Consider the following 144,179-nt stretch of genomic DNA (forward strand, 5'->3'; position numbering starts at 1 on the left):
AGTAGCAGCTGGTTTGCAAAGCCAGATAGAGTTGTTCCTCTGGAAGGGAGCTGCTATTTTCTGTCCAGCTTTTCCAACATCTAGTTTATCATTCACATTCACTACTTCTCGCATAATGGTATTATATTCTCTGAAGGTTTTGATTATTATTTTTTTTTCCCTGCTCTTGCTCCCTAAAGTTCAAGTTGCTCTCCTGGAACTTGAACTTAACCTTTAAGAAGCAAGTCTGTCTGTGACCTTGAAGGTTGGGGCAGAGAGGGTAAGAGATATCACTGTGTCTCACTAAAGACACCTTTAGAAATATCTAACGAGATACTTCATCTAAAAGGGAAGAAAAAGGCGTGTGATGTGACAGGATCTGGGAGGGGAATCTTGCTGTAGAGGATCAAAGTCCCAGCTAGGACAACCAGTGACAGGCACACAAGCTGGGAAAGTGTTGTCTCTTGTCATGTGAGGCTGTTTCTCAGCAAATGCCAGAGAAGTGAAGGTATGAGCAGTGTAGGTATGGAAGAGAATGGGAGGCAAGTCACGTGGCAAGGTGAATTTTGATAGTAAATATAAAGGTCATCAGATGATAAGTCTAAGAGAAAACATCGTTTCCCCTCTCGCTTCTCTTTTATTTCCCTTTCCTTTTCTGTTGGTCATTCAGTGCTGTGGGACAAATGGAGGAATATTGTGTCTGCTTTTGAAACGTCTGCGTCGCTCCTGGAGGCAGAATTCTGTGCTGCAAACTGCTCATCTGCTCTAATGTCGAAATGCAAAGCAGCAGCTCCTGCAGGAACCAATGATTCACTGCCAGTCCTCCCTCCCATCAATCTTTGACGCAATTAATTTTGATAGCAACCTGAAAACATGGTTAAAAAAAAACAAACAAACCTTATCTGTGGATGGGAGGAGCAGCTGATGATTTGACTCTACGTGTTGCTTAGGAATCAGTCAGGAGGGTGCACAGTCCTGACCTTGCAGGTTGTGAACTGAGGTGCAAACAACGGTTTAAGTGACTCTTACGTGATGTCAGAGAGAGAATCTGGTAGAGCAGGATGTTCTGTTAGGTTTGGGTGGTTGATCTCTACCTGCTAAGGTCGTGCATCTCAGCCTGTGGTGATGGCTGTGCTGTCTGGTAGCTGCAGGCCCCGTGAGTTTGCTCATTCAGTGCAAAGCTGCAGTCCTCACCAAAACCCTCCTCCTCTTCACCTGTCACGTTGCTGTTCTGCCTAGCTCAGAATGGAGCCGATGAAATCAGTTCTGCTGAGTCGATTAGCCTGGCACAAATCTATTGATGCTGCTCCCATGTTGCATCAGCCCTCAAGATTGGGTGGAAATGTAGGATAATTTATGTTGGTTGTGACCGCTGGGCTCAGCTGTGGTTAAGCACAAATCCATTGCATCAGTTGTGTAGTTTCTGACAACGGCTGCTCAGGGTTGTTGTTTTTGTGATACCTGCTCTCTGCTTCAGTTTCAGCAACAAGAGTTACCTGCTTCCCTCTGGTAAATACACCACACCTCTTTGTGGATCCATAATTGAGTTAGGAAGGTTGCCATAGCAACTGCTGCGATTAATTAAAGTACTTAGGCATGGTAAGTTTTTAGATGCAGAAAACATTTTCATGTATAAATAGTACAATCTGTTTATGCTCGAAGGATTTGCCCCTTTCCTCTATTTTTCTTCCAATTTCAGCTCAGGAATTGGGTTGGGTTTTTTTTATTGTTCTTTGGGGCAATTAGCATCCTCTGAAGACCTAATGAATGCTAAGTGAGAACCCAGCATTATGTTCTTCATGTGAGTAAGCATTTTCGAGGCCGTGAGGACACCAAACCAGTCCACTGTCCATGCATCTTTGTCTCTAATCCTGTGGTGATGTAACGTGGGCATACTGCTGCTGCTTCTGTCTCATTCATTCTGCACTTCTACTCCCCAAAATCAGCCCCTGGCCATCTCTTGCCAGTCTGCACCGCGCTCTGTACGTGTGAGCATGTTCCTGGATGGCTTTGCTTCTTGTTGGCTTGGAAGCAGCTTTTTCAGAACAGCACCTGGGTTTATCTAACTCCTTACTGCCCAATGACTTATGCTGTTGTAGACAGCTGGACAATTTTAGATAGAAGTCATTGCCTAATGAGGGGGGTCTGCCTTACTATCAAAGCTGAAAGGGTTCCAGGCATCAGAGAGCTTATTCCTTGCTGCTGTGGTTTTCATGTAAAGGGGTATCTGAAATCCTCCACTAATAGTGGGAGGAACGCAAGCATGGGATCTTGTCTGAGCAGATTCTTTGCTTTTTGGTATTTGTTACGTTCTCCATTGCACAAGGGAGGAAATTACAGGCAGCAAGACAAGGCGTTTCCGCTTAGAACAAAAAGTTGAACATTTGAGTCTTAGCAGAAACCTTTTCAAACTGTAAAATCGGACTTTATTTCCTTTAATGACATCAGTTTTCCTGATTATTTTTTTTATTCTTGTTTTTTTGCTCTAAAAGACCACCGCTGATTCTGCTGAACTGGGGACAAGCTTTCCCTTCGTGTGCTATTTGTGCCTTCTGCTGCACTGGCAGCTGAGATGTTTTTGAGAATTTGCTTAGACCGCTTTTCTTAGAAATACTTGGAAGCAGTGAACGTGAAAGACAGGATGGATTGGGATCAATATATAGCCAGGAATTGGTCTACGTTTCAGTAACTGAGGTGAATCTGTACTATCTGACTGAGATGGGACAGTGTAACCATGAGAGCCCCATGAACGTATCTTGCAGTATTTCAATCAAGTGTGTCTGCTCAGTAGATCTGCCTTTATCAGTGCTTTGCAGAATAAAAGGGGTGAAGGCAAAATCCCACTGGAAGAATGAGCTTCTGTGCACCCGGCACTGAAATTATGCTGAAAACCTATCGGCTTCCATCTTAACTGTGCTCCTGAAAGCTTGCTCATCAGAGTCATTATCAAAGCACTAAGCATAAATAAACTGAGTGCAATGCTTTCGGATTATAACGTTAACAAATTGTTCAGTGTAACGTAAACAGATGCTCATGTGCAGACTGAAAGCTTCCCCAGCGAGGGGGTGAGGTGGTGATGGCTGGAAGGTGTAGGACAATTCAGGTGGGTGCTGGGAATCCACGTGAGGTAGCAATCACTGGTGGCACCTAAAATTCAGCAGGGTGAGCAGTCTCAAAACTGGACCCTACAGCAGCAGTTCGGTTAGGAGTGTTAACAGTGGTGTGCAGTGAGAGCCTGGAAGGAGCAGTCAGCATTCATGAAGGTGGAAGCACACACGAACGTGCAGTGCAGCATCTGCATTTTCTTTGTTTTTCTGTGTAGGGATCTATCGTTGTGTTGCAGAGTGTTGTGTGCGGAGCCTGTGAGATACAGTGGTAGAATGGCAGCTCTCTCTTAAATACTGAGGCATTTTGTGGTTTTATGATGTTGTAAAGCACTCTCTAGGCATGACAAGCACAGGCTGACAGGGACAGTTTTATCTGCATTGCATTGAAGGATAAGTGCTGTATTAGACAAGCACAACAGAAGGAAGAATAATCTCTAAGAAGACAGAAGAGCTCCAGAAGCAAGGGGAGAATAACAGATATCACTCAGTGGCAGAGGAGGTAGATTCCCATTAGTCAAATCACTCCTGGAGGGGCGGTCTGTGAGCGTGTTTTCTGTTCCTTCCAACTATCTGCCACTTGTTTGATGCTGGAACCTTTAGATGTAAGGCGGATGAAAGAGTCATCTCCCATAGTGGAAACTTCCAGTTGTCCTATTAGAAATTCCTGAATTAGATCTGCTGACGATGTCAGTGTATCTCCTACACACCCGAATCTGTATTTTTCTATGTAGGGAATGTGCAAACTTCACTTTCTACGCACCATTCCATTTCTTCCCATTATTTAGTCATTTTATCATCATGTAATCAAATGCACTGGGGATTTCTCAATGGTGTGTAAAATGAACATCTGCCATTGGCAGGATTGGCACATCTGGATCCATCAATTTTTCATTATTTCCCGATGTTGGAGGTCAGATGTTCATAATGTGGGAAATTGCAAGAGTTTCAGCTGGTGAACTTGATATCTGTGGAGCAGATAACTCAGCTTACAAAGGAATTTTAAGGAAGCCACCAAACCCAACAACATAGCAAACAGAAAACCATCCCTGTGGGGGCTTGCTATGAAGGTTTGTGTTGGAATGCTTTCAGGTTGATTCTGAACCAGAGTAGTAAGGTAAAGTTAAATCTATTAAATACTCAAAGCTAGTAGGTTATGAGATTAACACTTTTGGGTGCTGAACAGTTGCTACTTTGATTTGATAACCATCAATGTGTACTTTGCAACCATAAACATAGGGGCTCTGTAGGACTGTCAGGGCAGAATTATGCTCGTGAAGAATAATCAATAAACCTCATAGTCATGCCCCTCACCTCTCAGTTTCAGTGCTTTGATTTAAGGAGCCTTCCTGAACCACAAGAATTAGCACTCATCACAGCAGTCTTTATCATTCCCCTCCACAGATGTGGTGCTGTGTTAGGGAGCTGTTACACGGAGGATCGGTCTCTCCTGGTACTCACATGCAAAGAAAATATCACACAAAGGTCACGCAGCATCAAAGTGCTTCTCTAAGATGGATGTTGAATTTCAATGGTGTACCTTGTTTAAAATATATATATATATATTTTATATGTAATAATAATTAAGAAAGGAAGACCAAAAAAAAAAGTTCATCTGAATTTTTTTGGCATTCGCTGCGTGTTCAGAGGCACTGCCTCAGTGTTGGGAGTACAAACAGGGAGAGACTTCACAAAGGTGAATGTGTTCTTAGATTGTTTATTCAAATCACCTAGAAGAAAATACAGAGGCAGAGAAGGCATGTATCTACCTTATTATATGACAGAGGGCAGAGTTTCTGCCTCAATTCAATGGGAGTGGATGTATATTTAAAATACAGGGGACACCCCTTATGTGTATGCTTCTGCTACTTGGTTTTGCCTCTCCATTGGCTCAGCCAACTGTGAGTTTTCTTTCCTGATTTCCTTTTCTCAGTTTAATGCTGAAGATTGATCTGGGGCTGGCTGGGCATGGGCATTGCATCAGTACCCAAATCAGGAATGCCCCTCTAAAGCAAGGTCTCGCCTCGTTCCTCGCGTTGGGTGTGTAGATGGAACACGGTTGGTTAGCTCATACTTGGCAAGCTGGTATTTCTGAATCTGTCTGTCATCTGTCCGTGCTTTGAGTAACAGCAGCACACAATGAGTGCAGGTCCACTGTCAGCCCAACTCTGTTCCAAAACCAGAGAAATAGCACTTTGCCACTTAGAAGCAATGCTTCTGTGGGAGGATTTTTCCCATGTCTTGTTAAGAGCTTTATAGGTTGAATCAGAGATCTGGGTCCATGCAGCTGTTGATCTAGCACTTGACATTTAATGACAAGCTTGGTTTTGTGTCAGAGAAATGAATGACTGTGCCTTCCTACTAACTTTTCACCAGGCTCTTCTCTGTTTGCTTTTTATTCCAACCTCTCTGCCAGATGTCAGCGTAATGTAGGAATAACAATCACTGCTGGTGAGAATTGAAGTGATAAATGTTGCTAAGAGCAGAAATTGTGCTTTCCTGTGTTGTATATAAGCTGTTTCTTGTGCTCGGTCCCAGAGATTTTCTTTGTTTCTTGGCATTTGGAATAGTTAAAGGAGCAGCTCTCCTACATTCTGGCTCACACCTCAGTTGTGTTGTACGTCTAAAGTAATGTGTATTCTTAGGAGTAGCTGTAATGGGCAGAATTTGGCAAATGAGGAGAGAGCAAGCGTGTGGGCTTTAAGCTTTTGATCTCTGCAAAGGCACGGAAACAACAGCCACTCAGAAAAATGAGGAGGCAGTGCGCTGCTGATCACATTCAGGTTTCTATTTGTGAACAGCAGGAAGGAGTTTGCATATCACAAATGTTCTGTTCGCACCAGACTCGTGTTATTTCTACTGGGAAATCTAAGAGATGAACGGAGCCAGCGTCCCCGCAGTGTAGCAGTGCAGTCAGCCTAAATGGCAAAATGCTTGTGCTGTTGAATATTTAAATGGCTGTCAACTACTTGTTACTTTGGGAAGAGGTTAAAAAAAAATAAAGAAATCCTCCTGTGTATTTTAGCTTGTTTTTCCTCATGATTACAGAATAAGCTCATCAGTGGCCACCACAGAGGGACCGGGAGCAGAAGGAAGATTCGGTCAATGGCTTTTGTGGGATTATTTTTCCTATTTTTAGTCACTAGCTAGAATCTAGTCCAATTGCTTATGTATGACCTGCTCTGTCACAGGTGGCTGTGGTAAATTAGTCTGTGGGAAATGGGTCTTGGTATAGTTTTCTTGGACCAGGTCTGTCTGCTTCATTGACAGTCACTGCAACAAGGCTCTCATGCAGGCGTGATGTTATTCCCTTTCCTTTAACTTGACCCAAGTTCATCTCCCTCAGGATGAAGAGTTTAGCTCATGAATGTTAAGGTTATTCTAAATTTCTCTGCCACTCTCTGATCTTGGCTGTCCTTTCTGGGTTTTCCCCAACAGGTAACCTCCTTGATGACAGATTGAAAGTGTATCACAATGTTCTTGTTCTCTTTCATTTTAGATGTAGCCTTTAGACTTCAGCTGAAAGTCACATCTCTCAGCGAGGCCGATTTTGTGATTGGGAGGAAGGGCACTGTGATTTTTTTTTTCATAACCACTGAATTAAAATAATAGGTTTAAAGTCTCTGCTTTTTAGGCTGTAGATGATAATACAGCAGACTTGGAGACTATGACATCTGTTCAACAGTTGCTAGTTTTCTTCGTAGGTGGCTTGAGGGGATCTGTTTGATCAGGCCTGGCACCCAGGACGTGTTTTACAGTGCTAAAGGCTGTTGCAAATAACCAAAGTTTTCATGAGTGTGTTCAAATGTGCATGCAGAGAGAAGGCAAGCCAGTTTAAATTACAGTCTGCAGCTGCCTTAAAGATAACAGCAGAAATAAGCAGATGCATTTTGTTACTTCTGCACTGCTGACAAGATTACAGCAGAGTGCTGTCAGCAAAGGCAACAGCAGCAAACTCACTTCTGCCAACTGTTCTGCACCATGAGAGAGCATGCTGATTCGTGAAGCTGAATGAGCTGAGCTGTTCTGCAGCATGCATGATCCTGTCCTCAGATCCAGGCCATTAACGGCCACATTCATCATAACAACACGCTCCCCTATGCAGGGAGACAACTCTGGGACTCCACCCGCAGCAGTGCTCCATCCGTCACATGTAATCTGTATTGTATGTTCACGTAGAGAGCACGATAAACCAACCAGAGGGAGGATCACTTAGAATACTGAAATACATGAGGCACCAGATGGGAACAGAAACCACTGTTAGAAGGTGGATCTTGGCCAGAATGGACGGGGCTTTGGGCAGTGTGATCTAAGGGGAGGTGTCCCTGCCCGTGGTAGGGTGCTGGAAGGAGGTCCTTTCCAACCCAAACCAGTCTGTGATTCTGTGGTGGTAAAGGGGAGCTGCCTGCACTGCTGATCTGGGGCTGATTCAGTGGTGCAGGGGCAGAGATGTGTTTTTCCTGCAGTATACTTAAATGAGGTATCTGCACAACGTGCACAGCAACAGCTGAGGACTCTGCCAAACCTCCTGGGTTTGAAATATCTAACTGGAGTTGCTCTTCTGTACTCCAAAACCAAATTTGGACTAGAGGCCTCCAAAGTGCTGAACCTGCTTGATTTAATTTAAAGTCCATTAAAGACCTCTGTTCGATTCTGAATGTGAAAATTAACATATTTATACTGTGTTGATTGTCATTAATTTCTGCAGGGATGTGTCACTTTAAGGCGTTAGTACATTTCTTCTTTTCCTTGGGGCACTCTGTGTTTTAGCAGCCTGTAATATCAACAATTCTCAGATTTCCAGGATGAGTTTACTCTAATTTTAATAAAAGGCCTCAAAGGAAGGGTCAGTGAACTGTGAGAAATCAATCTTTCATAAGCAGTCTTTGGTTCTCATTGAAATATTTATGAATGATAAAGCTATCTTGACAAGGCAGAGTTCAGCACAAGGGCCACTTGTGACAACATGGCAGGGTTTCATAGCAGACAATGTGTATAATTAAGGCAAGAACATAGAGCGAAAACAGAAGATGTGTCTGCTTCATTAGAAAAGTCTTCAAGGAGTAGTAGTGCAGTTTGTGCATTGCAAGAAGCTTTTAAGCCTAATAAAGGCTTCTCAAGGAACGTAGCTGAGGGAAAACATTAATTTAAACTTGTCTCTAATATGTCTTAGCCTGCTGGAGAAGCAGAAAAGTCCTGAAAACAACAGGTGTGTTCGATGTGATTTAAGTTTTGCATGAAAGGAGGGATGCATAGCTGTTCTTACATGGATGTATACATGACACGAGGTGAAATAACTTGTATTGATACCCTTATGGGATGTGGGGGCAGTGTTCCCCTTTTAGGAAAAATATATTGAAGTTGCTAACGTTCTGTAGCAGAGCTGGAATTAGAAAAGGAGCATTTTGAGTCCCAGTTGCTGTGAGTTTTCTTCACGAGTCTCTTAAAGCTCAGTCCAGCTGTGTAAATATGTGTAATGGGATCGGTCAACAATTCTTCCTGTTCCAGCTCTCAGTCACTTAGGCCCTGAAGCATGACATTAAATGTTATTTGGCTTTGTAAAAAGGAAAAAAATTACAGTTAATAGCTTTAAAGTCTCCTCTCTATTTAAATTTTGTTTTTTTTCTTTTTGTCCACTGGATTCCACAGAATAAATACAAACTGCCTATGGTATTCAGCATTAAAAAGTGCTTGGGAGGCAAATAAATACCTAAAAGTCAACTACACTTAATCACCCACTGGGAAAACCAATTCTGCAGTATGACTACTGTACTTGGAGCTTCCTGAAAGTCCTTTTTTTCTTTGTGTGTTTGACATTTTGTGCAGGATTCTGTTATTTTTCCCTGTGAAAATCTGCTCAATTTAATCAGAGATGCTGGCTCGTTGGTGCAGCCATCTCCCAGCTGCAGCAGCAGGGGTTGGTGGATCTGTGGGACAGCGGTGCCATGCTTGGAAGTGAGGGAAGGAGGGGAGGTTTGGGATGGGTCTGATGCTCAGATGTGCCTTTAGAGCTCCCAGTTGTGATGCTAAGAGTTGTTATCAACAGATAAATGGCCAGAGCGGCTGCCTTGCCCACAGCAACTATTTTGGTGCATTAACTTCTATTTGTGATGGGATTTTACGTCTGATTTAACGTTTAATTTACTGGTAAAATTCACGGGAAAATGCTTGTCATTTAAACAATGCAATCTCATGCCTTTGTCTTCTAATCCAGTAGCTAGCCTGCCTTGAAGCAGGAGGCTGTTTTTCCTCTTTAGTAAGCAATCGAGTGAAGTGGTGCTCAGAGCACACTTGCTGCTTGGCATTTCAGTATTACTATTTCTGTTCTCAAGAAGGGCCTCAGACATTTCAGGAGGTTTGTTAGGGCTGCCAGAGTCGGAGCAATACACAAAGGTGAGCTCCAAAGCCATTTTTGTTCTTCCCTTTGTGCCTCTTCAGCAATGCAGGGCTCTGCACTGAGTGCTTTGGGCTGTAAGAAGTTCCAGGTGGACTCAGTGCTGTCCTGGTTTTCCTCTTGGCCTCAGGTAGCAGTGTTTGCAGCTGCTGTGTTCAGAGAGCTGAGCCCACACTTAAGCTTTGGCATTCTAGTTGTTAAATAAAAGATGTAATGGCAAATGCTTGTCAGTAGGTAGAAGTGCAATATCTCAAGTTTCTACTGTTTTTTTTCTTACTCGAGTGACAGCATCCACAAAGATGTCTGAAATCAATGCATAAGGGATGGAAGGAGAAAGGCAGATAAATAGCATTAGAAAACACAGACCACAGCACGACAGGAATACATTAATTTGGGGTAAAATTAGCAACTGTCTGCTAATGGAATAATGAATAGTTGTTAAGTTTTATCACATTCAGAAAATAAAAGGAAAGGAAAAGCACTGATTGTGTTCATTTCAGAACCTCACCATTATTGTGAGGAAAACTACATGTGAACAAAGCTCTAACATGCCTCGTTCTTGGAAACTGGCACAAATGTTGGTTATCCATTGCCATCATTTCAATGGATATGATCTTAATTAAATGAGAAAAAGAGAATGAAAGAGCTATTTCAGATTAGACAAAACTAGTGCCTTCCTAAGCTTCTTAACATAACAGACATCCCTTATCCTCAACCCAAGGCATAATGACAAGAGGAGTCTGCATGCTGCTGCAATAGGATGGGATCTGTGAATGCTAAGAAAGAAGTGTGCAGTGATTTTATTCTGAAATGCCATTCTGTGACTTGGAAATAAATCTGGGTTGTTCTTCCTTTCGTTGTGCCCCTCTGAAGGGACTGTGTTCTGTTCCTTATTTCGCCAGACAGAAGTGGTTGTAATCTTCACATCAGTGGGATTTCTTAAGTGTATTGCTCCAGACTTGTGTGTTCACGGCACCCATAATGTGATTGATTTCCGTCACTGGGCCAGAAATGCCCTTCCAAATCACCACTGCTTAAGGGCTCTGCTCAGGGAAAATACAGACACCGATCATTCCCCGAAATAAAAAGGTCAACTTCTATTGAATTAGTTCATTTACAGAACTCTGCGGAATTAGCAGTGTACTCTTAAATTGCTTCTTGATTGAGGACTTTTGCCTCATTAATCCCAAACAACCTATGAGCACCATTAAAGTCTAATAGAATAATGAGACTTCAGAGGTGGTGCGTGCATACTGTACTAAAGGTGGCCACGGGCTGCTTAGTGATGCTGAAAGGCACAGCCAACAACAGCACTGTAAAATGCACTGCTGTCTGCAACAGAGACCCTGTCCCCTGCTTTTGCTGTGACTCAGAGGTTCAAGTTGATAAGCCACATCCAAATACCCACATTGGTACTTCTGCAAGCACAGTCAGACAGCTCTGGTGGATGGTTCAGGCAGAAATAGAGCACATTAGTCTCCCAACGTTCACAATGAGTTGTTTTCATTTCTCATTTTCCTTTCTTTTCAAGAAAGACAGAGCCAAACCAACATGAAACAGCGCTTTGGTTTTGCTGTTGCTTGTTAGTGGTCTCTCCTTGCTGAGATCTGTGCTGTGCTCTCTGCTCAGAGAGCTCTGGGTAAGCACTCAGGTTTTGCAGACTGCTGTGGTCCCATAGTGTGGTATTATTTCTTCATGTTTTTCAATAGCTTGCTCCTCCCCTCTGTCTCCCCTTCTGTTTGCCATTCCCTCCCCATCCCTTTCTCTTGGCTGTCACCAGTTAGCCAAACGTTGCACCTGGTTTGCACGTTAAAACTGCAAACCCTTGTGGGGACTTCATTGCTCTCATCTTCATCATTTCTCACCCATCTTCTTTGGAGAGACTGTTTGTGTTTGACCTGGAGCTGCATGTGCAAATGAGACTGTAAACTCCCCAGCTCAGGGAGCGGGTTTTTAGTGCATTTGTGGTTGTTGTTTTTTTTAATCCGCTCTGTAAAGTATCTCAGAATTTTTCTGGTGCTGCTATGAATAATAATGAGGATAATGAGACTATTTCCCAGGTTAACTGGGGAACAAAGATCCTGAAAGCATTGGGAGAAATGGGGGCTGCTTCTTGTGACTTCCCCACAGCCAGCAGCAGCACTCACTTGTGTGTCAGCAGTAAGGAAAGGGGCACTGTCTCTTTCCTTTTGTTTCCCTCCTCCTGTTCTTCTGTAGCATCAGCTCAGCCACGTTGCCCCTCTGTATGTCTTCACAGGTAGCACCTCCTCCTATGCATTTTTTTTATTAATGCCAAAAGACATTTTCAGCCCTGCAGGGAACAGACAGCATTACCGTCTGGTCTCATGTTGAGTTATTAATTTATCCAAAAATTTCAATTTCAGATAGCCTGAGGATAGTCTCCTACATTGGCAACCCCTCCTCATTCCAGAAGTGTCCCTAGCAATAACCTTTGCCTGCCTCATTACTTTTTTGCATGCATAATAGCACCATATACTGTGGGATTAAAATAAGCAGGGGTAAAATGGTGCACAGTTGTCTAACGTATTTGATAACGGTGCTCTCACTCGTCCAGAAAAATGACAGTCTGTTCCACGTGTCCCTTATTCCTCCAGAAATATCAGGGAAAAAAGCATTTTCTTTTTTAAGGCCATCACCCATTTTTGTACACGTCTGTAATCTCGGTGCTGCAGGGTTTTAATGAGGCCGATATTTGCAAAGATCTTTCTCCAAGTGTATTAGATGGCAGAGGCTTTTGAACGGGAAAAGTAATTAGCGAAGGACAAAATGCAAGGAGAAAACACAGCACCTTTCTCTAAGTCACATTTTAATTGAATTTGTATGCAGCAAAACTGTTAACTTCTCTTTCTCCATAAATATTAAGTACAGAGGTTTCACGACTCTGTATTACAGCCCCATAAATTAGTTTGATCATAACACCTTGTTTAAACAACCGTTGCTTCCTAGAAAAGTTTGTAAATCAAGCCTAAGCTTAATGTACTTCCCTTCCTTTGAATGTTAATGTTATTGGTGTTTCCATAAAACCAGGGTCTGTGCTGCTTGCTTCCCTCTCAGTGCTGGTTGCCTGAATGCCTCTAGGAATGAAATAGGGCTAAAGAAACTGAGGACACCACTTTCAAAAGTGCTCATCGCCCACAAACAGGATGGCATATCCCAAAAAACCCTCAGCTTTTAAAAGCTGGGCTCTGTCTGAACGTGTGTCTCCATGAGGTAGAACAGCATCAGAGTCCCGGCTCTGGTCCTCTGAGTAAGCCATTCATTACACTGCATTCAAAACTAACCTAGCCACAAAAACTGAACTTTCTTAATAATGTGGAGTATGATTCTGGTTCTTGACGTCACTGATGGCAGCTTGGTGCCACGCGGAGTAACAGTTTTAACACTTGCAGAGCTATTTGCTTTGGTTTGTGATGGCGGAGGGGCTCCCAGCCCTTCTGCTTTCACTGGGATGCTGGAAAGCACCGAATAATCAAATAGGTCATTTCTGCTCAGCTGCTCTAATTTATTGTCCCAACGAATCCAGGTTTTCACAGTGTTAATGAAAAAAAACTACCCATCGCACCAGCTCTTGCCATTCCATTTTATGACCTTATTAAATCTTACACTTACTTATCATGCAGTGACAATTACCGGAGTGTAGGACAGAGCTCCTTCTCTGCATCAGCTGTGGCATGTTCGCTTTCTCCTGTCAGCAGCACAGGCTGAGTGATTTACACCAAACGAGCAGTCCTGAGAGAGATCTTTGCACTCCTGACAGGATTATATAACAAGAGAAAAGGCCATTAACAAACACAAAGGAATAAGCAGAAGGGAGAAGGCAGGTGAAGAATGGGGCAGTAAATCTTCAGATCTGTCACTTCATAATAAAATAACCTTCATGTTAAGATTTAATGAGCTGGTTCTCCACTAAAGAGGGATTAAAACACTGTCATCCTGCGTATCCCAGGGATCTTTGGTGCAGTTTGTATCTGCATCCCAAGGCAAAACCAGGGGTGGGTGTGTGTGTGTGAGTACACATCCACTTCCTCAGTGCACTCCCCTTCTTAGTGTGGTCAGAAGCACTTTGTCTGCAGGCAGAGCAGAACTCCTCATTCTCACACTGGCAGAGCGAGATGAGGAGACTTCAGTAAACGACCATATTTTATTTTTATATAATTCCACAAGCCACTGCTACTTTCTTTTTCCTTATCATGAGGATCTCTTAGCTGCCGCTTTCCTGTCCTTAGTTACCATTCAGCTGCCCTTCTCATTAATGCTGTGATGTGATCCTTTGTGGCATGAGTGAGAAGCAAGAGAGAGAGCTCTCCACATTTCTGCCACAGTGATGCTTCCAAGAGCACAAAGTTGCTGGAAGTTTTAATTAAACCAGGCAAGAGTGTCCAGTGACAGTGTCCTCCCCCCATGCTGGGGGTTGAATGGTGGCATTGTTGTGTAGCTCAGGTTGCTGGCAGCGTGGTGATGGCTGGGCTTGCTTCATTGTGGGTTTCTCTTCTCTGTGAACAAAGATTTCTGTGGGACCTGAGGCCACTGTGGGACCTGTGACCACTACTTGGGGTTTGAATCTGATAGGGATGCTGTTATTAAATAAAGCTGTCGGGGGGAAAAAGAAGAATGAAGAAAATTCGGGAAGGCAGCCTCAAAGCTGAAGTAAACATTGGAGGGAACCCCGTCTCCATAAAATCAGACATCTCACAAGTAGAAGGGGGGAGGGAAAAAGCAACCCACCAAAAAGCACAAGGCTGCTTAGCAGAGGACAGATTGGGATTTATTCCGTTTAGTTTAAATTAGTCGGTGGTGTTTGTCACCAGCAGTAGTTCTCTCCATTGCTGCCTCCTGTTGCAACAGAAGGGTTTGAGGATTTGAGTAAGCAGCCAAATGGCCTTAAAACGAAACAAAAACACACGCAGGGAGAGAACCCGTTTCTCTCTCAGTCATTCTCTCCATCCAAAAGCTGCTCCTCCTGTCGTGTATTCTGTATGAGCTCCGTTAGTGCGTTGAGAACATCTTCTGGTCTGCGTGAATGGCTCTGGGGAAAGGTGATGTCCCTGAGTGTGTGACCAAAGGTCCTCAATGCACATTTCTTTGCGGTGCATTATAAAACTGAACCTAAGTTGGACACAGTGATTTTTGGCGACCAAAATAGATTCACTAATGAGAATAGATATGTCCTTCATTGTGTTAAGTAACGGTTATTAGGTGTCTGCATTTCAGTTCAGACCTCCAGCTTCTTCCCATGATAGGTGTGGTGTTTCAACAGCTTCGCTCACAGCAACTTCAGAGACCCATCGGTGCTTTTATGCTTGAGCTGACATCCCACCCATGTTCCAAACAGGTATCTGTGAGCAGCACCGTGTTTTAACAAGCCCCGGTCCTGCAAAAATCCCCACGTACGTACAAGGTGAAGGTGAACGAGAGTAATTATGTACAACTTTAATTGTGTCGGTGAAGATTACTGCCTGGCTCAGGAGGTAAGAGATAGTGACTCTCTTGCTGGGTTCACTAGCTGGCTGTTCATTGGAGTATGAATTAGTCTCAGCCTGATAACAGATTTACCTGGAAGCGTTGAGGTTCTTTGCTAATCTGGCTCTGTCTGGGAGCAACAGGGGAGTGCTTGCATTTGCACAGTGTCCTAAGAAACCACTTGCAGAAAATATGAAGATCTGTGTGTGTATACATGTATAAAATAAGGACTCTGCCAGATTCAGTGGTCCTGCAGGCTTTTGTGCTGTAGCTGCTGCCCTGTGCCACCTTCAGATGAGATCAGGGGGAGAAAAGAGGAAGCAAACAGGGGGAAGATGCGCGGGTGCTGTAAACGTGGGAGCAGACCCTGTGCTGGAAGGCTGGTGGTCTCCTTGCAGCTGCTTTGGAAATGGCCAAATTTTAGATGTGCTTTGCAGTGTTATGAGGGGTGAAGGTAAATAAGGTGTGGTGTAGTTCACCCATTTGCTGTCCAGGAATAAGGGAGGGGAAGTTATTTTAACTGTCTTCACCACACCTTGTCCTGAATTCTTCCCTGGTTGTGCTTCATGGCTTTGCTGACAGATTACAGTGTGAGGCTGTGTGTGCCTGGAAGCAATGTGAGGTCAAAGTGGTGACAATTGCATTCCAGTTGTTGAGCAACGTCCTTTTATAACAACTGTATAAATAGGGTTTAAAAGAACAACAAAACCTTTCAATTTATTGATGCAAAATATTCTTGGGTTTTTGGATACCGTCTCCAGTCAGGATTTAATGTTTGGCACTCAAGATTTGTTTGTAAAATGTAAGGGCAGTGCTTTGGGAACAAGCAACAGTTGATCCTCTGCACTTTTTTTTCCTCCTTGCTCTGTATTTTATTTTTATTTTTGGATGAACCACCTCACACATCTCGTGTTGTTCTGTTAAATAACCCAGGTCTTCTTTTCATGAATTGTTTAACAATGAGCATGGGAGTATCTGCAGCTCCATCAAACCAAGCATGCCTGCTATTGACCTTGTGGGTGCTAGTGTAACTAACTAAATTTTCAACCTCATTAGAAAATGGAGGTATGAGAAGCAGAGTTTCTATTCTGCCCTGAGAACCACACTTTTGAGGTGTGATAGGTATTGGATTTAATTGGGAACAAAAGGTACCTGTAGAGCTCTCTTGAAAAAAAACCTTTCTTTCTATTTGGAAGTTGAGGTGGGAAAAGGCTTTGGATGCTATGAGCTCAATGAGTGTGGGACATTGGATGTGGGTGAGGGAGATGGGCACGTGTAAGGAACATGGCACATAAATAATGGGACGTTATCCTTCTGTGTTTGTCAGTGGAGAGCAGAAAGGTTTCCTACTTAAGGTTTGTGCTGTGTCCAGGTTCTCATTCTGTCAGGCTCATGTATTTGTAGATGATAATTGTATGTGTTAGTGTGTCAGCTGTACCTGGAGAATAGAGCAAATCAATGTTGAAAAGGGGAATATATCGTGCCAAATGGAAAGCTGGAAGTTGTCTATCTCCTTTTTGACTTCATGTAAGCATAGCATCTGGCTGCAGTGACTGTGATGATGATTGTGAGGGGGTATTCCCATTGCTGAGACAGTGAAGTAAGGCTGGCAGTATCTAGGGTATTGAAAATGAACCAAAACAGAACCCTACAGGGCCACGTGGGCTCAGGGAGAGGATCCTGTGCCCACACCAGTGATAAGCACAGGTCTGTACAGATGAAGGGGGTAAACACAGATAACACTTCTATTCACTTGCCTCCTTCCTCATCAGGTTGCAATGCAGAGGTCGTGGTGTCTGTGTGAGGTTTTCTGATTGCAGGACAGAGCACTGTGTTTTCTAAGCAGATATTTCCAGTCTTCTTAGAGAGATCTGAAGTTATGAGCTCATCTATATAGGGAGAATTAACTGAGAAATGAGTTATCAGCTGTTGCTTCTCAGTAAAGAGTGTTACAAACCAAAAGAATACATTTACATAATAAATGGATGAGAACTCATTGCTTCATTTCCAGAGGGATGGGATTTGAGGCACAGAGGGAATGGTCAGCGTGGGCAGGTACTCCTATCTTGCACAAAACAGAAGGATAGATGTTGGTTTTGCAGTGCCAAGGACAAAAACTTCCTTGTCCTGGATTAGAAAGCGTGATTTAAGATAACCCACTGGCGTGCCTTATTTAGTTGTCTGCACATATGTATAAGTTTTAAGTTAGAATGTAATTTGCATTGTTTGGGTTGTAGCTCAGACTGGTATGAAAGCAGAAAGATATTCTTGAATTGGTTCACTGTTGTCAGTAGAGGGTACACTTCAGTTCTGGCCTCGTTCCCCATAGACACTGCAGTTTTTCTGGGCGATGGTGCCCAGTATGCAGTTTTCCAGCACAAACTCCCATACAAAGCTCCATATAAAACCAGTGATGCCCTCTTGTTTTATCACTGAAATCAATGTGCCAACTTGGACTGTAATCGGAGATATCAGTAAAAGACTCTTTATTCATAAATAACTGATATGCAGTAATTTATGTCTGTACATTTATTTCCAAAAGGCTGTAGCCATACAATTTTTGCAAACTCTACATAAAACATCCAAACTCTCCATTATTACTTTTTCAGTACAATATAACACAGCTGTTTGGCATTACCAAATATATATATGTATATATATTTATATATGTACATGTGCTGAAAAAAGAAGCCAGTGCAGCCTTTTCCAAGGAGTCTTTCCCAAGTATTTTACTGTACAACATTCAGAATTTACATCAATAGAACAAGGCACAGAAAGTGTGGTATGAAGCCAAGGCCGTGCTTTTTATTGAATGTTTTCTGTCTCTCTTTCTTACGCCTTCAGCTTCATACTAAAGAAAGCATTCAAACCTCTGCTCCTTTTTCAGTTTTAAACACACTTAAACCACGGGGAGAAGTGGGGGAGGGAAGAATGCTCATCTGACTGAGCGAGAGCCGACGGTTCAGAACCTGTCTGTTGCAAAAATAAGGGAGCAGAAGAGAAAAGGGGTCTCGTTATAGAGAAATACTATATTTAATATTAATGTCTGCGTGTTTTTAGTGTTCAGGCCCAAGTACCTGCCCCTCGTCTTGCCCAAAGGCTGGTCAAAGATTTGCAAGCTGGAAACACGATGGGAAGCATTCAGCTAGCTCCAGTCGTGCATACGTCTCCACAGACTGACCAACGTTTTATTCTGCCTCCTCCAAATCAGCAAACTGTGTGCATTTAAAGTTCTTGTACCCATTTATAAACTGAGATCAGCACTGAGCAAGAGGTGGGAGGAGGCAGCTGCGTTTCCGCAGTCACAAGTTGAGTGATGTCAGTTGGTTGTTCCCAAATATATACAAGAAGTGGATACACGCTGCGTGCCCAACGAGGCACCATGTCCTGCTTACGGATGTGAGCATCTGAGAGCCAGCAGTGGTATCTGCTTTTTAGATCTAAAGGGGAAAGAGTGTGTGTGGAAATATTCCTCCCCCCCTTTAACTTCAGCGCATGAATGGGGGAAACTGAAAGCATTGGTTGCAAACATTGCAGTTATGGTAATATTCCAAATTTCAGTAAGGGAAATACCAGCTCTTAATGATTTTAAACTGCAAAAACAAAGCTTCAGCCAGTTCTAAGTGAGGATTTGTTAGGAAACTCTTATTCCCTGCATCGAGTGCACCCGCTGTTAGATCCATGTCATCCCCCTCCTGCTGTGTCAGAAAAAACTTACACCAGGCTCGGTGCACAGCACCCTTAACTTCCTATTGTGCTACACATTTCCTTTTGGGATTAGACAGTAAGATTTATATACAGAGACCAGATAACACGGGGTGGGGGGGGTTGACATCATCTGAAATCTGCAGAAGTACATTCTCAGCAAAGGTTATCACACCGGGGCAGACAAACTAAGCAGCTGCTGACGAAACCACGGTTCTACGGTAGGTGAGTGGCTAATCTCATTAATTACAGTACACTACATTACAGATCAGGGATGGGCCACATCTAATCTCCCTATCCCTTAGCTACATTTTCACAAGTGACTTCAGCTCTAGTAACCCTGTGGCAGCAAGGCAAGGAGGCCGCCCATCGAGCCCCAGCTCACCTGGATTCCCTTGGAAAGCACAAACCAGTTAGTCAACACAACTCCACAGCTTATTTAAAAGCAGCTTTTGCAATAGCTTGAAAACTACAATACACCCCTACCCACCCGAGCCCCAGACAAGAAACACTAGTAAAGTCTGTACTATTCACCTCTAATACAAAAAAAAAATATATAAAATAGAGTGGCAAATTGCTAGACACTTATTTTTGGACAGAACAGTGAATGTGGATCCCAACGGGTTTTATCCTGTGGTAATGAGAGATTGGTTCTGTTGTTTGTACTGTGGGCACTGTTACTATCAGATGATTGCATGAGTGACTCTTTAATCTTAGAGAGGTTGGTCTATTTGTCCATGGCAGAAAAGAGATTTTTGGTACTGTATATGTTAGTGTTGGTAATGAGAGAGAAGGACCAGGCCGTATTATTAGAAAACCATTCGTGATCTCTGTCGGTGGATTGAAGGTTTTTGTTGTTGCTGCTGCAGTTCTGATGTACCTGTGCTATACTCCTACTGCTTAAGTTACTGAATCCACTCAGGAAATGGGTATGTTCAAGGCAACTTCAGCTAGACAATGATTATCTATGCAGGGGAAGATATCCGTGCGTTCTGCATGCTGCTGCAGAACAGCTGCCAGCCTCTCCTGAAGCAGGAGCAGTGCCAAGGGGATGATTTTCCCCAGCACACATCACAGATGAACAACCCACAGCAAACACTCTCCAGCAGGTTCACCACAGAAGGAGTTCTTGGCAAACAGCATGAACCATCTCTACTACTGTGTAAGATGGGAGAGCTCCCTATGTAGAGTTCAAAGTAGTAAAGGCTGGAAGGATAAACCTGCAGCTCCTTCACAGTTGTTAAGGACTTGGATATGGTTCCCTGCTTTCATTCAGTTAATTACCATCCGAGATGGACCTTAAGCAAAGGACTGTGCTCTGTGTTTCACAGGCTGAAACAGAATTAAAAACCAAATAAATACATCCAGACCACGAGGAGAACTGCCCCAGCAGTTTGGTGCTTCACTGGATCCCGATGTGATAATTTTTCCTAGTGGAAAATAATAGCTGGAATCTAACTGAGTGTTTTTTCTGATAGAAATGGCTTTCAAGTGGCATGAAAGGAAGGGGCTGCAGTGCTGTGCTAAGGGCTGCCCAGGAGCACATCCTCGTGCTCACCATGTGCAAAGCCTGGGGGGGGGGGGAGCAGCTGTTGCCAGGGATAAAAATAACAACAATACTTCTCCTTACTTTAAGAGAACAGCGTTGATATCTTTCCATCTGTTACCAAATGCCCAACCATGTCTTTGTAGGAGTGCATCGTGGTTTTATGGCACTTGCTCTTGTAAATGAAGTTTCAAGAGCAAGAGTTCTTTGCTTTTGTGGTTTACATTACAGTATGTTAAGCCACCAAGGAGTGCTGCATCACTGGAAATCAGCTTTGCAATGCACCACATCGGTGAAGACATTGTAAGGCATTTAAAAAATGTAAGGAAGCACAGCACAGAAGTAGCTGAAGAGTTTTAGGAAGATGGCAGAGCAGGATGGCTGGTGCTGCAAAGCCAGCAGGGCCGTCTCACCACAGCAGCTAGGGTGTGCAGCACTGCAGTTCTGTCTGCTGCCTTTCAGCTTGTGAGGCTTGTTGTTTTTCCTCTACTTTATAACTTGTGACTCTTGGAAAGAATCAGATTTGAATTTCTGGCCCTGAATCCTGCATCCCCTTCACGCATCTGGGTTTGGGATCAAATCACACAAACACAGATCTCAGAAGAAACATCTTAGTAACAGAGATGATAAAAATATGCTCCTGGGATGTTAAGATTGCCAATCCTTGTCAACATATCTATTTATATAACGCTTACATACTAATTCTAACTTCTCATTCTGAGAGTATACTGCATTGCAAAGCATCCTTGCAGCAGCCTTTGGTGGGGGGAAAAAGCCACGTTTTACTGTGATCACCTTTTAACATCCTCTGCCTGTATTGCCTTGCTGTTTGGTAATGGTAACAAAACCCATTTGTGTCTGCTTCATTTATACGGTAGCAGAGACATTTCTCCCCAAATGTTATCATTTTCTCTCTAAAACTGGGACAGCACAGGAAAAAGGGAGAAGTGGTGCAAGTCTCTATAATTAAAAGTGCTAAGTTTTATTAATATCATCCCATGATGCTGACATAAAACAACAGAAAGGGAACGTCTGAAAACAGGCAGATCTGCACCAGATACGAGATATAAGAGATGCAAATTTCCCAGGAGTGGGAGAAGAAGGAACACAGATCTCAGAAGTCTAACTTGAATTCTCTAAGTCTGACTGCAGCCCACTATGACCACAGTTATCAGGGAGAAGAATTTCCTCTTTGTGGAAAATGCTCGTGGTATGACATACTTTCTGCCACCTCTCGTGCTTCTCTTCTAAGCTACATGGGTTTTCCTCATGGTTTCGTTTTCTGGATGTTCAGGCAATTGCATCCCTCTGATGATGCATTAGCTTGAGTAATTTACACAGCAAAGTCAGTTACTGTATTCCCAGGAGTCCTATGCTCTCTCACAAGCATCTCTTGTGGCTTTATGCTCTAGCAAGATCCCCATCCTCTGTGATTGATACTGAATGTGAGAACTGGAGTGTTTCAGCTTGCTCTCCTGTCAGGTAGCAGCAATGGTTGACTATTGAGTCCTTCAATACTGAGCTCCTTTTTAAGACCACTTCCCCAGACATTCAGTCCTGGTCACAATGAGTGATACCATAAGGTTCAATGGATGTTTTGTATGCTGTAGTATGACAGATCCTATGCAACACAGCAGTACAGCTAGAGCAATGAAAATTAGAAGTCTAGTTCCTGTTTCAAATTCCTTTCCAATGAGATAAATATTATTCTAGCATTTCTAGTCCATTGAAACAACTAAAGGTCATGAAAACAATAATAGGTCAGAAAATGACTGTTCTTGCTGTAGATTGACAAAAGGAAGGTCAGCAACACAGCAGCAGCTTTGGTGTAAGTGAATAAAAACCAGAAAACAGAACAGCAATACTCTATAGAGCAATGCAAAACTGAAATCTTACCTCAGGCCCCAAACTTGAACAGCTTCTTTTCCAGCACTGTAAAAAAAGCTGACCTGTATTCCTTTCAGTACAAAACTCAGATGCCAGACTTCACGGGATTTGGGCTCGGACTTGGATTTTGGTGTACAAGCCAGACCCCTTCCATCTGCAGCCCCTTAGGTGCACTGTGGAGGAAATCAGTCTGGACAGGATTGGCTCCTCTCTGTTGCACAAGCATTCTGTGGGCAGGGCTGGGTGCCACCAAACAGAGAGGGTTTTCACATCTACCCCTGTCCAGGATGCGAAGTGTAAGGTCTGAGCTCCACAGAGCAGCTTTCTTTGACCCCACGTGCTCTGTGTGGCTCATGAGATTTGGACAACAAGAGCAGGAACCACATACAGAGCACGATGGCATGTTGTGGCATGGGCAGGGTGTGCATTTGGGTCTTTGCTGGGGTAGCTAAAAGGGAGCCAGTTTGAAAAGGCAGCGACCAAATTAAAACTGCATCTGAGGAGAAGCTGAGGACAAATTAACTGCTGGAGAGAGACTGCAGTGGGTTTCCCAGACAACCGCAGCTCACTAAAATACCATTGCTTTTCTGTGGCTGCCGTTCTCTATTATTTTTTATTTTTTTTTATTCATGTCATTTTGTCCAATGAAAAATAAGTTTCTGAGGAGGAGGAATGGGAGTCACTACAAATATAATTCAAAGACAGAACCGTGTGCTGCTGAGGGAAGTGACAGCTTGCAGCCAGATAAGCTGGTATTTTGGTCTCAGTCTTAAACATGCTTGCAGCCGTTATGATTTCCTGTGCAAACAGGAACGTTGATGTCAGACTGCATGAAATACTAACATTAAAAAATGTTTGGGGAAGTCTAAGTATTTGCAAGCGTCAGACTGCTCAGCCTGCAGAGCTGGGAAAGCCACGAAATCGGCCATTTCAGATCTCACTGAACAAGCAAAGTCACAGCTATTGATTGTACATTCCAGACCTGGGATCTGAGATGAAGAAATGGTTTTGGATGATGATGGATTTCCCCACTGAGTACTGCCCTGTGGGCTGTCGTGCTGCTCTCAGCCCCAATCACGTCCCTTGGGTAATTCTCAAACCCTAGACAAGTGAAAACACAGGTTGCATTTGGTTTGGTACCAGTTCTGCCAGGATGCTGACTCACAGTGACAGGTTCAGTTGAAGTAGTAAAAGACATTTGCATGAGATGGATAAAAAGTGATGAGAATTCACTAGCTCCGTTCCAGGTGTGGTGGTAAACAGACCAAATGAATGGTTGGGATGACATCTGATATCTATTAAATAGTTACACCTAACTATTAATTCCTCAAATCTCTGAACAGAAGGGCAGATTTTTCAGCTGCCCTTTAGCTAAATTACAGCAAATACAGAGGCAATGGGATGCCAGCAAATGACGTTTACATCCACCCTTCAGCTGCAATAAGTTGGGAACATAGGACAAAGAGGACTCAGGGCCCCGAGAAGACAAACCCTTACAGTGAGATTAACCCCTAGTGACTCTAAATATCCACTGGTATGCATTATATTTTACTATGCGTTGTATTCTTCTCTAGCATCATTGTTTTCTAAATACAGGATGTCATAATATTTACCTTGCACGGCTCTGTACCTCGCTCCTTCCTGCCCCTGGGAATGATTGATGTGTAGGTCTTGTTTTTGACTTTGAAACATGAATTTTAAATGAAAGGGGAACCGTAGCACAGGGAGAGCTTGTTTTCCTTATTACTGAGATGATTTTTAACAGGGCTTCCTCTGCTCCTCCAACTGAAAACGGCACTGTGGAGACGTGTGCCTGCTTCCTCAGGCAGTGTGCAGAAACCCTTATTTCCTCCCTGCCAAAGAGATTTTCAGGTATGAAAGTCAGCTGGCCGGTTCTTCAGTGGAGATGAGGGACTAAAGTCCATTTTGCCTGCTGTAGTGGAAGTCAGGCTCCTCCATCTCAGTTTCTGTTATGTCTGAGATTTTAGAGTGTGTCCTTCCTATTTCTTCCAGTGCACAGGCTAAGGAATCGAGGTCGCCGTCGTGTTGGTGTCGGGCTTCCCAGAGGTCCAGAATGACTGCAGATGGGCTGCTTTGTGTAGCAAAATAGGAGAGATTCCTGAGAGGAGGGGAGGGGGAAAGGTAGAACAGATGGATTAGGAAAAGAAACCTTCAGCAAGATCTAATTAGATGTGGAGGGAATCTCAGCAAACAGTTGATGCGTGCGTGCAGTAGAAATCTCTGATAGTAAAGCTCTCAACAGTTTCAGAGCAAAGAAAGAACAGATCACTGTCTAGGATGAGGACTTAAAGCCAGATTGTCACTCCTGTCATTGATACCTTGATGTCAACGGAAGTACCCTGTGAAAAGGAAGCTGTTTTGCTTCATCTAAGCATTCCTCTGTACTGCTGGGAACATACTTACGGAGATTGGGACCATCAGAAAATATTTCTGATTCCACTGCCTTCCCCAATTTAATTTAGCCAAGTGGAAAATGCAAAATAAGCAGTAAATTGGTTTTTATTGCGCCTTTCAGTTTTAGTCATCATAATATTATGGCTCCTAACAGCAGGGCATAACTTGCTTTTTGAAATATGTTTTTTTCCTTAGAAAAATAGACCAAAAGCATCGTTCAGTTTGGAGCAGAACAGCAGGGATAGCACCCACCACAGGTTACTCTGCTTTCATGGTATGCAGCAGTGCCACAGTCTTGTCTGAGCCTTGTGCTTCCCAAACCCCCACTGCTGTGGGTTACACCTGAGCTTGGAAGCTAAGACCAGGTGGGATGGGTTTATTCACAGAGGAAGGCAGGTCCTGCTTTCAGATGCTAGTTGTATATAAAAGAATATATGAACTGCGGTTCATCCTTGAGAGTAAGGAAGGCAATTACTATTTGCACATCTTTAATACCAGCAAATAAGAAAAAAACCATAACAATTTTGCAGTAGCAGCTAATTATTCTTGTTGCACATGTAAATGTTCACCTTTCCAAATTGCTTTCCCTTACCTGCTGATGCTGTTCTTCTGTGCCAGCATCTGCCAGTCTTTGCCTTTGGCATTGGGCGTGTCGAACGTCGCACAGATTCTTTGTCTGATAGAGTATGGGATTTTGAAAGCTTTTGCACCCATCTGTGCAGGGAAGTTGCTGTCATCGTGTGCAAAGAAAGCAACGGTTTCTCTTTCATTCTGCACAGAAGGTAAAAGCAAAGTACTTAGTGCAGTGCCAGGATCTGTGCTGGCCTGGAGCTCTGCAGGTGACTCTCCAGCACAGAAGCAGTAACACCACAGGTCGTGCTTAGGAACCAGGAACTGAGATGAGAGTTTTGCACAGCCCCTTCAGAGCTCCTTTTTGTATAGATTGGGCCCCGTTCTTTTCCTATCATACCACTTTTGTGTAACAGAGTCCCATTTCCATGCATTACTCGTTCCAGTGCAATGCAGCATAAATATTAAATAACAACGATGTGATATAGTCTGTTCATATAACATTTATGACACATTTGAAAAGTCACCCATGCAGAGTAATAGCGGTGCTGCAGATATATCACATTGTCTGACTGTTCAAATTAAATCTGCAGAACAATAGTAGGTTTCATAGCCTGCACTCATGAGATAAGCTGCTGCTACCTGGTTAGTTTGGTGAATCTTAAAACAGTGAACGATCTGAGCACTCAGTGGTTGCTTATGTGTTTATTTTACAGTCAGATTATCCTCACTCTCCCCTTAATTTTTCAGAGCCACGAGAGAGCTCTGTGTATCAGCACATGTGGTTGAGGGCAGAATTGGGACACACAGTGGGGCCTGGTGCACAGGGAGGTCCCTCTGTTTTTAGCTGAATGATGTTTGAGGTTTTCTTTCTTAGTTCCACATCCTGCATAGTGCTATTAGCACACACAGGTCGATCTAATCCAGAAACGTCAGGGTACTTTTTAAACAATTAAACAATCAACAAAGATGCTCATTAACAAAAGGTAGCTGTAGTTCTCCTTGCTGCTGGGGGCATGGCCAGCTTGTACACCATTGCTGTGGATGCAGCCAAACAGCATCCAGGCAAAGCTATTCATTATTTTTAACTCTCAAGATACACAAGAAACTTTTCACAAGAAAAATACCACCATCACCTCACATATTCTAGAATGCTAAAATGATTTATCTCAGTATCTTTGATTTCTGTTGGAAAGGGAATGTGATGCTTTGTGCTTATTGCAGCGTTAAACAGGGCACGAGAGATGCGCATGAGGTCGAAGGGGCAAAAACAGGGCACAGTTTGTGTCATGCTACACAGCCTGACAAAACGAAATGAGAAGGAAAGAAAGCTTTACCTCTAGAATGGATGTCTGGATCTGTAGGATTTGCTCGTGCCCCTTGACTTGTCGCACACAGATCTTGCAGGACAGCTGCGTGGTTGCAGGAGTGTAGCGCTCCAGAGAGAAGGCACAGTGCAGTGGCTTCTGGTTACTGCACCACACACGGGAGAATGGGACCTCCTGGGAGAGGAACATCCACCAGAATGGTGAAGTGGGAGTGAGAAGCAGAGGAGGAGTGATGATGGCAGAACAGGGAAAAAAAAAAGTCCATGATTTTTGTCTGCGATTGCTTTTTTTTTCTTTTTCTTTTTTTTTTTTTTTTTACTAATAACCCTACAAACTTAAAGTAGACCAACACAATTCATTTAATAATATGAGGATGTTTAAATTACTGAAAGCTTGCACTTTGTTCTCCCATGATAATTAAGTTCCTAGCAGCCAGGAAGAATATAAATCATAGCTACAGATGCTGGATTCAAGATGCCTGGAAAACAGCTGCTGTTAACCCTGGGCAACAGGTAAGAAACTTCTCTGGTTCTCACCACGCTCACCTTCCTGCTCCCCCACACTGCAGTTCTTAAGGGTTTCCCATACTTACATGTCAGCATGGTGGGAAGGATGCCAGGCACTAAGCACCTGCTCCTGTAGGTTGGCCAGGACAGAAAAAAAACACACTAAGAATTTCTCTGGGCTGTGCTAAGTGCCACCTGCTATTAACTGCTTGAACACCGTGCTTTTACACAATGCTGATTTGTCTCTTCAAGCTTTGAAATGGATTTTGCTCATCTGAGAAATCATTAACATTAATGTTTCCTCATCGTAGTGTCAGCTCCTTTCAGTTGTTCTGGACAACCCAAACTCTCAAAACATGCTTCTCAAAAACCTCGACTGCTTGCTGTGATCTGAGTCTTCCTTAAAGCAAACACAGCCCTGCAGTGTTCTTCCATGGGTTAGGAATCCCTCCTCTGACTTTTTAGTTCTTGTTTTTATCTTGCAGCAATAAATTTAATAGCTACTTTGGACCGTGCCACTTGCATTAGATTCAGCAAAGTGAGGTCTTTGCAACGTGTAAAGTTTTAATGCAAAGACATTTGCACTGGCTATCATGGCTTGTTTTAACAGCACCCTGTAGTTTAATTTTGACTAGAAACTCTGGACCATTACTTGCCAGCAGAGAACAAAAATACCTGAGTTAAATATACCATAAACAAGATATTTATTCATAGGAGCTGTGCACAGCAGCAGGAAAAGTGCTGACCCAGAAATACGTGTACTGAGGCTCCTGAGTCGTCCTCCAAACTTTCCCAGCATCAGGGGCTCACAACCAGCAAAGGAAACAGCAGCTTTCCAGAAATAATTGGGTACTTATTAAGAAATTATCCTCCCCCCACTCTTAACCATGACTTTTCTCTACTCCAGCTTCCACACTTCTTTGGTTATCAGCAGTACGTATTGTAGCTGTCGGTCTTGCGTACTGTACAGTGTTATTTGGGTTCTTAAAGTCTGTCTCTCCTTATGTGGTTGTAACACCTCTCTGCAGCAGCCTTAAGAAACAAGAGAAAACACTGCACCTTGAGTAGTTTCTGCTCTGTGCACACCAAGGCAGTGAAAGCGTTCACCTTGAGCAGGCACGTAGTCTACGAGGGAGCTGTTTGGAGGAGGTGCTAGGAGAAAGGCTAGGGGATTTTTTCACCTGGTTTGTGAAGCAGTCACTACAGGAGGGCTAATTCAATTAAAATTGTCTGATGTATTTTTTTTTTCTTGCCTTTAAGTAATGCATGTTCTGCCTAATGGGGCTGTGGAAGGTTTTCTGTTTGCGTTCCCAAAGCAGTCAGACAAGAGAAGTACAGATAATGCCATGTTTAGTTCCAATCTACTGAACACTTATTAGAAAGTTGCTTTCAGACAACTGACTTCTTTCTAGGGGCATTCTGGTGTTGTGTTTCCTTGTGTCGTAGAGCCTTGCCCTCAAAGGGTTGGACAACAAATCAAAGGCAGTGAAGTATGCGGTTGTTTTTATATGGGTCGAGGCAGAACTTAATTTGTTGCACTGATAGAAACTTTTCTTGTCACTACACTGAAGATTTTATTTATTTTTTAGTTTGAAATATCAAAAGACATTGGTATTTCAAACTACTGGCTCACTCTACTCTCCAGCACATGGCTTATAGTTTCCAGTAACCAATACATTTAGAAATTCATCTTATGTTTTGATTTATACTTTCCTGTCTTCAACAGCCCCTCTAATTAATGTCTTACAGGAAAGATAATTTCCTCTTCATCAGTTCTAAGAATATGCGTGCTGTAATTTGAACTCATGACATTTAAATACTGACATATATCCTCCCATTTTCAGCCATATATTCATAATTATATTGAAATCGGAATGACAGAGATATCAAAAACATTTTCAGTAGCTGTAAATTATAACAAGCATATAGGCCTTCCATTGGAGGTAATTTAAATAAGGAAAAGCACAAGGAGATATCTATTAGGAGATAAATTTTAAGTATTCTACTGCATTTGAAAGGTTTTGTTCCGCTTTTGCCAAAACCACAACGTGATACATTTTTGTAGCATCGTTGAGATTAAAACCAGAGCATTCAAAAATAAAATGGGGAGTTGTCTTACTGCCTCTGAATTAAATTGCAAAGAAATAAAGTTAGCAAGTACCTGACAGGCAGTAAATGGTTTGATTCTCCAAAGGAAAGGAGGGATATCAAGGACAGATATCTGGAGACTGAAGGTATTCCCTTTGAAATGCAAAAGCTTTGGTTCATCCAGTAATTGTCCTCCTTGGAGTCTTTCATCCAAAACCACTTCCTGCAATGGCAGAGGAGAAAAGAATTTTCCACTATTAGAAACAGATACAAACTCAGATGAAAATTCATCGTTGTGAAAGGTACAGAGTCCATCTACAGCAGTGGAGCACTTCGGTCATGGGCCAAAAAATAAGAAGAGAGCAGTTTTGGTGAGCAAGAGCAAACATCAGACAAAATGCTTTGGATCTGCTTTTCCTTTGTTTGGGATTTTGAGGATTACAAGTAAGACCCTGAGAAACCCCAGTAGCATTTGTTGTTTTGCTGAACATCACAGTATTTTGAGAAACAAGATGATTTTTATACAATTCCAGAGATGTTAGAACATTATAAAATTGTACATTAAACATTAACTAAAAACACATAAAGACATAAAAAATTATACTTCTTAGAATTTCATTTTTATGAAATGCTCTAAAACTGCTGCACAGTACTAAATGAGTACAGCTAGGGATCGTTCATAACTGATGCTGAGTCACTGAACGGCGAATGTACGAGCCAGAATTACTTCTGTATGTTCAACAAATACCTGAAAAAGGAATTTGGGCCTCCTAAAAAAGACTTCTGGCCCACAAATCTCATGATTTAAAGGGCATAATCACAAGACCGCTGTAAATCTTTAACTACCCCTTTCAGTGGCTTCGCGTTAGCATGTGCTCCATTCAGATTTGTGTCTTTATTCTGTACAATAGGAAGAGGAAGCAAAAATTTGGTTACAACTGTCTCCATCTCAGCTCTGAAAAGAAAAACACTTTGTATTGTTATAATTTAATTATTGTAGAAAAAGATAACTGTGCATTACTCCTTTAAAAAATATAATAAAAAAAATCCCCAAGTGTAAATTATAATTAGTATGACTTTGCTATATGGCATTCCAAAGCAAAACAATAAAATCCAGGGGCTTTTGTAGCCATGATGAATCAAGGAGTTTTAACAATCTTTTTCTTCTTGCTCATATGGTAAAAAGGAGAGGAATCCCTCAAGTAACTAATTAAGGGTAATGAGCATGAGAAGTACGATACATCATACGATAATGACTTTGGTTTTTGGGTAGCACTTGGCTGCAGCTGCAAGGAAACTTTGTGCTCATGCAGCCAAGCACTGAGCCCACATTGCCATCTTCACTTCTCAGCTGCAGCTCTGTGCTGTGTTAACCACAGTGATGTGATTTCTGGTCACTCTAGAATACTGGCAGAGCAGGTTTACAACTGCCTGGCAGTGAATAAGTAGACAGCTTGGTAGTCCTAAAGCTCTTGCAGTGTAAATCAACAAGTGGCCCAACACTGCAGAGAAACAAAGGGGTCTGCACTAAGGCACGTGGCAGTGGCACAACAAATTCCAGTATTACTTAGAATATTTCTACCCATTTCCAGTTCTGAACAGTTGCTGTAGCTCTCGAAATAAAGGAACGTTAATATTCTGTGGAAAAAAATTAAAACATCCACGTGAAACAGCATACCTGAAATGCACAAGGTGTGTTATCCATGCAATACACTCTCAGATTGTAATCCAGAGAATTGCAAGAGAGGCAGCCAAAAACTGCTACTTTCAGCTGTCGGACGGCACACTCAGAGATGGGCTCTCCAATAAGTGCATAAGTTCCAAAGCTGTTTAAGAGAATGTGACAGGCATAAGGATCCAGCAGGCAGTAGCAGGAAGTAGTTTCCTCTTCCACAGACATCACTTCCTGCAAAATGAAATCCAAGTTAAAAAAAAGCCAACAAAAAAAATAGGCCTTGATGATAGAAGTCATGACATCACTTGTTTATTTGTATTCAATTGGAATGCAAAGTACCCCCAGGAGTCAACTTCATATTCTTAAAACTCACGTTGACCTCAGAGAATGAGGAAAAATAGACTGTCTGTGTAAGTGAATAGTCTCCATTTAGCCCTGAGCCAGCAAGATGATTTCTGGCAATACATTGTACAGAATTGAGCATGCACAGAATATAATAATAATGACAATGCCTCAGTCAAATTAGCTTCTTTTCTTCACGTGTTCTTGACTTTCAATCTAATTTTTTCCCAATGTCAAGGTAAGAAATTACCTTGAAGATTGAAGCCAATAAGCAAACCCTGAACAATAGTAGGTATTTGACATCCTTTCAGAACATCCATTACAGTTGTTTACCTTCATCAAAAAGCTACCTAACCCACTCTTTTGTATTTCATGCTTAGTTCTGCATTACGGCGTCATGAGATGAAGTATTTGAGCAAACTACAGACTGGTGTTACACTCCTCATTAATTCCAGGCTGCTTGTAACTGACACTGATGGAGCTGACAGTGCACTGAATGAATTTTACTGGAAAAATGAAGCTGGTTTTAAAATGGTTTAAATGAGAGCCACAGCAATTTGGTGATTTACAGGAGGAAAAGGATAGGGGTACAATTGTTTTAGCTACTGTTTGTTTTCTTTACGATGCAAGGAATCAAATAGCTCCACCAGGAGCAGTACAATAAAGTGTTGACCCTTTTCTCTATATTTTAGTCAGCACTTGGACAGAGTAGTTTAGGTACTTCTGAACAAAATGCAAAATCTCTATTTTTGAAAAGAGAAAAGATGCTTCCTTTAAAACGTCTGATCGTTCAGTCCCTTGCGCCATCTTCAACCAGCTTCTGCATGATTAAGAGTAATCATGTTTCCATTTAGTGAATATAACCTTCAAGTGGGAGCCGAAGCGTGAACGTACCTCCCATTTTCCTTGCTGTGTCCTCTTTTTCAAGTGGATATTCCAGTGCTCTGAATTTACTTCTGCACAGTGTGGTATAGTCAAGGCAAATGGAGTGCTGACAGACACGTCTGAAGGGCCACACGTCACTTCTGGTCCTAGGAGGACATCTGGGCCTTCTGGCTGCAGGCTGGGGAAAAATAACATCTTAGGATACTTTTTTAAAGAGTAAAAATGTACTCACACTAACTGCAATACAATTTTTGAAATGTATGAGTTATAAATCTAAGTGTGAGCTTTGTTCATCTGTTACAGAAAAGATAAGCAAGCTAACTACAGAACTAATTTTCGTGTAGATTTGGTAGTAGGAGGTGAAACAAAATAGGAGGTGAAACAAAACTATTGGGCCACATGTACTTAAATCATTGGCTGAGGTTTGGGGTTCTGGTCTTTAAAACACATTTTGGTCTGTTTAAACCAAATGAAACACTGGCACTACCCTACGCAAGTAAGCCTCACTTTGTGCACCAGTTGGTCGTATTGCCATCCAATTCTGCCTGCAAAGAACATCATTAGCAACATTTACACGACGGTGAAGATAAAACAAATTATCTTTCTTTTAAAAAGCACATTCTCGTGAATTTCTCCAGATTGAACGTGATCTGCTTGGTTTGAAAGCACAATGATTTTCTGCCAAATGAACAAGACAGGTAACTCACAGCAGCCATCAGGGAACAAGACTTCTGGGCCTAAATGGAGAAGTCAGCAACGTAGGCATCTGCTCATGATCTCCATCAGATTAGAATAGCAGTGACAGCTAAACCACTTCCCAAATAATCTAAACCAGAACAATATGATCCTTTTTCTCTCTGACATTTTTTGGTGACCTCAAATCCTTACAAGAGCCACAGAAATCTTTATTCTTGTATGCACCTACTTACCCAGTTAACTTCTGTATTAAATTTCACTGAATATGATATGATGCGTGCAAGGTTTCATTCAGAATCTACAGCACGAGACAGAATATTTTTAATGGTTATACATCTGCTAGTGAGGTATGGCACAGTGACTCTCTCCCTCAGTTCAGATGGGCGAAAGATGCATCAACATTGCCTCCACTAGAAGGAAAACATTCTCCCTGTGATAATTTTCAGTTTGGTTTGCTACCTCCGTTTCTGCCCACGACAAAAAGGAAAGCAGTAGGCAAAATTTGCTGCTTGTATTTAATTAACCTATTTTAACTCACTTCTGCAGAACCTTTGCAGATAAAACAGCTGTGGGTTTGTTTTTTTTTTTTTCTCTACTTCTTCCCTTCCTTTTACATATCTTAATATTCCACTGAGAACGATCAAAAACCTATAGCAGCAGATGGGGATGGAATAGGAAAGTTCTCACAAAGGAATTCAGATATCAGAAGGAAGAAAAATTAAAATAGATTTCAGATTAAGTTCCAAGCTTTAAAGTTCATAGGCAGCTCTGTATCTTCCAGTTTGCTCTCTTCAATTTCATTTCTTAAAATTTACCTCGGGAAAAAACAACAACAACAAAAAAAACCACAACCCAAACACCACCAAATCTGAAGCAACATCACATCTAAAAATGAAGACTGTGTTCTAATGAAGCATCTAGTTCTGAAGGCATCTGGAGAGCAGCTAGGTTTCTTTTGGATGACTGACATTCACCACATGAAGCACTACCACCATTCTTGGATTTGTTTTCTTGTTCCTTCTTGTCTTTGAAGCACATATGACAGAGCTGAAATCTGGAGAACCTCAGGGAACCGTTTTGCCTCTTTATATGGAGCAACGTTCCAAACATTGCCTTCCTGCCACCAGACACAGTGTAGAAAAAAATACATAAGGATCAAATTGTGGTTTGATTTTCACTGCTTATCAGCTGCTGCTGGCAAATCCAGCTGGGGAATGGGTTCTAGCAGTGATTTATAAAACAAAGTAATTCAAGAAGTGGTCACGAGTTATTTGCATGGTCCAGGCCACTGAACATCTGTCATAAATAACAACTCAGTGTCTGCATGCACAGGAGGGTCACTCAAACTCACGACCTAGGATAGAGAATTTCAACTGCTGCTTGCAAATGATGAGAGTCTGAGGACCTAAAAGTTCTCTAAGAAGTAATGACAGCGCCCATGATGCTAGCGGACTTGCATGACATTTCTCAAAATAAAAATGATGAAAAAATGATTTGATTCAGAATTCAAGTCATCATCTACCAAACTCCTTGAGGCATCCTTCCACAGCATGTGCAATCATTGCACGCCGTTTCACAGGAGTACCACACAAAGATCATTTACATGAACACATCATATGTCAAGGCAGAACAGCCATACCAGCACCACTGAAGACAGACATTCCACCCCTTTAAACAATCTTAAATGAGCCACTTCCACACATCCTGCATGCTATTAACGTGGGCTTTTTATGTACTTCTTACCTGGATTCTCTTGGGTTGATGGCAAGATAGATTTCCCATGAACTCTCTTCAGGAATTGCTCCATGTGGCACCAACAGACTGACTCCTACAACAGAGCAAAGGCAGAAGTTACGTTCTGGATTCAAAAGATGTTGAATGTGAAGTTGAGTTTAAAGGAAACCCTGAATAAAGATCACAAGAGTTCCAAAGACAACCTGTCAACCAGAAATGGGGGCATCCAGCCATTATAGAGAAGAAACTGTTCAGTTTATATAATATTTGGCACCATAGAAACATGGTGGTGTGCAAACATGCTGCAGCAATATGCTCTCAACGTCCTTAATTTGATGTTACACGTTCTCAGTTAATTTATTGCATGTGAAATCTAGAATTCTGTCTCACAAAACAAACTCTGCTTCTTAAAGAATGCAAATTGAGCATTCCTGTTGCAATGCTTCAGTGCATAGCTCAGCCTTGAAGTGCTCTACTATGGAAATCTGTCAAACTGTTCATTGCAAAGAAAGAGAAAAGCAGAAAGCCAGGAGCACGGTAATGAAAGCCACACTAGAGTTTTCCCTGAGAGTGGAAGCTATTTCTCCTGAGACACCTTAATTGTTATATGCTGCAGACTTTAATAACATAATGAAGTCTGACAGTGTTAATGCAGTCAGGTGCTGATGTGTGGAGATTCTGCTTTGAATTTGTCCCCATTATCTGAGATCCTGACCCAATAGCAATCTCCTTTCTGGGGAGTGCTTCATTTGGATCAGGATCTAAGTAAGCTGCAGCTTTGATTAATATAGCTTTCTTGCTGAAGGCATCAAGAGAGGCAGTAATTTGTAGCAGTTTAAATAGGCACAATACCTCGTTACTACTAATCCCAAGCTTTGTTCTGATCATGGTCACCTCCTGTGTGGGAAAGATGCTCTACTTCCCAGAATTTGCATTACAGAAGCTCCTGCTTTTTTATTTGTTTATTCGTAGAATAAATGGATAAAACACCACATCAAGCCAAATGAGTTTGATGTGAAATTATGTGCTATTAATAAAGAAGGATCTACTCACCTGTATTTGGAACCACTAAACGACCTCCCAGGTGTCCAAAGATGGCAGTTGTCTTCAGCTCACTTCTTGTTGAAATAGAAGTCAGGTTCTGAATATATGCAGCCTTGTTTCTAGCCTGTATTGTTCCAAAACCTCTAGCATTCCCATGAGGAAAAGTTCCTGAATGTGCCTTCCCATGGTATTCAGCCCTCTCTGTCACCCCTAGGGAAACCATGAACGAACTCTGAACTTTGACTTTGATGTCTGACAGTGGGTTAAACAGCGAAGACTCTGTCATTAGCTCCTTGTCCATGGGATCCTGCAGGCAGATGGGTCCACTGTACGTCCTGCTCACTGTCAAGTCAGGCTGCATGGATGAATTCAAAAGCAGGGAGTTACCTGGTGAAATGAAGTGGATCAGGCAGTTAGTTACTGTATTGTAGAACGTGTAGCGAAGCTGAATAACGCACCTAGATAACACACAGCTGAAGAAATGATATTGTGGATAGGGAGCACTCCATCTGTTTTACATAGGTCTTCATAAAGCACAGAAAAGTGGGAATTTGAAATCCAGGATTGCATTCCATGCACTACTTTGAGCTACAATCCTGAAATGAATAAATCTCTTTGATTACAACTATGTCCTTAGGTTACGAGTGCTGCATTCACACTGAGAAGTGAAAAATAATATGTGTTTAAATAGTCTGAGATCCACGACTCCGATTCATGTACCATGATTGGTGGTGTAGAGTTTTCTTTATTAAACAGCATTGCAGCTGTTTATATACTGTATGGTATTCCATGCACACCTGCCTCTGTGCCCCATTAGCCCAGACCAACTTCCAGCCTGTACTGTGCTACTAAGCATGCTGCAGCTAATTCCTTCCTCCTTAGCAATGTCTGGAGCTTAAATCACTCTGTGCTCGAGAGCTGCCTGCAAATAAAAAGTCAGGCCCGTATTTCACTGTCACTTTCAGTGAACCATTAGATGCATTTGTAAATCCTAAGCAGTACTCAGCTGCACTTTGATTTCCCCATCTATAAATTGGAGCTAGACAGGTGAGACTTAAGAGATCTAGCTGATGTGCATCTAATGCTAACTTGGTTTGATGCACTCAGCACATACTGCAGCCATGGGAAAAATAATTGTATTTGGAGAGTAAAAGCTCTCCTCACTCTGTTCTATGTGATATAAAAGAAAAGTACCAAAGTAAGCACTGGAAATTTACATAACTGAGCTTTAATTCCTTGGATCAGACATCTCTTTCTGACCTCACCGTCATTTCCTTTTTGATTTGCTCTTCTTTCCTGGCAGCCTCAGACCTTAAAATCACAGAGAGTGATGTTGAAAACGAGATGAAACCGTGCAGAACAGATCCAACAGGTACTTGATCACTGTGTTTTATACTTCAGGCAATTCCAACATCCATAGATCCATGACTGAGCTGCTGTTTTGTTTTGGATTTGGTTTTGTGTGCATGCTTTTGTTTTTAATTAGGACCCGTTGGGTAAAACTTCTTAGTGAGCTTACACAAAAGGAAGCACCATTCCCCAGGGAAGGTGGTCGAATGGAGGTGGGACAAGACTAATGCAGGAGAAACAGCTCTCCATCTACTCCATGCAGGAGCATTCTAGCTCAGAAAACTTAATAAAAAATTAAAAAAATTGATTACATTTACAGTCTGAATTCTTTTCTTTCTTCCTATGAGTCACAAACGTCAGCGTAGAAATACAACAGTATTTCTGAAGCATTTAGAGCATGGTCAAGAAAGACTGTATGCCCAAGTTGCTGTGTCAAATCAGTAGCAGAGAGTGTAAAAGACATCACAGTTCAACCCCCAGATCCCAGTCCGTGTACCAGAACTGCCCTTCCCTGGCTCTGGATGTGTCTGCTTAGCATTATGTTGGAATGCCCTCCTGCAGCCAGTCATCACATATGAGCTTAGTATCTCTTTGTAGTAGGGGCTCTGGAGAGAAGAAAATGAAATCACAACACTAACCTTGTCTGACTGTTTTAAAATTAAATGTCTGGAAGCCTCCTGTCAGTGCAGATGAATCAATCACATCCACGCCGTACTCACTCTGACTCCGTCTGTAAAGGGTAACACCGACCACCAGCACAGCTACAGCAATGACTGCTGCTCCCAGGCCAGAGTACAGGGCAATGTCACTGGCAGTCTCTATATCTGAAGGAGAAAAAGTGGGTACAGAGTCAGCAGCACTCATGAAAATGCCTGGAGTGTTCCCAGCTAACCAAGAGCAGCAGGGATTGTATGCAGCCACAGACACATGGCCGGGGGTGTAAAGCTGGAGGCATAAATGTGGAGCAGATCACAGCAGGATAGAACACTGAGAAGCAAGCATTTGTAAGCATGAACAGATTTCCTGGTGCCTCATTCCATGTAGTAAGCTTACACTGATTTAGGAGTTGCATCATGGTATTTGGGGTTGTTTTGAAGTGGGATAGTTGGACTTGTAGCAGTCAGAAGCAGAGTGCTTACCACTAAATACCTTCTCTCCTTAGCACACACAGCTAGCTTGGGCTGTGCACTGAGGTATGCCGTCTTCTCCCACTCTTGCCCAGTGGAGATCATTAAAGTATGGTAATACAGCCCTCAGAGGGGAGAACGTGGAAGAACTGAAGCTGGGGAGAGTTGTTTTATGTACTGCAGGATTCTCATCTACAAATGGCTTCCAGGGACATGTAAGTTTTTTGTTTTCAGTTCTAGAACTAATCCAGGATGTCATAAATCCTCTGAAAAAAAAAATCTCAGTGAAGATTTTCCGTTCCTCCCCTCTTTATTTTTTGTGTGAGCTTTTAGTTTAAGGAGGAACAATCCACCCTTCTCAAAGCTTGGAGAATGGCTGATGATATCCTGCATATCTTCTTAGGATCCTGCAAGCACTCCTGGTCCTTAGAAATGAGCAGGAACCCAAAGCCTTTCCTCTGACCACAGCCACACGTTAAGTTTACAACCAACTTTTTCTAAGACTTGAAACTTTTTACAGCAGAGGATTTTCTTTCTTTGAAAGAACGAATCCAAATAAAACCTGCAGCATTATGTAATTGAATTATCCAGTCCCTCTGTTCTGGATCTTCTGGGATTTAGGACCACGTACCATGAAATTAAACTACTTGGCAAGTGTACGTAGTGGGTCCTTAGATAGCTCCCTTAATGCCAAACTCCTGTTTAGAGGAAGAGATAATGTCATACATTCACCCTGTGCATCACCTGCTATCTCACTCCACACTGCTTCCTGCTATCAAGTGAGGAGCGTGTTGGTACAAAACATGCATTTATTTGTAACAGCTGAGAGTGACCAAAACCAACCAGGAAAAACAGACTTGTCAGTATCAGTGAATATACAGGAATGTGGTAGGAAGTCAAATCCAGCCTGTAATATGCAAACAGTTATAGAAACTACTTAATATTTGGGAGGAGACTTCTGTTGCACATGCTTTTTTTTCCTCTAGGAAGGTCAGAGAAATTCATTTTAGCTGAATTTTTGGCATGCACGTGAAACCACAAACCACCAAAACGAAGAAAGTTACAACCAATGGGCAGCATCCAAAAAGCCAGTGTTTGTGGCTCACCAGTTTCTTATGGAAACTAGATGGCTGACAACAAAGCAAGCAGCTGAACTTCCTGGGAAGGCACAGCTGCCAAACACGATCATTAAGATCAACTGTACTCTAACATAAGTAAAAACGCCATATGAATTGCAGCAGCAAGGAAACTGAGCAGGAAAACACTGCTCTAAGTAGGCTGAAGCACACCAGAGATTTGCTATTTTCCAATAACCTCGTGCTGAAAAACGTTCCAATTTTTAACACATTTGCAATCTGCTGGAAAGGAAAACAACAACAAAAACATCACCAAGCTTTAGTTTCTGTGCAAATATCAGCTTCCGGAGAAATCCATCCACTGTGGCCTCTCATGAGAAGTAATCACAACTGAGAAACCCTGGAAGTAAACATCTCTTTCCCAAATTCACAACTGCAACGTGCTTCTACCAAATAAATTACTGAGGACAAAAAAGATTTTTTTTTTCCCCTGCAGCATTTTGCAATTGGTAATTCCAGAAAGTAAGCTTGTAGCTGCCAATGTAAGTGTATCAGACTAACAAAAGGAATTGTCTCTGTTCTTTTATTTCAGATGGAAAACGTAAACACAAGAAGACAAGGTCACAAAGGAAGACCCCGGAAATAACTCAAACCAAGAGTGCTTAAATCTCAATCCAATGCTTTTATCACAAACTGTTTTTACCTCTATTCTATTCTTCAGTGTCGTATACATAAGAGTACAGAAATTATTTACGTTTCTATTCTTCTGATTTTCTATTGCTATTTTGCTGTTACAGGGAATTAGTTGTGAAACCCTGCCACCAACTTCATTTTTGTGCATTTTGGAGATTAGTGCAACGAGCAAGTCAAGAGAAGGAGTGGTATGTGTCTCCAGCAAACAAATGGGAACGGTCAACCAACGTTGGCTTAAAGACATGCATCCTCCCAGTCCCAAGGAGATGGTGACTGCTGCAAAGGACTCCAACTGTTACGTATTTCAGTTACAGGGCACATGTTTGTGGTAATTGTAGCCTATATTTCACTCCACCTTCTGACACTGTTACACAACATTTATTGAAAGCACATTTGATGGTAATGAAGTTTCTATTAACTATGATTAAGTTTCCTACAGCACCTGAAGATAATTTAAGATGTGCGGGAGCAGAAAATGAAACATTTGGTTTAGTACATTAGGAAATGTAATTGATTAAATTATCTCATTTACAGTAAGTGCTTTCCAGGAGTTATGCAAGGCATGTATTTCCCCCAGTCTCCCATTAGAGTTTGCTAGGAGATGGGAAAGATCCTTTTGGCTTCCCATCCTCCCTTATTTTCCACCTCTCTTACTTCTGATGCCCCTTAGCAACTTGAAACCCAGTGCTTCATACAGCTAGTCTTTGAGAACAAGGACCAAAAGTCAGAGCATAATGTAAAGGGCTAGTTAGTAGAACACGTTGTTTCTCAATTATCTTCATAATTGACTTTGATTTTGCATCAACGATGATTCATGTAGTCTTAAATGAAGTTCCTGTTTCACTGAATAGCAGCAAGCTGTACTACATGTTTCTAACCCCACAGCTCAAGAAACCTTTTAATTCTCCAAGAAACCTTACGTGCTAAAAAAATCAATGCCATTAAGGTCTTTCTTTTTTAATAAATCAGAAATTAAAGCAATTTAACTAATGCTCTTTCAAGGTTCTCTAATTAAGTGGGAAGTGCACAGATAAACAAAAATGAGTCAGTTGCACTCAGTCATGACACAGACCTGTTGGCGTGACCCATCAGGAGGCATGGGATGCACCTTCCATGAAATCCTAGACAATCAGATCCCCTGTGCCAAACCTATATGATTTATACACATCATAGAAGAATTTCTCTTTAAACAGGGTATGAACAATTATATTGCACAGGACAGAAGGATCCTTGTTCCAGGTCCTTCAAAGAAATTAAGAGAACAATGTATTTATTAATCTGTAATTCTATGAATCTGAACCATAAGTCAAAATTCAAAGAAATTTTGTTGAAAATTAAGCAGTGAGTCATCCTCAAAATCTCGTGTAAGGTTTAGAAAGGAAAAGCAATATCAGCTTTAAAAGGATAGGTCACGTGGAGGTTGCAGTTTTGATGGCAAAGGGGGCCTTCTCTTTTGATGAAATATTTCAGTTAATCAATGCAAACCAAAGACACACTCTTATTTTAAACTAAAATTGCACTGAAATCAACAGAAGACTGAGAAACAGTGCAGGATGGGAGCTCCTGAAAAGCAGCATACAAATGATATGTAGTAAAGCACATAAACACCCTTTACCAGCAGATAAATCGAGTGAGCTGACCAAGGCAGGGCAAGTAGTGGAGGCAGACAGGAACCGAGAAAGCCCAACTCCTTTATTACCTTTCTTATTTTCCCTTAATCACAAGTCCTCAAGAGATTGATGTGAAGATATGCAAGGCTCAGCAAGACACAAAATTACTGAAGAGCAGTCACTCCTTTTATTTTTAGTCTAAAACCTATGATCACCAAGCCACTAAAAAGATGCTTTCAGTAGATATGAAAGCCTTTCATATAACCTTCAGCTGTATTCAGTTTCTAAACAAATAAAACAGAGTGGCAGAGAAGATGAGAAAAATCATATTTACAAGAGGAAAGAAAATAACTTACTTTGGGATTTTATTTCATGAAGAGGTTTTTTATCTAGAGAGAGAAAGGCAGAGAGAGAGAGAGAGAGAGAGAAAGTTGCACTTAATAAATTTACATGGAGCATATCTATTTCCTATACTGCGTCTGTCTAGCTCTATAAATGAAACATTTTCTATGTGTTTGCTGACAATATGAATATTTTATGCTGTCCATATTTTTTCCCTGCATCTTCTATTTCTAAACTCTTTCAGGATGTCCTTTTGCAGTCATTTCTCACTTGGTTAATTCGGGTATTTGTTAGTTTCTTTTGGATGCTCTTATTTATAACATGATAATAAATAGAAGTTTGTAGTTCATTTCTTGTAGCCTCCAGATAGACTGCATCACCTACGTAAGCCCACATTATTTCTTTTTTTTTGGGGGGGGCACGGGGAAAATAAACCAAGAGGAAGTTACAAAAACCAAACAATCTTAAAGGAAATAGACCAAAGTAAACAATAACTCCAGAAAACCCTCTAATTTATTAAGCAAAGAAAAATCTTTCATCTCTAGAAGATGGAGAGAAATCCACCATGGAAAAGCATACTGCTGAGAATACGGGTAGGGAATAAACAACGAAATAACGTACATGCAAAAATCAAGCAAGTTATTGGGAGTGTCTGGAGTCAAAGGGACCTTTGTTTTCATACCTAGTCAGTCTCTGGTTTTATCCCAACTTGGCAGGCCTGGCAACCACTCCGACAGATCTAAACAAAAATAATTGCCTGTCTTCTGCATAGAAGTTTCCCTCTTCCGTTGTTACACATCCCAGTACAAACCCACTGAAAGGAAAGCACTTGCCAGTGCTCCCCCCTTAAGGACTGTGCTATCCGGATCCATTCACAGTCAATCAAAAAACAAAGCATGAATCGGGAAAAAGTGACCTTCCTGGGACTGAAAGGTTTCCTTCTTTCTGTTACTCTCAACCTCTCTGGTCAGGGACTGAGGAAGGGATAACCTGAGCGTAGCCCCCAATTTATTGCTGTTTTATTCACTGTCTCCAAATCAGAACATTCATGCTGGGGATAAGAACCGTTCCTGCTTGTCCAGAATCGGACCACCTATCTCCAGCATCTTATGTTCTTCCCCTTACTTTCATTAGAGCTCCTCCTCGTTAACCAGAGGAATGTTTCATTTCTATTTTTGCCTCATGAAAGGAACAAAGTTAACAAGTTGTGCCTGATAAATAACCTCCAAGAGATTAGTTATCTGAAGCACTGCACTGCATTTCCTTTGCAATTCCCAGTGGGATGAAAAGCCGAGAAGGAAAGGAACATATCAGAAGATGAACAGGGGAAAAGAATTCAAAAAAGAGGGTAATTGCATCAATTCCTATTAGCTGAGAAAGCAATTACGCTCCTAAAAATAATTTGACATCAGTATGTGTATACAGCACGACCCATAAAGGAGGAATGGTATCATGCACTAAGATGAAAGAAATGAGACATTTAATACTTCAATCTAATTGAATGCACGTGGAAATTTCAGAGCCAGCACGCACTCCCTACTACTGCCCAGCACAGCAAAAGGAAGAGCAATAGCTTCTGTGTCACTGGGTTTGGCTTCCTCCTCTACTGCTCAAGTCCCAGTGAAAGTCTGTAGTGCATAAAGGATAATACTGGGAAGGCTCCCTACACCAAATTAGTGTGGATTAGTGCCAGGCCTGTGAGCAGAACTCCATGCACCCTGTCCTTTTTCCTCTACCTGCAGTAACACAGAGATTTGACCAGAACGTGAGACCTTTCTTCATGGACAAAGCTTCAGCGAGCTTTGTCCTACAATACTTCCTGAAAACTAATTAGAAGAGCAAAAAGAAAGAGAGCTGCCTGGCATAGCACTGACCAGCTGCACTTCTGTAACATCAGAGAGCGACTGGAGCTGATATGAAAGTGATAACTCACCACTGCACAGAGACTGACAGAGGGGCATCCCAAAACCTGCCTGGATGAGCTCAGATGCAGAGAGGCTGAGCTGGAGAAGCTGCCAGGAAAAGCCTGTGCTTCTGTTACCACAGCAGTGCCCAGGGGCCCAGTCTGCACCTGAAACAAACTCTGCTACAAGGACTTGGGGAGTTTCAGTGACTGCTGCCATGGAACGAAGCCTGCTCCATCAGGTAAAACATAAATCATCCATCTCAGTGCTTAACAAGCATAGCTTTACCCCTGGCCATATGCTCCTTTCACATTACCAAAATGAGCATAATACGGTTTTTGTTCCTTTGCCCCCAAAGCATAAGTGCAGCACAGCACAGGAACACAGAGCTGATGTGCAACCACACAACGTGCCATGATATTACCCCAAAGTAGACAGGTCTTCACCACTTCACAGTGTCAGGAAGTCCTTCATTGGAAACATGACCTAAATGGGTCCTCCTTTTATTAAAAAGATGCTTTCTAGACACTTAAGAAGGGTAAACCCTGTCCCAGGAAAGCGGCTGTGAAGTAGGTTTGCCTTTGTTTATTAGTGGCAAAAAACCTGGAAATAAACTTTGACCCAAAACAGCTCTTGCACGAAGCGCATTCACGTTGGTGCTCTGCCAGTTTACTTGCAGGAAAAAGTAGGAAGCTCAGCAGTACTTTCTATGAAATATGCTGTAGCAGATGGTCATAATCACACATTGCAGAAAACCTTTACTTGGATTTTCAGTCATCTCATAATGAATAGGTAAAGTACATGCAACAAAAGCAGCAAAACCACCCACGGGAGCTCTGCTGACACAGACCCACCACAGTACCTGGATTGCATTATTCGTGTTAGGCCACACAATGCAAACTGTTACCCACCTTGAATGCAAAGCCCTTCGGTGCAGTTCTCTGACTCTTGGCTCAGGCCCTCGCAGTATTTCCCTCCGTTTCGTGGAGCTGGTGCAATACATTCCCGAACCCTCAAGTGCTCACACTCCGGGCTGCACACGGACCATTCACTCCACACCTCCCAGTTTCCATCCACTAAACGGGGAGGGAAAAAAGCAAACATTGTCATTGCTCACCTAACTGGTGTAGTTCCAATTGCCTACAAATAAAACCTGTTTTACTTGGTGTGACCTGAGGGAAGGTGTAAAACACACAAGGCTACGTTCATTTCTCAAGAGTTGTACTGCATCAAATGTTAAAATTCAGCATCAGAACGTACTGCCCTGAACGTGCAATGTAGAAGCTTTCAGAATAGCACCAGTGTGCAGCACTCTGCAAATGCAGTCAGTTAAAACTGCAGGAGGAAACATTTCTGGTGCCTATTAGCTTCTAATGCTTCAGTGCCAATTCCACCTTAAAACAGGCTGCTGCGAAGAGGCCACATTAACCTACCACAGAAATGATGCTGACATTGACAAAAAAAGGACAGCTGGCCTTGCAGATCTCTGGTTCACCCCTGCACAAGATGACAGATCAGCGTGTTGCTTTGCTGACTGATATGTGTGACCCTGTCCCAAATGAGAGGGGACTCCAGAGTCTCCGTTCTTTCTCATGCATGAGACTGAACAAAAATCAGATTAATAAATATAGAAAATATGATTATATATATTTTTAAATCCCAGTTCAGAACATGTTGTATCATAAACTCATAAAAACTAGAAGAGAGATTTGCTAAAAGTCAAGGAGGCTGTGCCATAACCCCAGGCAAACAAGATCTTCAAACTTGAACGCATACAGTCCTACTAATTTCTGTAGCTATATAGCACAGATTCCAAAATTTGGTGAGGGCAGCTTTGTTCCCTTGCAACAGATGCATGTGTTTTGTTGGTTTTTTTTTTTGTTTTGTTTTTTAACCTCAGTAGGCTTGTAAAAGCACAACTGTCTACCAACCAGGCATTTCAGAAGGAAAAAGGTCTGTCTGAAGCGTGACATTTAAAGTGATTCATTAACGGGCTGCGCGTGTCTCACCAGGGCAAAGAGAAGTGCAGGTGATCTTCTGCACTGACATTCCTTCACAGAAAGCCCCTCCGTTGAGTGGAGCAGGGTTGGTGCAGGTCCGGGATCGCTTCTGCCAGCCCCGACCACACCGCGCGTTGCAGTTGGACCACTCCGTCCACGACGACCAGCCTCCGTTAACTGCAACACAGAAACGTGCTTGAGGTTGTGAAAGGTGCTCTAAGAGACATTCGACAGCAAATCTGCTCAGATTGCTTCGTTCAAAAGCAGAATGGTCTGAAACAAGGACTCTTAGTACTGACAGAACTCACGGGAACCTTCCATCCCAAACAGGAAACTCATCACTCCAACCACTGTAAAATCAGGCGTGACCTCAGCCCTGAGCAGAACTAAAACGTTAACATGAATGATGGGATCCATTTGATTTAGAACCAGTTGGGTACTAAAAATACGACTCCAGGAAGTAAAAGTACAAACTTCTGAGCTTTTCCATAATTATCGTTATATAATTAACACATTTTCACCAACCATAAACCACGACTGTCGCAGACATGCTCCTCCTCTTGGCAACAATGTTGGCAGCCATGCAGGTGTAGTTCCCGGAGTCGGACAGGCGTGCCTGGCGGATGATCAGGTTGTGGTCTGCTCTGGTGTCAATGTTCTCATCCAGGTTGGAATCTATGGGCTCCTCATTCTTCAGCCATTCCACCTGGAAAGGGAGGGAGAACACGTAAGGCGATGCAATGAAAAGGTGGAAGCAAAGAGTCCGAAGTTATATTTCAATGGCTTCATTAATAAATGATGATTCAACCTTTATTATGAGCAGTGGGATAAGAATAAGGTAGGATGAGATTCCCAACAAGATGGGTGTTCGCAAGCTCAAGCAAGAAACCAGTCCTTATCTAAGGAGACTGGAGATAACAAGATGCACCAGTTGAAATACTGAAATAACAAATAAAGGAACAGCATAAAGAAAATGGCAAACAACTGGTTTAGATTTGTAAAGAAAAAAAGTTTTTCAATCTAAAAAAAAAGAAGGAAAGATGAGGAAGAGGAGGATGGGAAGAAAAAAAAAAAGAACAGTTAATCGCAGTTATTTCGTAGTTTCTAAACCAAATATTTAAGGCAAGGTAAGCTGAAAAATGAAAAAAAGAAGCAGAAAACTGAACAAACATGACTCATTTTCATAGCTATTCTAGACCTGAAGGAGGTATGGCCATACCCTGAAGTGGAACACCCTTCTCATCTCAGTTCAGATGAATAACCTCATTTATGAACTTGCAGAAGGACCTGTAACTTCGTAGTAATGAGCTTATGGATTTGCTAGCTACACGCATTCATTAGCGCACTGCTCCGTGCAGATGGCCTGCAGTTTGGAGACTTTCCAGTTTATAAACTAATCAGCAAAATCTGACCAAAGCCAATTACGATTCACTCCAGACAGCAGATTTGGGAAGTGGACCTGTCCACTGCTTCCCACATCTCTGCGACACACGGCCAGCTGGGGGCTTCCCTTGGAAAGAGCTGAGGTCTGTGGCACCGTTGCCTTACACGGTGATGTTGGGGGTCAATAAAGGGATTACTTTACACATCTGCCAGAAGAGGCGCGAGCTGAGTACGACGCGTGTTACACATTTTAAGCAGAAAGCAAATTTTTGCTCAATGTACTCTTTTTCTCAACGTGAAATTAGCCAAAAATCATTACATCAAGACTTCAGGTAAACATGTAAGACATCCGTCTCCAGCTCTGCATCCTTAATAAAGCTTTTCCAGGAGAGAGTGCATCGTGATCCACTCATTAAAGCACGTAACACTGCAATGTTTGGTGGATGAAAAATGTTTACATTAATGCAAAGCATTTAAAAGAATGATGTTCGCTGTGAAGGGAGAACATTAAGCAGACAGAAGAGAAACGTGAAAGTGTTGAGAAATGTGTGATCAAAAGCAATTTGTAAACAGGGGCATGCGTTGCCTTTTGCTTCTTATCTGGAGGCCTGATGACACTGCGAATACGCATCTCTAATCCCAGCATTTGAAGAGAAAAAGACTGCTCCGACCTCAGCAGATGAATGCATTCAGAGTTGGAAAACCAAGAGATGAATTCAAAGGAAAATGAGATAAATGTAAAGGCCTCACGATGCCAGAAGTTGGTTGTTACTTGCAGTGGGTGCAGCCATTCGAGAATTTCATTACACAAACACTTGCACAACCGACGCACAAAATAATGAAGCAAAATAAAGGCAACAAAGGAAGTTAACTGCATCTCTGTATTGATATGAGCTACGTGGTCTGAACTGCCAACCTGCCATCTCTGAATTGTAGACTTGGAGCTCATCGGTACTTCACTTCCCTCGATTTTCCACCAGTGGAGGTCACACAGTTGCTCATAACGTTCCAAACTACATTACTTTCTAAGTATTAGTCTGTCTTAAGGCCTTATGTGTTTGTATCTTGAACTAGACTTAAAATGCCTGTCTATAACTGCAGCAAGTTCATAAAAACATAACTGATTTTTTTCCTCCTGAAATAGATCTGCTCAGAACTCAAATACTGCCATCAATTACTAACAAAGGCTAATCACATAATGATCTACAGAAGAAATGCAGGGGCAGATATGGACTAATTCAGCTACTACATACTGGGTGGCAGCAGATGAGTTAGCATAATCTTAAACTATTCTAATTACAGAAAGCAATTATCAAAGACCAGCTTACAGCATTATAATAATGAGATCAGTTGAATGTACCACATCCCAGGTAGGTTACCAAGGGAGTTAGTGAACTCTTTTTTATTTCTCTATTTCTTCAAAAATTGATCAAAACTCAACAGTATTTCTGCACTTAGAAGCCCGATGGCTTCACCTCACACGATCATTCAGGTTGCTGCAGGTGAGGAGAATCTTACTGCACTATGTACAACATAAATACAGAATGTTTTTCATCCTTATTTACAGGGATAACCATGCAGCTACTTTGGAAACACCTCTTCCAGCTGCCACCCAGTGAGTCCAAATGCTCTGGGGACACACAAGTACCCGTGAAACTACTGATAGGAGCAGAACCACAGCTGAGTTTGAGACCACAGGTTGCTCTCTCCTTTAAAAAGCTGCCCATCAGTGGGCTGCAGTTGTGGCTTCTAAGGGAGCAGACCCATTATGCCCCAAAACCTCAGCTGTCTTTGAGCCTGGCCACTCAAAATGCTCCAAGAGCATTTTCTTCCACTTTGACGGGCACGGTGTTAGTTGTTTATGCAGAGAGCATCTGTGCAATTTGGGGAGGAAAGATGATTAACTGCAGATGAGGAATATTCTTCTAGCTATACATTACGCTGCCTTTGCCAGACTGCTGAGGGATGCTAAACAAATGGTACATTCCTGTAAGATGACAAGTTAGGAATATTCTTATTTACACTGATAAAATTACTTGGTGGTGTTGTTGCTTTTAATAGCCAACTTAATAGTTAAACCTTGGAGAAAAGGCAGCAGATGAGAAGCATCTCATGGCACGATTTGGTGCCTCAAAGGTCCTTCATCAACCTCTGCAACTGAAACATCCCAAGAGCTAGCTGGCTGCCCATCACTGCATCTTCTGTCCTTTTATAGGGTATCTTGCTTGGAAATACAAAAAGATTTAACACCCAGAAGAAGCAATACAACACAAAGATCTTTTGGGCACACGCGATAATTTTATAGGTCAGAAGACAAAAGACCTCAGTATTCCTGCCTGTAGATTATACCATCCTGCCCTTTAAACACAACATCTGACTTTCTCATGTGGTCAATAACCTGAGTACACATATATCAGAGATAATATAGTTAGAATGTCAGCTCCTCTTGAAGAGAGAATCAATTGCTTTCTGTATGCTAGATAAATGCTTCATGATTTTCAGATGGGAAAAGGTCAACACCTGACTAAAGGCAGCACAAATGTTTTTTATAGTGGAGACAGTTTACAGCTTTTCTCTGACGGGAGAATATAACGTGTAAGAAGATGAATTCTTTTCTCCAAATAAGTTTCTTTTAATAAAGTATGTTTGCAATAGGTTCTCCTGCACATCAGGACTAAGGCAAGGCCTGGCACGCTTCCGGCACTTTCTCTGCTGACACCAGAGAGAGCACACCTTGGGAGACTACAGCACTTAGGCTAATATTAGGGTGGGTGAATATTCCTCCCCATAGTAATCAGCTCAGGCCTATAGCCAGCAAAAACACTTTCTACCCTATCCTTGATTTAGGTCTCATATTCCCAAATCTTTAAGAGCCTTATTAAAAATGGCTTTTACTGTGACCTACAGTGTTTTATGGAAGGGAGTGAAATCTATTCCCTTCAAAACTGAGTTTAATGCAGTATGAAATTCATATTTCTAAAAATGCAAGCATCTAGCTTGAGAAACCTTCTTTGACACTACAGCTAGAATGGACAAGGATAGGTGGGGCAGGTATCTGGTAACAGCGAGGTGCTAAGATGGCAACAGATCTCTGTTACAGTTTTGTTTTGTTTTTCTACCGTTATACTCACACAGATACGAAGAAGAGAGAGACCTCCCATCAGCAGAAGTCACTGTGGGAGATTAATAAACACGAAAGGCAGTTTGCAGGATCCAAGCAATTCACATCTACCTCCACGCTCGTATACTATTTTATCAACACAATCAAAACTACATTGATCTTCCTCGCGAGGAGCCTACCTCCAGAAACACACAGGCAGCAGGTCAACTACCTGCTGAAGTTTCTTAAATTAATCCACTGAGAGAACATTGCTACCGAATCGTTTAATCACAGCGCTGTCACGCTGTTCTGGCAAGCATATTTTTCCTTCGTTAGATTGCATATATAATCTCGTTACACGAATCTGACACACCAACTAACTCATAAATCAGCTTGCACTTTTGTTGGCAGGGTGTCAACAGCATAGGAACCTTCTCTTTGAAGAGGTGCTCTCAGTGGTTGCAAAAAAGAGCTCCCAAAAACCTCAAGGGCAGCGTGCTGCCAGTTTCCTTTCTTCTTGTTTCACTCCAGGTGCTTTGCAGGGATTGTAAGCCTCAAACAGCAAGAGAAGTTGAGGGAGGCTGCCCTCCTGTGCAGGCCAGACACCACTGCTGCCTTCTCTTCTGGAGCTCGTACTCGGAGCTACATCCAATTAGCAATGAAGCAAGCATTTTTGCTTGTGTGTTTTAAAATCTCAACTAAAAACTGATACTGGAGGAAGGGGAGAAGGGCCAGGGGAGGGAGAGGTAAGAAAATAAATATGTATTTCATGTATGCTCTTGTATAAATATACCGAGAAAGATAACAGCTTGTATGTGCTTTTCCATTTGTAATGCTGAAGATGAAGGTGAGCAATAGGTTGACTCAGACATGCTATTTTAAACCACTGTTTAGAACATACATTGCTGAATGTACCTTCGCTAATGGTATGCTTGCCTGATGGTTAAAAATAAAAGAATCAGCACTAATAAAGACAAAGCTTGTTTTTTTTCTACTTAACACAAGATCTAAGGCTATAAAGTAATCCACAGACCTCGTTTTACAAACGTGCTGCACAAAGTGAGCTTCTCAGCACTGTGGTATGGGGTGCTCAGGAAACAAAGAGCCCACAGGCAGCATTAGTGCCTCCAGTTGTGGTCACAGTGCTGCTGAGCTTTTTTGCCATTCGTTTTTCTAAGTAGCAGCCTTCAGTCATGACAGTTTCAAGAATGCAACTGTTAGATATCTCTACGAGAAACTCCTTTTATCCGTTAGTGAACCCTTCTGATCTGCACAAGAAAAAACGTATCTAAAAACCAGCTGTCTCCATATGAAGAAATACAATTGTTAGTTAACAACTCGTGCTGTTATAACACTGTTTGCAATCTGAAAATGCATACCTATATGTTCAGGGAAGTAAAACATTGCCAGAACCTGCGACGTTATACAATTCCAGTTTCACAGTACTTCAGTGATGCTTATTCCAGATGATAAAGCGACCAGCACAAGTACATCTCCCAGGCAGAATCTGAATAGAGAGAAGCCTTGCTAACTTAGACAGAAAAGGCATGTCGTGAAAAAGAAATACAACTAGAAAGTGCAGTAACAAAGGCGACTGCAACTTTGAAGTCGTAAACCATAAGGGAATCTGCCAGGGGGTGTTTTCTCATACCACGTTGGCTGGATAGGTTGAATGCTCCAACCTACTACCGATCTTTTCACCTCTGCAACAGTAGAACGTTCTGTCTACAGTATCACACAGCATCATACAATCACTGTGTTGCTCTGCTTTCCTTTGATCTCGTTGTGACTGACATCAAGGTTAGCCCAACTGCATTGTAACTACATACTTATGTCTATACATAACAGGAGAAAAAAAATCCGTGTTTGCATTCAAACTACATTCAGCATGTATGATAGTGGTGAGATTCAGGAAATAGAAATGCTTAGAAATACGCCATTAGGCAAAGATTCAGACTGGGAGAGGGAAAGGAAGAGTTTTTGCAAGAGCTGATCATCGTGGCACGTACACATCTCCTGTGCTTGTGGAAGATGGCAGCTTAGAAAGGATCAAAACATTTGGGGGTTCCCAATTTTGATGTAGAAGGAAAACTCAGTTACACAGAGATCACAAAAGTAGGAAGGGAGAGCATGAGAGGCAGTGAAAACACTACACACACACGGGTAACAGTTCATCACGAGTCACATCCTGGCAGATAATTTCTGAATCTGCACTGAAATGTAGTAGATATGGAAATATTCCACTCCAAAGGCATCTCGTATTTTCCCTTCTCACCTCCCCCTTCCAATTAGAGCACTAGTCACAACTGACAATAAACCAGCTGCTCTCGCTATGATTCTGAGAGTGCAATTTACCAAAATGGCATTAATGTGAGTGGACTGAAAACTGCAAATGCAGTCTGTTGTACTTCACGCAGGCTGTACCCACAACAGCATTTTGTCCTAAACGCTAAGACCAATCCTTCTCTCTGTAACTCTTGCCTGCTTCTGTAAGCTAAAGAAGGGAAGGTCTGGGAGATGCCCTCCTTCCCAGGGGCACTGCCCTTACCTGCTTTCCCTTCCATAGCCATCCACTCCCTGAGCAAGAGATGCTGTGTGTCCAAGATCCAGCTGTCCACGTGACACACCTTTGTAAATGTAGGTAAATAAAACACCACTCATGGGGCAACGAGTCTTCTACCCCACAGGTCTGACCCTTCTGCTCACAGAACTTTGCTTTCAGTACTCAAGTTTAGAAGTTGGAATCCCACTGGAAGGGGAATAAAAGCAGCTGCACATGAAAGTGCTGTGGCTGTAAGTATCAAGAGAAGATCAGGGCACTTTCACACAATTTTATCAATTATAATTATAAATGTAGAGATAAAGCCTTATGTTCACACCCAAGCATTCGACCTGAAAACATTTCTGAAAACAGTATAAGAAAATCAGATACCACTGCAAAACAGTACCTCAAAAAAGAGAAGCCCCAGAGCAGACATCTTAGAAAAAGGAATGATCTGTTCAAAGGAACTCACTTCTACCCAGGTCCTCTAACACATTCCCCCTCATTCTAGCTATTGTTTGCCTCAGCATTTCTATTTCATGACCTCTCTTGTCTGTTGCTCCTGGGTATGCTGAGATACTTGGAACAAGTCAGATCTCAGAAGGAAAAAAAAAATACATGTTTTCTACTGGAGAAAAATACAGTCCCAGTTGAGCTGCTTGCTTGAAATCCAGCACGTACACTCATTTTGGACAGCTGTAAGAGCCCATACAGATAAGCAGGTCTTTCACGATGAGTAGCAATGCTCAATACATGAAAAGCATTCAGTTTCCCTACAAGAAGCTCAATTTTCTCTTGAGACTCAAGAGGAACGCTGTTGACTCACGTGCTTACAACAGAAGATGGTCAAAATCTCACCTCCCTGTTTGCACACAGAGGCCCAGCAGCCATCTCCTGCCCCTCTGAGTCTGTTGCTCTGTGAACCACAAACCCTGAGCACTGGGATGAGCAGAAACACCCACAGCAACCAAACCTCTCCACAGTGTGTGCAACATATTTGAGTTCTATGCAAAACCACGTCCTCTTTTATCCCCCACTTTCAGAGTAACAGTGACATGCAAGGCTTTTTATTTTCACATTTTGAGCAATAGCATTAAAGTGGTTCTTATGAGCACTGATAATCAGCAGCCTTTTTTTTTTTCTCATTTGAAAACAATTCTTTGTTTGAACATTGAAAGAGTGACTCCAGGCTCTGTACTCTGTGCATTACAGTTGCTGTTGTAATACCTCATCCAATGATCCAGGTTAAAGAATAATGAAAAAAATAAATGTTCAGGGCATTGAAGATGAAGTGCTTCAGGCAAGAAAAAAGAAACACACCAAAAACCACCAGAAAGATAACAAGGCAGCACTCTGCTCAAAGAGGTGGGGTGCCAAAGGGAAGCAACGAATACGAGACTTGACCAAAGATGAAACAGCATATTAAGCAAACAGGATCTTTATTCTGCTTTTGTGTTGTTGCCCATGCTTCTGTGGAACATTGTCAAAGGCTTGAAGGAGAGGCTTTCATTGAGCAAGTGTTATAGAGTAAGGGCCTGCATACAATCACATAGGACCACGTTCCTAACGGTTGGAGCAGTGCGTCACACATTGCTCCCAGTAATGGCACAGGTTTCCATGTCTGCCAGATGTGAAGGTACAACAGAGGAAAGCACTGAAGCAGCTCAGTCTCAGTGCAGAGACACAGTGGAATGATACAGAGCTCAGCAAATGGAATTGGTGCAGACATTACTGGAATAATTAAATGGAGCAATTACAAGTAAGCTGCTACGTCGTTTTAGTAGAGTAGAACCAGCACTTAGAGGATGCAGTGTTTCCTTTGGTAGAATATGTAGGGTGCTGATGGGAAGAGATGGAAAGGAAGGAATTGGATGCATCTAAAACCTGTAAAGACTCCTTCGATAGAATTTTCTGTTGTAAGTGGGTTCAGAAGTGCTTTGTCCACACAAGCAGACATTTATTTGCACAGTGACCGCTGCTTTAATCGGTGGCATTTTTCAACACATGTACAGTGTTGGATAGTTTCTAATAAAAACCTGCATTTCTTTGGATTCTTGGGGGAATAAGAGAAAAGGAATAAAAGCAGGAATGCTGAGCTCTGCTGTGAGGAATGCCTGCTTTCCCCATCTAACTGAACTACTGCTCCTCATGTGTAAGCGAGGGCTGAGCAGATCCATGTCTCCCCAGGGACAGCCTGCTTTGGCAGCTGAGTATGGGGAACACCACCATCCTCTCACGGAGCCTCACACCATGGACTGACACAGGAAATGTCTGATACGTACTCAGATGTGTTGGGACTTCCAAAGTGATATCTGTTCTTTGTAACTCTTTGCTACTGTATGCCAGAATGGATCCTAAGTACAGCTCTACATGGAAAATTCTCACTGAGAAGTTCTTAACGCCTCCAGAAGATGCTGTGGGATATATATGAACTGTCCCTTAAAGCACTGTTTTCTAGAGCAGCACTCCCCTACCACCTCCTGAAAATTGTCAGTATATTTATAGTATAATTCATAAGCAGAATATTCATAGGGTACATGTACCAAAGCTAATCCTTCATTCCTAAAGTTAAGGTCTCATACTGATCAGCTGGCTTAGCAAACGAATTAGCAGAAGGTTACATATACACTATGGTATGTGTAGCACCTCAGAAGACCCTATTAGTGATTTTAATATCTCCCCTCCTCCCCCCCCTTCCCAACAGTTTGGAGTAGTGCTTCAGACCGAAGATCTAAAGCTAAGAGCAGGAGTACGTGGGATGCACCCACTGAGCCCTAAGGTTGCATGCCTCCAGCACCTGCAGGGAAACATTCAGGAGCTCTGAAGTGTTGGAACCTACTTGTCGCTGCTAACATTAAGACTGAAGAATCTGCATAATTCCTTCATAAAGCAAAATGAATTTGTTTCACCATTCTGAATACAGCCACGTGTCATTTTGTCACGTCTAAGTTAACTAATACATCTCTTACCATTTCCCATCATTTCCTGATTTTAAGGAAATGGATGTTGGCAGTAGTTGCTGAAATAAAATCAGTCTTTAAGAAGAGCTCATCTCTAGATGAATAATCACTGAGATGCATCACACACACCGTGCTCAGTCTTAAAAGTGAACCATTTTTGGCATAAAATGAAATACACGTATTGTAGCTAACACACCTTCGAAGTGAAGCAAAGATTGATATCTCAGGCACAGGATCCAAGATCTATAACGACCTCTATACTACGCGTGCTGTTTGCATTTAGTAATCATACTTTGTTTTCTGTAACTAGAAACAAGATTCATTGAAGGCAATAATTCAGCAGCCTTTTCTGCCATGGTGTTTTACTACAATCCCATTATCCTGCCATATTACGGTTTACAGTATGTGTGCAAGTCCCATAAATACACGAGCCTATGTAAAACAGGCAGCAACGACTCTTGCTGCTTTCTGAACACTTGCAGCTTGTGAATTTTATGTGGGTTTTGCATTTTGTTGATGTGTTTGCAACAGGATGTATACTGCCCAGAAGAGAAATTATTTTATATTTCCATTAAAAGCTGTAGCAGTAAATAAGCCATCAGAACTCATGCAGATATTCACTGGAACTCCTACAGCACTCCATTAAAGTGTCAAAATCCGGGTTAAAAATTTGAAGAAGTATCCGGATACAGCCCATTTAAGCCTTAAATATATATTTGGATATAAATGATAAAGATATTTGAGAGTATTCCACAGACCTCTGCAGGGCGCTCAAGACAAGTTCACTCTCATCAATAACAGTTCAGCACAACAGCAAAAGGATCTTCAAGTCATTAACACCCAAACGTGAACTGTTCAGAGACTTAAACTCAGAAAGTATTTACTTATAATAAAAGAGATTGAGAATAAACCTTGAGGCCAACTTCTGCTCCAATTGGCTTTATCAGTGCTCCCCATCCAGCACTTCCACAGTTGGGACTTGGCTCCCCGAGCTCATACCACATGCAGTACAGGACTGCAGCTCTCCCATTTAGCAGCGTAAGCACTGCAGCACTGCTCTGGCAGAGGTGAGCAGAATCCAGAAAGCTAAAGGGTTTGCTTGGTTTTCTTTATGTGAAAGCCTGCTGTTTAGAAATGCTGATCTCTAATATCATGTTGGGAGATTCATTACAAATGTACCCGCAACATATGACAGCACCCGACCTGAATAGCAAAGAGAACATAAAACAGATGTCTAAAAAGATCACTAGATAAAACTAGCTACAAAAGTACTTCTTTGTTTCCACGCCTCAAATTTTACTCTTATAGACTGATAAGATCAAACACACAGAACAGAGATTATCCTAAACTTCACTACGTGCATATTGCCCAAGTCTTTTCCAGGCTCCAGTTCAACAGCTGTCACAGGGTACAATGTCACAGCCATCAAGAACCAGACAGTAAGGAAATACCATCAATGAACCAGAGAGGATGCTGTAATTTATTCTGTTTGCTGACTCCAGGATCCTGTGGAAAGCACCGGGATCTATCAGTAATATTGATTCCAGATGCAGCCCTGCACTGGTACAGACTTGCAGGGAAGGACAGAATCAAGTCGTTCAATTCTTCATTATTTCACTTCTAAAGTAAATGAATGTGTCACGGAGAGGCACTGAGTCCAGCACTCAGTATGTCCTTCAAATTAATAAAAAAATATCCACTGGCAAAAAGGAAAATACTGAGGCATGATGATTAGAGTTACCGACCTGCCAACATTATGGATGTGAAACCTTACCCAAGCTGCTTTACACAGTCACGACAATAGGTATGAAGAGAACTAGATCACGTTACTAGTACGACTGTAATACATTGAAAAGAGCAGTGAACACGAACTTCTTGAGGGTGAGGGCTTAACATCCATTTCAAAAACTTGCCCCTCCACTGCTTTGCACTCTGTGCACTGATTTAAAGCCAAGATATGTATTAAAAAAAGAAAAAGAAAAAAAAAAAAAAAAGAGCAATGGGACTTAGGGAACCAGCTGGGTTGAACTCCTTTACATCTTTATAAACACACACACAAAGGGTTATGGGCTCTTTCTCACCAAATGGGGCAGCATCAGAGAGCTGAGGCTCAACAGCCACCTGGCAGCTCCCAGAAATCACCAGCAGATGTGGATTCATCAGTTTATCCAACTCCTGAGCTACAACGACTGCAGCACCGCACACACCCCAGCTAAATGAAGTCTCCATTGAACACAGTTAATAAACATATCCATGGGGAGAATCCCTTGGGGGGATTGTGAGACAGAATTGTCTCATCTCCGGGCCAGCACTGCATTAACTGTGAAAGAATGGCTGTGGTCCCACCCAGTCTGTGCCAGCAGAGATTCTGTTACGCTTAAAGCAACATTTCCCACAGCAGGGGTCTATCAGATGCTCTACTTGAGAGGATTTTTTGTTTTGTTGTTTAACTCATCAAAATAAAAACAAACTGAATTTATTTGGGTCGGGTGCCAATGTCTGCAAGCACAGCTGCTCACCAGCTCCATTTTGCTTGCCGTGCAGAGGCACAAGAAGATTTTATACCTTTCTGGAATATGCCTAGTGTCAGGATTTGGGTGTTGTTACTCTCACTGCCATAGCAATGTGAGCAGAGTGCTGCACGCACTCAGCAGCCTCCCAAAGCTGAACTGCCTCACGTTGCTCTACTTACAGGAACAAACTCTAGAGGTGGGCAGAAAAAAGTGCCTAGAAAAGGCAGCAGAGGCAGGAATCCAGGTTGGTCTGTGGGGCTGTTAGCTAATTCCTGGGCCTGCACACAAACAGAGAGGCAGAACATCCCAGGAGCAAGGTGCATCGTTCTGGGTGCTCCAAAGAGCAGGGAACATGATACTGCAGTGTGAACGTTTGTCAGTGGTAACAGTTGGGCACATTCACAGCATTTCATGCACAAGAGATGAACTTTGGCTCTAAGAAGACAGTAATCACATTCCTGGAAAGAGAATGTAGATTTAGAGAGATCCTTTTCTATATGTCTTTTACCCAGCTGACACAAGCAACTGCAATTTGCTGCTAAATGAGTCGAGACAGCACAGTGCATTTCAGAGCAGCATTAAATCCAGAGCTTGCCTCAGCAGGATTTGAGCTCTTGATTCGTGCCTGTGTGACATTAAAGCTGAATTTGAATACTGCAATTCCTTATTTGTAATCCTCCTTGGTTGTTTGTTTTCACTAATGTGCTATCCCTCTCGAAGACTGCTTACTACAAGTGAACAGAGTGAGCAGTTCACGACGTTACATTAGCTCCTATTATTTGTAAATTAATTTATACAAGCCAGGTTCTATGTCATATACAGTTTGGATACATTACAGCTATGGATCCAAATCTCTAATCCATATTCCACTACCTCCTCTCTTACATATTGCACATAGGAAGTAATACTAGTAAGAAACCTTAATCCAGATACTTTCACTGCTACTAATGATGAGGTATTGAAGCCATATTCATTTTGGAACAGTAAAAACAGCAATTTCTCCCAACAAAACTAAACTTGACCTATCCTGAGGGTCACTACGCTCAGCTTTAGAAAAGGAAGCATTACTGCTTGTTGAAAGTTTGGCTGAAAATATCAGGAGTGCCTACACACGTGGAAGGAGTGAAAAGGGAAGGGCCCCCCTCCCCTCCTGGTGCCACCCAGGAAGATCAGCTATCAGCCATCACCCCCACCCCCAAATTCCAACTCTTACAGAGCTAATGACTGAGGACTGGGGGAATTAAGCCACAGTGCTGGACATTTTTATCAAGAGCATTTACTTTTATACTTCTATCCTCAGGTTTAACAATTCCTCTGCACCTTTAAACTGCAGGAAAAAAATAAATGAAGAAATGAAGATTTCTATTGTCGATAATGGGGCAGGCTCACAGAAATAATTGAGCTGAACTTAAATTTCATCCTGCCGTAAAGCATCTGTCTCTCACCGAGCTGCATGGTGTGATTAGAGCTCTGGCTGCACCAGTCCTTCATCCCCATTGTCAGAAATAAATCGCTAGATTAATTTGTTCCTACGGCGGGCACAGAATTGTGCACTCGTTGGGAAAATAATGGTGCTGCACTTCTGCGTTTGATGGATAGAATAATCAGAATCTTCTCCAAGGGATTCAATTCAGGCAGACGTTGGCAGAGTGACACAAATGGGGTGAGAGTCTCCTGTCCGTTTTGTTTTCAGTTTGCATTTCCAGGACCGTGCAGAGCATGGATTAAAACCCAAAACAAACAAAAAACCCAATACCACAATTAGCATCTATTTTGCATCCAGTGAAACAGACACGAGCTTCATCCATAGTTACTTCAAGGCTTATCATCTAGGACTTCATCCAAACTCTGAAGAGATAAATTCTGGTTTCCAAATCATTCATTTGTTCCCAGCCTCAGGTTTTACAGCATCCTACATTTCTTGGTACCGTACACGCACACAACAATTATTGAGCAAAACTTACAGGCTCTCTCTGTTATTTCTTACCCACATACTTCACAGGGCAGACCTTCCTTAACTTGAAAATACCAGACGAGATTATAACACGGAGCTTACTGCCACAGAGCTGAGCCTCTACTCATTTCTGTCTGAGCCCTAAAGACATAATCATTTCCAGAAGACTGTTTACCTTGATGAGCATACAATTAGCCTTGAATCCTTTATGTGAGATTTTATTGTCCAGAGCAAATACGACCTGTTACAATTTACAGGCTTTATTAGCATCAGTAACAACTCTACCATCAACAGCAATAAATTGGGGCTTTTTGAGAACCCTGCAACTTTTCATCAAATGTCAGTTTTTCACTCAATATAATTCCTAGCTTTCCTAGAAGACAGATATTCCGTACGCTTGTCGTCTGTAAAGCAGATAACTCTAAAATTCTCAGTAAAATTTGAACAGTGTTCACTATTGTTCCCCAAATACTCTAATTCCGACAAGAACAGCATTCTGTGGATATTTAACCATGCAGAAACTGAAAATCAGTCAAATGCAGGTGACCAGCTCAGCAAACCGTGCTCGTTAGGTAGTACTTTACGTGTTTACTCAATAGGTAACAGGTACCCATTCACTCATGGTTTGTTTCCTTGGGTCTCAGGGAATACACCTGGGATTTACACACTTTTTCACCCAACAATTTTCTGCTCACCTCCAAACACTGTATTTTCAGAACTAGTAACAAAAGCAAAGCAGCACACATGGCAGCAGCATACTACTCAGATCCCCAAACCAGGCAACGTCAAACAATGCACATTCATCTCCCATGGAGAACCTGGCTCATGCACAGCCAAAACCTTCCTGCAATTCGGAGCTCTGCCACCAGCACTGGGCCTCAAAACCCCACGGTGCTGAGCCCTTCGCACACACAAAGCTCACCTCAGCTGCAGGGACGCCCTCGGGGGGCCGGCAGTGCAGAACGATCATCCCCTCGATAGGAACCTCCTTCCCCTGGGGGTCTTGTTCAAAGTTCTTCCTTAAATCTGTGGAGTTTAAGACAATAATTCGTTACAACTCCAGTGGAGATTTCTTTGCATCAAGAAGAGAGATATTACATCTAAAGCTGAGGTTCCATTTCTCCATCTTAAAGCCATGTGTGTCTTTGCGTGTCCACAGAAACAAACAGCATTAGAATAGACAAAGGAAACCTGTATCTAACCACTGACCTGACACCCAAACAAGCAGAAGGAATGTTACCAAAAACAAGTGCATAAAGAGTTGGGAGGTCTCCATTAGAAGCTTTTATTCTACTCACAAGCTATGCGAACGGATGCCTTCCTGCTCTTGGAGGTCCCCAGGTGGCTCCATGCAACACATTGACACCAGTAATCTTCTGGCCCATGAAAGTCCTCCACCTGCTGCCTCGTCACGTTGATGAACACCTCTCGAACCTTCAGGCCTGAAGGGGAAGGAGGGAAAGATACAAAAAGTTAAGTGATACAAGTGATCTTCCTTGGGCATAAGGCTTAGGTTAGCTGATGCTTTCCTTTTAATTAAACAATTCTATTTTTAATCAAGGCAAAGCTTTAATTCCTTTGACAATAATATATTACCATTAATTAAATCCTGAAAGCTGAGTAGGTCATAATGCATCAAATGAAAAGAACTGCCCACCCACTATGGCCTTTACAGGAGTGTAACGCTTCACAAACCTTTCCTCTTGTGCCTTTCAGCACTCAGAGGGACTATTTGGAATCTTATAACATACGATGAAACTGTATTCCCACTCTCAGTGCACTTGAAACTCTTTCTAAAGGTTCCCTGGTAGGCCTATGCATTGCCCCCAGCCAAGTTGAACAACCAGAACGTGGCAGAAACTAAACAGGTTCACCTGAATAACTCAGAAAAGAATCTCAAGGAATAACAAAGGCAAACCAGGAGTAACGATGGGAAAAGCCAAGTGCTTTCTCTTCGCCTGCTGCCATTTCCATAACTGCCCAAGCACAGCCAGTGCTGAGCAGTATTGCCCTTCAGAGCAGAAGCATTTGTTTCAGACAAGATAGCAAGAGCAAAGCCTTGTAAGCCTGACATCTTATTTTATACACTTGCAATGCTTGCTATATCTGTACGCTACATCTGTAACTACCTTTGTATGACAACATTGGGGAGAGGAAATATAATCCAAATCACTGTTAAGAGGCATTAAGAATCACTTAGGAGAGCTAGTCAGAAAAACATTAATTTGAGAATTGAAAATATATATATATATTCATGTCTAATACTTCCTTCCTCCTCTCCTCTGGTGCGGTCCCAAGGTACTTATTTCCCCTTCACTGGAAATGAATGAAAACTCAATCTTAAAATATTTCATGCCTGTGAATTTATAAAGCATCAAGAAATTTCTAAACCTGAACTCCATAAAAATTGGCCTCCACTTAATCTCAGGCATCATTAACAAACGGCTGCATATTTCCCTTCTGGAAGGCACCAAGAAGTCAGCCCGGTCCTTTCACAAACGAGCTGAGGCTACTGGGGATGCTCACTGGAGAGCAGTGGGGAAGAGCAGATGAGCTTTAAATGCTATAAAGCAACACAACATTTTTGTTGTGTTTCCAGCAATAGGCCAGCTTCTGTTTCTTTTCATTTCTCCTGTTTGGCTTGTGGTATTTCCCAAGGACACCTCAAGACATGGCCAGACCTCCAAGAGCTTCCTCAGTTGTCTCAAAGATCATTTTAGTAGCTCAAATATTTATCCACTCTGTAATAAATAAACAGATCTTTCCTGGTTCCTTCTATTTGTGCTTTGTTTATTATGCTGATGCATTTTTCAACACAATTGCTCACAAAAGCTTCCCTTTGTTTTCTGTAACGATGAAAACAGCACCAGCAGAACCCAGCAGTTCTGTGGGAAACCTGCCTCCCTGCTGACATGGGCTGTAAGATGTATGATGAAAACACACCATCTCAAAGTAAACACCCAGGCTGCTCTGACAGCAGTGAATCCCCAAGTTCTCAGCCATACAGCCTTTCTGTACAGGGATGTTTATGGGTCAGTAATAAGAGCATCCATGCTAAGTTCCATTAGAGACCCTCAGAGCCCTGGTGACCTGACACAGCAGGTCCCAGTGGCTGAATATTTCACATTCTGTCATGCTGGAAGACACTGACAGACATATTTTATTGATAATGTACCCACAACAAATCAAGCTGTGTGCAATCCCTGGATGATTTCAAAGCTCCAAAGCCCAAGCCTCCAAATCCAAGCTAATTTGCAGCCACGTCCAATGAGGTTGCAACCCATCTACTTAAAGACTTCTTTGACAAGGATGAAAAACAATCAGTCCTTGACAAACAGTGACCTTTCCGAGATGGCTGTCTCCAGTCAGGGATCACTCACCCAGCACTCAATTAGCTGGCACGCATTGCTGTGCAGCCACATACCTCCTATCAGCCCTCGTGTATGCGCTGCCTACAAACACAATGCTGCTCTGTGCGGCTATGAAGGTGCTGCAGCCTTGAGTGCTAAGGGGTGAGAAGTTCACACTGTCACCTTATTCCCACACCACAACCTTAAATAGCATCTTCCTGGGGAAACCCACTCAGTCACCAACCATTAACCCCCACCTTGCTGGCTGTTCCCCACCCGGTTATGACACACTCCACCTCTCCTGAACTCCCCCAGTTTCTAAGCTCCTCAAGGAATTTTTGGAAGCAGTGAATGGAAGTGAGGAGTTGGGAACTGCACGTCACACAGCTGCTGGTGTAAGCAACAGAGCCTCTACTGATACCAACCAGAAAAATCACCACATGTGGAAGAGCAGAAGTCATTTCTAGGCTCATTTGTACTGTACAATGCTGAGCAGTCATCACTGAATAAAGGCATCTACAGATGAGGGTTGGTTAAGGTAGAATGTTTTCCAGCCCAGCTCTTCCTTCCACCAACATGTTAATTAATATTAATTGATATATATCAGCCTGAAGCAACACGATGTGCTTTGAATAAGGCCACCAAACAGTGCGTGATTTTGAGAGGCAGAACAGGAATTCAGCCCCTTTGGACTCTCCTGCTTTGCCAAGGTACAAAACAGATGCATCCAAAACAACAGAACCACAGAATCGCTGAGGTTGGAGGGGACCTCCAGAGGACATCCAATCTCTGGGGAAAGTTGTATGTTGTCTACGGAGAAAGTACACCTATCTTCATTTATTTTACAACCAACTACAGGAAGCAAACCCACAGGGAACAGAGGCATATACTCTTCATTTATCATCGCTGTATTTCACCAGCAGATATATTCACCCACCATCTGCATCTCAAAAAATGCCAGAGAAAACATTCATAGGAAATGGCACAGAAAAAAATATATCCGGGCAAATAAAAACAGGCACCTCATAAGCAAGAACAACATTTTACCTGTAACTCGTGTAACTCTAATAAGCACTGCGAGTCAACCCTTTAAATTATTGTGCAAATTATAACCATCATCTTTTGTTATGCAGTACAGCCTTACAGAATATAAAATTATGACTATGGTACTGAGATGCTAATAAGCTTTCTGCACCATTGGATGGTTTAGCTGCAGATAGACCAACGTTGGCAGCAGATGAATAATTACTCTCCATGTACTAAACATAACAGAGCTGCACAGAACTTCAGCATTTGTCAGCTTTATTTGTTTAAATGAGAAAAACGCTGACAGCAGTTACTGCTGCAATCCTTTTATTTATCAGACAAGAAAACTCTAGTTACTTTTAGCAGGTCTGATCCTGGGTAAAACCAAAAGCTGAAATAATTGTGAACTAGTTTGGAGGTGCAGTCCGCAGCATTCAGAGAAAAAAGAAAGGCAGAAGGAAACACGTGAAAACGTAACTATTATATTGCTATCACAGTAGGATCTATTAGCCCAGGCTCTTATTTTCTGAGCACATAGAGTGAGCACAGTTCCCCTGCTGCCATGCTTATGGAATGAACAAAAAAGGAGACCGTGGATCGCTATCCTTTTATTTGTAGCTCCGGAACTAAGGTAGAAGATGAAATAATTGGGCCTATAACTGAGCAATGGACCATGGCAGCACAGAGATGGAGCCCACATCCATCAGTCGTGGCACGTGCTGCCTTGCCTGCCCTGACTTTCTGCATCAGCAGCAGCAAAGCAAACTGTCAGCCCACCAGAACCCTTTGTACGTCCTCAGGCACCCAGCTCGTGTCAGCCCAGTGCTTAACTACCGTACAGAGCTACAAAATTGATGCCCTTCCTCTCAACATTGCTTCTGCTCTTCAGGTTCACATACTGACTCCTGGCCACGTGCACTCCTTGCACAACCTGGCTAAGAACACACGGGTAGGACTTTGCTGAGATGCTAAGAAATGTGTCTTGTCTGCTTCTTTGTTTCCATCCTTCACCACTAGTCTACAATCCTCTGAATTTCCATCACGTGCCAGAGAGTGGAAGGATGGAGAAGGGCAGCCCCATTTTTGCATGCTGGGAATTTTGGTGAACACACTGACACTCATTAACCAGAGGCATCACTGGTGCCATAAATTTGAGTGCAGTTTCTCACAGATGGAGCCCACGCAGTGTGCAGAACATGGAGTGTTTGGTAGCACAAATGTTTATTCCCTGGATTTGGCTCCAGAGATGAGGATACTGTCAGAGCAGTCATTGATTCCCCTCAAAAAACCTCAAGTCTGACGTTGACTGAGGGCTGGGGAAAGGTTCTGAAGTAGTTTGTGAGTATGGATGCATTCTGGGAGAGAAGAACATCCATGTCCTTCAGCAGCACACCCTATGTAGCCATACCTTGCACCTTCCTGTGTGCTGAGGATCATCACGGCTGTTTTTAGAGCACATTAGCTATTGGGATCACGCCCATGTGCAGACAGCAAACAATACTTTTAGTGCTAGCTCTGCCCTTGGGCTAAATTCCAATCTGCATCATTTATATTCCAGATCCCGTTTGCTAAGCCTGTGCCTCCATGTCTCAAAACTCAATGTTAGTGGTGTTATTTAAAAACAAAACAGAAAACCTGCCACCTAACGTTGCTTCATCTTTTTTTTTATTATTCTATTATTAATCCAAGGCTTATAAAACATAATTGCAGTACTCACAAGACAGCTTTTCATTAACCATATGGAAGAGAAAAACATTTAGGAACGACATTTCTTCTATATTGATTCAGCAGTGCCTTTAGAAGTAAAGGTTACGCCTATTAAATTCTTTTTGAAAAGGTAACTGGAGAAATTAGAATTCACCCAGATTAGCATTTACAAAAAGCTCTTAGCATGAAATTTCTTCAGAATGTGTCACTTAAAGTGAACACTGAACACCACTGTCACTCCAGGAGATGCATCATCTTCTTTAAATGTTTCCCCCCCCCCAAAGAGGAATTTCTTGTATTGATAGAGAGGATGTTATGCCTCCGCTGCTATTTCCAACACACGGAGTTGCCTAGCAATGGCGGAACTTAAAAAGAGGAGGAAAGCAATAACAAAACTGAATTGTGAAATTACAAGACAGCATTGAATTGGTTTGCAATACTTATCAAGATGCTTCCAAACGAGAAAAGATAGAAGGCTGTGCTGGAAGCGTGATAAAATCTGTTGATCACTTCCAACTTCCTCCCTTCCCGTTCTCTTCCTTTAGAGAGGCACACTTTTACCCAATACATTCCTCCTGCTTAACTTTGTTATTTAGCAAATAACCATTCCTTGAGCTCAGAACACCCCAGAGCTCTCTCCCATATAACTGTGCCACACCCCCATCTCTCCTGTCTGTGTCTCTGCTGTACTTTGCTCTGTTCTGCACGATTCTGCCACCTTATTCACTTACACCTCCCAAAGGACACGGCCCCTTACCTGTGGTCTCATCCATGCTTTCTTCTGACACGTGCTCGTTTTGGTGGACCCATTCACCATTGCACTTGAAGAAAATCTGCATGGCTGGCATGGCTTTACAGCGTAAGACAATGGGGTTGCTTTTTATAATGTAGGCATCATCTGGTTCCTCCATAAAATGAGGCAGTGTTCCAGGAGCAGATGGGATGGACTCTGGAAGGGCTTCGCTGTTATCATTTCCTGAAAGGGGCAGAAAGGAAAACGCACATTTGTTTTGGTGTTGGTTTATTTTTATATTATGAAATTGGCTGTAAGCCACTTCTGTATTTTATTAAAAACTAATTCTACTGGAGAAAAACTTAAAGAATGCACCAGTTGCCAGGATTGTGCTTTACAAGGAACCTGTAAACACACCAAGAAAGAAAAAAAATAATGTAAGAACTTCCAGGAAAATAAAAACGTCAGAAAAACACATCATCACTACTGCCAAGTTTTATAGATGGACACAGAGAGATCAAATGGGTCACCTAAGATCACACAAGTTGTCCGTGGAAGAAGTTGAACTAAACCTTATTCTCTTGAGCAGTGTTCACAGCTGTAACTACCACAGCTTCCTTTCTTTCCAACGCTGACTTTCCTTCAAACAGTCGCTGCAGATTTAAAAGGGATCAGAGTGCTAACCATGGAGCAACGTTCTGATAGGAGCAGCATTACTGTAGCACTCCAACAGAGAAATAAGCAGACTGTGATTTCAAACCCACTTAGAGGAAATGTCCAATATGCTTTTACACTTATCCCCCTTCCTGCAGCCTTTTAAGGTGCTGTAGATGTTGAAAAATGGTGTCTGTAGGGCTACAGCCTGCAGGGGAGTAAGGCTGCATCACGGGCAGGAGGATCCAAAGGCACTCAGAAACAATAATGAGCATATTTTGTTAGACATCTGTTTTTAATAGAAGTAACCTCATTTAACACTCTGTATCTGTACATGAAACTATACTCTGTGTACGTGATGGGAAATGATTATGATCTTCAGGTAAGACCAAGAGATTTCCATTTTTCAAATAGGCCCAATGTTTTAAAGTACATTTTCAGTGTACTCTGTAAAATATTATCATAAGAATTATTTCTTAGCGTTTTACTAGTGAACAGTTATGCCAATTTTCATCTTGTCAATCTTCAGTAATACCAAGTCCCCGCAGGCCTTATTAAATCCATGCTTTGTAGAATGACACTTCTGCTGTTTCCTAAGAATTTGGAGAGGGCACAGAAATCCCATACTCCCATCAATTCTTTGAGCACTTCACAAGGCAGCAATGAGTTTGCGTGGAGGAGGACACAGAACTGCTGGATTAGGGCAGGGTTGGAAGCCCTGGGTTGGTTCTCCTATTTCCATCAGTGTTTGCGTCACTGCCAAAAAAAAAAACCCAAACATTTTTGCACATGTGGTGGAGTCGGGTGGTTAAAACAAAGACAAACTGCTCTGAAGTTGCTTTTCCAGCTGAACCACGGCTCCAGTTTTGTTACAGAAACCACTCCCCACAGAAGGAACGTCTACAAAGGGGAGCACAGGTGGGAAAGTCAAGGACTGCTTACCAACATGCCATGCAGCCACAGTGCTGCATCCCACCATAGCAGCACATGTTGGAAGGCACAAGTGCAGGGCACCTGTCTCAGCGAGCCAACCTCAGGTGTCAGTGTGTTAGTCTCATCAGAGCCTCTCGCTTCCTATGGATATAAACTTCCAGCAGCTGTACCATAATCCTTCTCATCAAATATTTGGGCGACAGGTGGAAAATTGTTCTGCCAGCGGAGGGAAGACAAAATCCATTCCTCCTGGCAATTTTCTGCAATGAAAACTCCAAAAAAAATGAACGCACAATAAGTTGCAGAAATAAATCTAAAATATTATCACACAAAAGCAGCATGCTCGAAATCTTCAGCTGCAAACAAACCTCGCTTATCTGAATTTTAAAGGATTTCATTTCTTTCTTATGTGCTGGCTGTGAAGCTGGCAGCCTGGTGCCATAGACCTATGTTCCTGTGCTGGTAAAACCATGCTAAGCTGCATATGATGTTCCTTCGTAATTTAGGAGGCTTTGGATGACACTGTGTCCTCGTGAGCAGAAAAGGAGAGCAAAAGTCAGGAAATCAGATGTCTTCAAGAAGATGAAGAATCAAGCCAAACGTCTGCTCATCTATTTGCTTTAACAATCCCCTCCTACATAACCTACTCTACATCAACAAAGCTGGAAAGGTTCAATGCTTTTTCCAGCAGTGATAAAACAGACATGTAAGAGAAAGTCCTGGTGTACACAGAAGGTTATCTGTGGGCTCAAGAGTGGTGAGCAGAACACTCAGGAGAGTTTCAGAATGACCTGCAGCACTTGAAGCAATAGAGCCAACTTTAATAATTCAGTGCTTCTTGGTGAAAAGCCCACAAGAGCTGCCTGTTTGTCTGCTGAAGGACAAGTCACCGCTTTGATCTGAACAAACCAACAGGAAACACACTCGGGGTACCCTTAACTGTAAGCTGAGAGAAGCTGTATTTTCCTTCCACCGTCTGATTTCTTGTATTTCTATGAACAATCCCCTCTTTTTCCCCCCCCACTTTTCACCACACAACAGTAACAACACTATAATCCAAATGCCTTTTCTCACAGAATCCATTTGAAAGAAACCCTATGATGTCAACAACATTTTGCCACAACAATACAAGTCTCTGTGAAGTACTACACTGTAAGAGAGCACGATGGCTTTCACTGAGAAGTGTTTGCGTGCTAGCTCGACTGAGGCCATCTTCTCAATCCTTTATTGCATTTTCTTTCCCTCTATGGGTCTGCTTCAGTAACAACCTCTTTTCCCCATGAAATCTGTGTTCAGCTGACATTGCTGTGCCATCCCCTCCAGCCCTGCTCTTGCACAGATATTGTTATGAGTTGCTCTTGCAATAACAGTAACTTTCTGGAAGCATTTGTAATGGGTTGAAGGAGGGCAATGCATTTGTTTCCATCCGTGAGGATTAATACGTTCATGAAACATTAGTGGTCTTTTCTATGCCAACACAGATTAATGTTACGCCATCATAACCCCTTATGTATTTTAAACCTATCCATATCAAAGCTATAAATATTTTTAAAAGTGATAGATACCATTTATTAAAAATTAAGTGGATTACAAACTTGAAGAATCTTTCATACATTCATACATTTAACATCCACGTTCTTTTTCTTTTGTGCATCTGCAAGGAATATCAATCTTTAACAGAAAAAAGGCTCCCTAGCATTCTGAAGAGACAAATCAGCGACATAGAAATGCAATGTGCAAAGAATAGCAAACCAAAAGAAATGGAAAAAAACAACTTTAAAAGTATAATGGGAAAATATGTGCAAATACTAGATTTGTACAGGTACAGAGAACCAAAGGGATGAGGACAACCACTGTGTACTTTGGTAGCTATCAGCCTGAATGAGCAAAACACACCTAAAATTCTTCCTAGGCACAACACACCTACCATAACGTGCTGGCCAGACAGAGATCATCTTAAATGGCAATAGCATCAGCTAAAAAATCCTGGAAACACATCATACTCGCCAGCTGGTTGTAGGAGATGGAGGATACTTCAGCATCTCACACATCTCCAGGTGGTGCAACAGGACCACCAGATGTGCCACACCTTTGGGCTCAGCAGATAGCACTGAAGGTTCAGGCTCTGCTGTTGCCTGGGATTCTCAGCCTGGTTTAAAATAACAAGAAATAAACTCTGAAGAAGTTCATCAATAAATTGGCTAGCTGATGTTACACACACCTCAAATCGCTGCCATCAGAAAGTCAGTATTTACTTACAGCTCCTACATTGCAGAACAGGTCTTTAAGGCAGCTGAAAAAATTACTTCCACAATTTCACACAGAAGCATGTGACAAAGGAGGAGAGGTGGGAGTGAAGGCAGGCTTCTCTGGAGAGCCTTGCTTGGATCCTGGTATGTCTAGATACCTCAACGTTTTCATTGAAAACTACGTAGATTTCTTAGTAGTGTGCTCTTCTGCTCTAGAAACAGACTTCTCCCAAGTACAATTATTGACTTAACACAGCTGCTTATCAAGCCCTGGGTGAAAATACAGTACCTGCTGCTGCAAGTACTTGGAGCTCAGCAGCAGAGCAATAATAAATATAATAAATTTGTACCCCGTTCACAATCACCCCCTATGGTACAACACTTACTCTTTGCCGCAGCAGAATTTATTTACTGAATGAGCCACCAGAGCTGTTTCCATGAACTCAATTCACACATCAATTGTCATTATTAAGGCTCAAGGCTTTGATGTGCCCCACGGCCAATTCAGCTGCAGGAGGAGATGCTTACTGAAGAGCCATTGGCATTCTGCTTCAAGAAGAGTTTTGTTTTGTTTGCAAGCATTTAATAAGTCTGTCATACATTTGGTGATAATATGTTAAGAAGGGGGCAAAGAAAACCCACATGTATGCCAAACTGAATCTCTCTTAAAACCACTGTAGCATCAAAGCTGCTCTACAGATAAATGTCAGTTTAAGTTTTTTTTGCAAATGTTGAAGGGAAAAAAATATTCTTCTTCTACCACAGAATAATAATGCCTACAACTCCTGACAACACGCATCACCCAGCAAAGCTTGTCAGTGCTTTTCTTTGTCTGCCAGCACAGAATGGTAAGCAGGATCTGTTTAATGCCATGCTTATGATCTCAGCACAAACTCTTCCTGGCTGCTGTCCATCCGACCTTTCAGCCTCCTCCACTCCAGCAGAAGAGGTGGAGGAGGCCAATGACCTGATGCTCTCAAACATGGAGCACACAGGACTGCATCAAAGGCAAGAACAAAAAGCAACAATACTACCTTTGAAACAGAAGTATCAGGGAATCCTTATTTGTCCGAGAAACTGACATCTAAAGTAAAATTTGTATTCAGCTGCAAAGAAAAAATCACAATCTGTAGTTTGTAAACATGCAAACCACTCACCAAGCCATACAGTTTGGAAATCCAGGTATAAATTCGGCTGCACCACCGAGTCAACACAGCCTGGCCTGACCTTAGAACCTCCCAAGGTTGTGGTCTGATCCCAAGCACCAAGCCATCCAATGCCACATGGATTTTGGTCTGTATGGGAACTGTGATGTGAGCAGGGGTGACCAGGTTCCCCCAGGGGTTTGCAGAGAGCGATGTAAGAATGCTGGCTTGTATTCTGGTCAGAAATAGCTCTTGTGTTTACAAGCTCTAATCATAGGATCACCTAAAATATCTTTCTTATTTGAAAAGTCGGCACTTTTCATTTGTTTTCTTCTTTTGCTTTGTACAGTAACCTTGCTGTGACTCAAACTCAAATACCACTCACTGTCAGAAGTAAATTACAGCATGGCACACAGCATTTAAATCACTAGTAACTGAACAGATATTATCACAACTCCAAGTACAAAAGGAACTTCCCCCTCTCACCTGTTCCCTTTTCTTTTTTGCTGAAGCTCAATACCAAATGCACAAACAGAACAGAACATGAATCATCAGGCTTCTTTGGGCATAAAGATTTGTTATATAAATATATAAACTAAATTAAAACCAGGACCTGGCCTGAACTGAAGCACGGATTGATTTTCTTGCCAAAGAAAGTATATGACGAGAGAAATAAAAGGTCACATTTCTTCCCTTGCAGTTGCAAACAGTGCTCTCAAGCTCCTCCTCAGCAAAAACTCTTATAGTCTGCTGTACTGATAGTCGTACAAACATGCAGTTATTCCATCTTAATTCCTGTCCTTGTGGTACTCACTAGAAAAGTCAAAGTTACCACCAGTAATTCATCCCAAGAAGAGCGAAAGCGCACTTCTCCTCACAAGTCACATCAAGTTCCACAAGACATACACATTAAACAAGCAGAGTCTCCAATATGCAAATTGTTCACCAGCAAACACTTTCCCCTCTTCTTTTAGGTCAAATTCTCACTAAATATCAAATCCCTCTCCCTCTGAAATACTTCTGGAAGAAATGGACCAAGATATGAGGAAGGAAGAGAACTCTGAATGGTCTCACCTGCTCCTAAAACAATGTCAGAGATGACAGTGCTATGCCTATGATGAGATCTGAGTTCAGGTGACCTTAGTTACCAAGACAACATGCAAATAAAAGTTCATTTGCAAAAAATATGAGCTAAGAGAGAACCACAGCTGTGAAACAGCAAGCACTTGTTTTCCTACTGGCAGTTTTTGAGACCATCACTATCATGCATATCTTGAGGCACTAGATAGCCAAGAGTAGAGGAGGCAGTGTAATTCTCAGCAAGTGCCTTCTAAATCCCTAATGATCTAATTAAAATCTGGACTAAAGAACGCTGTAGTTATTTTTGCTTCTTTGGGTATCTCAAACCTCATAACATAAGTAAATACCTAACATCAGGCATTAATGGACATCATTGTACCTGTAACACAGAGCACACCTTTTAGAACAATGAGTTCAGAAAAGAAGAATGCTACATTTCCCAATTCAAAACATAAATACGGAATTAAAATCATATATTCATTTTTCTTTCAAAGTGTTTTCATTCCTTGTCACACTTTGCACAGATTAAACAGTTAAATAGAGAGGCACATTACATTCAACTGTTCTTTGAGTCCCACCCATCCTAGAGGCATTGGGTATTCCAAATATAACCAAATTTATGAAGTACCCCATATCCCACAGCACAGGAAAGATCCAATTAGTAGATAGGTTCTGTGTAATTAGAGAGACGAGTCACAGGTGTTTTTGTAATTCTCTCTGTAAATACCAATCAAAGCAATGTGACATTTATATTAACAAATGTTTTTATGTGCATATTTGCAGTAACTACACGTAATATAATGAAGGAAAAAAATAGAAAGCCAGCATGATGGGCACAGTAGTGATCCTTGTGCTTCTACAGAAGGGATACGTCTGAGATGGCCATTAACTTCCTTACCTATATGCTTTTCCAAGGTAACCCTGTGCTTCAGATACTTTGTGAAATAGACACAAAATCAGTTGCAACAGCTAAATCAAATAACCACAGAGACAGACAAGGAGATGGTAAACATCTTTTACAGCCTCTTGGTGTCATGGCACTGCAGACTGGGCAGTTTATTAGCCCACCTGCCACATAACGATCATCATCCATCTGCAGTAGAGTCACCCCCAAAGCTCTGCATGCAACCCTATCCATCCATACCCATCCATGGAAGTACTGTAATTCAAATTCTGGAACAGCAGTTGAGATGAGAGCCCCCAAAGGACAATCCAGTCACAAAAACAAATTCATACGCTCCTATGATCCCTCTGTAATTAAAAAAATGAATTCATTGAGTGGGGCATAGCAGGGAGGAAAAGATCAGACACCACCAAGAGAAAGAAGAGACAAATTGCTCTAGGAGGAACATACCACACAGTTATCGCTCACATTTCAAATTAGTGCATCAAGTTATCTGCACCCAATTTTCAAGAAGCAAGTGAAAACACATCCAGTATATTCTCAAAACAGATTGACTTTCCATAGCCACATCTGCTGTAATGATATAGTTTCAACAACATCTGGCAGTTTCTTCCCAAAGCGAAGGGAACCCAATTAACCTGCAGCCTTTGCTCTTATTTTCTATTGACTGTATCAGCTTAATCTGGAGTTGAAAGCTTGGACCCACTGCACACTTTCTTCTGACTCCTAAGTATTAAGGAACCTCATCTCTTGACAAAGGCAGCTTCTCTATGCACGTTTCCTAACAAAAGGCAATGAGCTAATAGTCTGAAAATGGGTGCAGTTAAATGCCAAAGGAATAGCTATCTTTAGTCACCTGAATATCACTGTTTTCAAAAGGTAATCTCGTACCCACTCTGTTATTCTGCTGAAGATACCACGTGGCTTTATTGGCTGATTTGAGTAAGCCAACAGGCCTGCAGCATCCCAGCCTACAGCAAGTACATGTACTCTGAAGATGGATGCTTTTCTGCAAAGGAATATTTTCTACTTTAATACCTTAGTGAAATTCAAGGTATGACTGGGGCTATTTTCCTAACCTATAAAGCTTAAAGCTTGTAAGAGATCCTAATAAAAGGACTAACCTCCCTAGAATGTGTATACTTATAAGTATTTCTTATTAAATCGTATACATGAAACATCATTCATGCAGGATTTCAGAATACTGAGTCACATACAGAGTGGACACACAAAGAACACAGAGAAAAACTGTACAGGTTGAAAAGGAAAAAGTAAAATGCATTTACAATAACAATGTGTTATTGTCATTCTTCCTTTTAGAACTGATTGCCGCCCTAACCTCCATGCAACTAAAACTGAAATGGTAAAATATTCTAGCACGCTGTAATATTGTATACAAAGGGACCTGTGAGGTATTTCAATTCATTTATGTTACTATAGCTCTCATAAGACATTTTCTGTGCTGGAATGTGATGAGATTTCTGTAGAGCCCTCTGGTTAATACATCTGCAGTTCTTCATTCTTCCTTTTCCTTAAATTCAGACAACTTTTCCTAAACCTGGGAAGTATTTAAGCTAGGACATCCTTCCTACATTGGAAACTCTTCAGAGTGCCAATCTAAAAAGGTCCTTCAAACAGAAAAACTAGAATACCATTCATCAATAGTCACAGTACAGAGCCACAGCCACCATTGCCTGCAATAAAACGACCTGAGAGATCCCAAATCACAGTTCTTCCCAATGCTCTTTAAAGATGTAATTTTTAATCACGCAGCTGCTTACAAATTCCTTAAGAAAACCCACACACATTTCTTCCTAACATCTTTTACAGTGAATCAGAATCAGTTCTCCACCACTTTTGCTGCCTGGCAGCTACTGTCCCACTGACCAGCTTAACCAGCTGCTGCTGAGCGAGAAACAATGAACTCCAAAACAAAGCAAAAGGGAAGAACAGAAAGAGATCAATTTGGAAATGCTGTCTCTCAGGATCCTCCTACACCAAACGCCCCTTCAGCTGACAACTTTGCACAGCACAAAGATTCAATAATTTCCAAAACCCAACATTTTTCCCTCTGAATCACATACTACACAAAATCTTTTTTCTGTCCTCTGCTGCACACCACGTTCCAAGGCACCGCTCTGCGGTGCGAGGGGCACTGTTTTGTGTCAGCCTACAAACAGAAGTACCAGAATAAATCCAGAAATCAGCAATACAGACTTGTACTGCATTCAGTACACCTTCAGTGCCCACAACAGGCATGTGTAATCCATAGAAAGAAACTTGTCACGACAGCAAAACTACAAGGAATTTCCTACCCAGTGAGGGGAAGAGGGGTAAATGGCCACGTTCACTCACTCACAACACAGCAGCCACCACTCCTAGAGCAGAAAGCTGCAATAACATCCCAGCATGCTTTCATTTTTTTCCAGCATGTTGACAGCTACAGAGTATGACATTAAAATCCATCTCCTTTAAACTCCACAAACATGATATGTTGGCTGGATTTCTCTCTGTGAGGAGACACGGTGCAGTAGCAGCTGTGATAAATGCCCACGTTTGGTTAGCACTGTGATGGATAAGATACCACCACACTGACAGCTGCTCCCACTGCAGCCCCATGCAGCTGTGGCTGCCATGCCTCACCTGCTGAGCCCTTCATGGGCAGGTAAAGCGATGCCCTGGGGGGAGACACAACACAAAGCAGAAAGCTGATCCAACATATGCCTCTGATACATTCATTTACCATGTGAAGCAGTAACACATCATTTACTCCCTACAAACATGATGTCTGTACTCCTATTCAAGTCCTATCCATCTGATGACCTCTAATTCTCATTTTGCAGAAGGACAAAATGTGATACACTCCTGTGTGAGATATCAGCACGACAATGGGAACCTTCTTTTCCTGATCTTGAGTGAACAGCTCAAAATAAAAGTTGAACTATACACAGTGAAACTGCATTTCCAATTCTGCACTCATCTTGCTTTTAAAAAGCTGATCAGATACAGGCACGGGCTTGCCTTACAACTTGTGCTTAACTCATTGCTTCAGTACGGAGAGCATGGACAAATACACTGATGAAACAGACTGCCTGCAACCTATCCGTGCTGTGGGACCTCTTGATCACATTGCTCTATGTCAGAGGAAACAACATGAAGCAACAAGACTTGCATGTCAGTACAGTTTTACCCTTCTCTAACACACACCCAATGGCCACTCACCATGCCATGGCAATGCCGTGCTTTATGTGACATAACATTTACCTGAACAGTAAGAGCTTGCCTTGATTTTAGGAACCAAGAGCACTGGATGGTTGAACAAACTCCTGGGCTCAAGTCAGATCACCTACAGACATTATTCAAAGAACAGCAAGAGATGCTGTGAGAATCAAGCTGGGATACATGCACAAATCCAAGCTCATAACCACACGCTACAAAATATATTCAAAAAGACAAGTATGTATTACAAAAAGCATGACAAATTTGTTCTGATGCTTAAGAACCTCTGCAAGTTTGTCACAAACACAGAAGCAGCAGTTCTGCAAAACCAACAAGCATTCACACGGGGAACTGGGAAAGGAAAAGATTATACTGATCACAATCTTTTTATTAATAATGTACAAAGCCTTTGCTCAAATCTAGATTGCTTGTCAAGACAAAAGCATCCTCAGCCTTCCTATTTTCCTAACCCAGAACAAAGCATAAAGGTTTTTATCTTCCTTCTGAGTGCCAAATGATCCCCAAAAGACTCGCTCACATTCACTGCTATTACAGTAATGAGTGAAGGCCATTAACAAAAACACACTGCACAGGTACACGACTCACTGAACTAAGCCCTAAGAGAGGACACAACAACTGACCTCCAACAGACATTAATCCATTTGTCCTCTGATTCTTCTCCCCATCCCAGCAGGAGCTGCAGCACTGAGCTGCATGTGGTTCGTTCTGCACCATGTGGGCAACGGGAGCAAGAAGGGGAACTGAAGGGAAGTGGGTTTCACACAAGCCTGACTGCAACACTGGAGCCTCATTGGAGAAGTCATGAAATTAAGGATTTTATAATGGGGAAAAAAAATGAATAGAACTTCTGTTTTTGCTTGACCAACAAGACAAAAACATGCAGCACCCAGAACCGAGCTACGGCTTGCAGTCAAAGTCAACATCAGGAAGGAAGAAGTAGCACCTCCTGGAAGCCAGCAACCTGTGATTACCTTTACATAATTAAGAATAAACATATACCCTGAACCCGGTGTTCTGCGTTCAGGAGATGCTCACAAAGTGGTTTGGGGCTGCCCAGAGCTCAGCTACATTCACCATGTCTCGTCCTGGTTTCTTTATGAAAAGCAATGAGAAAGATGAGGAAATTATTCAGGAACTGTGTTCAAATGTCTGTGAACAATATTCTTTTCATATCTGCAAGATGATAAAAACCACTTGTTACTTCAGTGCTGTTTGAATCATCTTCTCCCCACGAAAAGGAGCATTATTAATCTAGTATGTTTATCACAGCTCTGTGATTGAAAGGCTTTTTGTTCCAAGACTTGGAAGATTTATTTGTCAAGTTTGACAGCTCTGATGCAGTCTTGCAGTGAACATCAGTGTCTGAGAAGGAATTTATGAAACGCTGAGCTCCAGCAAGCAGCTAGGATCTTGGTGAGGCCTGATATTTGTAATGAAGAGGAGACAAACCAGGCATCTAGATACAAACCCATATTTCCATGTAAGAAAGAGACCGACTGGAAGGATGGAACAATGAAATGCTAAATCTTGCATATATAACAGATTTCAAGTATTCCATAGACAATGTTCATATCTAAAATCCATCTAGACATCAAGTGTAAGAGATGAGCCATAATCTCTGCTCTTCCACCACAGCAAACTCAGCGGTGTTCCCTCAGGCTCAGCTTAATGAGTTTGGACAAACGAGCGCTCTATGTGATAAACGTGAACACATGTCCATAGTGCTCTGTGGTGCTGCAGTTTGAGGCATTTTCTTCCTCAGAAAACACCATAATATACAGTGAAAAATTAAAATGGTGGGCCACTCCAAGCCCAGAACAGCTCAACTAAATCAGCATCCAATCAAAAGCAAAGACATCCACTGAAGAAAACTGAATAACCGCAGATTCACAATACACAAAAATTCAGTGCATGCATCCAAAGGAGTGTTCAATTGTGGGTACTTTCAACAAGTCAGAGTTGGGCGAGATCTGGTCCATATTTGTGTACATGAACATACATCACGTGCACAGAAATTACATCTCAGATTTCTTCTTGGCATGAAGCTGCATTGCTTCGTTTTAGTGAAGAACTGAATCCCTGAATCGTTTCACTGTCCACAAACACACTGAGATTTATATATCGTTGGCTTTAACACTGGACTTGACATTAAATTTGAGACCTGTCAGAACCTCCATTATGTGACTTCCACAAAGGTGAGAGCACAGCAGCAGTGAGAGGCACTGCCCACGCTCTGCATCTAGCCAGACTTGGACAGCCTCCAATTACACCACAGCTCTTTTGTCAACGTAAGAGGAATAAATCAGAGAAGACGTATTTCTTTTGGAAAGCCAAGCCATCAGCTCGTCCATCATCTTCCATCAGCAAGAACTTTTCTAAATAGAAGCAGAACAGGAGTCGATAAAATATGCTTAAATACCACCCAGGCCTTTACTTGCTGTGCTTTTAATTTGGTAAATAGATGCCTTCCGTTGGGCAGCACCCGAGAGTCTTTGCTGTGACGTAGATTAAGTGCTCTGTGAGCACTGCCTTGCTGAATTGATCTCAGAGGTATAGCTAACCGTAATGGCCTTGAAACACACGCCTTAAATCTCCCTGCTGCTTAATTTCAAACATTAAGAGGGGCACGTGGGGGGAAGAAAACTCTGGAGTAAAAATATAACTCTTTTTATGGTTTTATTTAATCTCTTAACTGTACAAACATGGGATGTGTGGCTTACAGGCAAGAAGCAAAAGTGCAATAATATAAAAAAAAATCTTACAGAATATGCTGTTAATTAAATTAAGTTTAGCCCCCAAAGGCATTTCTGTCTTTTTTTGACACTTAAAACTGGGAAAAGATCCACCATGAACTCACCACGTATGAACGGGGAAGAAAAGGGTCACTGTGAGGATGTGCCATTCTGGTCATTTCTTATTGCTTTTGTGAATAACACATTCTACATGGCAAACACTTCCATTTTTGTTACGTTCAAACTGTTTGCCCATAAATCAAAGGGAATCAGCACAAAGGGTGTGCAGAGACCCCATTTCCAGAAGCACCCAGCACCATCTAAGTGCTAGCTTTGGTGTAGAAGAGCTCGATATCACCTTCAAACCAACCCCCAAAACAACAAGATGCACCACCATTGGGTCGTGACCGGTAGAGGGACTGCTTGGAGCAAATCAGCCAACCAAATCTGAGATATTCAGCCTAGCAAGTCTCGGTTGCTGTGAAAGTAGTTGCTCAGATGATAAAAGCTGTGAAGATTTTGGTCCACTGAACTGTAGAACTGTTTGAATGTTTTGTAAGATCAGGCAGAAGTTGTTAGGACCAGCGAGCTGCTCCCAGGGCAGCAAACAGCACTGAGCTCACTTCAGTCACGCTGGAAAACATCAGAAACATGAGCAGGAAAAAAAAACAGAGGCCCAGAAATTAACATGTAAAGCGATAAAAAAGTTCACTTTAACCTCCATCAGCCAAAACATGACAGCAGTCAGAATCTCTCGAATAAAATGATTTCTTTGAATGAAGAAATGATGGGGAAGACAGGATGGTAAAAGCAAATGAATTCTTTTCTCCTTAAACATGAATTCAGCGAGTACGACTGAAGGGAAGATGCTGACAACTGGGAGCTTATCTTCTAATAGATGTGTGTGATTGTTTCAAATGCAATTTTGCACTTCAGAAGACGTGCAGGACATCACGCAAAGAATGCAGCGATGGTGAGTGCATATAACGAGTCAGTGATGGATTTCTGCAGAGGGTTCACAGATTGAGACGGACATCCTGAGGGCTTTTAGCATCAATTTATTCAGAGGTGGGGCAGAGCAAAGCTGCCCGTCATGCAAAAGCTCTCTGGGTGCCAGAATGCCACAGTGCATCTCAGGAAAGGGGATAAGATCGTCGCAAGATCCCTGAAGACCAAAGGTACAGGGCTCATCCTAATGCAGGGGGATCAGTAAGCAGTTTGTACAGAGACATGATGGAACCCCGTTACCCATTCCTCTTATTACACAATGAACATTACACAAGGAGGAAGCAAACCTGGATTCAGTAGCAAAGCCAGGGTATAAAAGCAGATGAAGCCACTATTCTCTTCTGACACTAAACAGCATAACTATTAGCTATTCCTATGGTAGACATGGTTTACTTGCAAAATTACAGCCTCACTGACACAGGAGGGAGGAACTCATAGTGGTGTTTGGTATCAGCCAACAGAACTAAAACCCCCCAGCAGAGCTCATGCACTCCTTCACAAGAAGCAAAGGACACCAGACAGAATGCCAAAGACTCAGACCACACGGGGAAACAGCAGCACTATCAAGACACAGATTTATCTGAGAGATTCCTACAGCTGAGAAGCGTAACCCACCATAGCATGAGCATTCTTACTATCACACTGCAGCTGCTTCTGGCCCTGTCAAGCAATGAGATAAGGATATCTTTCTAGAATTGCATAACCAAAATGCAGAAGCATCTTTGAAAACACACAACTGCTTCAGTTCTTTATATTGCTGGCAGATTTCATACATAAATTAGCTGATGTTATGGATGCTTCAAGAAAAACTTCTTTTTATTCCCCACATGCTTTGCTATTATGCTTAGTAATGCACTACACAAAGCATATGCATTGTCAAGCACCATAGGGAAAAGTAATAAAAGGATCAGTAGGGAAGGAGCAAAATGAGGAAAAAAAACTGTTCAGCAGTCTTTAATGAGGTCCTCCTGGTCTCCAGCCAAAGCCTCTAAGAGTAAGGCAGCAAGATTCCAATTAATCATAAATGAATAAATAAATCCACAAATACGAAACTTGATCAAAACTCAGTTTCTCAAGGCAAGATACTGTTTCTTTTGCAAGTGATTTTGAGATGAAAGAGTAACCTTATTAACAAATCCTGTCCTCATTTTTATTATGTTTCAATTTGAACTCCAGATTTTTAATCAATCTGAAGCACTCTGTTTGTCACATTGGCAGTCACACTCTCGTTTGCCCTTACACCTGGCTCAATGAGTGTTGAACCTTCCTCCTCACATCTCTGCTCCAAGGACAGCATTTTCACCTGAGCACAACTTCCTTCCACCCCACAGTGGCAGCTTTGATAGGGTAGGAGGCATCTATTTGTAAGACACAAGGAATAAAAAAGGAATAATCCCATCTCCTGACTGAGTAACCTCACCCACAAAACCACCAAGCAGGCACTGGCTGCTTTATAAAGGACTTCAATACCTAAGGCAGGAGAACAGCTGAGGCTATAAAACCAGATCCAAAAGATCAGATTGGGAAATAAATTTGACTTCAACACACTGCAAGTCAACATCCCAGGGCCTGATCTCACCTTGCAGTGACAGCACGGGGCTCTTTTTGCCATTGGTTTGTAACAATCATCTCAGATAGAAACCTCCAAACACTGCTGCTCCATCAGTGCTGGGCAGCATAGCCCAAATACCAGGGGATAGATACAGCTCCCAAGTATTTCTTCTGCTTAACACACAATTCACCGCTCTGACTACAAGACTACAATAAGACAAACAGACCTGGGAGAATGCATAGCCTTGATTGGCAATTCAGGCTCACCATCCACACTTGCAGTGGGATGACAGATTTCCTCCCCACGCTCACTCAGTTCTTTTCCTCCCACAGCACCTCTCTCCTGGTGCTCCCTGCAACCATCCCTCCTCTCCTGCTGCTCCACAGGGCCTTCCTCTGCCTTCTGTTTGTCCTTCCACCCCATAAAACTCTTGTGTTATTCCCCCCCTTGCTGTCCCCTGGAAAGCAATCACAGTGCTTTTATCTCTTTTAAACGGCAATATAATTTTTTTATTATCCCTTCCTCTATAGTGATTTAAGGAGGAAAAGCTAACTGTTTCCTCTTAGAAGTCAGGAGTCCTGGTCTGATTGGTTTTCTAAAAGTCACATTTTATGACAACTATATTATCACTGCAAAACATCACCTCCTGCTGAGGACACACAGGTTATAAACCCCTCCCAGTGCCAGGATAACAGCTGAGAGTTATTGAGTGGGAGCCAGAGAAAAAATGGGAGTGCAAGAGCAAAAAACACACAAGAGTTTCTGCCTTTGATACTTATTAGTCCAAAAATTGAGACAAGTAAAGGCACTTTTCAAACTTCATGATTACTCCCATCCCCTCGAATCATCAGGAATGAAATAATCCACTCACTTGTGAAGCTGCTGCCTGGGTACAGGCTGTGATAGCCACTGTTCCCCTTAGGACTTAGATTTATCCATCTGACTGCTGGCTCTCAGCTCGAGACCTACAACAGCTTCTGAACAGCCTTTGGACAGGGCAAGGACTGTCAGATCCCATTTGCACCAGAGAAAATCGTATTTTGGGAAAGCCAAATGCCTCCCAAAGCGTTTCTAACTAATGGCACTCTAATTTACTATAACCTCAAAGTCTATCATTTCATTCTGTTTGTGTGTTCCCAAATTACACGAGAACTGTGTTGTTTGCACTTTTAATCTTGTAGCAACTCTCTGGCAGCCCTATACATGCCATGGGGGAGGTTTCCTAATTTATGTAAAGTATTACAGAAAAATGATCTATATGACAGGTTGGAATAAAATACTAAATGCAAGTCATTACTCACTGAAGATAATTTGAGAGCATTTTGTCAGGGGACGCGTTAGATTACAGAGGATAAAAAGTAGGAATAGGTATTCACATATTTATTCATATTTGCATAATCAACTGAAGGAGATAGTGGATGCTCTCTTGGGCCCAACTAGCACACAATGAATTGAACAACAGTTTGGAAACTTTCTATTATTTTTCATACTATCGACACAGGAGGTTTTTTCTTTCTTTCTGGTCTTGCAAAGAGATGCAGCTCTTATCCCAGAAATCAGTATGGCTCAATCCAGTTGTTGCTTCCAAATACCAAACAATACAGTGTAATTATATAATTACAATTATATATTTGTTATACAAAAAAAAAAGAAAAAGAAGCACCTCTTTGAACAGCATAGATGTTCCAGAGCATTCCTGCTGTGTCTGAGAGCATGAGATGCAACTTTTTAAGTAGGTCTGACATTTTGCTTTGTCCAGAAGTGCCAAAGTCCACATGCTGGAAGGACCACAGACAGCGTCAGCTGGGATGACTTCCCAGAGCTGACGATGAGTCCAGCCAACAGATGGGAGATTAAAAGAATTGCTCAGATCCAGCTTTGAGCGTCTGCCTTCTGTGTATCACTTAAGATTTTAAGTGATAATTTTACCGTGATGAATCTGCACGTCAGTTAGGTCAAGAGAAAGCAATAGCTGTGTTATTTTGAGCATGCGAAGTCCAGGCAGATCTGCCACTAAATGCCTCAGAATTGGCAATAGAAGAACGTTGTTCTGGAGTTGGATTAGATCCACAGCCACAACCCAAAGAGGTTCAGCATGGCTGAATGTTGGGAGTGCACAACACAATGACTTGGGGAGCACCAACCTCTGTCCCAAACACTGCTGGGTTACAAGGGCAGGTAGGAACCACAGCTAAAGCTCTTATTTGCACTGTAGGAAGTGGTGAGCATTTGAGGAGCTCTTAAATTCCTTAATACCCAACCAAAAATCAATGGAGGAAATGTTTATAAGACAGCTTCCTGGCAAGGAAAACTTATAAACTATAATGAGCTTCATTTGAAACTGTGATTCTCTGTAGCAGACGTTTTCTAGACTGGAGAGAGCATAATTCATGGAATACCTGATAGAACAGCAAATTTAATTCAGAGCAAAGAAACAGGAGTATCTCTTCTTGTGCTCTGTCATTGCAGTTTGGGGGTTTGGAGTTGTTTTGTTGACACAGGTTACGTTAACAACGCTTTTCCTTAAACATCTTCAACAGCAAGAAACAAGCATCAAGATGTCAGGGAAGTTACTCTGATTCATATTCCAGCAACTGTTTAATTTTAACCACACAGCATCCATATGAAATTTTCCCAACAATTGCATCAAAAAGCTTTCACATATCTTAAAAGAATATGACAGAAGTGTTAGTTAAATGCTGTATGAAAGATTCATGGTAAATTAAAAATTAAAAAGTACTCAACAGTTCCAAGAAGAGTTCAAAACCATCTGTTACCATAAATTACCTTTGTTTTCTTTATCTTTACGTAGCCATATGCCACGGGATAGGAACCAGCATCCAGGCATTCTCTTCAAAGCTCTGTTTGGGATTGGAGCACCCAGTGCTGGTACTGAGCTGTTAGCACAGTAAAACACACATTAAGAGGCCCAGGCCACACTCCTGGTTTCTAACATGACTCTGCATAATACAGCACCTCCATTCTACCACCACATGATGACTGTGCTTAGTGCTGCTATAAAAATCTCAGGAAAGAAAGAATTGTTCCCTTTCGTGTGACTGTTTCATTACACTGGAAGTAAAGGCACCATCACTGCAGCACAGATCCGGCAGTCTGAGCATCTCACATTGCTTTCCCCAGCTCTCCTCCCTGGAACGTGATGAAGCATGCATGATCACTAACGTGCTCTGTTATGACACGAGCTGAGAAAATAATTTCCATTAATCCAAAGTGATTAAAGTTCATTTGCTCCTGTCTGCCACGCACCAGAGGAGAATGTATAATGCACCCAAAGTTGCTGTACCATTCTTTCACACACCTGTGCTCAGTTTGCTTTGTTCTAACTGTACTATAAAGTTCATACATACCCACACACTGATTTTCTAAGTAGCTGAAATGTAAACCATGAAGACATTCTCTGGAGGAGTATGGACCAGCATATGTGTGACACACAGGCTGCCAGCTGACGTGGCCAGTAGGGCTGGATGCCCTGGGGTTCACTTACAGGTATGAATGGAAACCAACACCACGTCATCTGCACAGTGGTCCCCATCCATTCTCTTTGCCTTCAACAGCACCAATTCCACACCTGAACACTCACACAACTTTAACTGAAGATGCAGTGCTCCTTGCCAGCAGAAACACTTCTTAGGGCAGCAGGAGGACAGATGCTCCTGCACAGTCAGCTGGATGGAAACCTGTGACTCCTTGGGCAAAGAGGTTAGAGACATAAGTCTGCACTTCTAAATGTTTGCACAATACTTACATTAGACGCATAGCATACATTTGTCTTAGGCCAGTCAATATGATGCGTGTTTTATATTCCCTGTTCTGGCTGTTTCCACTCAGGAGAACACTGAAATAGGTCCTCACAGGGCATTCCCAACAGTATAAAAGCCAGGATGCTCTGCTACGTGTCTGACTGGAATAGAATGGACTCACTGCCCTCTTCGTGCCAACAGGCAGCACACATCTACAGAGATGGGCAGATAATGTCATTTCTTTGCAATGGAAGAAGCCAGTTTTCCTTAAAAAAAGGCAGATTTCAGTTGAATAGGAGGAAAAACTCTCTTGGCACTGAGATCTACGAGACTTGGGAGGAATTTATCTAGGATGAAGTGGTGGGAACATCACCTGAGACACCTGTAAGTAGTTCTGTAGGGAACAACTCTGCATTGACAGAGGGAGTTCAGGTATCTCCCAGTCACACCTACATCTGCTTCCCTTCTCAGAATCACACGCTCACACACACGCCAACTGCACCCCTATGATTTCCTAGTACAAAAAACATCCCAGCATGATTTCTTAAAACATTACTAATAAAGCCTAATGTATCTTACAACAGCTCCACCACATGTGCTTTTTCAGCCCCCACCACAAGTGAAAAATAATTTGGGCAGGTTGGTATTCTACTTCTGCATAAAAAGATAAAGGAAAAAGATCCCTCAAATGTTGAAAATAAACTAGTAGAAAGGTTTGAAGATAACACTGCTGCCTCAGTGCCAGGTAACTGTACACAGCAGATTCGATGCTGTAAACCCTTTTATGAGACTTCAGTACTTAGAACTGAAATTGTAAATGGGAAAGCGTAGATCGCTTTGATTTAGAAAATTGTTGCCATTAACCAGTTTACAAAGCATCTTGTGTTTCAGCATCATTATCCCCAATGTGTCAAACTAAGTGGTTTCACAATATTTAAAACACTCCCAACTTCCTCATAAATATCATTTATATTCCGCGTCTGCTATTCAGCGTTCTCAGACACATCATTTACATTCCTCTGTAGTTACATAGCATGATTACCTGAACAGACACAGCCCTACCTGACACAAATAAAGAGAAAACAAAAGGCCACGGCTGCTCAAAAGGTTTAACACCTAAGATGGCATTAAGGTTTGTAACGCACTTTGCGTTTGTAAGCATTAAAAATTTCTCAGCGCACAGAAGATGTAAAAACGTTCAAAGCTTTGGCTCACTGTGCTGTTTCCCATCTGTAGCTGTGTACATGTGAATATTTCACATACCTCAATGCATGGCTAGTGTTATGCACCAGGTGTGTTCCACCTTTATGGTGGGTCAGGTAGAATTTGTTGAAGAACAACTGAACGAACACTTTCATATTCAATTGTAGTACTACAGAGCATTGGTTGTTAAAAAACTGAGTGCCATAAGAGAGTGGATCAAACCATTGCAACTTCTCTTGTCTGGATACGCACACATCCTGGAATTACACATTTGGTTGTATATACATTTGCCCTTCAACATTTCTGTCAATGATTTCAGTTTCATATTCAAGGAAATCAGTTTTAAACTGGGAAAGAGTAGATTTAGACCAGATACTTGGAGGAAATTCTTTACTGTGAGGGTGGTGAGACCACGTTACAGGCTATTTTTCATGAATTACACTGCTGACCTGATAATTCATTTTCACATGGAGACAAAGGGAAAGGAAAATGAAAAGCGTAGAACAGAAAAGGTTCAAAGGTAAAGCAATTAGGGAATGAGGAGAAGTGTAATTATAGCAACAGAAACATTGGGTTGGATGGAACCTTAAAGCTCTAACCCTCTTGCCACAGACAGGAACAGCCTTCCCTAGGTGAGGTTTCTCAAAGCCCCACCAACCCAACACTGAACATTTCCACCGGGGAGTGGGACATCACCAACTTCCCTGGGCAGTGTGTCCCAGAGCTTCCACATGAAACATTTATCCATCATCTCCCAAGTGACACTGCTAACCCTGTGAGAATCCAGCTTCTTCCCTTCCATTTCTTTCTATTCAGTTTGACTTTGCCAGAAGCAAAATCAACCCGGTAAGCAGCTGCAGAAAAAAAAACCAAGGAAATTTATCTCATTTTATTTCTTTGGAAGAAGACATCAAAAAGAAATCCAGCAGTGTTATATGTTTGAGGGGAGAAACACATCTTTCTGCAAAGATGTGCATCTTCTGTCATTTGGCAGAGCTGCAGCCATTCAAGACCCATGATTCTGCAGAGAAACTCAATTGTGATGATGCCCCAAGGCAGTTTCAATTTACAATTAAACTGTTACCATACAGAGGCTTGTTTTGTTGCATCACTGATGCAAATTGCTGCATGTTGCTTTGTTTAGAGGATGAGTTCCTCCTGCTCCTGCCCATCTGCCTGCCTGTTTTTCCACCCTACCACGCCTGCCACCCTTCTGCCCCAAGGGGTTTCACAGGAATTCTTCTCCTATTTCTCTGTATAGCAACAGCTTAGGAATAGCTCGTTTTAAACCCAGTGCTGTAAAGGCATTTATGAAATCAATGAAGATTCTTACTTTTATCCAATAACTGCACAGAAACAGTAACCTCTGCTCAAGTGTAGCACAGTGCTCCACTTTGAAGCATTCACAGCACACATCTTCCCACCCTCTGAATGTGTCTGTGTGTGACAGTGTGGTCTACGAGACAGAAATTGTGGGACTTGAATTCAATGGCCTCTACTGCATATTGCTTCAGTGTCTGGGCTGAGAAGAAAGCAGTCAGCACTGGCACTGCAACAGCACACACTTTTTCTCAGGTCTAGGAAAACCTTATGCTCTATATTCTGTGAAAGCTGAGAAACTTGTGTCTGTTTTCCAACTTGCATTATACAGACAACAGATTTTCATGGCTGCAACCAACACCTAGTGATTCTAAGAAGACCTCAGCTTCCAATTAGCTGTCTTGAATGACACGGGTCAGACTTGAAGTGTTCTCGTGTGTTCTCACTTGTTCTTAATGGGAACTGCTGGATGTTTAATACATCTTGAAAGAGATCCATCTGATAGCACTTGCCTCATTCAAAAAACACACAGTGATGTATTCATTGACCCCATCACCTCTCGCTTTCCCTTGCTCAGAACCCAGCTGGGATAGGGAAAAAACCATCCTACTTCTGTACAAATATCTTAAGATTTAACACCAAAGATATGCAGAAGAAAGCAAAAGGAGATCTAGATATCCTAAATCCTATTTCTTAATCACTGCTGAATTAGGCAATAGAGGTCACAGCCTTTGGTGGTATAAACCAATTTTACTCCACCAGTTTGAGCAAAAAGTGAGAAATTACAGATGCTGAGAATCTCATTCATTCATGATTCGATCTTGAGCATCTATCTGAAGGTCGTGTTTTAATAACCAGACACAGAGGGAGCTGTCATTCACCTTATGGTAAACACAAAAGCTGCCAAAGCACAGTGCAAAGAATAAAGCACAATGAAACACCAAAAATGACCGTAATTCCCTCCATGCATCTATGCCTTCAAAACTGACCACACTGCAAAGACATCATTTCCACACTGCCACTCCGTTTTTATCCACCCCAGCCATGCCATACAACCGGAGCTCACGCGGAACATACAGAGAAACCCAAATGCAAACCAGCAGCACTACACATATATATTCATCAGCAAATTCTTTTGCACAGACTCTGCAATATTTCCCTTTTTGATCCTCCAATATTAAAGATGCTTTGTGCTTCAAAGATGTTAAGTCAAGAGCTTTGTTCCTAAGCTTCTAACAAACCTTTATGGAGAGAATGTTATATCACAGCGCATTTCGTACCAGAATTAAATCTTAATGCTTCAACAGTGCAGTGGTGGTTGGGTTTTTTTTCCTGTTTTTTTTTTCTTAATATCACTGTCAATTAACAGAGCTCTAAACTTGGATTGGCACTGATGGACACTGATGTTTCTTCTCTAAAGAAACGTTACTGATGAAGCCGCTGTTTCGTGCACCTCCCCCTGGAAGATTACTTAATTTAAATACAGGTCTTTAGTTATAATTCAAGTAAATAGCAGCTTAGGAGATCAAAAAGCACTCTCACCTGACTCATTTGTATATGCTGATTGGTGTCTCAGGATAAAGAGATCAGAAGCAGACACAGAGGCAAAGGTTCAAGACCAGCTGCTCTCTTCCCTATTCTGACAGCACCCAGAGCCAACTGCAGCATTTGATCTTGACTTCAGCAATCGGTTCACACCAGAGACACAATGAAAGGCACCAGTATGCCCTCAGATTCGGAGCACTCAGCCTGCCTTCCTCATATTTTTAAATTCAAAGTTGCGCTTATCTTCTTTCCAGCTCACAACGAACCACTACTTTGAACAGCAAGATTTAGAGAGAGAAAAAGGACTTCAGGGGAAGTGCAGCTGCAGAAAGCACCACTTCCAAGTGAAGGAACAACACATACTGACCCACGTTCTGCTCCCCCTGGGGTTGACCATGCACCATCCTTAAGCAATAATTTTTAAGCACACTTATCACTTCAACCCCATTTTGTATAATACAGTCAAAGAAAATAAAAGAGAAAGCTCAAGCATCAGCACGTCGAACAAGTCATGGTTCACATCAAGTTCAATTTCAGAGGCTTTTTACTAGAGCCTGCAGCACGAGCACTACACGGTAATCAAAACTCCAACGATCCTTTCTCCCGGGCACATTTCACATCCTCAAAACACAGGTCACCTATAATTCATCTGTGCCTTTTCCTTCGCAACACACAGCTTGAAAAACCATTTCAGATTAGATCTTAATGGAATTACACTGCTTTAGTTACTGCTGAAGCAATATACGCAGTAATCCTGGGCAGCACGGCTGCTCCCAGGTGATGCTGTGCAGGTCCTGGGCTGCAGCTGCTGCGAGAGCCTCAGGGCTCCTTCCAAACAAAGTCAAGCCTCCAAAGCTGTGCTGCATCTACATGGTTTCAGCAACCACATACCCAAAGTGGGTTGCAATTGCATTTTCTTTTCTCCTTACGTGATCACTCACTTTGGAGCTGTAATTAATTCCGTCACACAAAGGGTCATCTTTTGCTATTAGTGTTTGGGGTTTTTTTTCCCCACTCAAACTAACATTTATTGCACTGATACCTAAAAACAGCTCCAGTGTTCTAATACTCCTATTGAGGAAGGCCAGCTGTTTCTCAACCAGCACTCCTGAAAGCTGTGTGTGGAGGTACAGAAGCAGAACTTCACACCCCAATAAGCAGAACAAGCACAACAATGCACTGTAGGAAAGGTACGGTCGTTTTTCTCTGATCCTACAGCACTACTAATGGTGCAGATAATTATTAATATATATTACAATTAATTGTTTATGCAGAAGTTCTGCATTGTCATCTCAGCATCCCTCTGAACATCACTGGCCAGGGAGAGCCCCCACTTAGAGCTTTAAACACAGAGCATGCCATCAGTAATGGGGTCTGGCACCCCCCATACACAACCCACTGTAGCAGCCACTAACAGGCAGAACTCCTTTAAGAAGTCTGCCAAACATTACCAGATTTTCAGCTTCCTGAACATTTCCCCTCTCATAAATCCCCTGAGAATCTGACCACGTGCATCCTTCGGGACAGTTTCCAAGAGCTTCACTTTGAATAAAGAAGAGTAGAACCCAATATTACGTGCATTCACAAGCTGCTGCAAAAATGCAGCTGCTGTCACCACCTCCAAAACGTTTTCAACACGACATGCATTTAAGCAAACCCTTTGGCAGCACGCAGCTTTGTGCCCACTCCCTGACACGCTGCTCTCAGAGGGAGATTTGTCACAGCACTGAGTGATGGCACACGTTGGGAAGATTTACCTCGTTCAGATTAATCGAGGCACAGAACAGCGAAACTTCTGCCTGAGGTCTTTGTCAAATCCACGGAAGGAGATCCAAATCGCAGCACAACGTTTTAATCAAGTGACATATGGCTCCTTCTGCCTCTATAATTCAAAGCTACGCTGCGAAGTACCCTCCTCGCAAAGATTTCTTTTTTAAGGATTCTCTAAAAATACCACGTGTGTGTCACTAAAACGAGAAAAAACACAGGTGCAGAAAAAAGCACCGAGGTGCAGTCTGCACCACGTATAGATTCCCCATCGCTTCTGATAAGAGCCCTTTTTCTATGAAACACTCACAGTGGTCCTCCCCCATTCAATCTGACACAGCCAATTTACAGGGCCAGCGTTTTCCTGTGCCCACGAGGAGGACCTAAAGGGGAAGAAATACAGAGCTGGACCTTCTCAGAAGCTGCCTTCAATGAATCAAACATATTTCAGTAGCTTCCAGAGTCTCCTGCTGCAAATGATCCTAATAAGTTTCCTTTGTTCACAACTGAGCCCGTTACCCCAGCAGGATCCCAGCCCCTGCACTGCAAGACTAATTGGTTTTTACCATGTATACAACAGAAAAGCTTATAACATCCTCAGTCATAACTTTAGTAGGATTATAATAAAGTAAATAGGTCTGAGAAGCCATGTGATGCAGACGTGGTTTAGGAAAGGCTATTTTTATACTTTAATGCAATTTAACATATTAAACTAAAACAGTCGCTTTGAGACAGACCACAACACTCCCAAATCTGAAGGCTGACGTGCTGTAGCTAAGCTACATGCCATTACTGGATCATTTTTAAAGTCATTCACATTTTAAGTTTTTGTCTATTTTACGTTCCTTGACACAGATGAAGTTATTACACAATTAACAAAAATTGTCAGCATGACAGCAGATTTTTTTCTTTTTCTTTTTACTTTGGACTCACAAATGTCATTATCCGCTCACAGAAAAGAAGGGGAAATGAAGAGAGGGTCTCTGTGGCTGACAGATATTGCCCTACATTTTTAACACGGGGAGAAGGTGGTGCTGTCAAACATGCAGATCATTTCCAAGTGAGCACCTTCCCGAGGGGCCGCGTTTACAACAGCTAAAGCAGGAACCAAGGATGCAGCAACTTCTGTTTTCACGTTAGCAGGAAACAAGGCAGCATCAAAGCACATCTCTGGTGAGGCTGCAGCACACAAAGTCAAGTCCGTGGTAATTTTTGCTGCCAATCAAAGGATTTCCTCTGGATTTCACAAGCTTTTGTAAGCCAGACCTCCTCGTGAGTAGATCAGCACTCATCCCTTGAGAAAGGCAAACTAATATCCTTTGTTTTAATGTGAGAAGGGCAAAGAGAATCAAGACAAGGACAGATATCACATACCAACAAAGCATGAAAGCAGAATTTTTTTTTTATTTAAGAAGTTGTTCAGCTGACCATTGGTCTCCCTTCTGTATCTTAGCAATCAGAAACATCCTGCTCCACTTGTGAGAAATCATCTACAGTGCCAACAAACAGGGCAGGCAAAAGACATGACTTGAGACCCTGTGAAGGGGCAGAATTCACAGAAGAAACATCAGTATAGAGCAACTGGCTGCAACCAGCACACAGCCTTTGCTACCAAGGATTATCCAATGTATTCACTAAGCTACCCAGAAAAAGGAAATAGGATTCTGTGCTCTGAAGCCTATGAGTTGCTAATAAGACTCTGGGCATTGCCCTTCCCCATAGCATGACCACAGCTTACATTGCCCTTCTGAATGCCACGGGGGAGAGCATGGCCCACAGCTCCTGGTCTGTAACAGCACCCTCCTGTCTGCTCATTAAATGGAGAAAGAGTAGAGCTCAATGGTTTGTGCACTGCTTTGGATCCACAGCAACGAGCACAGTGTGTGGGCAGTTGGAGGGTCACAGGAATGGGTTACGAGAGAGAGCCCACAGGGACAGGAGAGCTGAGCCCTTCTTTTGGTTTGGAAAGCCACAGAGTTAAGGAACTGTGTTACGTTCTGCAGGTGCTTCTTGTGGTTTAAATGAAGTGAGGCACAGAAGAGTTTTGACATCTAAAGATACAACCCATAATCTGACCAGGACAGCTAATAAACAGCCCCAAACTTATCACATCCTGTCCCTTCTAGAACATATCAGGCTTAAAACTTATGCAGTTGTCTGAAAATGGCACTGGTTCAGGGAAAGATCCTATGGAGCAGTAATCAATCACTGCCAGTCACAGCACCAGCTCAAACTCAGCACCAGCCCACACAAACTCCAATGCCATTTAGAATTGCTCAGATGTCTCCAACACTGGTGAAGTCCATTTGTGAAGATAATACCATTAAACAGTTGTCAAGACAGATTTGAGAGAAGATGGCAGTTTAAGGTTCTAGAAAGCATTTTTCAGCCTTTTATGAAAAGCTACAAAATCCAAGAGACAAAGATATCCTTTTGAAGTTTCTTTTAAAGATGCAGGCACTGAGACGTGACATTCATATTTCTGATAAGCAATAATTCATTAGCTCCGAGCAGTGCTGAGAACTGCTCAAACTTTGTGCAAGCTGGCACAGGTTTGTGTCCTTATCTCTCTCAGCCAGACCAATAGAAAGAACTGATGGGCATTCCCTCAGGTGAAAGGCAGATACCTATTTAGGTCATATGCTCTGCTTGCCTCCAAGAGCTGAATTATTTTTGGTAAAACACTGTTTAGATTACCAGAATGTCAAGGAGGCCTTGTCATTACACTTGGCAACATAAGAAAGTAAATCAAACTTGGCCATAGTGTCTCTGGGGCTAAATTTAAGTCAAAAGGGGACAAAACACACGCTGGGTGTGTTTGCCTTGATAGTAAGCAACTGCAGACACCTGCCTGGGTCAGAGATGGAAGTTACATGAGCCAAGATCCTAGAGCAGCTCTGTGCTGTTCCTGCATAGAACTGGGCTACAGGAACATTTCCAACGCTCCCATACAGCAGCAATCCTTGTCTACCACGCATAAAATACAACCATTCTTGCTGATCCTGATGATGCATATTCTGGAGTTGCTTATGCCTTGATGGGATACAGCCAAGTATGTGAATCCCATCTTTTATTTCTTTATCAGCTGGATATCTTCTGCAGCTAATTAGGAGCTAGAGAACTCCGCCGATGGGAAGGCCCGCAGCTATGGCAGCCTGCCTCTGCCTTCCCACAATTTGTCTTTTTAAAGAATATAACAAGGCCACTTCTCCAAGATGCAAATAAATTGGGGGGAAGGAGGAGAGATCCGTGTGCAACGAGACACTCCAAGTTATTAACTACCATAAGATGACAGGAAGGAGGTGGCACTGCTCAAACCCCACACCTTCGCTCATTAGTCATTGCTGTGACATAGACCTAAACCAACTGTTCTGTGTTTGGCCGAGTGTGCTGTGTGCTAGGAGCAATTTCCAGGCTACAAGAAGCATTTTTATGCTCTCATGTTTGCATTACAAGAACAGGTCCTGCAGGAACATGGTGGTGTTTTTCCTGTTTCCCCCTTTCAGGACACATGAGCGATGTACACAGTGTTCCCTCCCACTATTAATAAGTGCCTACTGTTTTTACTTGGCACTTGCTTTCCATTTCCCACCAGCAGACACCCAGGGAACCGACTCCTGAGTCTCCTCTCTGAATGCCACATGGAATACACTGCCACAAATGCTTCATAAACCTCCTTCCATGAAATAAATACAAACAAAAAAGAGCTGGAATACAGGCAGCGCTTGCTGAAATAACTTGCCCCCTCTCTTCCATTTGTACTGTGCTTGAAATGAAGGCTGAGGCAAGAAGTTCACAGCGACCCACTGAAAGAGTAATGGGCCAAGGGAGAAGCCAAGTCCCAGAGCAGTACGTTCAGTGCTTCATCAATCCCAGAGTTCACTCAGAAGTGCAACAAAATGCATTTGCTTATTAATGTAAGGATTTGCTGGCCATCATTCTTTGGCAAGTTAGGAGTAGCCCAACAAGCACACAGCTTGCCCAAAGAGTTGGAAATCAGGTCTTTGGGTTTCTTTTTTACCCCTACACTGCTAACAGATGAGAGAGGTCCACAAGGAAGGGGCCAAGACACTGGGAGCTCATTGCACTTACCTAAAGTGTAGGCGAGCCATAAAGGCTGGCACAGAGCTCTGAACACCTCATTGAAGATGGTCTAAAGTCTTTTCTATCAGCTGAACCTGACAAAGTTGAAAAGCCACAGCAGATCCAGATGCACTGAGTTTAGGTTACAAGGCAGAAACCTGCTCAGAGCAAACTAAATTGGATTTCCATGTAAATGCTAATTTTGCTTTGCAACTAAGCAGATACTGCTGTGAGAATACACTATCTCAGTTACTACTTGAAGCACGGCAAGCAGATGCTGAATTAGGGATAGCAACTACTGGCTATCAGCTCAGGGCTGTATCAGACAGGCAAATTTAACTTACACACTGACAGTGAGCAGCTATAAGGAAGAATATTACAACCAGCACCACTATAAATGATGGATTTATTGACTCACAGTTACACAAAGAACACCAAAGATGTTTTAAACACAACGTGACAATTTTTGTTCTGTGCAGCACCTACACAACAGCAAAACACGATGGTCATTCCCACTGCACACCACTCCTCAAATACATGCAGTAATACTGAATGCTTCTTAGGTGCACAGCGAGGTGTCACATATGGAGCTGGAACATAAGACTGAAGGCTTTCTCAGTTCTAACTCACTGCACAACAAGGGGAAGGTCCTTCTACATCTTTACTTCATCCAGTGATGGAACTAATATTGATACTGGGAGAAATACAACTGTATTGCATGCAACCACGCTAGGAATTAAATTAATTACATGTATTGTCTCAAATGTCAGTACTGAACACCAAACCCCTTTTGGAAGCATCTCAGAAGCAGCATACAGCAACTGAACAAGACCTGAGCTGTCTCTTACTTCTCCTCTGACTGCTCAAATGAACGTAGGAAGCACGTAGGCAGCTGATACAGCTACCTAGCCATGTAAAGTCTTAAAGACCCTTGACGTGATGAAATGACATTCTCATAGTCACCTTGTTATAGGCTTCTCTTTATTAAAACAATTTACTTCGTGATGTTACTGAAAAATTCGTGGTGTCAAATCAGTGGAATAGGTTACCAAGACAGTAATAACCACCAGAGATTTGCTGATCTCCAGCAGAAATTGTTTAATGACAACCTAGAGGTTAAAACCTGCTTTCATAAATACAGCACATCATCTCACTGCTCTGAATTGGAATCTATTCATGGAAGAGTCTCAGTCTTTATTAACATTTGCCAGCAGTGAGTCTGTTCTACTGAAAACCATTGAGATGAGACTTTAAACTGCCATCAAGAGGACTTCTACTGCTTTCCACAATAGTAGGAGATGTAAAATATACAGAAGTGCAAAAAGAACAGCTTGGGCTTCAAACAAGTTTCACAGCTGATGATGGACATAAATTTGAAGCCACTTGCTGGGTCAGCCTAGCTCATGCAAAGCACCACAAGCCATCACCACATATCATCAGCAGCAGCTAAGTCTTATTAGCAAGCCTTCAACTTGAAGAAATCCACTTCACAATGCCCTACCAGCCCTCCCCCTCCTACAGGATTTCATCACTGCTGGGCCAGCAAAGGGGTCTCGCTCTTATATACAGCAAAGGTGACAAATGTATCTGTATAAAAAATGGTCATTAGAAATAGCAAGCCAGAGAAAGACACTAAATAACACTGGAGACTCAAAGTCTTTTAATTACACACAGAGCTCCAACAGGTTCTGAAATACACAGCAGAGTTTCCATAGGCACATAATCCAGTTTAACATCAAACTACAGAGATGCTGCACTAATGCTGGAGATGCCCACAGCTCTAAGAGCTTGAGACAGTTCTCATTGACATCTCCTCTCTGGTTTCTCTTCTGCTAAATTTTGAGTGCCATGGGAGCATTGGTCTGCCCAGACCTGGAACTGCAAGATCTTTGTGAGAGCATTACTGCAGTTACCAAAGGCAAATCCTACAGCCTGGGCTCCACCTAGAGTCAGGAAGCTTCTCACTGTGTACTCTTCTCTCTCCTCCCCACAGCTTGTTGACAGTGGAAGGAAGACAATTGTTCCCTAAATGATGCTATACTTCCTAGTCTCCAAAAGACCTTAACACATCAACACCCATTGAAAGACCTTGGAAATCAGAATCCCCATCCTCAGGGCCTTTCCCTCCACTAGGGTCCTTCTGATAGCCACCAAAAGGGCAACACTATTTGTTTTGCCATTCCTCAGAAAGAAAGAAAGATCAGCATGAACTGTTAGGTCACATTTAGCACAACTCAAAACAGAAAGCACCTCACCAAGAACTAAAGACTCAAGAAGAAGAGCTCCCATTCAAATGATTGAGGCAAAGTTATCGAGCTCAAAATAAGTCAGGTACCACATTACTAACTCAGATTCAAATCAAAACAGAGCAGGAATATTTAAATCACAGTCTAAATTAGATCTGTAAAAATCTTTACAGAAATAGGCAAGTCAAGTAGCAGAGTTATCTGCGGAGAAAATCTATTAGCAGTAATGGAATGATAATCCTCTCAGATTCATTGATGCTGACAGATTAAATACTCTAAATTCATCTTGTATTTTGTTAGCTCATTTGACACAAAATAAGTCCCACGTTTTTAATATCGTGGGAGCAGTGGGAGTTCGGCTGTTACTGTGGCAAATTCAGTATTAACAGAACGCCTTTAGGTACTCAGTAAAGCCATAAGCTGCTACCAAGTGACAGCTGGAGAAGACTGACTGGTTTCCACTCCTAACACAGTACCACTGTTTCTTAGAAACTAACCTAACATCACTGAAGTTGCTCTGTCAGGAAAAGCTTCAGAAGGACCGATATCAAAAGGAATGCATTTTCCCCACAGTACATGTTTAAATAGCACAGGGTGACACACGCTGCCAACATCCTCATGTCAGGATCTATCTCCAAAGCTAGAGCAGCCTAAAGCTCCATGAGATCTCTCCTCCCTTGAGGAACCCTCACACTGCAGCAGCACAGCGTTCACTGCAATGTTGCTCAGTCCCAGAAGCAACTGCCAGAAGGACTCCCCAGCACTCAAACTTACACAGGGATGCTCTGTCCTCTAAGCAAAAATCCTGGCTACAAGACAACCAGTCGTTCCAGTTACAGGCAGCTCCCTGGCATTTTATGCATAAGATCTTTCCATATCTCCCCAGGAAACCTTTGGGAAGATCCCATTATATGAAGTTATCTTCTGCACAGCTCTTTGCAATAAGCACTGAGAAGTTTGCTTTCCCTCAGAAAGAAATACTCTGTGGTGTAAGGCCTGATGTGCAGTATTTCCGGCTGATTACATCTCCCCAAAGCCCACTTAACAAAAATTGGAATGGATGGAGCAGGCAGAAACACGAGACAGCATCTCAACTTGCATGACCCCATCTAGCGTGACTTACACCGTGTTCCTCGAGGTCAGATCTACAAATGTGACATAGTATGCAGTGATCAAGGGGTGGTGGGTTTTTATTTCCACTTCTGTGTTTATCCCTTACTTATTTTTCAGCTACTTTCCCTCCTACAAATAGGAGGTTACGGGTCATTTGCCTACGAACGATAGCAGGAAGCTGATCAAGTATTTAAGGTATTGTTTAAGGGAAAAAAAAAATCAGAATGAGAAGGCTGCCTTAATGCATCAGTATTTCTTCAGGATCACTTAGCTCTGAGAACTACGTGATGTGCACAGCATGCAGAGCTTCGTTAGGACGCGGTGCTAAGGAGCACTGACGCGCACTAAGTACTCACACCACCTAGCGTCCTCCAGCACGCCTGCTCCGCTCCTCATTGATCTGCAGAGCACAGCTTTGACAGGGGAAGTGCTGCTAGCTGCAACCCAGCATTACTCTTTTACTCTGAGCAAACAGGCTGTGGTCTCTACAGGCAAGATAAAGGTAAGAGAAACACACCCGAGCCCCCACAGGGGCACCAGGGGCCACCCAACACCACCAAGAGCCTGCAGAGAGCACTTTATTACTGCTGTTCCTGGCTGGTGCTTAAAAAGAAAACAAAAAGGCCTCAAAAAGGAGGAAGGGGCAAAAAAAAAAATATATGAATCAAAACAATGAAGGTAGAATTCTGAGGCTGAGATTAACAAATCACATAGAGAAGTTCACAGCTTCCATTGCCCGCTTGGTATGACGCTCTCCACTGCGGTTTATGACCATGTAAGATACGGGGAAGTATAAAAACCTGCATGCTTACAAATAATATTCATGCTATAGGGTGAGGTGGTGTGATAGAGTGTGGCAGTTCAGGTTCTCTAAAAGTAGAAATGGAAAAAAAAAGAAAATCAAACCATTTCATAGGCATGAAGCTGACCATCTGCTCCACTGCAACAGCGGCAGCTGCTGAAAACAACAGAAACAGCAGCCTCTGGTGTTAACATTCTGCTCCTTCCCTCTGACTCCACCTTTCCCCAGAAAGCAGGACTGAAAATACAGAAAACATACATCAGATGGCCCTGCGGGACCCTCTGCACCATAAGTAATTTTCCATCTAAGCTCGTATCAGACTGTTGATGTTTGCATTCTGTAATTCACTGTGAAACCACCATCAGATTAGCTTCTCTTCTTCGTTGGTAACAATTCATCCTGATACAGAGTCCCCTGCTTCTATGAAGATGGACATTTTCTTTCATAGCTTGGAAAGCTCATTTCATCTTTGTAGAGCTCGAGCTTCATTCTCTGTATCTGAAGAGATGGGAATAGCACAGCTCTACAGTGTGCATGCCAAGAAGCACACGCGTTCGATGACGAGCCAGCAGGAAGCAGCACTCTGCTTTCCAGGGAAGGGGTGCCCTGTCCTTCCAAAAAGGAAATCTCACCCAAAGGTGCACATATCACAAAGGAAACGTTGGAAGTGAGGTGTGTGTGGTCTCCATCACGCATGGGATTGTATGTACAACTCTTCAGCTCTGTCTGAGCAACATTTGGCCCCGGGTTGATCCATGGGATGCAGGAAACGCAGCGTGCTCTGAGCAATGCAGCAGTACACCCAGGCACTACCAGAGAGCAAATTAAACCAATCCAAAGAAGGATTAGTGTTATGCAGTCCGTCCAAAGTCAGTCTTGCACTCAGAAACGCTTACCCCACCCTACTTCTCTTTATCTCAATATATTACAACAGATGAGCGCAGCAATAGATGAAGAAAAAGAGCAGGACTAACTGGAAGCCATCGCTACTCGAGAGAGTGACTTAAAAATAAATACAGTTCCTAAGGATGACCACTTCCCCGCTGCAATGGCAGTGCTGAAACGCTGCTTTCTGACCCCCACAGATTTCCAGTGGCTTCAGACAGACCCATCCTCCCCCAAAACCTTCCTTCTTCCTCCTACACAAACAAAGCAAGGCTGCAGCACAAGCAAAGCAAGCTCGTATCTTCATGGAGATGAGAGGGAAACAACAAACTATTTCAGAACCAAACCCCCAAGTCAAGGAAGTTTCTTTTCTGAGCAGTTGCAAAGGAGATACAAACACTGGAACACAAATGACAGAGACTTTGGGCTCAGCATGACCAGAAGGATGCACCTCTGCTTTGAGCCAATCTGCTGTTTTAATGACTGCTTTTTCTTATGTGATTCAAACAAAGTCATACAAGAGGTGCGTGCAGTACTCGTGCCTTCCCTTGATTTTTGCTTAACCTTCATCAGCTGTCAATATTTCAGGTCTCCACTCTGCTGAGATCCTGATGACATGGGTACTTCAAGATCAAATAAATCCATACGCTGACACAGTGTCTGTTCAATTGAGGTTGGCACGTGAGAAATATTCCAGGTAGTAAACCAGTGAATGCAGCTACAAGTAATCAAACAGCTTTACTCTCAGCAGGGCACAAGGAACAGAGAAAACAACTGAAGGCAATCTAATGCAACACCATTCCTCTCAGATGCAGAAATCAGGACACAGAAAGCCTCCCCACTCCCTGAATGCTGCACAAACTCTGAAGCAGAGCAGCAGATCGGCATTGCTCTGCAAATAAAGCGTCGGCGATGGCTCTGGCATTGCTCTGAGCTGGTGGCAATGGAGTACACTGCAAATACAAAGAGAATCTAGATACACAAATGAAATTCCAGCCCATTTATAATGAAGCAAACAGAGGCTCATCTGATTTGCACAAGGATGTGATTAAATGTTAGGCAAAAGGCACAACCAGGACACGAATAACTTGCCTATCATTCCCATCACCGTCACTGGATTCATTTCTGCATCAGCAGAACTGGATGCTTCCACCTTCCTAAAGCAAGCATTATTCCTCCAAGAGCTCTGTTGTCCAGAACCAGGTTTGTGCTCTGGATCTGGGAATCCAGAGCAGTGCCCTCAATGCACAGCTCTCTAGACTGCCTATTTTTTTTTTTTCTTTAAAAAGGGCTCAAAAAAGAATAAAAATTAAGAAAAAAATCCCCAAGTCGCAGACTGAGAGGAGACACCTGCTTCCACGGCTCTGCTCACAGCCTTGCCCTCTCCATGAGGGAGCTTAGCAGAGCATTTTGTCATAGTAAAACCAGAAGTGAGATGCAGAGGCTGCCAAGCAGTACAGCCACAGAATGGGGACTATTGCAACAGGAGAAGGAAAATCCCCACACGATGCCTATTCACAACCAAACATGCACAGATGTAGGAACACGATGGAACATGTAGCTTCAGGCTTTAATAGAGACGCACAGCAATACCAGCATTCACATTTTAGAGACGTCTTTATTTGAATGCATGCAACCCCAAATTAGCTCCCATACATCAGTGAAATGAAAAATATTAGCAACTTTCTCCTTATTTTCAAATTCCCGCTGTGTCTGTGCATTGTTTGTCGTAAAATAAAAGCCCAAAGCTACATACACACATTCACTCCAACAGATAAATGCAGCGTGAAGGTTATCTACAATCATTTCATTTTTCTTTAAACCTCAGAACACCATTTGTTTCACGGGCAGCTTTCAGACAACTTCATCAGCCAAAACCTCACAGCTCAGCGGGTTGGTGACCAGGGTTCACTGCTTTGGCCAAAGCAACAACCAAACACGGCACAGCATCACAGCAGAGACCACAGACACCGACTGATCCAAAGGATCCCCTGTGCGCCTTCAGGACAGCACCCAAGCCATCCATTGCAGCCTGAAATGTCCTGAGTGGGAAATCTTAGTCAAACAACTAAAACTCCTTAACAGCAACAGCCCTGCTTCGTCCCACAAGGTCTGCAGTGACACGTCTGAAGCTCACAGGGTCTGATCCCAACCTCACTTCCCCAGTGCAAGATCCACTCCAGAGTTTTGCCACATGGATAATGCAAAGAGCAGCCCCAGGGCACCGATTTAAACACACACGTGTTCCCTTGTGGTCACAAAATGCCTTCATCAGCCTTCACCCGCTCTTATTGTTCAGTTGACTGTTCCACGAGCAGCCCAGCTGCCACCTGTGGCCCAACCCCGTGCCGGACCCACGGGCAGTACCCGAGCCGGCAGCCCCACGGTGGGCACGCGGGGAGAGACCGAGAGAGCCGACAACAAGAGAGACCTGCTCGGATTCACAAAGCCTGCTGCAAGGATGCTCTGTAAAAGCACGGCAGCCGGAGGGAACGCGTTGCGACGGGCTCCGGGCAGCCCGCAATGCTGGAGACCAACGGTACGTGGTGCCGGGCATCCCGGAGCTCACCGGGCCGAGGTACCGGGGCTGGAGGTGGGAACGGCGGACCCCGAGCACGTCCATCAATAACACCGCGCATACGCGCACCCAAGCGCAGGCACTCGCATTGTCTGCCAGGTGTTGGATCCTCTCGCTGCCACAACAGGCCACGATCTCCCAGACCCATCATTTCGGGACGGCTCTGCCGCTCCCCCACACCGCTGCGGGTCTCCCAGCGCTGCCCGCAGCCCCGCACACGCCGCATTCGCGAGGATGCTCCGCAGCCCGCAGTGCCGAGGTGCGTCCCCCCCACCCCCCATCCGCTTCGCCTCCCACCGCGGTCCCGTGGGGCTTTGGAGAGGGGTGGGATGGGATTTTTTAGCGGAGCAACCGGTGCTCGGGGCCGGGCACGGGGCTCCGGCTGCAAACTTGTGGGGCAGGGGTGGGGGCTCCTCTTACCTCTCAGCGCTGCCGCGCACAGCCCCAGGAACAGCAGCAGCTCCAGGCGGGGGGCACAGCCGCCCCTCACAGCCCCTCCGCTCATGCCGGTCCCGCAACTCCTCTCCCTCCCCGACCGGAGCTGGGGCTGCAAACCTCCTCCGGAGCCGCGGGTGGAGAGAGAAGTCGCTTCCCACGTTGTCTTCTGGTGTTTTTTTTTCCGTCCTCCTTCCTCCTGCTTTTCCTCCCCTCCCCACCCCAGCCTCCCCCTCCCCCCGCACGCAGCGAACCGGAGCCGGAGCTGTGCCCGTGGCCCCGCGCTGCCGCCGCTCCTCCCGCTGACTGCCGCCGAGCCGCCGCGAGTGCCCGCATCCCTAATGAGCCGCCCCTCCCCCCGCCGCTAATTAGCAGCACGTGGGGCGGGGCCAGGTGCGTTGGGCAGCGCTCCGGTTATTCGGGGCCGAGTAGGGATCGGAGTTTGGGGGAAGGGGAGAGGGGGTGGAGCGCATCCCACCTCTCAACCCCCCAGCCTTAGCAAAGTACCGCCCCGAACAGGTACGCGGGGAAGCAGCGCTCCATCCCGAAGCAAACACCGCTTGTGCCATCTTTAGCAACAGTGCCCGGCCCTGGGAACAAGCGTGCTTCCCCTTGCTGGGGGGGCACTGTTCCTCCCCCCCGACCCCTCCCGGCTCTCTGCAAACAACCCATTTTTGGTACAGAGATGAGGACGCACGCACCGAGCCAACGAGCCCAGGTGTGCTCAGGTACAGCCGCACCGATTTGGGCAGTAAGGAGATGCAGAGCTGCGTGCAGGCAGAGGAGGACCAAGCAAGGGGAGCTCGCAGGGATCTGCACCCCCCACGCGGGGCGTTTCAGGGCTCGGTGCAGCCCCAGGCGCACAGTGATGCTAACAAAGCACTCAGCGAGGCTCCTGCACAGCTGTAGGCAACGGGAGCAGGTTTGGACCATTGTGAGTCTAAATCCTCCGTGGAAGCCAACCGTGGCATACTCCAGTTCAGTGCATCACAGCATTGCATCGGTGCACAAAGATACAAAGCTAAAATAAAGTATTTCTCCTCCCTTTCCCATTCTTTTGGAGATGAGCCCTATCCACATTAGGCAACAGGAGCCAGAGGGGTTTTATTCCCTTTCTCAAATTCATCCGTTAACCTCACCCTGCTGCACCTGCCTCACATGCTAAGGGTGCTCAGCTGCTCCTATCCAAGTGCTCAGGAATCCCTGAGCAGTGAGTTTTGGAAAAATACAATAGGATTTGTTACATGGGCTTAAAACAAAGGCTCATCAGTTGGTCCTACAGGCCACCTTTGTACTGCTTTCAGCTGGAAAAAATAATTAAAGCAAAAGGAATTTGTAAACAGAATTTTAAGAGAAAAAAAATCAATATCTGAGAACATCACATCAGAAGATCTCTTATTCCTTTTCTGTCACGCGTTTGCCAGACCACAGCAAAGAGCAGTGTGGCAAAGGCTGAGAGCAAGTGCATGAAAAATACATTTTCCTCAACAGCCTAAGGTCATCTCCATGGCCAATGGGCTCCAGTACAATAACAACAAACAAAGCCACCGAGGAACACAACCAGGAGGGCACACAGGAATGGTTTTGCACATTACAGCGATGCCTTTGCATGCCAAAACCACAGCCCCACTTCCAAGGACATCCATCCCATACAGACACACGCTCTGAGCTCAGCTAATAGCCCGTGCCACTGAGTCAGTGTTTGGTGCTTTGGATAAAAATATTGAGTTCTCAGTTTATGAAACTATTCGGATGGGGAAGAAGAGAGCACAAGCAAAAAAGGGCAGCAGCTGGTAACTTCAATCAGTGCACTTGACATACAAAGAAGCAAAGTGCACTACAAAAAACCTCAGTGGGGAGAATGCAGCAACTTCTGAGTTGGTGAAACTGAGCTGCAGATGAAACCATGTGTTCTTTAAGCACGGGTGCACACTGGAAGCATAGCACCTTACAGAAGCTAAGCTCTACATCTGCTGCAGCAGCCCAGTGAGCCACCTCTGTTAGAAATACAGTCACAATTCACACCCAGGTTTAACCAGAGGGAAGTTAGTGGGGAAGGGAGGATCTGCCTTTTGATATCAGGGAGCAAGCAAGAAGGAAAGGGGAGTCTGGTATTCAGCTAAAGGGGATTCATGGCATTACTGGGGGAAAATGGGAGAAACACTAATAGAGAAACTGAGAATGCTGGAAGGAAGAAGTTTGTTCACCCCTTGCATTTCAAGGGTTCAGTTTGGCAGTAAGCAATTTTTGTTTTCTATCATAATCTGTATTTCACATCTGCGTTTCTACATTTTCAAGACACTGGAAGTCCGAATTTCAACGCTTCTGCTGACAAAAACAAAAAAGGAACAAAACAAACCAAAGCAACCCTCCTGGATGGCTCCAGCCACATACACAGATGGCACAAAAGCAGAAGAACAGACAGAGTCTGCAGCCAAGAGTTCTGCCACCAGTGCACCCTGAGTGTGATTTTTCACCATCTCTACATCTCAGGTTCCACCTCATGCTGCGCCAGGCAGATAGTTGGTAAAGAGTCTATGGATTTCTAGCCTTCAACCTCATTAACTTACTAAACAACTGCAAAGTAGGGTTTTTCTTTTCTACCTGGTACACGTCAATACTCCAATAATTTTCAATAAACCACACAACTACAGCCTGAAGGAAAGAATTAAAAACCACCTCCTCCGCACTGGCAGCTCAGCAAAATGTTCCAGCTGAGTTTGCAAAGGTGCTCTCAGTCCCTCTCCCTCCCCTGGCACGGCACAGAAGCTTGCAGCAGGTGATTACGTATTGTTTCTTATTTGATGTACAGCCCTGGAGGAGCCCACAGGTGATTTGAGTTAAATCAGAATTCGCATCACCTAGGGTCAGATAATAGGTTGGGGGTGGGGGGTCACTGCTGGCACAATCTCAGGAATAGGGGAGAAGAACGTGGCCTCATTTTGCAGCTCTTGCAAGTAAAAAGCATTCCATATTCAAATGCCACCCCGGGTGTAAGTGTGCAGCCGTATGCATAATGGATGTAATGATAAAAGGAGAATAAACGTGCCTGCCCCACTGATGGATGTCACAGAGAACATTACACACGCACCAGTTGGCTCTAATGCAAATATTCACACCTGTACAACAGGTAAATAATTCATGAGCAGGCAAGAACTGCCAACTGTAACAACAAATAACTAACGGAATTACAGTAAGCACTCTGAATGGGCTCTGCTGTACTGACACAGAAGCCAATAAAAGCCCTACTTACTCTTTGCATATCTGGTTGCTTATCCTTCCCCTTCTCTCGGTCACAACAATCCCCTGAGCAAAACTGGAACTGAAAGAGGGTGAAGTTCAAAGCTCCCAAAAAACACTGTGCTTTGCCTCAGCACCTACTGCTTCTCTCAGAGACCATTGAGGGGCAGTGAGCCCATGGGAGTTAACAGCTGAGCTCAGCATCCCACCAGACAAGAACGTGGAGGAACACAGCTGAAATTCATCCTGATCCTCTGCCCTCAAGTTTGTGATTGACTCTGCCACTCTACAGAGCTTTCTCATCCCAGTATAGGGATGGATGAGCAAATGAGGGGCTTTGGACCCCCAGTAGAGCACAGCTCCCAGCCCAACCCTGCTTGAATAATACACAGTTAAACCAGCAGTAAAAACGACAGCTGGGTGCTCCTTCTGTCCAGCCATTTCTCCATCTCTACAGCAAGGGCTGGCTCAAAAGTTCTTCCTGAGCACACGACACCCACTCTGCAATGTGCAGCTTTACTGTATACATCTTGCAGGCAAATGGCTGGGGTATATCACAGGTAGAGAGAGCAGCTGCAAGACAAGGTGGTGTTCCCACCATTTATAATACAGGAATTAAAGCATCAGATAAAGTTTAATCATTTTCTTTTCCTCTCATGCAACATCTCTCACTCCTCTGTAAGGTCAGGATTTCAAAGTCACATTTCCTTCAGTTGTATTTCTATTATTAAGCCTTACAAAATAATAGGATCTAATACCTGAAGAACAACAACAGTATTTAGCAGCAAGATGCAATACTGGATCCAGCCACACGTAGAAACAATCCCTAACAGACTGAGTAGGTACAGCATCTGATAAGCCAGTTTGAAAGCATAACCTATGTGCACGATGGCAATTAATCAGCCACTCGCAGCCTGCATGCAAACCTGCTGCCAACACTCTCATCTTCAGCTGTGTTTTAGAGCCTCCTCAGCAGCATTCCAGGAATCACAAATCCAAGGGCTGAAAATATGTAGATAATCAGCACTGAGCTCCAGGTTTGTGATTCCTGTACATCATTGCTCATGCTAGATTTGCAGCTCTGTGCATTAGGACATCTAGTGGCTAAATAATTTACTGTTTGTACACACGTACCTGAATACACGATTCTGATTCCCTGTCTGGAAGCCCATATCTACTTCTCCAAAGCATCCTGAGAGGACCTCAGAGTATCTGCATGATTGTGTCCTGGGATACGACCCCAACCCAGTGCTCAATAGAGCACTCTGAAACACGAGTACAAAGGAAGCAGCAGGCACATCTATCAGTTTCTACTTTATCTTTCATCAAGAAAACAGAGGTAAACATGGTGACCAGTAATGCAGTCTTACTCTTTACAGTGTAGTTATTATTTTTATTCTACTTTTCTAGTAACTTAAAGCAATAACACTTGTAATGGCATAACACAGTGAAAAACCACAGCAACAGTAGCAACATCCTAGGCAGCAGCAGCAAGTAGGGAACTTGTTCAAACACAACAGGAAAGAAGCAGCTTACCTTTAGAAGGCCTCAGGCACACAGGAACCTCCAGCAGGATACCCTTACCTTCCCTGCCAGCCCTTAAATGAGGGTTGGGAAGGGGTAGATCCCAACTCCAGCCCCTCTGGTCATTCAGATATATTGTGTACACCTGAGCTCCCCTGGGCAGGCCCTGCCTTCCCACCAGGTGCTCCATCACTGCTTCAAGCCATGACATAGCATTTCTGCTACAGTTCTACTCTTACATTTTGGCGTTTTGTTTCCACGTTAATAAAAATCCTTTTATTTCAAAGGATAAATCTCAGCATTCTCATTGATGGGGAAAAATGCATCTTGAAACGCCCACAATGCTTCTTCAAACAATTCCATCCCACTTCCTTACTGTGGAGTCACCATTTGAGCTGCCATAAGCCATTATTTTTGATGAGTTAAGATCTATATTTTCCGATTGATTAATCTGAGATGTCATACAATGGGGCTATTTGCAGTTTCCTGTACTTACACATTCAGACATTAATAAATAAAAATTGAGAAACACCACAGAGCAAAGTTTGGCTGAGAAAGAGGGACAGTGCTGAAGTGGTCATCTTTGCACAGAATATGAGAATAATCAACATTATGGATCAACGTCTTGGGGGGGGGGGGGAACATTTGAGCTTCTATAATCAATTTTAAAATTGAAAGACAAAGGCATGTGGAAAATGTCATCATCTTAATACCTAATTCGCTCCTTAATTTTGAGAAATCAGTTGCACTTGAAGAATTACCCACAGCATTTCCTTCAATTGGACGAAGAAGAATTCCTACTTCAGCATTAATTACTGTTATTTCTGTGCCCTTTTAGATTTCTGCACCAAAATTAATAAATCAAATCCCTCCTACATTCCCTTGCCACACATCCAGGCATTTCTGCTGTGGCTGCTGCTGGATCACAGGCAGACAGTTCCTCAGCCTGCTCCAACCTCCGTACCAAGAGCTCAGACTGCAAATAGAAAGCGTCCATCACCTGTACTCCCCATCCTTGAAAGTCACTCACTAAATATCTATTCCAGATTTAGCATCCTAGCTCAGATCTTCCTCTCTGAACTTTTACTTGGGCTGGGAGGGGCCTGACAAGAAATAGATGATGCGAGGGTGAGACGTGCTTGGATTAGAATGCGTGCTTGGAGAGCAAACAAAGACATTGAAAAGCAGCAGGACAGTAGGCAAGCAACTCAGTAGCTTAGCTATTTGTAATTTGTGGTTAAGCAAAAAGGAAAAAGGATACACATTCAATCACCAGGGGACTTCATGTACCTGCTTCTTTGGAACATTAGAATGCTGCTGTCACAGCACAGCTCAGAGCTGTGGGGGTGTGCTGCTGTCTGAGGGCAGGGGTACAGTTAGAGGGCAGGGGGCAGCAGTCATCCCACAAGCACAGTTCTGCTCTGCCTTTGCAGGAACAAAGAATGTGAATGGCAGGAGCTCCTCCAGCCTCACTCAGAGGTGCTGTAGCTCCCAAAGGGCTGTTACTGAGTGGGTCTGGAACCTTGTCATCGAGTGGGAAGCTAGAGCCACTTTTTTTTCATCCAAACTTACATGGCAGTGGAAATCTAAACTCACAGAGAGCTTCCTGGGGCAGTTAGCCAGAGGTGCAAATGATGCTCAGTGACTGTGCATGATTGCAGCTCTGTAATGAGATAGGGATGGATATAATCACAGGTCCTAAGAGAATGAAAACCCATACAGGAACTTTGGAGAGTAGCAAAAAAGGATAAAACCAGAAAAGCTCTGAATTATTTTCTTATATGGAACCTGAGAAAGAAACAGCATCTGCACACAAGCAAGATGGGAGGCTAATGCTGTGCACTGGGGTTAATGAGCTGGTCCAAGCTTTAGCCCCAACGCTGCCACACACTTCCTGGGCTCTGGGAAAGATGCTGAAGCAAACTGTGGGCATTTGCATTGCAAACATGTTTGGCTTGATTAGGGACACTTCACCCTGCTTTGATTTACTGAATGCATTGGGCTAATCATACATACACAGCTCCTTTCTCTCCATTTTGCTAACTGATGCACCGAAGCCTCACAGTGAGTCATGAGAGATTATTTTTCCCCTAATTAAGTACAATTTTGACAGGACTGGAAATACGCAGGTGTCATGTTATTAAGTTACCTAATTATGCCTTTGAAATGGTCACATAATAATGACTCTTTGGGAACAAGAGGAAAAGGGGAAGAGAACTCTTTGCGTTATTATTTTCATCTTAATCTCTGGTAGAAAAGCAGAGGGTAACCACCCAGTAACTATTGCTCTGAATTACTCATAATTACTGACGCATTGTGGAACTCAACTGTTCGATGATCTCAGGTGTGAATGAAAGACAGCAGTAGTTGAGCAGTTCCTCAACTATTAAAGCATCATTTCAGCAACAAGGCAGGGGAACAACAGAAGCGCGCTCTGGTGCAAGTATTTCATTTTCCAAGAAATGCCAGTTGACATTCATCAGTCAAATAGCAAACAACGAGATAAGCTGTTCCCCCCACTTCGTGTGATTAAGCAGCAAAGAGCCGAGTTATTGGCAGCTCCCACCATTCTCCTGACACAAGTTTGCTAACCCCTTGCTGCTCCCTGATAACCCTGCCATTAGGAGATGGCTGCACACGTTCCTGCAGCTAGGCGTGTGACCCCCGGCGGCACTTCTCAGGCTGCAAAAAGGCAGAGCAGCCTCTTGTGCTCTGCTCTGGGGAGTGCAGCAAGAAAGAATGAACCCTGATCAATCATTCCCACTGTAGCAGAGAAGCAGTGCCCTGTGACACCTCCTGCTGCGGTGCTAACCAGGGTCTGCTGTGATACGCAGGACTTGCCAGGAAGATTTTGCCTTATTCCAACTCGGTCACATCTGTAAAGATGGAGGAGCAGCTTGCGTGAATGCAGCGTAGGAAGGATGGCTGATAACTGCCATCCACTCACATCTACAATCACTTGAATGTTTTGAAGGGAACTCAAGGATCTCAGAGTCGCTGATTAAAAAAGGAGAACTAAGTATCTCAGACAACTGTAATTTAAAGAGCACATCAAAGGATCTGTAGAGCTCCACCAAGAGATGAACAAGCGCTCCACGGCAGTGATGAGGCAGTGGTTGCAGAAGATGAGAGGCTTAAGGGAACTTGCTACAGCTGAGCAAGTGATGTGATCGTGCAGGGAGAGATGAGAGCTACACAAATATTGCAAACAATTCCTGCACTGAGAGGAGATTCCAACAAGAAAAGCTGTTCAGATTTTAGCTTTCCCCGTGTTGAATGAGAGCATGCCCTCTGCTAACAGACACCAACTGCTCCATCACTGATTTGTACGTTTCAGCTTCAGTTCATTCTCATCTACTCATACGTGCTCCTCCATTATTTTTTTGTTATTGCTTTAAATGCACAGCAGAAAAAAAAATAAAAACACAAAAGCCAAACTCTGTATATGTACAGGAAAAAAGAAAGTGATATCCATTGGCTTAATGGGCCGTCCTGCCAGCGTTCACATTTTCAACCCACCTCGATACTCCTTGCCTCTCATGTACAGTGCTCTCAGTACTGTTAAGAACAGCACCCTGATGCTCAAGCTAACAAACCTGTCACATGGCTTCAGTCCAATTTGTCCCGGGTTCACTTCACTAGGTTTGGGCAATTTAGCTTAAAGTGAAGGTGAATCCTTCTGTATATCCCCTATCAGCCAGAAGTGCTTAGAGGCTGCTTACTGGAATGAGCACTTTCTTTTTCTTTTCAGCAGGTGTGGACAAGAGGAAACCACTAACCTATACTTGCATTTGATAATAACCAGCACAAGGTTTAGTGTTACGGTCTGCAGCATCAGAAACCCAGCCTGTAGGAAGGCATGGAGAAAAAAGCCTGTTCAGCATTTCAATAATCCCTTTACTATCAAGAAAAACATAGCTTCTTTCTCAGATGAATTAACCTATTTCACCTGTCAAGAACAAGCCCTATAAATGCTTTACCAAGGTTTGACACACACATTGCAGTGAAAATTGATAAAAGGAGTTGGCTGTGAATTAAGTAAGCAGTACCAAGCACCAGCTGTTTTTTTTCACCACCTCCAAAAGGTTCCTTGCGTTTGTGTTACGGCAGCATCACCTGGCAGATTGAAGCACAAATGGGCCCCCCGGTGTGATAAGAGCAGTCCTCACACACAGGATGTGTGCACATTCTCCCAGGTGACAGCCAGGCCAGCTGAGCCTGTCCCTGCAGAGCACAGATCCAACAGTCAGCTCAGAGACGGTGACAACAGAACGATGCTGACGACAACACCGCATCACCCCACGCCAGAAGCAGCTCGTGTGAATGGGATCTTTCCTTGGGGAGGGGGGGGCTTTGTATTGAAGTGGAGTCAAAGTATGTCCACACAACCACGACGAAGTGCTGAGACACAAGCAGGGCAGATGCAAATACGGTGCGGTGCTGATGGGAGCAGCCACGGTCAGTCCATGTCCCCCCCCCCCCATCCCCCCGAGGTAACAACGCATCACCAGAGCTCGTGGCCACGCAGGTACACCCACCCCCCCATCACTGACTCCCAGCAATTCTAGTTCTGTGCAGTAGAGGGAAGCAGCAAGCACCATAACAGTGACCAGCCACGCGGCTGTCGTGTACTAAAGACTTAATTATGTTCTCAAACAAAATACAATGAACTCTGTCATAAGTAATCACACAGGAGACCATGAAGGCAGTAGCTTATTCGAAGTGGCCTTCTATGAAAGATGCAGTCGGATTTTCTCTGGCTGCAGGGAGAACAGTGACCTCTGAAAGTGAAGAAGTGGAATGCAGGTTTACTGTTCATTGATTGTGTTTTTTAGTTTGATTGTTTTACTTTATTTACCAAGACCTGAGTTCATGTGTTGATGTTTTACCGGGAAAACTTACTCAAAACAGTTTCCTCTGACCTTCAAGGTATCGTCAGGATTTAGCTGTGACTGTGTTGATGCATGGAAACGTTCAACTGCTGGCAGATAGCACAGGAGGAAATATTTTGCTTACAGTACAGGTGAAGTGCTTCACACAGATCCTACATTCTCTCTGGGTGTAATTTAGCTTTACTCTGGAGTTAGGCACTGCATAAAGCTCAGGTTCAGCACTATTTGGTATAGCACTTACCACGGAGCTTCTCCTTCCATCTCCAGATGCTGTGCTTGGAGTTGTCTTTCTGCCACACAAACAGCTGAAGTACACAATTCCTTGATCACAACATAAAGAAAATTTATGAGAAAGCGAGGCAGAATATGACAGCACACACAACAATAATTATGGAGTTATTAAAAGCACACATCACACGATGCAAACCTAAACGGCTCTGAAATACAGATTTTGCCTTTTCTCAGTGCTTAGGATAAAATAAAATTAATTGCTGTTTCAAGAAAGAACTAAAGGTTAAAGGAGAGTAATTACCAATTATTTAAAGGGTAGTTGTAATGAACTGCAATAAAAAGATGCTATACTTCTAAGCCAGATACCATATTTTCAAATGGGGAGTGTGACACTAGACTAATATTACCAGAGGGCCGTGCTTCAGATAGAAGCAGGCTGTGACTTTCTAGAAAGTTCCCACAGAAATACAGACTCCATGATGCTTCAGTTCACAGCGCTGTTTGAGCTCTCTGGATCAGAACGTGGGTGTGTTTTAATATCAAGTCAGTATTTCACATGCAGTTGAGCACACGTGTTCCAGGGGGTCCAGGAGTTTTGCAGATGAGGGCATAAACCCATTTCTTTCAGTGTTGTGTAAATGAACAGTGCACTGCAAATGAGAATGAGATGTAAAATTAAAATAGCAAGCTGTGTGTTGCATTGTATCCTCAAAGCCAAGCGTCGTATCCGGCATTTGGAACATGGCACTCAGCAAGGGGAAAAAAACCACATCAATTCAGGAGAAGAACCACATTGGATGATTTTCTCCTCTCATTTCAAAGCCAGCAGTGACAGGATATAAAACACTTCTGTTCAGCTTTTAAAGCTACAAAATTCGTATGAAGGAATAAAACAAAAGCACAAAAAATTAATAAGAAAATGCCTCTCTTTTAGAATGTTTTTATCAGGGAATTCAACAGTTCAGGAGTCCTAACTTCAGCCTTGCTGAGTAAGAGTAATTATTTTCCATTAAGTCAGCTGATTTCTTTGTTCTTTTCATCCATTGTCATCCCTTGTTATTTAGGACATCGTGTAACTCTCCCTGATTGCGCTATGGTGTTAAGAGAATGAAATTCCGATTTAGAAGATGCTTAGTACTTGAAAACTTCTGCTGTGTTCACTTGCTTAAAGGTGGATGCCTGCTTTGATGTGGTGCTGTGTCACAGTTGCACCTTCAAAGAGAGAAAACTTCCAGAGGTAAAAGTTAATGATGTGCCATTTCGAAAATGAGGCTTCACTTCAAGTCCTGCCTAAGTACACTCTCTCCTCAAAGTTCTCTCCCCCCTTAGGACGCTCAGTCATGATAATCCAAACTGTTCTGAGGGAAGTTTCACTGGGAAACATCCTTCTCTTCCACCAGCCATTGACATCATCAGTACTCCAGTATGTCCTACCACCACCACCAGCACGTGGTCTCCTGGTGATCTTTAATGGAGAGGGTGAGGGAGAAGAGGCTGTTGTCAACATGAATCTGAATCGGTGAGTAGGAACAGGGACTGCAGAGAGTTCCTAAGATGGCAGATGGAAGAGAAAACAAGGCTCTGCAAACAGCAGATATTTTGATAGCCAACTTTTACTACAGATAAGGCAGGACTCACTATCCCTCTCCCTGATTGCTGCACCAGGGAGCAGCACAGAGATAAGGAACCTTTGGCTGGCTGGGGGCTACTATTGATCTGTGAATTCTGATATGTGAACTTTGAAGTTGGAGCTTTGACTCTGCATGAGGCATAGAAGAGTGTGTTCAGAGGGCTGCCAAAAGCTTCTCATCTACGTAAGCACTCAGTGCCAGCACTAATCTGATGCAAGATACTGAAGAACTAGCATCAAGCTATAAACTTCCTCAGGTATATAACTGTGTAGTGGATAGGAGATGCTTCCCCAAAACAACAGTTGTTTCTCAGGGCCAGGCAACTTCAGTCTTTCATGAGCTCTGAATTGCAGTGCTGTTGAGAGGGGGATGTTTGTATTTTCAGAACCAGCCCTTTATCCACAGACTTCTGCTCTCAACATTCAGTTCTCTTGTGGTAGTGTGCCCAAGCCTGACCCAAAGCCTCTCTCAAACAGAAGACTGTATTGTTGTAAATGACTCTGATCATCTTGTATTCTGTGACACAGAACCTGAGGTTTCCATACAGAGATTTCCAAGACTAATGACTAAAAAGCAAGGCACAGCCCCTGCTAATTTAGTTTGGCCCATCTGGGGACCCACCAGCAGTGTCCATAGGTACTGTACGTCTTCACAGACAGCTTACCTTGGAACTCCCAAGTGCAGTTACTCTAGCCAGCAGATGATTAATATGTCATCAAAATAGTTCTCTACCTTTTCTCTCGCACCAGATGAAAGACATTTATTACCTTGTCCTTTTCCAGGCTGATGTTACACAGATGCTAGACTAGGAAATCTAACCTCTGCTGTTCCATATTGTCATTTTAATTAAAGCCATATCCTGTAAAATGCTATATGCTGCTGAAACCCTGATAAGATCCTATTATCAGAAAGGAGCAAATTTGTGATGCTATCGGGGCCAGCCCATGATTATCTGCCAGAACAAAAGGAATGTTATTAAACAAACTCTGTTAGATCACTGCAGGAGGATAGAACAAAAATCCTGCTCCAGTGAAACCCCTTATCTCTCTGAGGTCACTCCTGCAGCACGCAGTTGCAGCTCTGTGCTGCAAGTGGGAGCAGGGAAAAAGAGGAGTTGCTAAGTCCTGTTGTACTGTGGAAAGTTAATTTATTACCAGGAGAGATACGAACTTTAATCTGAATTAACTCCTGGGAGATGATAGTTTCTTAAACATATTTTTCAAAACCCTCATTACAAAGCAAAGTGCCTATATTTGCTTTTCTGAATGCAGCCATTATTTTTTAAGACAAAAGGAAGAAAGAGTTACAACGTACTTCTAAGATTTAACGATCTTCTGTGAAACAAAAGTAAGAGGAGAGAATTAACACACAGCAGTTCCTTTACCTTGACTTCATTCTTTTCCTCCTTTGGATAAGCCAAAGAGCATTGGCCCCCTCGAGGTGGATCCCACCTTTGTGCATCCAGAACAAACATCCAGCAGTCCTACACTAGGCAGAAAGCTGCCGTCACACCTTTGAAGCCTGTCAGATTTCTTGGCACTGTAGACAACGAAAGCAATCTCTCAGTTTTCCAGATAGCTCCATGTACGCGCCATGCTCTTTCAAGCAAGTACTGAGCTAATGCAAGAGAACAAGCTGTCCCATCCCCAAAAGCTACCTCACTTCTCTGACTTCACCATTACCAACAGATTCGTTCTGAATTGGGGAAGATCAAACTATAATCTGACTATCTTCCTCTATTTTATTTACTCTCTGTAGCAAGAATAGCCCTACCCATCCAATACAGTAATTACTTAACAATCCTCCTCTGCTGGGGACCCTAAACAGAGAACTTAAACTACTGTTGGGAATGGAGCTACTTAGGGGGGTCTGCACAGATGATCCCAAACTGCTGTGGCTTCATTAGTTACTGTTCATCAGATGAGCTGTGTTAAGTCCCATGTCCATGCTCTTTCCTGCAGTGAGAATGTGCTATTTTAACACTGCCAGGTGGCTTAATGCAGACAGCTGGCTCTACTTAACTGCTGCAATGAGTGGAAAGCACCTGTGGGCCCTCAGCACAGCTCAGCTGGAAAACAGAGTTCACTGTACTGCAAATCCTGTCTGTGTATCCTAACTGAAAGGAAAGGATTGCCCTTTCCTGGGAACGCAGCCCTTCCTACCAAACTTTTGGGAACTAGAAACACTAGCAGTAGCAGTTCTATTAGCAATAAAGGGCTAGAAGTAAGGTGAAGAACTTCAGACCCCAAATAAGGCTTAAATCAGGATGTAAGACAGAACACAGTTTTCTGGTCAGATGCTTGACTCAAGGCGTCGCTAGCATCTCTAAAGCATCTTGCTTTATCTCCAAAAAACATGAAAGAAAAGTCACGAAAAGGATTTGGATGCCGATAAAAAGAATATTCAAAATAAACTGAAGAACAGTAGCAGGTGTATTATATAAATTCCTCAGAACTTAATGAACTGGTCTTCAAAAAAACAGTTTTATCTCCTTCATCCATATGTATTATGATAGGATAACAAGTGCAGATGTAATTTAAAAGGGGTTCTGGTTCTGTTTGATGTGTTTTCAGGCTTGCTTCAGGCTGCACTAAAGCCTGATGTCACGGCCCTGCCCAGTGGACTTCCCACTGCTCTGTGCTGTAGCAGCTGCACCTATTGCTGGAGGGATGGGGGATGTGCAAAGCATTCCAGCACAGGCACTTCCCACCTCCTGCACAGAAAGGAGTCCTGTGGTCCTCGTTTCACTTGGTCGTATCCTAACTGCAGAGCTTGGCTTTGGCCCTGTCTGCATGTGGGTGAAGAACTTTGCTTCCTAGCTTCTTTGCCTAATGGCTCTGTGCTGGGCTTCCTGCTAAGGGCACAATGCTCTCCTGGTGTTTTTTCGATGTTTGAGGAAATAGAAAACAGCTTCAAATTAACAAACTGTGAAAGCATCGCTGCTGTCTTGCAGCTGGCCCTGCCAATCCTTACAGCTGAGGCAGTGAGAGTCCTTTCTGAACCGATACAGCTTGGATTGCAAGAAGTATTCCAAGGGAATGGTAATGTGCACTAGATGCAAAGACATCAGTGTTTCCCTCCTGGAAGTTCAGTGATGAAATGGAAAAATGGCTTTTGAATTTCATCCAGGAGTATTTGTACACAGTAGTCGCTGATAGCATTTGTTCCCTAGACTTCAAATGAGAAGGAAAGAGCTATCACAGTGATGCGATTCTGGTTGCAGAGATGTGGTAATTACTGAAATCTGCTGGTCAGGGGCTGTAGAAGCCTTGCTTTATTTTAGTTAAATCATTTGCCATCCTTCCTAAAATTGATTTTGATCTAAATAGATTTTTTGTTCACAGGCTCTTAGCTTGTATCTCTCCATTCACTGATATATGATGCTATTTGACCACTTTAACCTTTACTTCTATGTGATCTAAACAGTGCATGCTTTTCCAATATCTGTCTTCTGGAAATGAATGTTATCCTTCCACACGTATATTTTTTCCTGCTATCTTGGGCTTCAAACTCCATATAGGCAACTCTAGTTCACCTGTCTGAGTGTCCCAGCTCCTGTCACTAACAGATTAAAAAAAAAGTGAGACTGTGTGTGATATTATTAGCTGGGATATTCAGGACAATATCCCCTCCTTCAAAAAATACCAAGGGAACTTAGGAACTTTGACCATCTGCTTTTGCTGTTGCAGCTGGCACGTGAGATAGGCTTGGCTTATTATGATAAAGAAGACACAAAAGAACATGTTTATCAGACCTATGGAGAATTGTGTTGTTAAAAGATGGAAACAAAGAGTTGACGGAGAAGAAAGGGCAGGATGGGTTTTCTTCCTTCCAACCCTTTAACCAACCAACTCCAGGAGAGGGATTTGCTCGCAGGCAGTTGCCCCTTTCAGCCAACAACTCATGCTGTTGAGAGAGCAGATATGCTCATTGGATGGCTCATCCACAGAGCTGACATTTCCTAACGTGGAACACCGTGTCACTAGCACAAGATGGCAGTAAAACAAGAAGCTCGGAAACAATGACAATCTGCCAGCTCCACTCTGGAAATAACAAGACTTTGTCTCTTCCCATTCGCCAAAGCCAGCAAAGCTGCTCTTAGCTCATACCACGGATTTCCCCAGGTGAAATGCAGATGGGCAGAGAATTGTACAAATCATTGGAAGCCTAACACGTAATTACCTACAGCGAGGACCAGAGGCAGTCCAGATAATTCAAAGCTACTTACCAATTCCACTACCAAAAATAAATAAATAAAGCATAAGCTGCTCCAATTCATTACTGTTTATTCATCCTTTGAGTGTACTACACACAGCTGTTAAATGGCTAATAAATTCTTCCCACTGCAGTGAGCAGTCCTCAGATTTAGAAGGACTGCCTGGGCCACTTCTTTGGCAACACCTAATGGCAAGCCACTTCTGTGCACAGGAACAGAGGAAGCTTCTCTGCTCTGGACTGGGTTCATGATGCAAAGTGCTATTTCCTTTCTCCAGGAGAGCCACATAGCAGCCATTTTTAAGCTTTCTTATTTCTTTTCTCATTTTTAAGCCTTCAAATTTTTCTGACAAATAAATGTCAGAAAAGTGACTACTAAAACTTGTTAAGAGGCTTTATAACAATTATGGATAGATCTGCAGAAAATTCCAGTACTCCACGTGACTCAGTGGACTTCTGAAAATGCAAAATGCTGAACTGCTATTATTTTATTCTATTTTCTATCCTTTTCTATCCTATTTTGGCAGTGACTCAGGAGAAATCCTGTATGTCAGTCACTGGAGTCATAGGGTTCTTATCAGGCATTTTGTTTAATAGGACGTGGATGTGGGTTGTCTTTTAATTGTCTTTTTCCTTTCCGTATGATTTAAGATTTTAATGAATATTTGAAGCTCAACGCAAAGATTTGAGCTTAATGGCAAAGACACTTATGAAATATTTGCGTAAACCAAGTCTAATTATGTCTAAAGAGGAAAGCCTATCAAGGGGAGGAGGAAAGCAGTGAGACCCATTAACACTGCTGAACAGTATCAATAGCCGAGATTTAGAAAACATGGGTGAGAAAAAACTGGATAGTTGCACTTGATATTATTACCACCGCAATCAAGTGCCTGAAAGCAGGAACAGATGTTCTGAAAAAGAATCAGTTTTATCCATTAATTTGAATGTGACTCTCTCTGGAGGGAAATTTGCCTGCTCACTTTGGCTCTCTGCACCAATTGGTTATTCAGCGAAGGAGGTGACATCCAGTTCTCATGAAATCCATCTTGTGGCTGCTAAGGCAGCTCTTGATATGGATAGCTGCAAGGGGAGTGACAGTTCTAAAGACAAAACAGAGACCCTTATCCTCGACCCTAGAATAAGTAATACCAAAACCCTGCATTGATTTCTGTGAGAGACCACATTAATTCTGTCTGGTACCTCATCCCAAAATAGCCCAGCGTTCTGGCACTCTCACAGCACCGGAGATAGTGTGCCCTGCTCATTCACACTCCCAGCAAGCACCATGTGTTTCATTTAAGACACTTAAATGAAACAGTAAGCCCTTCACAAAATGTAGTTATTCTTGCAAGTTAGGAGGGCACAAAAACTAAGTGGGGTTAAACACAGCCATGTGGTGAGCACGGTACTTATGTCAGTGTAAATCAGAGGAGGCTCCGCTGATTTCTGTGGAACTAAGCACTCAATTCTCATCGCAGAGTAGAAAGAAGAAACAAGAACACCAACAAATTCAGACAAGGGAAAACTGCCATCAATGTTAGGTTAATGCAAGTCAGGAGAAACTCTGCCAGCATTCAGCAATTCGACTTTCCAAAGCTTTCTGTTTCAGGTATGATTATTATTAATTTCCTTTCCAATTGATAGTCAGAGGTTCAAGGGATTGGGTGAGCAGGATCTCAGTTAGTTCAGCATAAAATTTGAGATGAAGTCAGATCACATTTTGAGTTCTCTACAATTCATATATGTCCTGGGTAAATATCGCTGCACTTGCTGTAAGAATCAATACAGACAGTTTATCTTTTTAGGTGCAAATGCAAATGTCTAAACCCCAGTGATCACTCCAGCATGAATGGTCTGAGGCACCTGGAAGTTCTTCTATTAGTGGTGTTTTGCGTGGAAGGCAAGCAAATGGCTTTTATTAATATTCTCACGAGCTATATTTTTCTAATGAATCTCTAAGGAAGGAAAAAAAAGTAGAAGATAGCCATTTTTAACAGAGAATCTTTAAAACTAACACAGTCTGCTGCTAATGGAATCTTGGGATTTCCCTTTAAGTACTCATTAGCACAGTGAGTCCTTAATTACTCAGCACCCCATTTTAATGAAGCCCAATCATAAGGTGTTAAACATGAGAGTAAGAATGGATGCCAACTCTTCACTTACCATCACATTACTTATTTTGATGTTCAGGAAAGAGACAAAATGCCAAAACCCAACTACTGCCAAGGCCCAAAACCCACAGTTCCCTCCTAAATGAAACTTCAGAATTCAAGAATTCATTGAGCTTGAGCTGAGGGATAGGACAAAGTGCAACACTTGCATGACTGGAAATAAGCGGTGTATTTGGACTGAAGACTCAGCTATCAGAAATTGCAGTTTTCAGTGTCTACATATGAAATGTATGATGTAACATATATGCAGTAAAAATCTTAAACCTTGATGCATCAGTGCTCAGTGTTCTGCTCATCTGATACTGCCTTTTGCACTAGGGAGTTTTGTGCAAGAAAGATTTTAATTTTCCACTGGATGCAGATGTGAATCTACACGAACTGATAATGAGAAGCATAAAACCAAAAGAGCAAAGCCAGTTTACTCCACACATGCCCTAATCCCTCTTTTTCATTCCCTTTCTCCCAAAATAATTTGACTTCTTTCTGTTCCATGCCACTGACATTCAAGCAAAGCAGCACTGCTGCTTGCTCTGGGTCCACAGCAGAGATGAATGCAGCCCATGCTTTTTTGAGAGATGCCTATTTGAAGTCATTAACTGTTCCTGTCCTGCAGACACATTCTCAAAAACTAAATGAGGTGATACATATTTCTCTATTGTGGTGAGTGCCCATGAGGCAGCTTTCGATAGCAGACAAAAACTTGTACATAATTTTTTTTCAGCAGCTATCATCAGAATTAAAAACAGTGCATATCTGAATAATTTCAGAGAGGCATGATAGCTTGGGATTTCTATCCAGGACAGTGTAAAAGAAAAATGCCACTGGAGATGCTTCTGACATCAGCAGGCATTTTAATTACCATCAGTGTCTGTAGCATATTAAAAATACCGTATGAGCATCAATGCTTAACAGCCTGAAAAAAGACATTTTTCCCAGAGTTATGACTTTGGATTATAAATTACAGCCATCATAGGAGTTAACATGCCATAAGCCTTTGAAGACATTTATATATCATACGGAGCTGGTGATGGGCCAAGATTTTGTTTCTTATGTATAACGAACAGTTCTCTGAAACAAAAGCCAAGTTCTTCACAGAAAGCAAGCAAATGATTTATTTTGAGATGCACAAGGTTCCACTTGTTAATTACTAGCTCTGTCAAATGATGGGGATATGGTCAGAGGATGCACCAGCTCTGTTACAGGTCCACCAACAAGACAAACTTCCCACTGAGTCAAAGCACAGAGGCAGTGTAGTAGTGTCAGACTGTGGGGTATCAGCTGGGCAGGAGCCAGGCCAGCACACTCCTCAGTCACACAACATAGACACGGACTGCAGTCAGAGACCAGTGTACAACTACTGGACGCTGGCTGTGAGCAATGCAGCAGTGGGACCTGGATTAAAGCAATCAAGGCCAAACAGCTTCCTAGCTTCTTTCAGAGGGGCAGGAGCACAGGCAAGCTCTGAGGAGTCATCACATCGTTGATCTAGAAATATCTGTCTAATATCAGTTTAACAGCACAGAAAGACTTGAAAGTTTAGAGTGAAAAACATCTGAAAAGATCAAGTACTGAAAAGCCCCTAGTGAACACAACCATTTACTAGGAGAAAAACCAAATACTCCAAATACGTAACCCAACAAAGAATCCGTGTCAGGTCGGACATTCCACCTATTACAGAACACAGAAATCTTATAGTTAAATTCCTTTTGGCTTGTACAGCTTTGCCTCTATAACTTTTAAACCCCTGAAAGAACATAAAGTTAAAATTTTAATGGCATTTCAGCAGAATCTCTTTGAATTTTGTATTAGATCACAATTTCGCCTCCGGTAAAGCCTTTAGAAATAAAAAATTCTCATACGTAAAAACATAATAATCATACAGGAGCCTTCCAAAGTCAGCATCAAATAGAATAAAATATATTTTATTAATGATACAATTCACAAAATTACTAGTTCTGCCACTCTCTGCCCACAAGAGATACTTCCTCTGCTGTATTATATTGCATACACGTTAGCTACTGGTGTTTGTTCTGTATGATTCAACCTCCTGATTGCTTTGAATGTTTCATGAACATAACACACTTTCACTAATCATTAAAGAGACTTTGGCCATAATAAGGACATTCTAGCCAAGAGTCTCTACTGTAAGGTCAGTTAGAGATCATTCTTTAAGATCTGCTCTCATTTAGACGTATGTAGAGTCGAAGCTTAAACCAGCACTGGCAAAAGATGCTTCTGACTTCAGCTGAACCTGCTGGTGTATAGAGCAGCAGAACTCCTGGTACTGAGCTGCAGCCTGCCTGGGCCAAGCCTGCTAAGCTCCATCCTGTAGCTCTGATCTTTCAGTAAGTAATGTGAGCTTTCAGAGCCACGGAAGAACAGTATGAATCAATTAGAACATTTTCAGAGAGCAAACATCCTCCTTAAAAGCTCACAGTGACAGTGTTCATACTTGTAAATTCACATGAATTCAACGCACCTAGCAAGCAAAATCAGTGCATCAAATTCCATTTCTCAAGTACAAAAGTGGCTAGGTTAAATACTAGATCCACTAAAACCAGCCTAGTTTTTGTATTTAAGTGTTAAGTAAACCGGGATTAAACTCGACTCAGTACTTCTTTCAGTGACAGACACCATGGAATGGCTTCCTTCAGCATTTTGGACAGGATTTGGCAGTTTTCATTGTCATTGGGATGCATTTATGTACTCTGGGCTGGCATCATCACGACCCAAGTGCAGGAACTCTGAATTCTAGTCCAGCTTTTGCTGCTGATCTGTGTATGTCACGAGTCTCTGTGCACCGCAGCTTCCCAGTCCATAAAGCAGAGTGAAATCTACCAACCTCCATTGTCAAGTGCTATGTGTAAGTGTATGGAACAGCATCAGTAAATATTATTACACTGTTAATAAGGGCCATATGTTCTTATGTTACTGCTTGGTATCTATTTTCAACCCTGGAAGCTGCGTGATGATCAAAAAAAAAGCTACATAAAACAATACAAGATGGTATTCCATAGTAATACATTCTTGTCTTTATCTATTCCTTTTCTCTTTTGTTTTGAGCACTAAACAGACTGTTATCCTGCCTTCTCTTCTGAGCTTTCCTTTAAAGAGTTCCCTCTTTAGACTATTTATGTGATTCTGAGACATGCAGAACACAGCTGCAAGGCTAAAATGCATATAGGCACCTTAGTAATTCACATTTCTGCTTAAATATACTATAAAGGCTGACTGACTGATACGAAGTATCAGGAAAATCTGCAATGCAATTATCATGTTGTAATACATCTTCAGTAATCGAGGCACTCTTAGCATGGTTTCTCCTTGCAAGTAGCAACAGCAATAAAGAGCTCTGTGAGAATAATTCACACTGATGACGAAATATTAAAGGTCTTTTATAAGCATATTTCATAGAAAACTGCATAGAAAATGGCTGAAACTCTTTCCTTGTCAAACAGCTCCTGTGTTACTAAGCAGTGGTGTCTGCTTGTTGTCTGGCTTCTGACAGGAGAGCACAGCCTCCTCAGCCTGGATTGTTTTCCTAGGAAAATGGATCTTGTGTGCTACTCTGCTTCAGCAGAACCGACTTATTCTATATTGGATACTGTCCATGCCAAGATTTATCATTTAATTATAACTAGGAACACTGACTAAATCCCAGTTGCTTGGGGAAATTACTTAACGGAAATGCTGGATTCTCAATAAAACATTGGGAACTTATTGCTTAAACATCATCTCAGGGACTCCCCCCTCCTCCCTTAGCTTTTGGTTTTCCCAGCAGAACGCAGACACTAATTATGTGGAGCACAATACATTCCAGAGGAAGTCAGAGAAACATGCTAGGAACACATCAAAGGGCAAACATTAGGAAGCTTTCTAGTATCTCACGTTGTCAGAAGTGGAGATTATCTGCCACACTTTGCCAGCTATTCTTCTTTACCATGCCACCCATACCTTCCATAATTTTTGATCACAGTGAGTCAGTCCTCTGCCACCGAGGACCATTTGAAATAGCAGATGGAGATATGAGAACGTATTTTCCAATCCTCATGTCTTATGCACCACTGGAAAATGACTGTGACTTACCCAGAGAGGTAACACTTAATATTGTGATTGTTTTAGGATGCAGCAACATAAAATGCAAACACTACAGATGCACTCCACTAATTTCAGGCACTCTTTTTTTTTCACCTCTTGCGAACGACTGAGAACTGAGCTGACTATTGTTTGTGACCTGAGAAAGCCCATGTTGAAGGTGGGCAATTATGACTTCCTTTTCACTTGCCAAATTTTCGACAGGAACAACTAACCATGCCACTTTCCTCAATGCTTCTAAGGACAGAATTATAGGCAACTTCTATCTGGGCAACAACAAAAAGCATGCACAAATAAAGACTGCGTTTTTAAGGCATGAAAGTACCCAACTGCCTCGCAGGGTTAAACATTTTGAGTTTTCCTCAAGTTACATCAGGAGTGAGAAAGACACAGCGATACTGTGGGAGAGATTCTGAGCAGCTCCTACTGTTGACACACTGTGTATGGTACATGTAACAGCCTGCGAACACTCTCAGGGTATTATTAGGACAAACAAACCGAAATAATTAGAAAAGAAAAGGACAGATTTACAAACATTTGTACAGTGGTACTCCAATTCGAAAGAATAAGGAAGTCTTTTCTTTCCCCCATGAATACTTACAAAGCAGCAATTACATACAATTACAGTTTGTAATATCTCTTCTATTGTTTAACTTTTCAGACAACAGATCCTATTAGCTTGCAAAAAGTGCTACATAAAAACACTAAAGGAGCTATAAATTATAATAAAATAATTTATTACAGAAAATACGCCAAAAACACAATTAAGATAACTTGCTAATTTAAAGCATGACTGCAACCAGGACAGTACAAAAGACTGCAGTTAAATATTCATCCCTAAGTTCTTGCATCTCAGAGCTGCAGTCTCCAAGGGCCTGCTACATTCCAAAATTTCACCTTGTAGATGAGAATCGTAGTCCATGTCTTCCAATGCTGTACTGCAGGGAAGACTCCTGAGGTCACCTAGCCAATCCCCTGCTCAAAGCAGGACCAAAATGTGAAGCCTACAGGATGATCATTCAGAAGTCCACCTGACAGCATAATTTGACCTCAAAATATAATAGTTTGGAAGGGAAAAATGTTTCTTTTCTTGTAGACTCTAATAACAAAGAAGAAAACAGGGTCCATTGTTAAAGGGTTGAAGTGACTCTTCTGAGAAATGCAGTCACTGAATGTATGAGACAAACAAAATATTCCACTCTTCTGCTCCAGCAAATTGACAAGAATTTAAAGCTAAGAAAAGGAATGTAAGACAGGTATACAGAAGGTAAGGAAATAATTCTGCATCCTTCAAAGCTTGACAGTGTCAGAATGAAGAGACGTGAAGGCACAGAAGAGCCAGTCTCAAACTGGAAAGACAATTCAGACTTATTGCATTGATATTCCATATGTGTACTCCACATGCACCACACCTCATCAATAATGTTTCTGTGAAAGTCAAGGCCACATGTTGGTAAGACTCTTCTATTAGTTAGGGCTGCAGGAGCACTTCAAAGCAGCTGGGGTGCTCGACGACTAAGTAGGTTTGGCTGCAGAAATCATGTTCCTTTTAACTTTATTGTGATAATGTAATTTAGTTCAAGAAAGATTACGATTGAAAGCCTTACAGTAAATAGGAGGCAATTCACAAATACAATTCATTTACCATCAAACACATGCCTCAGTAGGCAATCTTCTTGCTTGCTTGCTTGTTGGAAGTACTCCGTTCTGTAGTGATAGCTTTACTTGTTTCACTAAGCCTTATATAATGAAAAATAAAATGCATTTACTCTTTGGAAAAGAGAGAAAAATCAGTGGGTGGAATAAACAGCCCAGTCTAACAGCCAGGGGTACATTTGCTTTACTGCTTTAGTTGTCCAAGAAGAGACTGAGACAAAAAGACACATGGAGCAAATGAACCTACATTCCATTTCTTGCTTTGTCTTTCTGGAAAAAAAAAGATAAAATTGTAAATTTGAGTCATATTCAGGAAAGAAGTTCATTGACTTCAATTATAAATCCGTAATGTTAGACCCTGCTTTCACAAGCTGCCTTGTGTGTGGCAGACCCTAATCCTTCATTCAGAGAAGCTTTGCAAGGTCAAAGGCATCGATGAGATTACAAGGTCGGGGCTCTTGGAGAGCTGAGTCTGAAAGGCAGTCATCTTGAAGCAGATGGTTCTGTGTACAGACCAAGCAAGATAAAGGGCACTATTGGAATATAAATGATCATTATTATTCAGCTAAACAGATGGGTAGGTCTTTGTAGGATCAGGGCCACTTGTAAAACATTTTGGAATTTTATAGCTGTAAAACCTGAATTTCATATAATAGAATTGAAAACGAAATACCTTCTAAGGCAATAAAAGTAGAGGGAAATGTTCTTCTTCAAATAGATTATTAAATAACAATAGAATTTGAAAGTAAGGTAAAAATAATACTTACACTGAAAAAATTACAAGTTCATTTCCATTTTGGTCCTTGAATTTGATGGACCATGAAGTTTGCCATCCAGCACAGCTTTTACATGTGAATTGCCATGATCCTCATCCTGGCACTTGTCAGAAATTAGTCTGACAACTTCCTTTTCCATTCCAGAATGCTGTTCTGATGTTCACACTTAATTCATTGCTCACAGCGTCTACTAGAGAAGATTTAATGCACACAAGAAATGAACTGTGCTGCTATTTAAGTAGGAAAAAAACCCTAAATGTGGCAATGTAATGTATTGACTAATTATTAGCTGACATGATCTACCATTAATTCAATGTCACTTCAATCGCATTCTCTTTTCTCTTAAAGGAGTGGGAAAGTGATCCCAATTTGGAGGAACTGAAGCGATTCCTTTCTCCACTCACCTCTATGTGCAGCTGAGAAATTTTAAGTGAGAAAGGGACCACACAGATATTCCCTCAACACAGTCAGAGCCCATCTTAGATACATAAGACATGGCCCACAAGTATCTTATAGAAGACAGAGCAGGCCGTGTTACAGAAGCTGAAGTAATTCATTATTAATGACATTCGGTGGCGTGTCTCAGCATAAAGATTTTAATCACCTAATTAGCTATTCTTCTACATTCCATTTTTTTTTCCCACACCTTTCATACTTTGAGAACCACTGCAGTAGTTCAAGTCAGAGCAGCAATGAAAAGATGATGTAGCCAAGCTGATGAGTAGAGGCAAACCTGAGTGTAACATCAACCCCTACGCCTCAAACCATGCTTTCAATAAAGGACAAGGCTTTTCACCCATTATTTTCATTTCTGAGCAACAAAATGAAGTCTCTTTTGCTGTTCAGCTAATCCTTACTCTGTCTTGGAGAAGAGAGATGTTTTTGTCACTTCCTTGTGCTGATAAGACTTGTATCAAAGTTGTGGGGGAATGAATTGCAATTTTTCAATTTAAGAGACTGCTAATATCAGCCAGAGTCTTGGTTAAACAAATCCCTTGTGAAAGAAGAGATAAGGTGCAACCTATTTGTGTATTAAATAGAAGATTTGTTTCCTATGGTATATGCCTCAAATAAATATATTTGCAATACTCCCAGCGCTCATTGATAATAGCTTACTAAATAGAGCAATTAATGAGATATCTGGCCAATTAGACTGAAAAATACAGTTTGCTTTGGTCTGTGCTTAACGTTGGTGATGAGCTGACAAAGATGTCCCAACACTATCTCTAATGCATTTACTTGATCTTCACACCACATCGTGCTGCTGCCAGTATCTGTCAGGTTTGAGTCCTGTCTCCATTAACAGAGAGGTGCAGAACCACTATACAGTGCAGTACTCACAGTATCCACTCCATCTTGAAACAGAATTCACACTGCTGTCCTTTTGCTGGATTGCAGCTGTCTTAGATCTACTTTTACACCAGTACATTGTATTTTTGAACAAGTTGTTCTACTCTGCCACAATTAGTTGAAAAACAGACAAATTAATTCTACTTGAGCACAGCTGAAAACCACAATGTCACTGTTTTCCAAAAGCTTTCATCAGGCTGGGGCTGTTCTCCTGTACCATGATATAGAGTGCACGAGCCCTGATACAGAGAAGAGGATTCCAGGGCTCTGTTCCCAAACACTACTTCTTATTTCATGTGATACAATGGATCTTTAAAATTGCTATTAAAAAAACCCAACAACAACAACAACAAAAAACACTTAAAGGGAATTAAGTTTAGAAAGCACAGTGTGAACAAGTCTCAGTAGAAATACTCTCAGACTGTTAGCTGGAGTTGTGATGTACCAGTCCCTGCCGCACTCCAGTTACAAGCTGGCTGGTCCTCAGCTCTAAGGTTTGTCATATAACCTTGTGCACTCATCCGGATAAAAGGACTTTGATTCTTACAGAGCAGAACTCACAGGCGTTCAATTTCACACCTCTGATACAAATACAGAAGAGCAGGAACAGCCAAGCTGCTATCTTCTTTTGGGGAATGTGATTAAGTGTTTCCACCAGGGCTTTTCGAAGGAAAGATGAGCTAAAGAAAAGAAGTTGCAACGATATTAATACTTCAGTTGATGAGTTTGTAAACCTGCTGAATGAATCCGAGGAAAGAAGGACAAAGGTTTCGCTGCGCACTTGAAGAACATGAGCTAGAAAAACACCTGTTAAATAAGAAAAACATTCCTAGTGCAAGAAATAGCATAAGAGTGGGGAGAAAGATGAATGTCTTGTACATCACTATGGATGGTCATCTTTTGTAAAAGTTGGATTTGAATCCTAATAAGATATTATATGCAGAATTGCTCACGCTTTGATTATCATGTGGAATGCTCTAGACAGGACTTTTGAGGTCACAAAAGAGACAGAAGCTTGAGGGCTCGGAAGAGAAAGGAAAAAGCTCATTCTTTATATGACCTAAAAACTATGGAATCTGTTCCTGCAACTGTGATGCATTAAGTTTCTTTCTGTGGTTATGGCACTCAACGACTTGGATTTTGTTTTACACCAATGTTCAGGCTGACTCATGTTAGTGACCTCAGACTGCCTGAGGATTATCTACACCAGAGCTCTTTCATCCTTCAATTTTCTGACAGCAGTGCCTTACAGGAATCATCTCTGGCAATCTCCTTTTCCAGACTTACCACCAGATGCAGGCAACAGAAATATCAACCTCACACTCCAGAATTTCACAGCAACATAACCTCAGATGGAATTGTGACCAGCCAGTGTCAACCTAAGAGGTTTTCAGTGGAGGATATCAATGGACGTGGCTTAAAAGAAAGCAGAAAGGAAGGATGGAAAAATAGCTTTACAAACCCTCTTCTCTGTGCTGACACTCACTGGACTCTGCTCAGACTACAACTGTTCACACAGTTTAGATGTTGAGCTACCACAGATCCCAACACTTTCACACTTCACAGGTCTTCAGATTCAGAACTTCGTTACTTGAACCATCTCCAGAGTTGAACGTAATTGAAGTTAGGTAGTAATTAAATTCCTCAGCATCGCACGCGTGTATAATGTGTTAATAAAAAAGTAATTGCACCTTCATTGTTTCAGCAGGTTTGGTTTAATTACGTGGCAGTTATATTTCTCTCTGTACTTATTCACTCTCAGCGAGGGCTCTCCTTACCATCTGCTGATATTTAATTAATATATGCTAAATGTCCTACTATATTATTAAATCTCATTTAGAAGTGTCCTTAGTATCTCAGTATAGGTCTGCCTATATTGCAGGAGAACGAGCAGGGACATTGCCTTGTATTTAAATAATTCAGATAAAAGAAGGCTCATTAATGAAAAAAAGGTGTTATCTTTCCCTCTAGAAATGAGCAAAAGGAGAGGACAGAAATGTAATGAAAACCTGAAGATTTCCCAGAGGTAAAATTTATCTAGAAATCCTTATATACTACCAGATCTGCCAATCCTTCTGGCGGATGCAAGGCCATTACTAATCGTAATATTTGTTATGCTCTACATCACAGGACAAGGCAACAGACCTCAATGTGGTGTTTGTGAACAAATCTGGAGAAAAGTCTTCTTCCCATGTAACAAAAGATCTGCACTCAGATGCAACACAAAGTAGAGCAGCCAGGATTAAGTTTGTATTTCTCAAGATCACTTCCATAGCCACTTTATTTTTTACCCCTCTGCAAAATACCACCCAGGAAATTTTAAATGTATTAATGAATTAAAAAAAAAAAAAGTGAGGGGTAAATGTGACAGAATTGGGATAAAATCTTATGCCTCAGAAATGAATCCAATGGTCAAGATTTTCTAAACAGTCTGTGGGTAAGGGGAAGAAAAGGGAGAGGACTGAGCTTCTAATCAGATCTGAAGAAAAATGGGAATATGGAGTTAATGTTGGTGCTTTCACTGCTTCCTCACAGAGTCAAGGTTCTGAGGTAGAGCTGCCTCCAACAGAACCAGGATTCCACATGTTTAAAACCTGAGCAATCATGACACTGTTTTTGAATCACCCAGGCAAGGAGGTTAATTAGTCATTATCAGCTAAGACCATGACACAGTTGTATCCAGCACAGTGGCTCCTTGCCTGGCACACAGTGCCAGAAGGAAACTGAATGGAGGATGTGGGAACCAGGCATTCATTGAAATTTTCCAAGAAAATAATTAGAGAATACTTTCACAAAATTCAAATTTATATCATAACAGATTTCAAAATCAAAACCAATTCCAACAACTACCTGCCTCACAGTTCCCCTTTAGGACAGTGCTTTATGAAGACCATAATAGTTATGAGTATGAATACGTTAACTTAAGGAATTATCCAAAAATTCATTTTGTAACTTCCAAACTACTGACTACAGCTTTGGTTAATAGCTGCAGGATTTCCCCATATCCTTTCACCAAAGCTGGTGTGCAGCATTTGTCATGCTCAACAGAAAAGGCAAGTCCTCATAACCATTAGATATCATCTTGTACATGAAAACAATTAGGAGGGGTTGAAGCTGCCTCTACTTGCATTTCACAGCTCCAATGCAAAAGTCATTGAGATGAATAGAAAAATTTCCACTGACTTCAGAAGGCTGTAGATCTCCGTATAAATAAATATAACTCCCAATGCTTCGTTTCCCGCTGAATGATTACAATTTTAATAAGTCATACATTTTAAAAGGAAAGATGTAGAATTTTAATAAGCAACTTTGCTCGGTGCACCTTATGAAGAATGTAATTAGATAAATCTATCAATAGCTGAACTACATAGTGACAAACTGAATGTCCATTCAGATCATGGTAGTTCCCTCCTTAAAGGTTATTCCCTACTTAAAGTGGTTTTCAAATGACCACAATAGAAGTGAATTCAGTCCTGTTTGCATTTCAGCCAAACAGCAGTGGCTCTAATAGCTCAACCATGCAAATGCTGCTTAACCTTACATGGATATTTATAGTCTTACCTCTGCAGAATTCTCTCTAAACAGGTTTTGAAGCAGCTTCCACACTCCTGAGGCAAATTACAAATGAAATCCATGAAGAATTGGCAAGCAGCTTCCTACAACTCTGAACAACTAATTGTATTACAATACCTTTCAGATGGCTTACACGAAATAATCTCTCTGATATTCAAGGAGTCGAGACTTGGTAGAATTCCCCTGAAGAGCTTCACTTGATATGCTCTGGGAGTCTCCTACATTGCACATTAATGCTGGAAACAGTTGTTGGTTTTTGTACTGCTTAATTTATCACTTTGTTTTACTTATGCACCTCCTACTCTCTAGTAGTACAGAACCGTTTCATTTACACATCTAAACCCTGGATATTGGTGGCTGCTACAATCAATAAATGTGCACTAATGCTATCACAAGGGTGACTTGGTATACAGAAATGTAGGCATAATTAAAACATAACTCCTGCTTATATCTCAAAGTTCTCTTCAGAAACGGTAGACATAAATAACTGAGAAACAGTAGGTTGGCATTGTTTTTAAGATTCAGACTTTGATTCTTGCTGTTGCTACAGATGAATAAATAGCCTGAGACCATAGAGTTGAAAGGGAAAAAAATACAAAGCACCAAGAAAAGCCTTATTCCATCGCTAACAGTGACTCAGACATTTTGGGGAATATGTTTTCCTGCTGTTTACTGACTTAGCCCACAGAACAAGCTATCAGAGATCAGCAGCCTTTAATACCTTGTGGAGTTATAGCATCTGATCCTAGACAGCTTTGTGCATCTCGTGTCAGTTTCATCTCAAGTTTAAGTACGTGCAAGAACCCAAAAGACGATTTGCATTTCTCAGCACTGTCCAGCATTCATATCTGACCAAAGGTCGGATTTGGGATTCTGTTTCCTCCACCTCTACCCAGGGAGGTGATGGAGTCACTGACCCTGGAGGTGTTCAAGGAATGTTGAGATGCTGTAGCGAGGGACATAGTTTAGAGAGGAGTATTGGTGATAGGTTGACAGTTGGACTGGCTGATCTTGTAGGTCTTTTCCAACCTTGGTGATTCTATGATTCTGTGATTCACCCACTCTTCCATCTTCCCAAGATGTTAAAAACTATCTGTTCTGATTGCATAATTTGTTTATGTTAAGAAGTTATTTAGAAGTTGATGTTAGCAGGGATTCCCCAACAGTATTGTTTCAAAGCTGGAGCTTTGTGCATCATGAAGAAAGAAATGTTAATGTTAAAGGAAACACACAGAACAGTTCTCAAAATAATGACATTTCACAGACTTTCTTACTCCTTTTTATAAGTATCATTGGTTTTGAGTGATCACTTAAAAAAATCTTGATTCAATTGTCTAATGTGAATGAAGAGACAAAGATTAGCAGCTGATTAAAATGCTTACAGAAAACAGATACGATTAAATGAAGTAGTCCTTCAAGAAACCAAAAGCTGTATCAGATAAATTTTGCTATGGAGACTGCACCCAAGCATTCAGCAAAGCTCCTTATACCATTTCATCAAGAGCCCAGATTTATTTCGGAATCCAATGGGATCTGACCTGCACTCAAGCAAAATGATGATCCAAAGAACAGAATAAGACTGATTCCCCAGTTCTTTCCTCCACTATTTAATAACAGAGTGGAGATGTTCAAAAGGGTGTGCAGATGCATTTGAGATGCAGAATTTTCCATAAGTTTATTTTATTAATTAGCTGTATTCACTGACTCAATGAGCATCTGCCCTACAGGCTGCCCTGTTCCAGCTTTAGCAGCAGCCTCACAAGGTTACTACAAATTGCACATTTTATACTGTCCTTTCCCTGTATTTTCTTCATTACTCCGAGCAGGCAGAGAGACATTCTGCAGCATGCTCCACGATGGGAATATTTCCCTGCAGCTCGCTTTCCTAATTGGGTTATTATTTCAGGAGAGTGGACTACGAGAGCCCATATTCTGACAGCAGGAAAGTCAGCCTCATTCCTGCTTGGACCTCGGTTACAGGCTGAGCAGCAGACTTTAGTGCCCGGCACCCGTTCCTAATTCCATGGCACTATTCTGATTCCCAGGTTTCAGAGGTGTTTATTTTAAAATACACTAAGGATGGCTCAAGGCACTGAATGCTCTTATCTTCATACCTGCGCTGACAGAACAAGATGCATAAGCCCTCTTCGTGCACTTCAGGGTCATACAAATGAACCTAAAATGCCGATGAAAGTGGTTTTATCTCATTTGGATGATTTTGTGCAGATCTGTGGGCACTGTTGTGCTGGCTGATGTACAGAAGGAAGCTGGAAATGCCCAGCTGGCAGCCAGCAGTGAGCCCCCCAGGCACAGAAATACCTGCAACTGCTCTGAGTAGCTCTGGAAAAGAACATGTCCACTCACTCAGGAAACGATTACTATAAAATCCCTCATTGCATATCATTACATTAATTGAGAGCCTCAGATGAGGCTGAAGGCCATGATGCCACACACTTCCACTCCACTGTAGTATTTTGTCCTTCAAACTTACCCAGCCTGCACTAAGCTATTATTTTTTGTCTGAACAACCTGTATTTTTTTTAACAGAAAAGTGGAAATTTAGTATTTCCAATGTCTCTTGAAATATTTCCCAGTCACTACAGTCCTGCTCTCCCTCCTCTCTGCTGCCTTACTTCCTCTGAAAATAACATTCTCAGAAAGTGCCTTAATGAGGCTTTCATTTTAAGAAATCTGATGCTTTTGTGGATTTCATCCTTCTGAAGATTCTTTTATTATTTTATATATATATAAATAATATATAAATATATTATTATCAATATATTACTGATTATATAAAATTACTGATAATAATATAAATTATCAGTATTGTAAATTCTGGTGGGAAAAATTAATCCTACTAAATAACTCTCTAGTTCTTCATATTTCCATACAGAATATTCATTCTCAGTTAAGTTTTATGTGACTCTTACACAGGGAGAGGGTTTAGTTTTAATTTGGCATCTACAACACAAGCCTCCCTGCGTAAGATGCCAGTTCAAATCCATCGTCTTTTATTAAGCCCAGCCAAAGCCCTGAAGAGCTGGTAAGTGCACCAATGGGTCCCTCGAGGAATGGGACGATGTTATTTGAATATAATTCAGAGAGTCAGACAATCAGCCTCTCTGTCACTGGGCAAACCATTTAGCTGTGAGTGATGCTCATGAACAGCAATAATTTAATTGTGTGCTGAAATCCTCGCTTTCAATGTTCCAGTCCTTCTGATTTGAACTACTATGAAATGGGGCTGCAGCCTGTATGGGAACTACTGAATCACGGCCTGAACCACTGATTGGTCACCTGGGGTGAGCACCGAGTCAGCCATGGGGCCACAGGTGAAGGTGATATACCTGTGTGATTGGAGGGGGTGGAGCCTGGCTCCACCTCTCCCAAACCCCATTTAAGGGCTGACCACCACCAGGGAAGGTTCTCTTCTTGGAGATCCCTCCTACATGGAAGTCCCCTGCAAGCCTTGACATCTTGAAGGTGAGCCATCTTCTCTTTTGTATTATTTGCATCTTATCTGTATAGATGATGGTATATTTTAAGTAGCTCTATACTATTTTGTTGTGAAGTACCATCCTTGGGAGTTATTTAGGGAGTTATTTACCCTACACAGCCAAAGCAAGAAACATTCTGGGCTTCTTTGTATGGCTGAATGTCAGAATAACTCATAACAAAGAAGGTGCTGTAGGCAATACTCAGGGTAGAAAGCTTGGTCTAAACAAAGAATTTGTTTCTGTAGGAATGTTTGGCAGTTCTTGCAGTAAGTGGTCAACCTCATTCAGGGTTCTCCCAGTAATATTGCCAGCAATCATCTGTGTGCTGACACAAAACCTCAAACTCCAGGAAAACAAAACTATTGAGAGCATTACTAAAAGTGACATGAGACCTACAGTCACCATTAAGAACTGAATTTGAAGAATGGATGTCAGGTACTTGAAGACTTCAGACTACGAGTGACACCACAATAGTCATCATCTGTATGACATGGTCTTTCATGTTTGACATTATAATAGATGCCACAGTAGCAGATGTCCGGGCAAGGAAATCATAGTTAGAGATAACAGAGGATATGTGGACTCCCATGAAAGAAAGAAAATATGTCAATACATCAAAGTAAGCAAATCCTTAGAAAAGGAGAGTTTGCATGATAAAATGGAAAAGGAAGTCCTTCATCAGAAGAATCTGCTTTAGGAGAACAAGAATGCGTGAGAAGAAAATTAGAGAAAGATTAGAAGGAATAAATTAAAAGAAAATTAGAGAAAATCTACAGGTTATGGTATCACATCAAATATTGGAAGCCCCTTAGCATGGGAACACGCAGATACCAGAAACAAAAAAGAATATGATCACACATCTAAGGGTTTTCCTTTTTGAGAATTATGTTCAGTGAATATTGTGTAGTAAATAGAATGTATTTATCCTAAGCGTCATGATCTGTGGGTCCTTTCCCCACATTTCACCAAACCTAGGCCGAGCCAGGCCAAACAGTGACAGTAAGAAAAGAAATTGAGGAAAAAATGTAATGAAACCATTGTTGCACTATCTGAAGAAGCTGTGAAGAGAACTCAACCAGAGTGTTGGCCTTGGAAGGCATGTTGTTGCGAAAAGACACTGCTCAGGTAATCCCTTCACTGGACACCCTATCTTCTGACATGCAGCTTGAAAACCACTCGTTTTCTGTCTACCTTTTCCCATCTCTGCTCATCTAGGTGGACAGGCTGTACAGATGGGGTTTCAGAGTCCAGTTTGGAGACTGCAAGTGTCCTTACAGAACTTATCTGAAATGCAGTGATATTAAGGGGACCATTTGCAATTGATTGTAGTGCACTTTGCAGGATGCTTTTAACATTAAACTTGTTGAACTGTGCTTAATATCTTCACTCAGTTGCATTACAAGGTAGCAGTGTACCCATCTGTGCTGAATCCCAGGATCAAGGCCCCAGATTATAAGATACTTCCAGTCCTTGCTACCCCATGTAGAACCAATAGCATTCACAGAGCTGGCATGGCACTTATCCCTTTTTATATTGCAAATTAAATAGACATGCTTCACTGCTGTAGCTCAACAAACTGAAGTGAAAATTCACCCTTGAATGTATAAATCAATTTTGGTATGTATTTTGCTCCTAGATGCTGGGCTACAAACACAGCATTGCCTGACAAGTATCTTATAGAAAAGGGGAAGGATAAAATATGGTAGAGCGGGTAGAGGGGAAAAGTAGATACAATTCCTCTGTGTTTTCATTTACAAGCTGTTTACTAAAACATCTAACATCTCCAGCATGCTCTGGTGATTGGCATTATCTGCAATATGCTCATAGCAGCTGGGAAGAGATGGCGCCTTCCCTTCAACCCCTCCCCATTTCTATTTTCTTTTAGATGGCACAAAATGTCTTCCCTTTCAAAGAGTGTTAAAAATCAGTAATGTAAAGGAACAGAAAGACTAGCAGGCTGGCCATTCATTCCCTATGAATCATCCTGCAATTTCTTAGTTTGACAACTGTGCCTCATATATTTTAATATCAGTTTTGAAAGAAGAAAGCAAGTCAATTCATTCCTTAACAGCTCCCTGTAATTTCAGCTCTCTCTTTACTTATGTATGAAACTGACTTGGGTGGAAAAGGTTAGAGGTAGATGAATTTCAAGTTTCAGAGCTCGGGAAAGGCCAATAAAATGTGCAATAATCTTAATGTTTGGGCTTCACTGAGCTGCAAACACCTTTTATATTAACTGATAAAACACCACAAATGTTGCAACAGATGCTTTGAGTTTTAGGAGATTTCCTGAACTCCTTTGCAAACTCAGTTACCCAGCATTTTTCACGCTGACAAGCAGACTGGCAATCTGTAGCCATTAGATCATAACATCCATATTCCTGCAGCACTCAGAACATTCAATTGGCGTTCAGCGTTATTGTTCTACATGCATAAAAACACAGTTAGTACAATTTGTATGCTGAAAGACACTTATTTTGAGTCACAAATGAAGAATGAGAGGCAGGAATAAGCTGGAAGTTCTTCGGGCGTAATCCCTTTCTCTATTTTACATTTTTATGCTTGCAGGTACTCATGTATAGGGTTTTTCACTTTCAGGATCGTGCCTGATTCCTTTAGACAAACAATAGCTATTATGAAATAAAACCTTCTTTACAAGGTGAAAATCTATCAGGTGAGACATCTAAGCCATCTTCCCTCTCCAATCCCCCCCGCCATGTAAAACACACCACTTTCATTAAGCTCTGGGGCAGTGCCACATCACAAGGCTCAGCTGTGGATGCTGTATCAATCATAAGGTGCCTGTTGGTCTTCCAGCCGTAAGGGGGTAAAGGAATTATGACAAATGACACAAAACATGAAAAAATTTTCTTTTTTTCTTGTTTCAGATCAGTTCCTGACCGTGATAGGTTCTGTTTCCCATGAAGTAGTTCTTCTACTCACCCAGAAAGAAAAACCCACACCTGATTCTTCCACAGAATGAAGTGTCTTGGCTGGGATTGCATGCTGACATGTCTGTAACATCTAAGATGATTTAATATTCTTGCACTAAAGATTCAAATGCATAGTTCCCTTGAAAGACCCAGCACAAGAAGCCTGCTCCAAACAAGTCTAACACGCTGTTATAACACTAAGCTCACAACACAGTGAGTAAAATACGGTATTGAGGACAGAGGATGAATTCCTTTTTGAGATTTTTCTGTGAGTTAGTTGGATAGATATTTAGGACCCAATCTCCCGCTGACATAAGTCAGCATAACTCAGCTACACTCAATGCAATTATGTCTGTTTACTCCTGGAGAATACCTGAGGTTATTCTTCCCAGGCACTGAGTTAGCAATACGTGCATTTACCCAGTTAATGGCATCGTTTTTCCTGATTATCCTTTCTCAGTTTTATTTCAGTCATAATGAATTTGGCACGATATTTTGTTATTCTTCTCTTCGAAAGTTCAATCGAAAGCTTCCAGCCACTGTGTGGCCGAGCACACAGTTGTGAGGAATAAAGAGAGGTTTTTCTGATTTCACTGCTCTCCGTAGCAGACTAATGTGATTGGGATTAAATGAACCAGAAGCTTTGTTTCTCCTACTTGCCTGCACTTGTGCCATCATCTCGTGCATTTTGTGTTCCTGCACCATCCTGACTACGCTGGTCTCATTGTACCTTCTTAAGTAATATTTCTCATCTGCAAGGTCATTCTTTGCTTTGAATTTTCATGCACGTGCATGGATAAAAATATCTAATGAGAGGTTAAGGTACACTGCTCCTTTCCTCTCCTTCCTACCCATCACCTCCCACTACTACTTTATGTGCCACATACAGCAGTAGTGGGTCTGAAGAACAACACTGCCAGCCCTTGCACCATGAGGCTTTTCAATGGATCATAAATAACGCTATAAAAACAAGAAAAATAGCTTCCAGGAAGAGAGAAGGGGGAGTTATTGAGTTGGTGGAGATGCAGAGATTCTCTCTCTTGTAAGCTGCCAACCACACTTCTCTGCCCATAAAGTAGGACATAACAAAAAATATCAAACATGCCCAAGGGAATGGGCAGTCCATTTTGATTCTCTACTTAAATAATCAATTCAAAAATTAGAAAACATGTATGAGCTGTTCCTCACACTGCTGCATTTCTGCAAATATACCAGAAGAGGAAAATTAGCAGTATTAAATACTGCCTCCTAAGTATCCTGAGGCCATTGATTGCCAAGCTACTCGCAATTCAGTTCAGTGCCTGCAAGAGAGCTATCAATCACAAAAACACTTGCTTTTGTATCTGTGCTAAAATCCATATACTTCCACTCTATTTTCTGTTTTATTGTATCTGAAGCCATACTTCCATAGATCATCTGGATGTCTTTAATGCAGCCATCATCATTTCATGAGTTGAAATTACATATATAAAAACTCAACTCAGACTGCACGTCTACTACGGTTTTCTTATACACAGGTTTACCTGGTAGGACAAAACTGAGGAGTCCCACCAGGATGGAATCCTCTTCTTCCCCTTTTCCTTCTTTTTCTCCCCACTAGCACCAGCTGGGGCTATGTCCTTCATGTCCTTCCTATCACATAACTTGGTCCAAAGGTAGCAGAGCACTTCACCACGTTATCCTTTCCCACTTCAAACCCGGGATGCAGCTGTTTCTATCAACTGGTGCTGTGTTGCATGTGGCAAAATGTGATGGAGAGATTGTGTCCCCCATGCCTGCACAGAATATGCATTTCAAGTTTACTTCAATGAGGAAGGTACTTCTTATCCTTATGATTTAAGATAAGCATTTGAAAACAGTGCCTGAGCACTACCGGTCTACAATCTAGAAAGCAAGTAAGAACTAAGCACTTGAAACAAACCCATAATATTTATAACCTGTCACTTTACAAAATCAGAGCTTGGTTAATATTTTAAATATTATTACTTCGAATTTACAGCTACTGTTCAAATGCACTTTGATTCAGATCAGCCAATTCAGTAAATAATAACAGATAATTGTCACAATCACTCCTTCTGTGATTTTTAAGCTGAGTTTCTATGGGAAAAGTTCTGTAGGGCAGTTCTTTCATTGTTCATGATGGGGAATGTGCTCAGAAGAATTATGTGGTGTCTGAAGAGATTGCTAATGTCTGTGTTTCAGGGAACAGGAACCTTCAAACAATGCATCAATTTGGAACTGTCCACAGACAGGAACAACTGTAATTCATCATTTACTTTCTCAGGAAGGAAGAGTTTCCAGCAAAGACAATTATGGATGAGCACAAGTAGTTGGTAATTGGGGTTAAAGATTGTGCAGGTAATTCATTACCTACCAATCCCTTTCCTTAGCTGATTACAACTGGAGGTATGAGAAATACTCTGACCCCTGGATTTATTGGATCTACGCTTTGCATTCAGAAGAGAAGGTCTCATTTAGGGGGTATGTGAATACATGAATGTGGATTCCATCAAAAACAGCTTCACAGTTTGAAAACTGTACCTCATCAAACGAAGATTAACAGCAAGCTAACAACTATTGTAAAAAATGTCTAAAACTATGTCTGATACAGAAGTTATAAAAATTAGTGGCATTGCTGTAGCATGCATGCATTCTTGGTTATGTAAAATGAAAGGTCACAGTCACTGTTGCCATTTAAGGGGAAATCTGTTAATCCATCTGCCAAGGCAGAGGTCTTTCCTGACACTGTATGGTACTTTGGGACAGAAACAGAACTTGAGACTCTGAGTTTGGGAATTTCAGCAGCAAGGCACTGTGCCCTTTTACATTTCATATATTGAGCAAATCTACGATGAGTTGTCCCTTTAATTTTACTGTCTTTCCTGTGCCACATTTTGCATGAATGTGCATTTTGTGGGTTTAATGCATTTTGGCAAGGCTTATTTCTCTCAGTGATGACAACACTGAGAATCAGGAATGAGCACCACTGATAAAATACTCTTTCTGCTCCTGCATATTGTTGGGATGCTGCATCTGGCTTGTGTAAATGGCATTCATTATAGCTGGTACACCAAGATAATGATATGCTGCAGCCAATTATGTCATTCACTTGCTCTCTAGCCAATTAGCTCCCTCTGCCCCTGTCTAGCTGGATCCAGTGAGGACTGTTGCCAGTACTGAGCAGAAAAACTCTTTAGCCTTGGAGAATGTGCATGATGCAGTTTTAGACAATTTCCAGCCACCTTCAGGAATCTCAGGGTATAGACAGATGACCACAAGCAACAAGAACACGTCTTTGGAAAACACTAGCTGAAGTGCATTTCATTTAATATTATGAGTGCTTTTAATAGTAATTTGGTGCAATAACGTGTCAGATTCTAATTTACACTAATGCACCTTTACCTTTTCATACCTGTACCCTGAAAATGGACATATATTCTTTTTCTCACCAAGTATGCTCTAGACACATTGTGAAAGACAAATCCTCATTACTATGATCATTATATCTCCTACAAGGGCAGTCGGTAGTGTATGCATTTATTGAGCTCCCATTGCTATTGAAAACCTCAGTGCCCAGAAGCAAAACTCAGTTAGGCATCACTTCACAGTTCTGTCTCATCTGCTATTGTACAAAAGTAGCAATAGCAACATACATACAGAGAAAAAAGAGAGATGAGTAATTGAGGTGGATAGAAAATTACAGAGAGATTAGCAAGATCACAGCAAGAGCAATAATTTCTGTCACTAATGCTGAGAATTTTTTCAGGCAAAAGGATTAACAGGAGTTTCTAGCTTTCCTGTCAGTGCTATCTTCGGCCGGATACTGTCTTTAAAAAAGGCACACGCCCAAAAATTAACCAGCAGTGGAAAGTTATGTGCAATACATCTTTTTTAACTAATCAAAACTTCACTATTCTAGCAATATGTTAAACCACTTAAAGTCTGCCTAGAGTCAATAGTAATTACAGAAATTTATCACGGTTGCCAATCACGCAGCTCCAACACAGGGTGCCTGTTATTGCTAGACTGCACTTTGCCAGCCTTGATTTATTTCTGTAGGACACCAGCCCTTTGGCAGCTGGAAGTGAGACTGCTTATGAGATTGGACAAGAGGTGTTCCACGTGCAAGGAGACGTTTCGGTCACGTGGCTTGGTTTGGCTTTCCAACAGACACTGGGACCGTTTTCAGATTCTGATTTTCTGCAGCACAGGGGAGGATGCCAACAGGTCCTCTTCACCAAATACGGTGCTCAGAATAACCTTCAGTGCTTCTTCACTACACAGCAGATGTTAAACGAATGCTGCTAGTTACAGGAATTTCATTAAACGTGAGAATCACACCTCTCTCTTATCAATACAAGCTGTGCCAAAAAAGAGAAAGGAAGACAAGTCTCCCCTAGGGAAAATTCAG

At 42.3% G+C, this 144,179-nt stretch overlaps 1 protein-coding gene across 1 annotated transcript; it reads right to left on the reverse strand.

Annotated features, from left to right (window-relative positions):
- Window positions 1–24,010: 24,010 nt before the first annotated feature.
- UNC5D (unc-5 netrin receptor D) lies at window positions 24,011–104,168 on the reverse strand. Its single transcript, XM_065747152.1, has 17 exons — window positions 103,970–104,168; window positions 66,774–66,992; window positions 61,232–61,375; window positions 60,856–60,959; window positions 46,007–46,187; window positions 45,491–45,658; window positions 44,393–44,557; window positions 41,592–41,624; window positions 37,368–37,553; window positions 35,389–35,766; window positions 34,345–34,429; window positions 31,915–32,083; window positions 30,682–30,909; window positions 29,077–29,226; window positions 26,419–26,583; window positions 25,104–25,282; window positions 24,011–24,215 (listed from the first exon to the last, which is right to left on the reverse strand). The coding sequence occupies exons 1-17, from the start codon at window positions 104,052–104,054 to the stop codon at window positions 24,011–24,013; spliced, it is 2,844 nt and encodes a 947-aa protein (XP_065603224.1). The 5' UTR covers window positions 104,055–104,168.
- Window positions 104,169–144,179: the final 40,011 nt, after the last annotated feature.

The sequence above is a fragment of the Cyrtonyx montezumae genome, unplaced genomic scaffold (assembly GCF_038088225.1).
Source record: "Cyrtonyx montezumae isolate F1298 unplaced genomic scaffold, pur_monq_1.0 scaffold_42, whole genome shotgun sequence".
Lineage (NCBI taxonomy): Eukaryota > Metazoa > Chordata > Aves > Galliformes > Odontophoridae > Cyrtonyx > Cyrtonyx montezumae.

Coding starts and splice junctions, on each gene's coding strand:
- UNC5D (XM_065747152.1), bottom strand. CDS start 104,054: ATGAGCGGAGGGGCTGTGAGGGGCGGCTGTGCCCCCCGCCTGGAGCTG. Junction 61,376..66,773: donor AAGCATGGATGAGACCACAG/GTAAGGGGCCGT, acceptor CTTCCCCTTCAG/GCCTGAAGGTTCGAGAGGTG. Junction 30,910..31,914: donor CACAGCAAGGAAAATGGGAG/GTACGTTCACGC, acceptor TTCATTTTGCAG/GAAGTGATGTCTGTGGAAGA.